General features: G+C 40.5%; 3 protein-coding genes across 3 annotated transcripts in view; 1 reads left to right on the top strand and 2 right to left on the bottom strand.

Annotated features, from left to right (window-relative positions):
* Positions 1-6,478, bottom strand: part of gabrg1 (gamma-aminobutyric acid type A receptor subunit gamma1) — a 17,094-nt gene extending 10,616 nt beyond the window's left edge. Inside the window, exon 1 of the mRNA XM_053335840.1 lies at positions 6,432-6,478. Within this exon, the coding sequence (XP_053191815.1) occupies positions 6,432-6,469 (38 nt within the window). The 5' untranslated portion in view covers positions 6,470-6,478. The remainder of the gene's footprint in view (positions 1-6,431) is intronic.
* Positions 6,479-22,418: 15,940 nt separating this feature from the next.
* gabra2a (gamma-aminobutyric acid type A receptor subunit alpha2a) lies at positions 22,419-95,862 on the bottom strand. The gene is given in 9 exon segments (XM_053335837.1): positions 22,419-22,721; positions 28,390-28,592; positions 40,679-40,831; positions 52,790-52,933; positions 53,445-53,527; positions 57,209-57,429; positions 78,273-78,340; positions 93,256-93,357; positions 95,778-95,862. Coding segments are annotated over 9 exon segments (1,362 nt in total).
* A 22,820-nt stretch (positions 95,863-118,682) lies between these two features.
* LOC128375007 (THAP domain-containing protein 6-like) lies at positions 118,683-120,071 on the top strand. The gene is made up of 4 exons (XM_053335225.1): positions 118,683-118,820; positions 119,178-119,370; positions 119,543-119,596; positions 119,943-120,071. Exons 1-4 carry the CDS (start codon positions 118,741-118,743, stop codon positions 120,069-120,071), a joined length of 456 nt encoding a protein of 151 aa, XP_053191200.1. The 5' UTR covers positions 118,683-118,740.
* The last annotated feature ends 24,035 nt before the right edge of the window (positions 120,072-144,106 follow it).

Below are 144,106 nucleotides of genomic sequence, written 5' to 3'. Positions count from 1 at the left end.
CAACATGTGGAACTGAGTTGATGGGATTCAGTTTCTACAGTTACCCACAATACCATTCTCTGCAAAGAACCACAAAGCCTTTCTGTTGGAAGGGCCACATGTTGTGTATGATTCCCATACAACATTGCCAATTTATATAATATCATCACAGAACTCTCCGAGGACAAAAACTACATTTTGCTTACAAAGCGTGCATTTGTTCTATGCCTATTTCAGCAAAGAATATAAAGACAATATCAGCTGTCTCTGCAAACACTGAAAGCTATTTATTTTGTTATCACTGCAGTGAAGTGCCTTTTAAATCATCTTGCTCTTTCTGCATTGAGAAGTAATCAAAAAACATATTTTCAATCTAGGAAAAGCTTAAGGGCGTCTTAGATGTGAGTGTGAGTCACATACAAAGCACTCTCTGGATTTCAACAAGATTACTTTGTAGATCTCAGTGGAAAAGAGACATTTTAATGGTGTAAGTTAGGAATGATGTATGCATGTGTTTTCAGCTGGCCTGCTATGTCGTGTCTATAGCAGCTGGTTCCACATGGCTGAACTGTCATTCTGTGCCAAGGTGTGCTGCTGCTGATGAACATGGAGCTGATACTGTAAAGAGACCTGAGGACTTGGCTCAAAGCCCAGACTGTGAAGTGACCCTTTTCTGGACATCGTGTACTACAAAGGATACAACCTAAACCATGACACAATAACCCAGTGCAGCAGACACAAGTCTCATCACTCTGTGCCTCAGCATTATTTATTTGATTTATTTATGATGGACAGAAATACATCATGTCTGCTAAACATCAACCATGTGCAAAAAATAGCAACAACAACTTTTTCTGAAATTTTGTTTCCACATATTTAGAATGATGTAATGCTTTTCTTATTTTCCCTCAGGCCAGAGCTTAAGAGCTTAAATCAGTGTTGGTCTAGTAATAATCTGTCCACAACTAGATGTTAGTATAGATATTAAATAGCCCTTCCTTTTTATTAATCCATGTTTAATATTGTACACACAAAACATGATTTTTGTTGTTTAGTTATTTCTTTATTAATAGTTATTTATAATCAATCAATCAATCAAACTTTATTTATACAGCAGTTTTCATACAGGCTAGTGTAGTTCAAAGTGCTTCACAGTTAGTTGATTGACAGCTGATAATAAGACAGAACAAGTAACAACAGAAAGAAAGGGAATAAAAAACAAAGAACAAATTAAAAGACAAACATTGAGATCAATGCACACAAGAGAGAATAAGAATGATAAAAATGTTTTAAAATTTTAAATAAATAAATAGGTATAAATATATTAAAAAGACAAAAGACTGTTTCAGTGCATTTTATATAATAGTGTGTTGTTAAACTGTAAAATATCATACCTTCATCACATATCTTTGTTATAAGTATTTGAAAGATGTGTCTAAGTATTCTACATTAGATTATCAGAAGGGTTTTTTTGTTTCCTAATATCAATATCTGCCCCAAACATCCAGCATCAGTCAACCTGAGAACAAAGTTACGTACACTTTTCCTCAGTGTTCACACAAGCTACAACCCACCAAGGATGCCATTCATTATCCACTGAGAATTCCTGACCCACCACTCAAAAGTATCCCAGCAGCCCAGCACATTACAGCTGTCCTCTCACACAAACCACACTTTTCAATTTCCTCCAAAAAAAAAGAAGCACATAGTTGTTTCTGCTCCACTAAACTAAACTAAACTCACTTCATCATGCATCAGGCTAGTGGCAACATGAGAAAAAGACATTTCTAATCAGAGCTAAGTATGTAAATTCATACTAAACATAGAAACTCCTTCAGGCGTGTAACAGACCAGAGACTGCTGCCTCTCTCTGTCTATATGTGTGATCATACTATAAAACAAACAGAGGTGTAGAATCGATGGAGACAATGTATTCAGGTAGTAAAAGGGCTAGGTCCTCACCTAGACGGTGAGTTTATTTTTAATAATATTTGATATGAGATGAGACAATAGCATAATTAAGTCTCTCTTGTCAAGCTGTGAAGCTGTCTGTGGCTCTAACAGGTCCACAGTTCTGAGGTAGACTATATCACAAACCTCATGTACTACACTGCTACAGTTCATTCAACAAGACTAGGTCACAGCCTACTATACAGATGGACCATGACTGATCAGTGTATGAACGTGTGTCTATAATGTTAGTTCCTGGATTTGACAATTTCATCAGTAATGATGTGATTCTAGTAATATTTGTTGGTAGAGTGTACTGAAGCAGCATTTGACTTGGTTAAGCAATATTTGGGTAAAAAAAAACCTTCCACTTTCATTTATTATTATTTCATCATTATTCATTTCATATAATTTGTCTAGTTCATTATATTTTTTATATCTATTCTAATGATGTGTTCACTCCATCTACTCTTTCATCTGTTTCTATCGGGGGATGTTAACAGATGCTCTCATCCATCTGTTTACATAGAATCAGTATGTAAGGCTAATAGTCCATCAGCTGTGTGACTTCATATCTGCACTGCACACACACACACTGTAAACACATGGAGAAAGAGTCCAACACTGAGCCAACAGTGGTGTAACTTCATCACTCAGTCAGTGATGGATACATTCAGGGTTATAGAGCAGCAATCACCACAGCTGATGACGTAGCTGATGTTCAGATGTGTTAAAAAACAGAGTGTGGTCGTGGCTTCCTCACACTGTTCGTGTGGAAGCTGTTAGAAGCAGTGCAGCTGGACACTGAGCTGCTGCTGCTGCTGCTGCTTGAGTTTACAGTCACACAGTGAGAACTGGTGAGCCACTAATTCTCTTTGCTTTGATTCTGCATGTTGATTCAACTGGAGACTGTTAGTGATGATTCACTGGTTCTCCTCTGAGGGAATCTCTCCACTGTCATCTCATTTGTTCCAGCAGCTGCTCAACAAGCAGAGTCTTTCCTTTTCCTGCCACCTCTGATCACCAAGTCACACCAAGTTTAACTTACTACTTTATATTATGGCTGGGCGATTATGACAAAAATCTAAATCCTGATTAATTGAACTTTTAACCTTGATTAGGATTAATGAAGGATTATCTCCACCCTTGATGAACAATGATGTATTTTCACAGTTTCTTTAGTTTAGTATTTTCACACATGAGGATCTTTAGGGAGGTAAAATAAAGATGTTTGAAGGTGTGACTAAGCTGTGGTTAATGTCTAGTTTACTTGATTACAACTATGTAAAGATCATGGTTTGGGTTCAAGTCATCACTGGACACAAGTTTTCAAATTCCTTAAAGATATGCAACCTTTGCTGTCATGGCAACAGTGAACACCACCATTAATTGACATGAGCAAGCTTAAGTCGTTTAGTAGAATTTCTAAATGTTGGTTTACATTATTTTTCGATTAATTGCCCAACCCCTACATTATATTAATAATCAAATCATGTCATACAGCTCTTGATTCTATATGTGTTACTCTAAAAAGAATGAGATTAAAAACATGTTGAAATGATATAACTCTGTGAGATTGAATTGTTTGTTGACACAGTATTGAGCTTCAGAAATAGTTTGTAAATACATTTAAACTGACTGTGATATTAAAACACAAGTTCTGATGGAATAAATAAGAAATGTCTGAGCTAAGTAGGCGAGGAATGTTGCAGTTGATCATTTAGCACTGATCACTATGTATTGTTCATTTGTATCACTGTGTGTGAATGAGTGTGTGGAGGTGTGACACCAAACCTACAAAAAGCTCCTTACAATTATGATTACATTACGAATACTAAAAAAAACAAAAAAAAAACAAGAGGATAATTAACAGTGCAGGACATTGTGGACACTCTAACAAGCTTTAAAGTTTAGTGATCTGGTAGAATTTAAGACTGCACAAACAATGCACAAAGCAAGAAATAACTGACTTCCTAGCAACAACATTTTTTCTCTCTCTCTCCCTCTCCTTTTCATTTCTTCTCCTTCTCTCCCTTTTCTCTCTCTCAACCTCTCAACCCCAACTGGTAAAGGTAGATAGTCGCTCACTCTGAGTCTGGTTCTGAGGGTTCTTCCTGTTAAAAGGGAATTTTTCCTTCTGCTGTCACCAAGTGTTTGCTCATGTGGGAATGTTGGGTCTCTTTACATTAAAGAGTTCAGTCTAGACCTGCTCTATGTGTGAAGAGCCTTGAGATGACTTTTGTTGTGATTTGGCGCTATATTAATAAAGATTGATTGATTGATTGATTGATTGATTGATTGAAGGGAAGGGGAAATTGAATTTTTGCACAAATCTGAAAAATATCAGTCAGTGTCACATGGGTAAAAAGCTGCACAAAGAATTGAGGAGGGGGCATCCAATGCTCCCATGCTAATGTTGTTATTTGCTTTCTTATTTCATATTCTTGATTTGGTAGAGTTTGATCTTCATGAAGAGGATGAACACAGAGGTTTAGTTGTGTATGATGATCATTGGGGCAGATAGTTGGACTATGTGAATGTTAAAGTTGATTCATTATATTATAAGTTGGTGAGAGGACTAGATAAGCATGTTGTGTAATGTAATACATAGTAGGCTACAATGTAACATACATAGTATGTATGTTCGTTGTTCATGTTATTGCTCATGGTAAACTTAGTGCAGTGAAGCTTTTCAGAGAAGTGCTGTTTGTTTTTTGGGGTTGAAGGTAAATAATAATATGTATTGTCTGCTGTACTTACTGGAGTGGTTCCTAACACTAACACTGATGAGATTTCATTCAGGGATGGAGATGATTGTATTGCATCGTGTCTGTGTTTAGTTTTTTATTGACCAATCATAAAAGAAATAAAACAAAACAAATAAAAGATAAAAGACTCTTTCTTAAATCTGAGACAATAACCCTGATGATGTCATCAGACTGAGACACATTCATGAGCAAAGGAGTTTGACAGGCGATGAGGGTTTCTAAATCAGAAGGTATTAAGATGCATTATGGGAAATGTTGGATCCAGGAGTATTCACACAAGAACTTACTGTGATCACACATTGTTAAAATAAATATTGCCTCTCCGTTTTAGAATATAATACATATCTACACTTGGTGTATGATCATGTATATCAGTGACGTGCGGTCAGGGGAGGCAGGTGAGGCCGTGCCTCACCTGTTATCATGGAAAAAGACTTAAAAATGAAAAAAATAATAAATGGTTATATTTGTCCAGTGATTTGCACTATAACGTTATTTTCTATCTAACTTTACCAGTTTCGGATTATTTTTAATTCAAAATCGCTGAATTTTCACATGTACTGATCAAACACTGAAAAGAGACGCGCAGTGAGGCAGCAGCGAGGCGAGCCTCACCATGGATTGCGCAATGACTCGGTTTACTGCGCTGGCATGCTATGCAGTGAGACAGTACAGCTGTACAGCTGTCTCTCTGTATGTCGCTATTAACATGTTCAAACACTTTTACTATATGAACTAAATTTCCATAGTTTAGATGATGATATAATGTACAGTGTTTGTAGCGTGTTTCGTGTGCTGCGCAGCATAAAACGGCTGCAAAAAGTCACTAAGTGAGGCACGCAGTTCTCCGGCCTCATGGCAGGGGGCGCTCCTGATCCCAGTGATTCTTATTACGACTCATTAGCTGCAGAATAAGTGACAGTAAACTACAACTCATACAGTCTATGCTACAACTACAGTGAGCTAGTCGGCAAGTAAAGTAAGTAAGATAAGTAAGTAAAGGTAAGACCATAATAACGTTTTTTAAATTAAATGTGTTTTTTTGTGTGCTACAGTTTGTATGTGTAAAGAAAGCTGATATGAGATTTTAAACATAACCTGTTAACTGCTGCCAATCAAATGGTGAATAAGCTACTCTGTAGGGTTCATATGTTTGTAAATCTGATTGTGATGAAGTCAGTGCCTCACCAGACATGAACCTCACCGCACGTCACTGATGTATATGCAACATGGTGTGTTGAGTAAAGAAAGTGTCTACTCACTATATGAGCTGCTTCTACCTGGCATTTACTGTAGGACACACAGCTGGAGGAGCAGGCCTACACACAATCTACACCTGACAGAGGTGAGTGAACATCTGTATCCTCCAAGCAACAAAAACATCATCTACACCCCCCCACACCTTTATACTACCATAACTCTAATTAAAGCCTCCCTGTCACACTGGATAATCAGACATGTTGCTCAAGGTTACTTCATTTCAGTAACATTCCCGATGAATCAAGGTATGAATGCCTCTCCATTGCCTCTCCCAGGCCCAGCTCACACACACACACACACACACACACACACACACACTCCTGATCCGCTGTATGTTACTGAGATCACAGGTAAGAACACAAAGATGCGGGGAACACATTGATTCCTGTCGAGGGCAAAAGAGATGAGCATCATCTGCAGCCTTTCACCATGACAACGCTTCCTCCTGCACGATGGAGACACATCAGTACTTACCAGAGTCCGAGGAGAGCGAAGAGCAGCCAGGGGTTCATGGCTTTGTCCTGCACAGTCCTCACAAGCAGCCGCTTCATTTTCTTCTCCTCCTCCGCTGCTGTGAAACGAGTCTGTCCACGGAAACCAAGAAAAGCAAGAAAAGCAAGAGGAAATGTGCTTTTTGTCGTCGGGTCGCTTATCAATGCAGCAGATCAGGGTTAAATGTAGCGACGGCAGCATGGGAGAGATGCATCTATGGTGTGTGTGTATGTGTGTGTGTGTGCGTATGTGTGTATGTGTGTAGAGGGAGGATGGAGCAGAGAGAGTGAGGATGCTGCCAGGGAGAGCTGACTCTGCTCTTCAGTCCATCCGCAGTGGCGCTAACTAGGCTCCCTCTCTCGCTCTCTCTCTCTCACACACACACACACACACACTGCTCTGACAGTCTGCATCTGCTTTCTCATAGTGACTGAGCTCGTGCTTATTTGTCTTGTTAGTGTGTCTGTTATTACTGCCTCTGGTTTATTCCAGGTTTATTAACAGAGGTCCGTATGCAGATTATGTGTCCTGCTTCACATTTAGGGTTGAATCCATTTCCGTTGCAGGAGCTGCCATGTGCATCCATACATGCAGTGTTCAGCTACAGGCTGTCAGACTCTAAGCATCTTCAGCAGTTGGAGTGAGCCTCTTGCTCAAGGGCACCTTGACTAAGTTGCTGGATCCCAGTCGGATCGTAAATCAATCAATAATTATTTAAAAATATAAAAGAATATCTCAAAGAGTGTATACGTCACATTATTAGGGCTGGGCGATATAGACAAAATCATTTATCACAATATTTTGGACTGAATACCTCAATATTGATATTGCTGTTGGTGCTTTTGCAATGTTTATTTATTTATTTATTTATTTATTATTTCAGTAATGTGGATCAAAGTAGTCAACAGTTCAGATGATGACATCACTTTAATGTAATGCAAGACTAAACTTATGCCATATGATGATATTAGAGATGACAGTAGAGCTCTGAGATCTACTGACTCAGGTCAGATAGTTGAGCCCAGAGCTCTGAGATCTACTGACTCAGGTCAGATAGTTGAGCCAGAGCTCTGAGATCTACTGACTCAGGTCAGATAGTTGAGCCCAGAGTTCAAACTAAACATGATGAAGCAGCTTTTACTTAACTGGAACAGACTACCAGCAGAACTGAAATCATTTTTAAATCCAGGTTAAAAACATTTCTCTTCCCCTCTGCTTATGATTGAACTCTTTTAAAGCACTTTACATTTTAATCTTTCATTTGCACTCTATGTCCTTTTAATGATTTTAAAGCTAATTATTATTTTATGCTGCAATCTTATATTTAATGCTCTATTCTTCTGTTTTATGTAAAGCACATTGAGTTGCCATTGTGTATGAAATGCGCTATATAAATAAAACTGCCTTGCCTTGCCTATTAACATGTTTATAATCTAAGACGATATCTATTCTCATATGTCGACATATTACACAGCATAACACATCATACAATCATACATCAACATATCAATTATACATCAATAAATATCAATAAACAGTTGTATAAAACAAGCATCAGAAAAATCTCCATACACACTGTGTTATATTATATAGTTAACGTGTCTCATGATGGAGACTATGAAGAGAATAAGATATACTGTAATTAATCTGAATATGAATTATTGATCTCATATTGTTGAATTGGACATATTAGTATTAAGTATGAAGAGTAAGAATATAAAACCTTCCCCTTTGGAGAAGGATGGTATAAACATAGAGATGTGTTTATACAGTATAAATGAGAGTGAGAACATTTAGACCTGATGAAGATCCTACTTGGATTGAAATGTTGTGTATTTGAATTCAAATTGTGGCTTTGGAGTAAGTGTTGTTACTATTCTTAACAGTTATGCACCTAAGTGATGTGCATATACCTACACACATACTGTACCTGGACTGACTGTATGTGGTATTCATCCTTCTATTGAAGTGATGTGCATATACCTACACCCCTTCAATGGAAGGATGAATACCACATATAGTCAGCCCAATAATTCATACAAAATAGCCCAATTACAATAAAATGCTCCAATGTGTGTCAGGGCTGAAAGTATTCATTGTTTAATTTTCTCCAGCACTGATCACCTGTGTGTGTAATCCTCAGTCACATGAAGGTCTGATCACAGTTCAGACAAACCTGTTGGTCATTATTTAACAAAGAGTGAAACACACACACACAGGTAAAGATGGAACAAACTGTAACACATAATAGCATAATAAAGTCAAAGCATAATAACTTTATTCATGTTCTCTATCTGTATGAATGAATGATCCTCCATCTGTGACCAGTAACCATTTTTATTTATTTATTAATGATACATAATGTCCATCAAAGTCAAACACATGCAGCTGTCAGCCACACGAAGGCAAGAAGACATGAATAAGTATGTTACTCATTCTGTTCTTTTTCATTTTTAGCCACATTTAGCCAGATAGTCATTAGCATTACTCATTATATTGTTACCATGTTACTGTCTGAAGAACATGCACTCATAGGAATGCACATGTTCTGTACACACACACACACACACACACACACACACACACAATCTCATAATTTTAATTGCTTTTTGTCAGAAGAGCAGAACTTTTATGAGATGAATGTTAGCCGTCGTAATGTGCACCATAGTTTCATTTCGTTTCACTTCATGCTTTGGTTTGTCAGTTGGCAGAGAGGATGAGTTGATGACATGAATGTCTATCAGCAAGAGATCAGATCATCTAGGAAGCAGAACTCTTATTAGTGAGAGGAAAGAGGTTGCATTTTCACTGGAAGGACAAAGAAGACAGAGATTTAAATTGATACTCTGAGAACAAAACAGACTACATTACATATTATCAGATTGTCTGATTGATGTATTCACAGATTGAGCTTCTGATTGTAAAGCCTGAGGTTTGGCTTTACATCTTGCAGGACTGTTTCAGGAATAATAATAAGAATAAAGGCCTTCACCGTGGAATGGAAACAACTGGAGAGAATAGAAAGCTTTAAAAAATGAGATTCCTGATGATGATTTATTCTGAAGTCTGTGACACTGCATATCTAATGCATGGTAACACTATATAGACTGCAGCTTGTTTTATGCTTCTGCAGCTCATTTGCTGACACCGCTGCATATCATATAATAACCTGATGCAAATATGTTGTCATAATAAAATCAAAAACTAAGATAAGGATACAAAGAGGGACCAGTCTAAGCTCTTTGCATTCATAGGTATCTGATGTCTGTTTAAAATGAGCAGCAGCAGTGAAAACACTGAGCACAGCACAGTGATCAAGTTACCTGCTGAATAACACATGAACCACATCTGCACTTTAGTTTCTTTTATAAAATGAGCAATAAATCAGTGACATTGTTCAGATGAGCTGCACTCTACAGTGCTGCTGTTGCTTATAAGCATCAGTATTTTGTTCATGTTAATAGTAAAGCTGCTCCCGCCACAACAGATCAACACTCATATCCTCTATGGACAAATGATATAACATATCACAGAACATTAAACTAAATGATGGGACACCACAGAAGGAGGCTGTACGATGTCAGTAGAATTAAAATAAAACATGACCATAACACGAGTGACATACACTGACAATATCTGGAAATAGGTTTTTATCACTCATCAACATCATTGTCAGTTACTAGAAGCATAAAACTTGAAATTTGGACTGTGTGAAGCTGATGTAAGATAAATCAACAGCACCACACAGCAAACACACACACACACACACACACACACACACACACACACACACACACACACACACACACCCACACACACACACACACACACACACACGCTTAAAGCTTAACATCACCTTATTTCATGTACATGGAGAAACAGTAGAATACATGTAATTAACTATTGAGACCTTAACTTCTGATGGGGAAAATAGTTGCTAAGCAACTGTATCAAGTAATTGTTCATGGCTGAATAGCATGAAGATGATATGAGAGAAACCAATTTCAAGATATCCCACTCACTTTTATCTTTTCATCAAAGCTGTTGCATCAGCATTTCTATTAAAAGACCACACAGGATTGTCTTTCTGTACAGATGTATGCCTGTGTGTGTGGGGGGGGGGGGGTTGGGGGGGGGATTGAGTCAATATAAATGACAGTGTGTGTTCATGGTGATGAAGAACATGTCACCCAGGGAAACAGTGAGGATTTTTCATGTGTTTTAATAGTTTTTGGACCTTAGTGTAGCTCTATGGCACAGAGGAGTAAGATATATCAGCCTTAGATAGACACACAATACTTGTAAGTATTGTTGTTGTTGGTATTTGTACCAACCACAAAACCCATAATGCATCAAAAGAGTAAAAAAAAAAAAAAGATTGTACAGGTGAAAAAGTGAAATGGCATTAACATAATGAGTTGTTAAAATCAGCTAATGGCCAGTAAACATTGTCATTTTCTCAAAGTTTGTGGAAAAACAAAACAAAAAGGAAAGCTGAAGAGAGATATTCCAGCATCACAACCTGTGTCCAGCTGCTGGACCAATGAACACCTGGATCAGCTGTTCAGATCTTGCACAGGTTGTGATTACAGGTGAACAGCATCACACTCACTAAGTCAAGTCACCATTCTGTGTCATTAAACATGAATAACTTGACTTTATACTGATAATACAGTAATGAGCTTTGCATAAAGTTGTGTTATGTTATGGAAAACTTAATGACGTATGCTAATGCTGTGATACTCATCACCTCTGATCATGTGACAGCTTTGGTACCTGCTGTATCACATGCATTTGAAAATGCTCAGCAAAGATATACACAGTAGTTTTCATCCTGTGTCTCTGTGTTTATGTCTCATTTACCTCTAGTTATATACCAAATATAAGCTACAACTCTAACAGTTAGAGTTTTTGTTTTGTTAAAAAAAAATCTAAATCCCTGTCTTTTCTCTTGTATACAACAATTTCAAAAGATTGATGACCCATCCTGCGCTCAGGGGTGCTAGCCAAGGCATTCATATAAAACTACACTTCATTCATTCCTCTGTTGTACTCCTGATCTAACAGGTGAGGGATGTGTGTGGAGCCAACAGTCCTCTGTAACCAAACTTTAAAGCCAATTTGCCATAGTGTCAATATTACAACACCATGTAATGCTGTTGGGCCCAAAAATACTTTTCCCATAGACTTACATTGTGTGTAAATCAGTGAATACATTTTGTGAGTTCCACAACTCCGCAAAATGATTCACTTTACTATCAGAGTTTGATCCATTTTATCCTCAATAAAGTTATCTGGAGGGTTAAACCGGAAGTGGCCAGCTTGGTCAGCTGAAGGGGCTAGTGCGCTTGCTCCATGAGCCCAGTGATGTAGCCGTACAGAAGAAGAGGAACATTTTTTAGCTTCATGAACCACTGAGCAGTTGTCCTAAGAATGAACAGGGCCTTGCCTCTGATGCTGCCTCCACTTCTCTTTATACATTCCTGTCTTTAGCTCTGTTTCTCTCTGCAGCTCTGTATCATGCTAAACAGTACAATCAAATGTGAAGGATTTGATTTACATCCCACTTGTGATGGTACACCGCTTAAATATTACATTTCTCTGGCAAATACATCACAGCAGAGAAGCTACAGATGCTCTAACCTCTGTTTCATGGGGCCTTTGAGAAGAAACTGTGCTAAAATAAAAGTGCAGTCTATTAAGAGATAAAATCAGCCTTACTTATGCTGTAAAATATTTCGTATTATTCCCTTTTGCATGAGCTTACAGCGTGAGATAAAATCATTTTCTTGCACTTGTTTATTGGTGCAGAGCTGACTAAGGCTCCAGACAGCCCAGAGGTAAGATATGAAGGGAAGAGGTAGATTATGCACACATGATAAAGGCATTGTGAGCAGCCTCCCTGCTCCTCTGGGTCAGTGCTGCTACTGTAATTACAGCTTAGATATGAGTGGTGCAGCGCTGCTAGGTATAGAACTCATCAGAGGGCTTCTAGGTGGCATTTACTTGAAGCTGACTTGTCAGAGATGCAATATGTGATAAGAATAAGCATTAGTGGTGATTGCTGGAAAACAAAAACCAGGTTATTAAAGTGTATGTAATCTAGTGACATGGTGGTAAAACACAGGCCTAATAATCATACTGAAACTGAGTTGAAACAGAATCAATATGACTTTTATGCAGCTCCACAGAATCCTCACTGGTGGTAGAGCTGTGAGATACCATCATTATTTAAAATGTTTGCGGAATACAGTGAAATGTATACATTACATTATTTGGAGGGCTATTAAATGAGATTTCTGAAGAGGGCAGCAGCAGAAAGCTGCTGCAGTGTCAACACAAAGTTAAGAGTCATAAAACCAACTTAAAGACAAGACATGTTTCTTTGTGTTGCAGCTTTCAAATGGTTACAAATGAATAGAAATGTTAAGGTGGACTTATAATTCTGTGTCAGCACTGGATGCAACAACTGCCATAAGCTCCTCTTTAAAATATAGGTACTGTAACAACATACAGTAGAGACTCACGACTGTACTACGAGTGTTTTCTCTTCAAGTTCATGTAAAGTAAGAATAAATATGTGTTCTAAGTTTGACATACCACAGAAAAGTGTGTTGTTAACCACACTGCCAAATTTGAATGATTAAAAATATCGCCAAATGAAACCCCGCCCCCTACCAAGTGTCACCTGTCAATCAAAGTCACCACCAGGGGGAAATCGTTTTGATGTAAAAATAATAATTAATACAAGTCAATGGAGAATTCACCAACTTCTCACTTGATTTCTAACCTCAGTAAACGTTTTCAAAATGTGTTTATGGTCTCAATCGCTAGTTTAAAGCCTTCTTCAATGCAGTATGATGTTCATTTGTGAAATTGAAATATGTGACGATAAAGCAGGGTATGCATTAGGGTGTGGCTACGTCGTGATTGACAGGTTGATTGACCAATGTCCTCGAGATCCAGCCCTCGAAATACATTTATGACCTATTTAATGTGTTTAGAAGAAAATGTCTGAATTCACTTTACACAGTCTTTAAAGTTTTGATGCTGGTAGAGATTGCTGAGACTGAAGTCAACATTAAGGTAAGGTATCTTTATTGATCCTACTAGGGAGACATTCACAACTGACACAAAAGTGATACAAAATAAAAAATAAATAAATAAAATACTATAGACAATAAACAATCTCTGTGTAAAATAATCTGTAATTGTATAAATCTGCAATCTACATAAATGTCTTATATTATATACAAGCGTGCAATGTTCCTGGGATTAAACAGTAAGGACTGCCTCAGTCTTATTAGTGGGAGTGGGAGGTACTGGAAGCTGTGGTGTTGAAAGTAGCACGTTGTCATCCGCCACTTTCAGTAAACACATCTAACAAAGCTAACCTGCTCGCTGGGATCACAGCTCTCTATCACACTAAATGAATCAATATGAAAACACACAAATATGAACACACAGTAGGAGTCTCCTGTTCAGAAGCTATCTGATGTAACTCTGGTTGTGAAATGAAAGTGAATGAAACATCATAATGTATGATTCATCCGTCTACTGGAAGTGAAATCTGATGCTGAACTATAAATCTAATTCTATGCTGGGATATCTATGGTAGGACTTCAGATACAGTAACTGTTCCAGAATGTATTGTTTACTATAGAAGGAAGTGTGGACAGTAGCGTCCTGCTCATGTTAGACAGGTCTGTGTTGAAGATGGAGAGAAAAGAAAACAGAAGGGAAACAGAGGGATGAGCGCAGACAGCTCTGGCTTCTGGCCCTTAGAAAGCTACTCCACCTCAGAGATCAAGACTCCCATAAAGGACAGAAGACTCACTGTGTGTATTACTGTGTGTGCCTGTGCCTTTGTGTATGTGTGTGGAAATATTTAAGTCATACTGACAGATGAACTAATTGCATGTACGATAAAGTTGTGTACATGATGCAAAACGGTTTACTGCTTAGCTCACTTTTCTAAAATCAGATTTTGGTTTACAGAAAAAAGTTGATGTATGAAATGATATGATATATTTACTGTTAGTAGCTGATGGTTGCACAGCTTATGGGAGCTTACTGCAGTGTGAATGAGCAGCATCCATTCAAGGAGTGGCTGGCAGTGAGAGGGATAAGGTGATGCTGGTACAGATCAAAGGCAAGTTGAGGGTAAAGTGCAGACAGGAGGGTAAATGTGCTGAGTGCTGTGGGTGATGTGGGTGCTGTGCTGTGATGGGACCTGATTATAGCCGCTTCAGCAGGACTCTCAGCATTGCTGTGGATCTAAGCACTGTTAGGATTTGGATGTCTGGACACTTTTGTGTGAAGGAACCAAACTGAATGTAAAGTACAGTTATAGCTGCACAATACAAGATTTTTCTCCCCCACATGTGGAAAGGTACAGTATAATGAAGGTGATGACAGTGTGTATGCTTTGGACTGAGATCACCTGATCTATAAGGCCTCAGTATGGTTGTTTTGTTCTACACCCAGAGTCAGATTCAACAGTACTAAAAAGCACAGATCTGAATAGCTGAAAAGGTGTGGTCCTGTTTTTTTTTTTAATTGAACCAGCCTTTGCAAGTTAGATGTGAAAGCACCCTGAGCTGAAGATGTGCAAACACTATGCATGCAAAAACATGCATGAATAAATACATAAATTACAATATCAAAATAGAATGGAATATAACAAATCAAATATAAGGAGGTAAGATGCAAATATGTTTTCAAACCTATGGTCAACATTTTAAAGTTCAGCCTTTAGACTTATTCTACAGTACTTTGAATTAAGATACTCTGACAGTATCACCAGATATCTGTTCTGAGACTCTTAAGATCAGGTGACATGCTGATGTTCCCTCTGGCAGACCTCCAGGTTACATATTAAAAGAGATGGAGTTAAACCCAGAGGATAAACATTCCAGCTGTTATTATTATTCAGTGGTGTTGTTTGCATCAGTGTAATGGGCTACCTGGCTGTACAGTTATGTACATGAAGAAGCATTTAAGTCACATCTGCCTCCCACATTCCTTCAGTGATTATATGGTATCTTTATTTACAAGTGAAAGCGTACACTACATGATTTGTACAGGAAAAGGACCAAGAGAAAAAAAAGCAACGTTATCAGAGCATTTGCATGTACAGTAAGGGTATATTTCAGAATGGCTATTTTTCATGCATTTATTCAAGATGGAAAGGAGCTTATTTCTTGCATCTCATGTGATGGATTGCAGATTATGTAAAAAAAACAAAAAAAACAAAAAACCTTTTAATTAACTTATTACAATGGTTGCTGCTGTTTTCTTGCTCCTTTGTGCAATTGTCAGTTGTTGTATGTTTTTAATGTCATTCATGATCTGGAGTGTATTGTTTGTATTTTTAATGTATTGGATGAAGCCAAAGACAAATTTCCACTAAAGGTGGACAATAAAGTCAATTCAACAAAACAAAACAAACGAAGGAATACAGAAATAAAAACATACAGTAAATGAATACCAATGATTAACTGGCAACATGTATAAATGTAAATAAAGAATTTTCTTTGTGTGCTCAAGTTCAGTCAAATAACTGACATGAAATCAAATGTTTAAACTTTAAAATCATAATTTAAACCACAAACAAAAATGAAACGTTCATATTAACTTTTAAAAGGCACGTGTGAGGTAACACAGGCAGATGATGGGTTAGTGGTGAGGACAGCAGCATAAGAAGCAGCAACTGTGTGGTGATCAGGCTGAGATGAAGGTATCTGTCTGAACCATCCCTGCTTATGCTATGTTTCAATTCACATACACAACACAATAACCAGCCTCACCAAACACAGCTTCATCGTCTAATATGGAGTCCATTTAAGGCCAGAATATATAAAAAGAGAATAACTAAAACCTGAATAAAGGATAAAAACCAAACGCTGTACAGTTGTAATCAAGTAAGCAGGAAGCGGTTGAGGTATTTTACTTCATGAATGTTTGGATACTTACTTTCGTCCACATTTCTGCTTCATTGTGACACAGGTGACTTTAGTGTGTTCCTTCGTTATCTAAAAATACAGTTAAAAAAGGCATTGTTTAGCCCTGGGTCATCAGGAGAAGCATCAATATAAAGCTGTGTGTCATCAGCGTAGTGTAATCATGTCGTGCTTCCTGGTGATATTTACCATATAAAAGATTAAAAAGAGCAGAACCTAAAATTGAACCTTGAGAAACTCCACAGTTCATTTGATAGCTTTTCAATGAACATTCATCAATGTTGACACATCACATCATGTAAAATGATTACAAGTTACTGTTGAAAGTTTTATAATATGACAGTGCTGTTAAGGTCTGGATGGGTTTAGATACAAAATCCATGTGGGTAGATTTGGGAAAAGATCGTTTGGGTTAAAATGAGTACTTTGTTAAGGTTAGGGAAAATATCATTATAGGTCAGGGGACTTTGGTTCATTGTGGTTACAATAAAAAATACATGGGTAGGGGACGATTGTGATCAGGGCATTTAAAAAATAAATTGTTATAAATGTTTCAGTCAGGTGACCCAGCCATCCCAACATGGACTTTGTTACTCTATAATAAGTCACCTGTTGTCCCCCTTTGTTCCCATAACTCTAACTCATAACCACTGTGGCTTCTACAGCACTTCTGTGTCTTTTAAATGTAATGTGAATGTGAAACCTTAACTCAGTTAATGATAGTGACCCCAACAAGTCGAGGCAGATGGCCTCCCACCTCATCCTGCTCTATGTGCAAAGTGCCTTGAGATGACTTTTGTTGTGATTAGGCGCTATATAAATAACGACTGATTAATTGATCGTTTGGTGACTTAAGAGTTATTTCTTACTCAACACCAACTTTCAATCACAAAAAGCTGCAGGTTGTTATGCCTATTTGATGAAGGATTTGGGTGCAGAGATTAATCTGTTCAGGCAGATCTGAAACTGATAAGCAGTCATGCGTATCTTCCTGATGAAGTGAAGGCCGGTCTGTCTTCAGGGCTGCCTTCACTGAGCTCCCAGGCCAAACCAGAGACAACGTTTCACCAAGCAGATGAGTATCCAACAGAGCTGCTTACCAGTCAGTTCTGCTAACCAGCCATCATGCCTCACGCTCCCAGTTATCGAAGGCCCTCAGATGTAAGCTCTTGTGATGTTATTTGAGTGTCAAATAAAAATTGAAATCTAATTACTTTAGTTTCTTCCACTTTGGCTCAGGTAATTCTGTTGGCTGGATGAAAAACTTACCAAAGAAGATACTAACTTATAATGTTATAACGTGAGGCTTCTTGGTACTATCTGTATTCTCCATCTATATTCTGATACTGCGTATAGATGAATACAAATCAGACAACCCTCCACTGATTATACACTGAAAGTCAAAAAAGAAATTGTAGTTTTAGACACACGATATACTCATATGGCTGGAGAGCTACTGCCCTGCATGTTTTAGGTATCTCTACACTATATCCCACCTGATTCTAAATATTGGCTCATTATCAAGCAGCTGAAGCTTGTCAATGGGCTTGATAATGACTTCATTATTAGAATCAGGTGTGTTATAGTGGGGCGATACCTAAAACATGCAGGGCAGTAGCTCTGCAGCAGCAGGGTTGGAGAACACTGCTCTAGGCTATATATTTTAGAGCCCATGTTCATACAGTCTTTCATCCATATTTCAGTGCTCAAAGACCATGTCAATAGCCACCTGGTGCAGAATGTCTTATCTTTAGATTTTAGTCACGTATTGCACAGGTGTCAAACTTAGACCATTCTTCAAGAAAACTTAGCTGAGCAACATTATCTGGCTTACATAATGATTAGACAACTCAATTCAAGCTTAGTAATGTTAGGTCACTCAGGAAAGTGATAAGCAAAGCAGTTCAAACAGCCTGAGGGTCATCTGAATGTTTGAACATATTGCTGTTTATTGCAGTTATCTTACCAGCTGTCTGTCTTTCAAAGAGTTTGAAAGTTTGGTCTGTTCAGTGTCACTATTCACCTCCAGTCTGAAAAACACTCTCCTCCTGCTTAAAGTCTGTGTAAAGTAAGAATAAATTTGTGTTCTGAGTTTGACATACCACAGAAAAGTGTGTTGTTAACCACCCTGCCAAATTTGAATGATTAAAAAAATCGCCAAATATATGAAATTAGGCTTCAAAGTTGTGTAAAAATCAGCCTCTTTCTCTGCTCCCAAACACTGTGGGAGTGCCTGGTGAGTCCACTGAAACCCCGCCCTCTACCAAGTGTCACCTGTCAATCAAAGCCACCACCTCTACCAGAAACATGGACGCTACGTCTGAGAGCTTTCTGCTGCTAACTCAGCGGCTAGCTCGGTTGCTAGTTCGGCGGCTAGCTCGGCGGCTAACTCAGCTAACTGGCTAACTGTAGACTGTAGTAGTAGTAGTGTGTGATGAATGTATTTATACCTCTACAGCAGCAGGGGCGGGTTTATGCTAGTGATTTTCAGACCCGCCCACTAAATCCTGAACACAGAAATCTTGAAACACAGTTTGTGAAGCCTAGCTCCACAATTCAAATCTAAATGGTTGAAATGCTTTTTACACCTTTTTTAGAAATACATTTATGACCTATTTAAGGTGTTTAGAAGAAAATGTCTGAATTCACTTTACACAGTCTTTAATGAAAGGAAACATCTTTCACTGAGCGAAAAAAGCAGAGAAGACACTGAGGTTTGTTGTCAGTGAATATAACAAGTTTGTATTAGTGATCATGAGAATCAGAACATTTTCAGAGACACAAACAGGATCAAGTGTGCAAGAAGGAAAAGAACACTTCTCATCTAAGTGGAAAAGTGGGTTAAACAAAGCACAGAGTTTACACATATTCATATCATAAATATAAGAACTATTCCATGGCAGAAAAAAACATCTTAATTTCAAAAAGTTTACAAAGACTACACAAAATTGAATGACACAATATCCTTTTCTAGGTTGAGCTTATTAAATATGTATAGGTCTTTTGTTTCTGCTACATTGCATATAAAAAATACAATAAAACAAAGAAAGACACAGAACACATGAGAACAGATTTTTCGTACACACAGAAACATATTCTCACACGTTTGTATCCAGTCCACAGTGTGACTGAGTCCATGTGGGAAAGCAGAGGGGAAAAGTCTAAAAAGCCGTTCAAAAGGTACAGAGAGAGAGCAAAGCACCTTGTAGTCCGTTGTGTGACAGGTGGTGAAGTGGAAGTGTTGCGAACAGTTGCATACTGTGATGAAGATGTTAATGTGATAACCTGCTGCCTCCACAAAGCAAACACTACTTACTGAAAATCAAGAGAGAAATGTGAGGAGTTTAGATGATGACACGTAACTGCGCTTCATTTTTAACTTCATGCTGAAACGATGCTCCTCTACTGCAGCCTACAGCCTTGTGAGTAATGACCAAACTGTTAGGAGAGCACAAAACTAATTTACGTGCGTGGTACTCAACATGCAAGACAATATTAGAAATCAAACAGTTAATAGAATTTTTCTAGTAATTTTGACTCATATCCCATAATATCCCATATCCCATAATATATCATAATTATGAGACAACTATCGCATATTTGTGAGAAAAGGGTCCTAGAATAACATGCTGATGTTGATTATGGTTTTTCAACATGATCGCTTTGATACCTGTGGGATATGTAACCCAACCCTTAACCACAGTGGAGACACAGAAAAGCTGTTAATAGTTGTTTCAGAAAATCACTAACAAATGAAACAGTGCATGAGCAAACAGATGTTGACCTGCTACATCACAATGTTTTGCTTTTCTCATAAATATGAGATAAAAACCTTGATAATTATGAGGTAAACATCTTAAGAACTGTGATATATGCTAGCACCAAAATGAACAAATCAATCAATCAGGCAGCAGGGTAAGCATGACGGACTGACAAGACTTCCTGAAAAAAAACCAACAAACCACAAAAACACAATATGACTATGAGCTAGTAAAAACTGTAAAACAGATGTAAAATGGGTCAGATGTGACCCTGGACAGTATGTAAGGGTTAATAGAAGCCTTTTTAAAGCTTGATTTGAGCATTATTTAAAGTTTAAACATTTAAATTAAAGGTCCATTGACGGATCTTTTGGCCTGCTGGGTACAACAAAACAAACTGAAAAAAATCACTGTATAAGGAATGTGTTAGCAAAGAGTTGCCTATTCACACATCCAGTGCACACAACACAAAGCAATGAATTCTCTTTAATTCACGTTTCTCTCTTTTGCTGTTAAATGCTCCACTGTGTTCACCAGCTGCTCTCTAACTGTGTCTGTCTGCTGTACTGTGAGGTTTATCACAACTGTTTCACTAAAATAACTGCTGAAAACAACATTGTGAGAGTGCTGAAAGTGAACCAAAACACTGACATGTAACTTCAACCACTGTATCACTTTGAAAAATGCTAAAAAGTGGGAAAGGTACTAAGAGGAGGCAGGAGTTGCTCAGAGGATGGATGGATATATAGATAGATACATACATAAATACATTAATTAATTAATAAGGGAGGCATTCCCTGTCCAGAGAACAATAAATAAATAAATAATAATAATACACATAAATATCCAGAATTAATCTCCAACGTGTCCCTGTTTAACTTTTTGACATGAAGACAGTTTTAGCTTCAGGAACTAACGACCTGGTGGAGGAACTCTCTCAATCTGTGACTTTCTGCAGGTGAGAAAGCTGCATGCAGCCACAAAATAAGAGAAATCCTCTGAATGTCATCCTGTAGCTCTTAAAACATGAAATGATGGTGTAACCCGAGCTCATCAGCTGACACTTTCAGTAACAGAAAAGATTTTAGCAGCTGATAACTGCAGGAACAGACAGACAAAGACGATGACTGTTGTTTTTGTGTCTGCCAGCAGTTTGTCCTCCTGCAGAGTCACACATGGAGACACTTCCTCCAGCAGGTCAGTGCTGCTGTTAGCTGCTGTTAGCTGCTGAAGCTAAAACTTATGGAAGTGTATTGCATTCTCTTGAAAAAAAGATGTTTTTTCTGAATTAAGGAGATCATTTAAAACAACAGATGCTTTCATTCCCTTCTTGAGAGATTCATTTAATGGAAGCAAACATGGCCGCTTGTTTAATTGAATCCAGTTTGATTTTGTTTTGGGTTTGAGACACTGGGAGACACTCCTGTCTTTAAGTCATATAGATGCTGTTGTTATTAGTTTGTTGACTTTGTGCAGCTTAGGACTTTGTGCTAAAAAGGAAAATTGATCTTGTTAATTCACAAAAAACAGGACAAATTATTTAGAAAAACAGGAAAAAATCTCATTAATTCAGAAAACCAGTTTTTTATTTTTTTCATGTGAATGTAATATGCTTCTGTAACAACTATGTCCATCAGCACATATTTTAATCCATTCGGTGTCTAGCTCAATATTAAAACCAGCATTTATTGTTTAAGTGTGCTGTACCTGTTTAAAGTTGTGACTCTCAAGAACTAAATAAGCTCAGACGGACTATGAGGCTGCAGAGAGTTAAGTTAAGGGGAACTTCAGATTTGATTTGATGCATTTTTACTTTAAAAATATTGATTAATGCTGATTTAAAAATGAGTTACTTCCTAGTTGCTTCAGTATTGTTCTCTCAATCTATAGAAGTCATAATTAGGAGGAAATGTCTACTTTCTTAATGCAGACATTTCCATAGAAATAGAGTATTGTGTGCATTCCTGTGCTCTCAATCCATCTGTGAACAAGACAAACAAACATCGTGACTCCACAGCGCAGTATCCTGTCTGATTATATGAAACCTGGCTTTCTCCTATATTACCAGCTCTCATGTTTATTATAAACCAGTTCTGTTGAGTTAAGACTGTACTGAGTTAGCAAGTCAGATAGGAGAGAAGGGAGAAGGACGTTCTCCATGCATGTAAACAGCTTTTGACTCACTAAATGAATGCCAACAACTGTACAAGTCCTGAATGGGGCTGTGTGTTTGGAGTCCCCGTAGTTCATTTGGAAGGATCCATATCTTTAATGACTGGTTCTCTGTTCAGGTAGGTGGCCCAGTAGACGAGGTTAAAGCTTCCAAACAGCACAGGGAACATGATGCGGGAGATTCGGTCGATCTTGCTGACACTGTTGAAGGTTTTCTTGTTCTGCTCAGGTTTGATCTCACCGCTCGTCTTGTTGGGATCACTTAGAGCACACTTGGAGATCGTGGGCAGCGTAGAGTCTTTAGTGATGTTGGGTGCGTAGTTAGCCACAGCCACAGCATACGCATTGTTCTTCTTCATGATGGATGCTTCCTTTTTCTGCAGGGAAAATGCTTCAGGTTAGACACCTTCTCAAGTCAGTATTATAACTTTTGTGGTGACAATAAAGCAGACAACCTAATTAACTGTTCTGTTTGGGTTATTTTTCTATGCAGGAAATGTGGACTTTATACAGAAGACAGAATAAAAAATAATTGTATGTTTGGAAATATCCTTTATACTGAATTTGTCATGGCAACAGGGAAACATAGTATGTTTGCAGTAAAACATCTTACTAAGATATGATAATATTATTATATGGAAGAGCACAACTGTCCCTACCTCTAAGATATGGTCAAAACAAAATCCTTCCACTGCCTGCTTCATTCCGCTCATATGCTGTGGTTCTGAATGCATATGTGGAATGTAAATTGGAAATTTTCAATAAAATTAAAAAAATAATAATAATGTAAATGTAACTAGCCTTTAAAAAAAGATATAATAATATATAAAAACTAGGAATATCAGAATGAAAGACATGTTTGTAATATAAAGCTGTTGAAGTTGAGATAAATATCTGAACATATTCATATTTATAGTTACTGTACATTACTTGGATCAGCCTTGTTAACTTCTCATCACACCTGATGGTCTGTAGTGATGTACATTGTACTGCAGTAAGTTCCAGTATTAACTCATTTCTTTATTCATTTTATCATTTCATAAATGGGTATTTTCAAACTCAGTAGTTACAAGAACACTATCTGAACTGTTAGTGGTGAAAATTGTGTTTAATGTGACACTGGAAGAGTGAAGAAATAGTTTGAATAATATACTGTATAATATGGGTTAGTGGAGATTAAAAGTACTATGCTGTTTCATACCCACAACCCCAAATAGACTGAATTAAGGGGGTGCTAACCTACACCCAGTGGTACAATAATTCTAACCACAAACTCTTCTGTGTCCATCTGTGTCATTTTAACCTGCAATGAAAGTCAGTAATAGTTCATTACTATGCAAAGTGATGCTATTGTATCATTAGCTTCATTATCACTTCTAAACCACCAGCTGTCTCACAGTGGTCTCTAAACTGCTCACACACAGCTGCTGAACAGTACGCTGCATCATACTGTAGCAGGATGTCCAACAGGAGTAACACACAGATGTTAAACACAGTCACACATGTACTCCTTCACTATTTCACCTAACCAACATGTGTGTGGACATAGTGAGAACACACAGACTTCTTTCACTCCATGCATCTTAGCTACATCAAGTAGCTGTCTGATATGAAGATATGCAGACAAGAAGCATGCTGCAAGCTGTATACATTTTTTCACCTCACGTCCGTGGAAGTCGACACTTATGGTCTCTTGCCCCTGTAGTAGTAATGGAAGTTCAAGTAACACTGGGATTCACCATCTGTCTTACTATCTGTTCCACCCCCCCCCACCCCCCGCCCTGCTGTTTATGATGTTGCATAATATTTGAATCATAATGTCTTGTGTTCTCTCTCAGGTGTATCTGGTTTGGTCTGATTGAGGGAATCTCAGTAAAGAACTCCCTCCTGCTTTCTGGCCTTGGTAGCAGCAGTTGGTGTTTGCTTTAGTGTTTTGTCTTTGTTAGTTCTTTTTTCCCAGCTTTATTTCTGTTAGGTTTCATGTTGATTCTATAAGAGGGAAGAGTCCAGATGCTACAACCTTTCTTTTTGTTTAATTGAGCCAGCCCATCAGTCTTTGTTACATGCTGTTGGTTTGTTGTTGCATTGGTTCAACATCATTTTTGAAGATTATTCTGCAACTATTGTATCCTTTGATTATGTTGGATGTCTTTTGTAAGGAGGCTTTTTGGGGGTTGTAACATTATGATGAAATAAGATATTATTTATAATAGTTTATTTCACAATAGTTTATTTCTAAATGGCCTACCAGAGGCGGACAGAGTACACAGCTTCCTTACTTGAGTAAAAGTACAGATACCTCTTGCTAAATTTTACTCAAGTACAAGTAAAAGTACTACGGTCAGATGTCTACTTAAGTAAAAGTACTGAAGTACTTGTTTTTAAAAGTACTTGAGTATCAAGAGTACAAGAGTACATTTTCTAAATATTGCATTACTACTGCCACAGTGCTTACATTTATGTATAGAAATGTCCTAGATGGAGTTATGACAAATGTTAATGTTAATACCTTGGAGAACGTAAAAGGAATTGAAAGTAAAATCAAGTCATTTTCTTTAAAACCTTATGGTTATTATGGTTATTACAGCTCTCTCTCTCTCTCTCTCTCTCTCTCTCTCTCTCTCTCTCTCTCTCTCTCTCTCTCTCTCTCTCTCTCTCTCTCTCTCTCTCTCTCTCTCTCTCTCTCTCTCTCTCTCTCTCTCTCTCTCTCTCTCTCTCTCTCTCTCTCTCTCTCTCTCTCTCTCTCTCTCTCTCTCTCTCTCTCTCTCTCTCTCTCTTCCTTTCACCCTTCCTTTCCTCCATGGTTCCATCTCTCATCTAACCTGACCATGATTGGTGATTGGTGATAGGCTGTCCCAATCAGTGGTGCCTGCACAATCCAATCACGTTTGAGAGGGAAATGACAAATTGAGTTTTTGTTGGGTTTTTTTTAGTAGAAGTAACGGGTACTCACGGTTATGGATAGAAATGTAGTGGAGTAAAGAGTACAATATTTGCCTCTCAAATGTACTTGAGTAAAGTCATGAGTACTCCCCAAAAATGATACTCGAGTAAAGTACAGATCCCTCAAAATTGTACTTAAGTACTGTACTCAAGTAAATGTACTCCGTTACTGTCCGGCTCTGTGGCCTACTTTCAGAATGGTGCTTTTCTGAATGCTCTTTTTATTTCATAATGGTGTTTTTTAGCCGAATGACTCTGCCTGCCAATCAGAGACAGTGGGTTAGACCTGCACAGTGATTGGCTGATCCTTCTGCCTTTGGCTCTGACATAGACTATTTTCCCAGAATGCCTGTGTTGACCCACAGCTACATACGGCAACTCCACTATGACAAACTACTTTACTGTGCCAATGTACACCAGTATGTTTCTGCTACTGTAAATAATCCATAAACATATATACGTATATATGTCAATGAAGTAATCCATAAACATATACGTGTATATGTCTATGAAATAAACCACAGACATATATACGTAATGTGTCCATGAAATAAACTAGCTGCTACTCTCATACTATGTACAACACTGAACTGTTTTCTTGTTATCTCAACACTTTCGCAACTAATTTCTTACTGACTCTACAGCACCACCTGGTGGCAGAATTTATACAACGCTTAACCATGAGTGGACCAACTGCAATGCAAATTAATCCAATCAATGAACTAAAAAACGTTTTATTATTTCAAATGGTTATCTATTTCACAATATATTATTTCATAATTGAATCATGACTGAACTAGGGCTCCATAATGAACTACATCATTACCATTTTTATTTTAAATTTGTACTGAATATGTTTTGCTGACCTGCTGCATTAGATCACTGTTGTTGTTGCCAAATTAATTTGATTCATGGAAATTGTTCACAGAAAACATTTGGAGTTGTCATAGCCAGAAAAGCAGAGGTGAAACTAAAAACCACTTCTCTGAACCAGGGTGGTGTGGAAGGGTGCAGTATGTGGACATCTCCAAATAAATATTCTACTTCTTAAGCTGAATGGGTTCAGCAAAAATTTCACAAATATATTTTATATTTATTTCGATACACACGTTCTTAATGATGGACCACAAGAACAAGATACCAGCATTCATACAAAACACTGTGCTGCTCTCACTGGCTCTGCACTCATGTTTAGTGAATCACATGGATAATATATCTAATCTGACAGTCAAGAAAGCAGCAGTTTGTGTGTATGTACACCTTGTGCTCTGCTATATTATTTATTTGCCAATTAAACAAAACTATGAAATATTGCAGCTCTGATGTGCAGTTGTTACACAGCCTGTTCCCTAAATGTGATGGATTCAAAGACAACTTATCAGTGTTTATTTAATAACGTAACGGTGCACCTGCAGCTTTTAATATCTACTAAAATCGAGGCTACGACTGACAAAGGCTCTTCCAAAACAGCCTGTGATGAATTCTGTTTTAGCAAACCTATCAACATGGTTACAGACATGCTCTCACTTTTGAATCAGGTTTAGCATACAGTAAATAAGGTAAGGTAAGGTAAGGTAGAATATCTAAAATAATCTGTAATTATATTCTACAATAACATAAATTCTTTCTACAATATACTAGTGTGCAATGTTCCCGGGATTAAACAGTAAGGACAGCCTCAGTCTTATTAGTGGGACTGGGAGGTACTAGGAGGTACTAGGAGGTACTGGGAGGCACTGGGAGGTACTACTGGTAGGAGGTAGTGGGAGTTATTGGGAGGTACTAGGAGCTACTGGGAGGTACTAGGAGTTACTGGGAGGTACTGGGAGCTACTGGGAGGTACTAGGAGCTACTAGGAGGTACTGGGAGTTACTGGGAGGTACTAGGAGGTACTGAGAGGTACTAAGAGCGACTGGGAGGTACTAGGAGGTACTGAGAGGTACTGGGAGCTACTGGGAGGTACTAGGAGCTACTAGGAGGTACTGCGAGGTACTAGGAGCGACTGGGAGTTACTAGGAGGTAGTGGGAGGCATTGGGAGCTACTGGGAGGTACTGGGAGGTATTAGGAGGTACTGGGGGCTACTGGGAGGTACTGGGAGGTATTAGGAGGTACTGGGGGCTACTGGGAGGTACTGGGAGGTATTAGGAGGTACTAGGAGATACTAGGAGGTACTGGGAGGTACTAGGAGGTACTAGGAGTTACTGGGAGGTACTAGGAGCTACTGGGAGGTACTGGGAAGTACTGGTAGGTACTATGAGCTACTGGGAGGTACTAGGAGCTACTGGGAGCTACTGGGAGCTACTGGGAGTTACTAGGAGGTACTGGGAGGCATTGGGAGCTACTGGGAGGTACTGGGAGGTAGTGGGAGGTACTAAGAGCTACTGGGAGGTATTAGGAGGTACTGGGAGGTACTAGGAGGTACTGGGAGGTACAATGAGCTACTGGGAGGTACTAGGAGGTACTGGGAGCTACTGGGAGCTGTGGTGGTGTACAGTCTGACAGTTGATGGTATGAAAGCACTTTGAAGCTTGTGGCTGAATGAGTCTGTAGCTGATCGTGCTCCTGATCTGCATCAGCTCAGCAGAGAGAATGAGAGGGATTGTCCATCATTACTAAATTTACTTCATTACTACTTTACTTAAATTGGTTTGGTTGGTTAAACTTCACACAGAGAACCTCTGACGTGGGTTCACCTCCAGTCACTTAGTGTCTGATTTATTAAAGGTTTGACATCACCTGCAGTGCAAGCTGATCTACTAACGCAGTGCACTGAGCCTTGCTTCTTTCAACTGTGATAGATAATACATAATGTTCATTTAGTACGTTTGCTATAATGAATGTAATATGAGGCATTTTAACCCCAGAGTGCAAACTACAGCTAGGAGACAATGTAAATATGTTATTTAGCACACGCATTGTAATGTACCAAACCCGGAGGTCATTTTGCTGATAGTAACTGTGTCTATAAATAATAGGTTTAATAATAGTAATAGGACAGTTTTGGTTTTACTAACAGCATTGACTTTGTCACAAATACTCTTTCATTTCATTTAAGACACAAGCTCTGTTAAGACGCATCCTCTTGTTTGTGACAGCTCTACCTTCTCACTGACGACACTCTTTCCATCCCAGGCCCAGCCTCGCTTGGTGAAGTAGTTGACGGTGGCAAATTCAATGAGCGCAGAGAAGACAAAGGCATAGCAGACAGCGATGAACCAGTCCATAGCTGTAGCATAGGCCACTTTGGGCAGGGAATTACGGGCGCTAATACTCAGAGTGGTCATTGTGAGTACTGTAGTTACACCTAGAAAGAGAGGAAACCAGCAAGTAAAAAAGAATATGATTCAGGTCAGTAAAAGAGAAAATACATTCATAAAAACAAATGTTACAGGCACATGTTAGTAACTGTCTTCTAAATGTGTCATTCTGACTTCCAAAAGAACATTTAGGAGCTTTAATGATATGTTTGTATTGAAATGTGTTCTGGGATCCTTCAACAGAATCTCATGGCAGTTTGTGAAATAGTCATGAAATAAACCTACAGATTCATGTACATGGACATGAATTAAAACTAATGAATTTCAATTTGAAGTATCTTTTCTACCTGCAGTACTTTTTTTCTGTCAGCCGGGATTCAGACACTGCACGTAGCACTTTTGTCACTTTTCTCCTGTATATTTCAGTTACAGTAGATCTGGGGGAAGAAGTTTATATTGCTGCTTTAAGTTGGTCATTTTAGTTTGAATAAAGCACACTCCATATTTTCCCTTTAATTGTGTGTAATTAACCTTGAAATCTCTTGTTAGTGGTGGTTCTTGGCAGCTGGGAAGAGGAAGCTTGGAAGTTGTTTATAGCATGTTTGATCTCTGTTATTTCCTACCCTCATCTGACATACTGTAGATCAATAGGTTAGGTAAGGTAAGGTAAGGTAAGGTAAAAGCTACTGAAATTCTAAACTGACACAACAGTAGCCTTGCAATGATGAAGTGATAAGAAAATAAAATAAAATAAAATATACAATAAACAATCAATCTAATCTGTAATGATATACATCTACAATACACATACATTTCTTATACTATAAGGTGTAACCACATCATGAGAGTGCTCCCTCACCAAATTCACTTTAACAAAATTAGAAAATGATTTTAAAGTGTGTGGGAAAAAAACGCATAGGGAATATATCATATATAAAATATATCATAAGGAATGTGGACTGCTGATGTTTTTTGAAACTGACACATGCTGTCACTGACTTTAATGGAACTTTTAATGGAAGACATTTTCTGTGGTTGCCAGAGAAGCATGACCTGTCTGTTGGTATAAGCATGAACACACATACATGCAAAATCACACACCTCTTCCACTTCCATATTATTGTGTCATGAGTAAATAAATCACTGTCAAATCTTACTAATCTTTAAGATATTTAACATGGAATTAATAATAATAATAATAATAATTTACTTAATAATTACTTATTTATATAGCATCTCATCTGAATTTAAACCACATCTGAGTCCTTATGGAGGCTCCACAAAACAATCTGAACAGAGAGAGAGCAGAAAGGCATAAACTGACCAGTAATGTAATGCAGTGTAAAAGTACTGCAATTCAGACCATTGAGCCTCTCTACTGTTCTTATGCCAGCTGAAATTTGTCTGTAGCACATTTGTATAGCATTATGACTTTACTTAAATGAAACCAACACATTGGGTTGAGTGTTTTGTGCCTTTAAAGTCCGTGTAAAGTAAGAATAAATATGTATTCTGAGTTTGACATACCACAGAAAAGTGTGTTGTTAACCACCCTGCCAAATTTCAATGATTAAAAAAATCGCCAAATATATGAAATTAGGCTTCAAAGTTGTGTAAAAATCAGCCTCTTTCTCTGCTCCCAAACGCTGTGGGAGTGCCCACCGAGTCCGCTGAAACCCCGCCCCCTACCAAGTGTCACCTGTCAATCAAAGTCACCACCTCTACCAAAAACATGGACGCTACATCTGAGCGCTTTCTGCTGCTAACTCATTTGCTAGCTCGGCAGCTAACTCGGCAGCTAGCTCGGTGGCTAACTGGCTAAATGTAGACAGTAGTAGTAGTAGTGTGTTCTGAATGTATTTATACCACTACAGCAGCAGGGGCGGGTTTATGCTAATCACCGCCGTGTTACATAACAGTGATACTAAATCCTGAACACAGTTTGTGAAGCCTAGCTCCACAATTCAAATCTAAATGGTTGAAATGCTTTTTACACCTTTTTTTTAATTTAATGTGTTTAGAAGAAAATGTCTGAATTCACTTCACACAGACTTTAAATAGTGATAAGATCAAGGCGTTATTGTGCTGTTTAGGAATTCACAAGAGTAGTAATTAGAATTAAAGTAGTGATGCAGCATCTAATCAGGACCAGGAAGTGTTTCATGCTTATCCAAATTGGGAATATTCATGCCAGCCCTCTAGTCTGTTTTTTCTCTTTATTCCTGATGCTTTGATGAAAATGAAACTCCTATCTCACAGCCTCAACAAATAGTGAACATTAGCAGTTTCATGAAGACATATTCATTGCAGAAATGATGTAATGAACTGCTTTCTATTATATTTGCATTATTGAGCTCCCTCTCTGCCATGGATCATATCCTGACTGGTGGAATTAGCCGCAATACACATTTTCAAGTTCCTCCAATAAAACTGCTTGAGCCATGAATTTCTTTGATGTTATAAGAAGCAGTTGGAGATTAATTTCTTTGCTGAGTGGCATTTCAGGAATCATACTGTGAGGTGGAAATGGCTTTTATTCACTTCCTTTGCCATCTGGGCCAGTTGAGTCATATCAGAACCGCCTTGACAAGCATAGCATCCATCAAGAAAACAACAGGATAGAATATGTTCATGTACATTAGCAGGCAATAGAAACAGAACAGTATCAGAAAAGGCTATTGACAACATATGTGTTTACCACAATATTCTCTCAATGACAATTAGATGAATTCAGTGTTGTAATTACATAATAAGGATTGGCTGATAATAAGGTGGGGTAGTATTTTATGAAAAAAGAGAAATAATTATGTAAAAATGTGGATATATTAGTTGTAGTGGTAGTAAATAAAGGTAATACATGTAAATATAGTTACAAATCATGATTTATTTTTTAGGTGTGTGGTTGGTTGCACTGTGGGAAAATGTAAAACCTTTATTAGAGTTGGATTTGTGTTACCAGGCAATCATGGGACAACACATTACTCAGTAATCTGGCTTTTTAATTGGTCTTCCAATTGAATTTTATTTATTTATTAATCTGTCTTTTATTTTCTATTTTAGCCTCATTTACTACTTTGACTATTCTGTTTATTCTATTGTATTGTTTTGTTCTTCATAACCCATCTACTTCATTAATTTCAATATTTTATTAATATTTTATTACTTTTATTATTTTTACATTTCTGGTGTTTCCTCATTACAGATTCTTGAGTTATAATAGTGTTTCCTGAGTTCTTATGCATTGTTCCTGTTTGTTTGTTTTGTTTGTTTGTTCTGACTATGTAAAGCACTCTGTGTTACATCATGATGTATGAAAAGTGATATACAAATAAAGTTTGATTGATTGATAATGGATCAAAAGATATCAGCACAGGAATGGCCACAATTGTGGAAAAGTAGGCCAATCTGTTCTAATATCAGTCATATTTCAGTAATAATGGAGTAACACTGTTTCCTCTTCATATAGATGTATGGGGTTAGATTCATGGCTGGTAAAACAGGAAAAAAAGGTTTTACTCATGTTGGATGATATGATTTGTTTTTTCTATGGATAAAAATAATGGAATAACAGGGATGGAAGTTTAGCCTAGCTTAGCATAAAGAGTGGAAGTAGGGGGGAAGTCACTCAGCTCACTGTTTAACATATTTATCTGGTTTGTTAATTCCATACACAGAGAAGCAAAACAACAGTTTGTGGTTTCATTTTTATTTTTATTATTACTTTAACTCAACCTTACATTTTGGTTATGTTCGTGATTGTATATAATGACTTGTTTTATTAAAGTGTATCATAATAGAATAGAATAGAATAGTTCAGGAGCCTGATTGCCCAAGGATAAAAAAGGATAGAATGATATAGTGCAGGGGATAAGAGGACGGAGTGCCTAACATTAACCTCAGGCAGGTCGCTGATATTTTAGCGAATAGGAAATCAGAGTGTGGGTGCAGGTCCACTGTCCTGTAGCAGATAAGGAGGGTGAGGTCTCATAGCAGCCTGACCCTCATCTGCTGGGCAGCCTGCAGTATTCTGATAAAATGTTCACCTGTCAGCATGAACACACAGAAGCACAGAGCTGGTAAGCTCAGCTGAGGATAGGAGCAGTTACTGTTTGGATATCCTGGCTGGGCTGTTGAGAGGTTTACTGCTGTTTACTGTTCACTTTCATCACAATAGTGAGCAGAAAATATTTGACAGGTTTTCCAAATTTATAGGCAAAAAAATTCAGCATTTATTTAGCATAAATTTTTCGTGCAAAAAATGTGCAAGCTGATCTACTAACGCAGCACACTGAGGTTTGCTTCTTTCAACTGTGCAAGATAATATGTGCTGTCCATTTAGTACGTTTGCCATAATGAATATGTAATATGAGGCGTTTTAACTCCAGTGTGCAAAATACAGGGAGGAGAAAATGCTAATATGTTATTTAGCACACACATTGTGATTTAACAAACCTGAAGGTAATTTTACTGACAAAATCTGCGTCTATTAATAAAATCTTTGAAGGGCAGGTATTAACCTGCTGCTCACTGCGCACAGATGACTTCTGTTAAGGCTGATTTATGCTTCAATGTAACCTCCACGCTGTAACTACGCTGGTGTCTCGACGCCGTCTTGCACTTTTCGAAATTCTGCGTCTTTCCATCGCGTTGTGTTTTGCCGCGGTGCAATTCACTGCCAGAGAGGTAGGGGGATGTGCTCCTTTCCTGAATGGTTATCAGTGTCTCTGCAGGGCAGAGGCAGGCGATTGGAATTAATTTCACGATACCGGAAATACGTTGGTACCAAGAAAACCAATCACAGCCCTCATGGTCTGCGTTGCCTCGATGCGTAGTTACATTTCTGGGGAGGTGCACGTCAAGGGGCGGCGTAGGGGTTAACGGTGATGCAGAGAGCTCTGCGTAGGTACGCCGTTGACCCAACATAGAAGCATAAATCAGCCTTTACTGTGGTGAGGAGGAGACAGAGTTTTTCCACCTGTGTTATAATTTTGGAGTGGAATATTTTAGGTTTTACTAACAGCATTGAGTCGTCACTAATAATCTCCCATATGTTGGTTTTTCTGGTAATATTAGTTTTTGTTATAACTCAATATATTAGTTAACCTCTTCCACTAGAACCTGATCACATTTCATTTCATGCTTGCAGCTTTCTGCTCGTCCAAACTCTCCATTAAGACACAAAACCTTCATTTAAATACTGCTGTCTGCACCTGTTGCTCCTGTTTTCATTTATGCAGTTATTCTTAGTAGATCACCTGCAAAACACACGCAAACGAAACACGCAATCTATTGCACTGTGGACGCAATTTAGTACCCACTATTTGGGATCTTAGTAAATCAGGCCCTTCGTGTTCATTACATACAAATAAAAAGATCAACTTGTCTACAATCAGAAAGTAAAAAAGGAACAATACATCTCTGAGCTCATCAGCACCAATCAGCAGAACTTCAGATTAGTTATTTCTTACACCCTCCCACCACTCTCCCCTCTGCTATATCTGCTGTGACAAATTTCTCTCCTTTTTTCTCAACCATTTCCAAGCTCACACAAACTGTACAAAGCAACAAAACACACAGGACACACATGCAATACAAATGTACAAACAACATCACATACAATTTAGTGTGTAATTGCAGCCGTTTTTTGAATTTATTTTGAAATTTATGCTTTTATTTTGAAATGATACAAACCAGAAGCGGTTCCTGTTAGCTCCGTTAGCTTCACACCAAGGCTGAAGAGCACCTGTATCAGTGGTGTTATCTAGCAAAGTTTGTTTGACCTTTTTTATTATCACTCCAAGCTTTGTGGTGTTTGCTACAGATATGTGAACGTGCTTTATGTTCAACAATCAGATTTTTGATTCTAAAAAAGGCTAAAATGGTCAGTATTACATGTATTCTTATTTTGTCTGAATGCAATTTTAGTTCTACAGTGTTAATAAACATTAGTAAAAGGAACTGGAGTCCAATCTCATCTCATCCAATCAATGGGTGGCATATAGAGTCAGTAATTACAGTGCTGAGAAGCTTTAAAGACTGTGTAAAGTGAATTCAGACATTTTCTTCTAAACACAATAAATAGGTCATAAATGTATTTCTAAAAAAAGGTGTAAAAAGCATTTCAACCATTTAGATTTGAATTGTGGAGCTAGGCTTCACAAACTGTGTTTCAACATTTCTGTGTTCAGGATTTAGTGGACGGGTCTGAAAAATCACGCAGCGGTGATTAGCATAAACCCGCCCCTGCTGCTGTAGAGGTATAAATACATTCAGCACACACTACTACTACTACAGTCTAGTTAGCCAGTTGGCTGAATAAAGGCTGACTTATACTTCTGCGTCGGAACGACGGCGTACCTACGCAGCCGTAGGTAGCAGCAACGCGAACCGCAAGGGCTGTGATTGGTCCGGTCAAAGCATCAGTTCCTCCGGCAGTTGCTTTATTTATTAATAATGAACAGAAGGTATGTGTTTTCTGTTATTGGAGCACATAGCGCAATGCTACATGCTACTGTGACCGGAAGATAAACAAGGATACAGATAGAGACTCCTCTGAAACCACACACACACACACACACACACACACACAGTCACCCCTAGCAACACGTTCCCTCGACGCAGAACTTCGAAAGGACAACGACGGCGTAGCTCTGACGGCGTAGCTCCGACGCAGAAGTATAAATCAGCCTTTAGCCGCCGAGCTAGCTGCCGAGCTAGCAGCAGAAAGCTCTGAGACAGCGTCCACAGCCGCGTTTCCACTGCAGGAGTTCCTGGTAAAAGGAGGGGGTAGGAACTTCTACAGGAACCGTCCTCTCACTCGGCCCTCTCACTGGCCGTGTCTCCACTGCAGAGTAGGACCCCTCGGTGACGTCATGGCCCTGTGGAGACGCACCAACGGGGCTGGCCCCGTAAAATTACCCTGAAGTTCCTGCAGTGGAAACGCGCCTCATGTTTCTGGTAGAGGTGGTGGCTTTGGTTGACAGATGACACTTGGTAGGGGGCGGGGTTTCAGCGGACTCAGCGGGCACTCCCACAGTGTTTGGGAGCAGAGAAAGAGGCTGAGTTTTACACAACTTTGAAGTCTAATTTCATATATTTGGCGATTTTTTTAATCATTCAAATTTGGCAGGGTGGATGGTTTTAGATGCTGCACTGTTTCCTCTAACTGTTTTACATTGCAGTTGAGTTATTCCTGGGAGGTCTTAGGGATTGCATCATTTTATTGTTTTGTTGATTTGTGTCGATATTTAACCTTATGGACTGGATTCTTTCACTGAAAAAGCAAATTCATTGCATTTTTCTGTGGAAAGGAGTTCTGGAGCGATCTGTTGAAGGGGGTTGGTAAGCTTATCAACCGTAGCAAACAGAGTACGAGTGTTGTTGATGTTCTTATTAATAATTTCAGAAAAGTGTTGCTGTCTAGCTTTGAGTAACTCATACTTAAAATTACAAAGACTTTGTTTGTAGAGGTCAAGGTGAATTTGAAGTTTAGTTTTTCTCTTGCATGCATCTTCTATTCCACTTCTCCTCTATTGATCCAAACCATTGATTTAATTCATGCAAATTGAATTTGGTTTGGAGGGATTATAACAGTCTTGGATATGTCATTGATGAGTAACAAGATTGATTTCTAGGGTTTTGTTTTTTTTGGGTGAACTTGACCGCCTGTGAGTGCTTTGGGACATTATCCAATGAGCGTCTTATCCTGGCTTGTCCCGCCCTGGCCCAAAACAGCTGTTAGGAGAAGCCTCATTGAACACCGTTGAAGCTCTGAGTCTGAGCCAGTGTGTGATAGGGAAATCATGTCAGAAAATAACAGCACCGGCAATAAACAGCTGGTTACAGGATGTCATAGTTGTAAAATTGAACGCATTCAAGTGCAGATTTGATGTAATGTAAATTATCATTTTAGTGTGAATTTAATATGACAGTTGTGACAATTTATTTGATGAAATTTTAGGGGAAGGCGAGCTTCCCTTGTTGTCTCAGAGCAATCGCCCCTGTCTGAGTGAGTATACACACACAGTCACATAGAATGATCTGAGTGAGTTTACACACAGTCACATGGAATGATCTGAGTGAGTTTACACACAGTCACATGGAAGAGGAGAGCTTATAAAGCAGGTACTCATTTGAAATGAATGTAAAATGATTGGATCTCTCCAGTAGTTAGTTTTTATGAGGACTGTTTCTCCAGCCAGCCTCCAACATGTCAAACAAGAAGTCAAATGAGAAAGAATCATAGTGGACAGAAATATGTTGGCTGCATCTAAAGAGAGACACTTTCTAATATGTCTAAAATAACAATTGTACTCATTGTACACATTTTCTCAACGTGTTTCTTACCCCCCACAGCCCCCCACACACTCCAGAGGACCTTGGTGAGACGCAGGAGGACCGGGGCCAGGAGTCACCCCACAGTGCCCAGGACCTCCACGCTCGGGAAGCCCTAGATCCAGACACCCCACAACACCAAAAGCGGGTTAAGTGGCCTCCAGCCAGTAAAGCGAGTGAGTGGCAGAAGCTTGATGACGATTTGGAGGGTATCCTGAAAGCCACAATGAAAGGAGGGGCAGACAGGAAACTCCAAATAATGGCCACCATGGTCATTAGCATTGCCACTGAAAGGTTTGGAATGATTGAGAAGCGTGCTGCGGCAAAGCCTTACTCCAAGAACCGCAGGGCAGAAAAGATCTCACAGCTGCGACGGGAACTCAGGGACCTGAAGAACCAGTTCAAGGGCGCAAGTGAGGACCTGAAGCCGGGGCTGGCAGAGATTCGCTGTGTTCTGAGAAAGAAGTTGCTAACCCTCAGAAGAGCAGAGTGGCATCGGAGACGGGCAAAGGAAAGAGCGAAAAGGCGCGCTGCATTCCTAGCTAACCCCTTTGGGTTTACCAAACAGCTGCTAGGCCAGAAGCGCAGTGGACATCTAACCTGCGCAAAAGAGGAGGTAGACTCGTACCTCCACGAAACATACAGTGATGCAGTGAGGGAGGAGGATTTGGGTGAATTCAGAGACCTGATCAAGCCACCTGAGCCAACCTGTGAGTTTAACATCAAGGCCCCCACCTGGAAAGAAACTCAGTCAGTGGTCAAAGCTGCAAGGAACAACTCGGCTCCTGGACCCAATGGTATACCCTACCTGGTGTACAAGAGGTGCCCCAAGCTCCTGAACCGTCTCTGGAAAATCCTAAGGGCAATCTGGAGGCGAGGGATTGTTGCCCACCAATGGAGATCCGCAGAAGGGGTGTGGGTTCCGAAGGAAGAGAGGTCCACCACCATCGAGCAGTTTAGGACCATCTCGCTGCTCAATGTCGAGGGGAAGATATTTTTCAGTATCCTTTCCCACCGGCTGTCAGACTTCCTACTTCGAAACCAGTACATTGACACTTGAGTGCAAAAGGGTGGGATCCCAGGGGTACCAGGGTGCCTGGAACACAGTGGAGTGGTGACACAGCTAATAAGAGAGGCCCGAGAGGGGAAAGGGAACCTATCTGTGCTTTGGCTGGATCTAGCTAATGCATACGGCTCCATACCCCACAAGCTGGTGGAGGTGGCATTGGAGAGGCACCATGTCCCATGTAACATCAAGGCCTTAATCATGGACTACTATAACAGCTTCCACCTCAGATTCACTTCTGGTGCAGTTACATCAGAGCGCCACCGGCTTGAGAAAGGGATCATCACTGGATGTACCATTTCAGTGATTCTCTTTGCCTTGGCCATGAACATGCTGGTCAAGTCAGCCGAGCCGGAGTGCAGAGGGCCCACAACCAAGTCCGGCATCCGTCAGCCCCCCATCAGGGCGTTTATGGACGACCTGACTGTGACAACAACATCAGTACCAGGGTGCAGATGGATCCTCCAGGGCCTGGAGAAGCTTACCACCTGGGCCCGCATGCGCTTCAAACCAGAGAAATCCAGGTCTCTAGTCCTTAAGGGAGGGAAGGTGACTGACCGGTTCAGCTTCTTCCTTGGAGACACCCAGATTCCATCCGTCACAGAGAAGCCTGTGAAAAGCCTGGGGAAGATCTTCGACTGCTCCCTGAGGGATACAGCTTCCATCAGGGCCACCAATGAACAACTTGATGGCTGGCTAAAGGCAGTGGACAAATCTGGTCTCCCGGGGAAGTTCAAGGCATGGGTGTACCAGCATGGCATCCTGCCCAGGATATTATGGCCATTGCTGGTGTATGAATTTCCCATGTCCACCGTGGAAGGGTTTGAGCGGAGGGTCAGCAGCCACCTCCGACGCTGGCTGGGGCTCCCTCGGAGTCTCAGCAGCCTTGCCCTCTACGGCAACAACAACAAGCTGAACCTACCAGTCAAGGGCCTCACGGAGGAGTTCATGGTTGCCAGAGCAAGGGAGGTCCTCCAGTACAGGGAATCGAAGGACCCAAAGGTGGCTCAAGCTGGCATTGAGGTCAGGACAGGCAGAAGGTGGAGGGCGCAAGAGGCGGTGGACCAGGCTGAAGCTCGGCTGTCCCACAAAGAGCTCGTGGGATCTGTGGCCACTGGCCGGGCAGGACTGGGAACCGTACCAACTACCCACCTCAGCAGGCTCCGGGGCAAGGATAGGCGGGACCGGGTCCAACTTGAGGTGCGGGCTGGAGTCGAGGAGCAGCGTGCTAGCCAGTGGGTGGGGCTAAGGCAACAGGGCGCGTGGACCAGGTGGGAGGAAGCCATGAATAGAACCATCTCATGGCCGGAGTTGTGGAAGGCGGAACCGCTCCGCATAAAATTCCTCATCCAGTCTGTTTACGACGTCCTGCCCAGCCCTTCAAACCTCTTCCTTTGGGGCAAGGTTGAAGCTCCATCATGTACCTTGTGCCAGGGAAGGGGAACGCTTGAACACATCCTCAGCAGCTGTCCTAGGGCACTTGGAGATGGTCGCTACCGCTGGCGCCACGACCAAGTACTGAAAGCAGTTGCTGAGTCCGTCCACTGTGCCGTCGACTACAGCAAGCGCTTACCACCACCGAGGCACGGGAAGGCATTTGTGAAGGCTGGGGAAAAACCCCCTCCCCAACCAAAGGCCCAAACAGGACTGCTGGGAACAGCTAAGGACTGGCAGCTGAGGGTGGACTTAGGAAAACAGCTGAAGTTCCCCGAGAGCATCTTGAAAACCAGCCTGAGACCAGACATTGTGCTGCAATCTGAGTCTTCCAAGCAGGTTATCATATTGGAGCTGACGGTGCCTTGGGAGGAGAGGATGGAGGAAGCCAGTGGGAGGAAGAGGGAGAAATATGCAGAGCTGGTGGAGGACTGCCGCAACAGGGGGTGGCGAGCAAGATGCTTGCCCATTGAAGTCGGGGGAAGGGGCTTTGCAGGGAAGTCACTCTGTAGAGCCTACAGTCTCCTAGGCATCACAGGGGCAAGGAAGAGGAGAGCCATCTGCTCAGCTACAGAGGCCGCTGAGAAAGCTTCTCGGTGGCTGTGGATCCAGAGGGACAAGGCGTGGACGAGCGCTTCTTGGACACAGGCCGGGAGCTGATCACTCCCGGTCGGGTCGCCTGGGTGAGGGGGTCTGAAGTTGAAAGACCCGAAACCCTCCGTGACCCCAGGTACTATCACTGATGATGTGTCCAAGAGTCTGCATCACGAGATGTATCCAACAACAACAACAATTCACATTTGGATCCACATTTCAAATCAGTGACTATGTCAAATCTTTCACCTTTAATGAGAATATCAGCATCAGGAGGTTGTAACATGGTTTTAAAAATAAACTTTCCTTTTGACTTGTTTACAGACTCAGACATGACTGATCAAGCCAGTGTTTGATCATTTCCATTGCAACTGTTAAAGCTGTTGATTTTGCTGCCATGGTGCCATGAGGTAAATTTTAATAATTTGTCATTTTAACATCTAATTTTACTGTTTTGTAGACAACACACATCAGTCGTTGTCCAGTATGCAGCTTACATGAGTGCGATGTGGAAATGTGAAGCTTCCAGTGAACATGCAGCACCAGTCAAAAGTTTGGAGACACTTTCTCATATAAGAGAATGGAAAGCTGTGTCCAAACTCTTGAATGGTACACTGTATGTACACTGACAACAGACTTTACAGTGAAACAGGAAACCTTTTGTATCAAACAGTTAAACTTGCCACCGTGATTACTCAGACTTACCAAAGACTGTCCTGGCTGGCACAGACTCTCTGTTGAGCCAGAAGGAGACCTGAGAGAGGATGACCGTCATGATACAGGGCAGATACGTCTGTATCACAAAGTAGCCAATCTTTCTCTTCAGGTGGAAGTGGGCTGTCATGACTGTATATTCACCTGAGGGTAAATAGAAACACACAAACACACTTCATGTAAGTATAAAAGAAACAGCAACAGCAAATCTCTGACTGACCCAAGAGCAAGTTTACAATAAGGTTACAGAAAATATCAATACAATAACAGCAAAGAAATCTAGAAAGCAGATTATGACTAATGACATTTTTTGTCCAACTTCTATTTCCAAGGGGAAAAATGAACCTTAAAGACATTTTCTTCTAAACACATTAAATAGGTCATAAATGTATTTCTAAAAAAGGTGTAAAAAGCATTTCAACCATTTAGATTTGAATTGTGGAGCTAGGCTTCACAAACTGTGTTTCAACATTTCTGTGTTCAGGATTTAGTGGACGGGTCTGAAAATCACTGCCACGTGGCATAAACCCGCCTCTGCTGCTGTAGAGGTATAAATACATTCAGCCACACTACTACTACTACTACTACAGTCTATAGTTAGCTCAGTTAGCTGAGTTAGCCAACGAGGTAGCAGCTGAGTTAGCAGCAGAAAGCTCTCAGATGTAGCGTCCATGTTTCTGGTAGAGGTGGTGACTTTGATTGACAGGTGACACTTGGTAGGGGGCGGGGCTTCAGCGAACTCGGCGGGCACTCCCACAGCGTTTGGGAGCAGAGAAAGAGGCTGATTTTTACATAACTTTGAAGCCTAATTTCATATATTTGGCGATCTTTTTAATCATTCAAATTTGGCAGGGTGGTTAACAACACACTTTTCTGTGGTATGTCAAACTCAGAACACATATTTATTCTCACTTTACACAGACTTTAAGCTCAGTGAGGATGCTCTGGCAGCAGCAGTTTGCATGGTTACACATGAGCCCCAAGCATCAACGGGTTCATTAGAAGATGCATACATTACATGTGTGTAAGGATTTGTTTTGATGTAAAATGTATTCATCATGGAAGAGGACATCTACAGAATATTTTATAGTTAATTGTACAGAATAAATCATTGGGATTTATTTACTGTTCTAACCGTCGCTGATAGAACAATCTAAGTATACAGCAGAAACAAAGTGTTTTATCATGTAGAGACTGTGTTGTGTGTAGCTTTGATCACACAGTGTGTTGCTTTAAGCTCAGTCGTCTTTGTTAGAGGTCTGATGGACTTTGGTTTTGTAGAATTCACTTGGCTATATTTCTAGCCCTGTGCTGCCCTGTGATGCTGTAAACTTTGGGAAGTGCTGCAGCTCCCATCTTCTCTTCCCATCCTTACTTCCTGAAGGCAGAGGATAAAACTTCAAAGAGGTATGAAGTGAGTGGGCTTAATGCTATAAAAACACAGATAAAAAGAAAACACACTAGCACTGTAAATAAGATCTCTCTTCTCACTGGACGGAAAATTAAGTAATTCCAAAAATATACTTTAGGGCTATACCAGAATGTGTTATCCAATGCAAAATGTTATACTAATCAAATACTAGTTTTTGTAAATCAGTTTAATAAACCCTTTAGGGAGCCCTATATTAAGTTCATTTCACTGAGCTTTAAATCTCTAAAAGCTTTAAAGCCTTTATAGTTAAATCAAACTTTAATTAATCAACTTATTGGTTAACTCTATCAAATATTGGCGGAAACATAAAACAAATGCATCCATCATAAGTTGTAAAAGCCCAAGGCGATATTTACAGATTGTTCCAGTGTGTGCTTACAGTGCACAGTATCCATAAAGAGGTTGCATGGACCTTACTGGTTTTGGGTATATTATTTCTATATACAGGTGATGTTGTACCTGCTGGCCATTTTGCCTGTCGCACCAATTCTTGAGCTCTGGTCAGAAACCTGTTTTTGTGAGGTCTGTGAGGTCACAGTGACATCAGTTCATCCATGAGTTCCTAAAATATCACGTTCACCAGAATTGGACAGACGTGAGGTGACTGTGACATTTGACCATCAAAATCTGATCAGTTCATCCTTGAGTCTGTAGCGGACACAGCATCAGTACTGCTCAGAACATCCTCTGGTCAGAGTCACTGTAGCGGCTATCTCATCCGATGCTCTTAACCACCACTTTTAAGCAGTCCAACTCACTTTTCAGCTTGACGCACACAAGGATCCTCGGAGGCAGTAACTTCAGTTCAAAAAACTTTACTTGAACAAATAAAGATAAGTTACAGGATTCTTCTTATACTGTATGGTCAAAAAACTGTGTAGCTCCCTGGGCTGCTCAAACTAGTCTGCCTAGGGGGCGTTGCTTCATGGTCACAACAACACTAAAGGAGCAATGCAAAATTTAAAGTAACACTTTTCAATATGGCTCTTACATTCCCAGCCCCTAATTGCTTATGCCAAGAGCAGAACAATTACCAGATATTCTTATGCTAAGGGCCATATATAGCTACAAAAATAACATTACACTATCTAGTAAGATATAAAACTCTTTACATAATGTCTTCAACATTTTTTTTTTTTTTCAACTGTTCACATTGCAGGTTTCAGCAGACACAATTTGTTAACAGGTCTGTTCAGTATGTTAGTCTTAGTCTGCACGCTGACTCATCTCACTGTACCACTTGAGTCTGGTAATGTCTTTATCACTCGACCCATACTCCAGGAGTTGCGAGGGGCAGACTCATCCATTATCAAAACGACATCTCCTGTTGTGAAGTTCCTCTGTGGTGTCAGCCACTTTTGTCTCTCCTGAAGGAGTGGCAAATATTCTCTTGTCCATCTTGTCCAAAATAGGTTGGCAATATACTGTATCTGCCTCCATCGACGCCGTGCGTACTGATCATCTTTGTCGAAGACTCCTGGTGGGATGTTGGGCTGCGTTTTCATAAGCAATAGGTGATTAGGGGTTAAGGCTTCAACATCATTAAGGTCATCTGAGGACTGGGTTATAGGTCTACCATTTATGATGGCCTCAACTTCGCACATGACCGTTTGGAGTCCTTCTTCATCTAGTGTCTGTTGCTGTAACACAGAGCTCAACACTTTCCTTATAGTGCGAATTTGCCTTTCTCACACACCACCTTGGTGTGAGGCTGCAGGGGTGTTGAAAATCCATTTGATACCTTTTTCTGTCATGGTGTTCTGTATTTTTGTCTGATCCAAGTTCTCCAATGCCTTTCGCAGTTCCTTTTCTGCTGCAACGAAGTTTGTTCCATTGTCTGAGCGTAATATTTTTACCTGTCCTCTTCTGCATATAAACCTGCGTATGGCGTTGATGCAGGAATCTGTGTCCAGGCTGTGAGCAATTTCAATGTGCACGGCCCTTACAGTGAGACATGTAAAAATTACACCATATCGTTTAATGAGGCTTCTTCCACGCTTAATTTCAAAGGGCCCGAAGAAGTCAACCCCCACGTTGGTAAAGGGTGGCTGATCGGGCTGTAGCCTGTCTTCAGGCAGGTCGGCCATCTTTTGTCTTCCAGCCTTAGCATTAAGCCTTCTACACACTGTGCATTTTGAGATAATCTTTCTTACCGCTGAATTAGCTTGAGGTATCCAATATTTTTCTCGCAGCACTGCCAACATATAGTTGCGACCACAGTGTCCGACTTCTTGGTGGATGTGTTGCAGTAAGAGGTTGGCTATGTGTGAGTTTTTAGAGAGGATGGCTGGATGTTTAGCCTCTTGCGGCATTGCAGCTTTATTAAGACGGCCTCCAACTCTTAGTGTACCGTCTTGCAACACGGGGTCAAGTCTGTAGATCTGACTCTTTTTCTTGACTGGAGAATGTTCTCTTAGAGCACAGATTTCTTCTGTGTAGTGTTGTCGCTGACTCAGCTGTATTAACTGTGTTTCTGCTTCATCCAGCTCTTCAAGTGACAATGGATGCTGTTGTAATGCTGATTTGAACTTCTTCATGTTTTGTGAAATGAGCCTTTTCTGCTTTTCAGGATTGTTCTCTGACTTATTAACTGTTTCAAGCTCTTTTCTTTTGTTTTTCAGTAGCAGTAGTGTCTCTTTTAGTCTGAGAAACCACGCAACAGCTCTTTTCAGTCTTTGCCATGATGAGTAGTAAGCAGTAAGCTTGTTGATCGTGTCATAGTTCTCTTCTGTGCTGGTTATGAGTACCCGAGCACATGTTTTGATTTCTGGGTCTTCTTCTCTGACCAAACACTTTTCATCCAGTAGTTTTGGCCATTTACTTTCAGGTTCTGCCAAGAAATCTGGGCCATGTATCCATACTTTGTTCTGTAAGAACTTCTTCACCTTGACTCCTCGAGAGCCCTGATCCGCTGGATTCAGCTCTGTGTTAACGTAGTGCCACTGAGTAGGATGGGAATGATCCCTTATTGTAGTGACCCGGTTTGCTACGAAGGTTTTGAAGCGAGCACTTTCATTTGTTAGATATCCTAGCACTGTAGTGCTGTCAGTCCAGAAGGTGGATTTCTCTAATGGGATTTTAAGCTCCTCTTTCAACAGACGGTCCATTTTGACTGCCACGACCGCCGCTGTCAGTTCCAGTCTCGGTATTGTAACATGTTTTAAGGGCGACACTCTTGCTTTTCCTATGGGGAGGGAACAGTGCTTTTTGTTTTCACGGCTGGTAAGCAGTAAATAGGAGGCAGAGGCGTATCCTTCCTCACTAGCATCGGCAAAATGATGCAACTGTGCCGACTGTGTGGATCCAAACTCTTCTGTTTTGATACATCTTTGTATGCTGAACTCTGCCAAGCTCTGCATGTCCGCTAACCATTCCTGCCATCTTCTCGCATGTTCACCTTCGATCTCCTCATCCCAGCCATGTTTCTTTTTGCACAGGTCACGCAAGATGAGTTTTGCAGGCAGTATGAGTGGTGCTAAGAAGCCCATGGGGTCAAAGACGGAACTTACTATGGACAGGATGCCACGTCTGGTGACAGGCTTGTTTTGCATGTTTATCTGGAAGCTGAACTTGTCCGTCTCTGTGCACCACTGCACACCGAGTGCGCGCTCCATCGGCAGGGTGTTGTGGCTCAAATCTAGGTCTTTGACTTCTGGTGCTCTTTCACTGTCTGGAATAGATGTCAAGACACTCTTACTGTTACTCACCCACTTGGTAAGATGGAAACCTCCTCTGGCACATAAGGCTGTGAGTTCTTTTACAAGGTTGATTGCTTGCTCACTTGTCTCCACTGCCTTAAGGCAATCATCAACATAAAAGTGTCTTAGCACGGTGTCGACTGCCTCTGCACTCATCATTTCCTTTGCATCCTCTGCGGTTCTTCTTAGTGCGTAGGAGGCGCAGCTGGGAGAAGACGTAGCACCGAAGAGGTGTACATTCATTCTGTATTCTTCTGCGTCACAGTCAAGGTCTCCATTTGACCACCACAGAAAGCGCAGTAGATCTGCATCTTCCTTCGGGACCCTCACCTGATAAAACATAGATTCCACATCCACCATCAGTGCTACTGGATGCTCTCTGAACCTCAATAGGACACCGATGAGGTTGTTGGTGAGGTCAGGTCCCTGGTATGTAGCTGTGCAGTCGAAGACCACTCTTATTTTCTTCTTTTTGGGGTGATATACCCCGTGGTGGGGGATATACCACACACGTCCGTCACTGCGGCTGAGCTGCTCAGCTGGTATCTTTTCAGCGTATCCTTTGTCAATGATGTCTCTCATGAATGTTATGTAGTCTTTATGAAAGTCTGGGTTTCTCTTTAACTTCCTCTTGAGATTGTCAGCGCGCTGCTGAGCCATGCAGCGGTTATTTGGCATTTTAGTGTTCTCATTTCTCAGGGGTAACCTCAGACTATAATGTCCATCAACTAACTTTGCTGAGTTTGAAATCAGGTGCATGAACCTGCGATCATCCTGAGACATTTCTTCCTTTTCTTCACAGCTTCGTTCAGGGAAATCTGTGTTGTACTGTTTCACTAATAGTTCTTCTATTTCACTGACTTGTATGCGATTGGATGTGTAGCTGTGTAGCTTACCACTGTCTGTTTTTTGGCTGTATTCTCTCCTCAGAGGTCCATTGATCACCCATCCCAGGGCTGTCTTAACTGCATACGGCCCCTTTCCATCACTGTTTATGACTTGCCATGGCTCGATGGCTTTTGGGACGTTGGCACCAATAAGCATTCCCACTTCTGCTTCGAGGTGGGGCAGGCGTACTTCTTTCATATAGTGCCATTGTGCAATATCTTCCTGCAGCGGAATATTAGCTTTCTTCACAGGGATGTGGCTATGTGTAAACACCTTTGGGAGTTCAATGTATGTGCTTTCTTCGAGACCACACACCTCAAGATCTGAAAGGACAACACTTTTCATTATCTTGTGACTATCAGGGTTGTCTTGAGCCATTGTGTCGAGGAGGAACTGGGTGCTCTTTCCTTTGAGATTTAACTTCCTCTGAATGTCTTCAGTACAAAATGTAGCTGTACTGCCAGGATCGATAAAGGCGTAAGTTTCCACATATCTCTCGCTCTTTCTGGACTTGAGTTTCACTGGTACAACAGCGAGCACACATTCATCATCTCCAGCCCCAGTGTTTCCACATGACTCCTGATCCAATGACACATAGGCGCTAGAAACTATGTCGTTCTCTGTGCTGTTTTCATCTGTCCTTTCTGGATCTCTGTCATCCTCCGTCTTGACATGAAGTATATCGGGGTGAGACTGGGAACAAACCTGGCATTTATGTCTCTTCTTGCAATTTTTACTGAGGTGCCCAAACGTGAGACATCCAAAGCACAGGCCTTTGGATTTCAGAAAGTCTATCCGTTCTGTGTTCGTCAGCTCTTTGATTTTATTGCAGACAGCAAGGGCATGGTTTTTTTGGCAAAACAGGCAGGGGTTATGAAAGGCTGATACAACACCTTTTACAGCACTCTTTTTCTTTGCTGCAGCCTCGATGGTTGTGCCCTGTACACTTGTAGCAAATGCTCTTTGTCGAGTCTTCCTGAGATTTCTCTCCATTGTGTCCTTTTCTTTTCCTTTGTTGGCTTGTGAACCTTCAATGACATCTCCAAAAAGAGGATCCAAAGCTACTTTGACTTGCCCATCTATGAAGTCAACTAGGTGAGAGAACCTTGCTCGTCCTTTTCCTGCTTCATGTATCTCAAATGCAGTTGTTCTCCACTTCTCTCTTATCTTGTAGGGAAGCTTTGAAATGACAACTCGCATATTGGTAGGATTATCCATTTCCTCCATGAATTCAATATCCTCCATTGTATTTCTACAGCCAATCAAGAAAAGAGCGTAGGCGCTCAATGCCTTACCATCTTCTGCTTTAATCTGAGGCCATCTCAGAGCTTTGTCCATGTATGCATTTGCGATCTTCAACTCATCACCATATTGTCTCTGAAGCAACTTTCTGGCCTCCTGGTAGCCTCTATCTGGTGCCATGTGCTCACAGCTACGAACAAGCTCCTGCGGCTCCCCGCTGGTGTATTGCTCCAAGTAGTACAACTTGTCCTGATGACTGTCAGTTCTGTTATCCACGGCATGCTCAAAAGCCCTGATGAAGGATTTGTAGGTGAGAGGGTCTCCTTTAAAAACTGAAATGTCTTTAGAAGGGAGATAGGACCTTGTCTGTTGCTTCACAAGCATCTCAGTAATAGCATTTTGCTTCTGCATGACTTCAAACAGTCCTTTTTCAGTGTTTGTTACCTGTGTGAGTCCACTGTCACGAGGTTCATTCTGCTGTGTGTTTGGCGAAGGCTGTGCCAACAAGCCAGGAACATATGCTTCTTGTCCTCCTCCAGCAGCATTTGAAGTCAGTAGAGTATCCCTCTCCTCTTTGGGTCTGATTTGTGAGTACTTCTGTGATACTTCACTATGACAACTTCCCTTGATACTGTCATATTCCTTCAAAACTTTGAGCTTTGCATTGGATTCTGCAATAGCTGTCTCGAGGTCATGTTGCTCCATTCTGGCTTTCAACTGCAGCTTTTCAATCTCAAGCGCTTGCTTCTTTTTTAGTGCAGCTGAACGTGCCAACAAAGCTGCGTGCTCTGCTTCTTCTTTCCTTCGTGCTGAGGACCCAGTTGCTGATGAGGAAGTAACTGAACTTTCTTTCTTACTGTAACGACAGCTTTTAGCAACTTGAGATATACTGTCTTCTGCTTGGATGTCATCATGACTAATCATGCCTTCTGTCTTCTCATTTACAGCTTTATATTCACTTGCATCTTTGCTATCTGCTGCCTTCCTTCTCATTACAGCACACCAGTTCTCAGTGTTTTCAACAAAGTCTTTCACAGGTGCTGCTCTCGGTTCATACCAGTTATGCTGATCAGCTTGTCCTTCATCTTCATCCAGGAAAGCAACAACTACAGCATTAATTCCTTCAAACTCTGTGTGTACTTTGTGAAACCTGCCATGAAATATATCTTCCACTACCTCCACAGGTGAACCATCAAGCTTCATATTTTCAATGTGTTTCATCATGCCTGTCAGCTGAGATAGCTTACCTCTTCTGGATCCAATATACTGGCTTATTTTGGCATCAATTGCTTGTTGTGTGGGCTTTGGCGCCCTCTTCTGGTCGGACTCTTCCATGTTTACATCGCAACCACAGGACTTGAATTCAGCTCAAAAGTGTCCGTTTTCCAAAGGAAAAACAATGTCCATCAGTGTCTCCACATGCACACCATGTTTCACAGTTGAACAGGTAATATCCATATCCACAGCAATGAAAGGCATCCACATCTGCGCTGCGCAGCTCCGACAGGTAATTAAAGCCACTTGACTGACTCGACTGGCGCGTTAGCTTTCCTTGTGGCTTACTTAGCAGCGTTGTAAACCATCCATAGGCTTGCTGTCTTCAACGATGAGGTCTTGTGTTGATTCCTCCTCCATCCAGAAACGGCTATAATCCACAAAAGGCCGTTCTTCTTTTCTTCGGAGCCAAGTTTTTGACTCTTTATGTAGCGGCTATCTCATCCGATGCTCTTAACCACCACTTTTAAGCAGTCCAACTCACTTTTCAGCTTGACGCACACAAGGATCCTCGGAGGCAGTAACTTCAGTTCAAAAAACTTTACTTGAACAAATAAAGATAAGTTACAGGATTCTTCTTATACTGTATGGTCAAAAAACTGTGTAGCTCCCTGGGCTGCTCAAACTAGTCTGCCTAGGGGGCGTTGCTTCATGGTCACAACAACACTAAAGGAGCAATGCAAAATTTAAAGTAACACTTTTCAATATGGCTCTTACAGTCACCTTTGACCCTCAGATGAGGAAATTGGACCAGGTTTGATATAGAGACAGACAGGGTCCTTCTCTTGGACAAACAAAGATCCCTTATCATTCCATGGGACAGAATCAGTCTCAATGGAATGCTTTGATCCCTTCCATGGGGGTCGTAAAATGATAATTCACTTGAAATAAGACTGAACTGGTTGCCCCCCCCCCCCCCACCCCCCCCCCACCCCCCACGGTTCCTGTCATGAGGTATGACCCTTGGGAGAGAGGCGTGAAAAATGACCCTTTTACACCCCCAACAAACTTTTCACCCAGAGCAGGGACAGACCCTGGATTCTCTCCGGGTCTCATGATAAGCTTGTGATCCTGTCTTCTATGAAACTTAAACAAGAACATCTTAGTAAAAAGTATGTTTTAAACAATACCAATTTGTTATATCATTATCAATTACCTAAAGAAACCTCCACTGTAACAGCTATTACAGCGATTATAGATAAATGTGTATTTGAAGAACTGTGATTATACTTTCTCCTTTCATAAAAACAAATTTTGGTATGAAAATGTTTGTTTAATGTGAGAAAGTGTTACACTGATGTTATGTTTACATTTTGGTGATAATCAATTATCTATCATGGAATAAGTAGAATAACAATGTGTTATGCTTGATCATATTAATCTTCTTCAGGTTTTAATGAATGGCAGCTTGATGAAGCAAGCTGATGTCATATTAATAACAGAATAATACATCCTGTGTTCTGTGTCAATAGATTGTATGCATTTTATAATCAGGATTAAATAATGAATGAATGATGATGATGAAAAGTTCATGATAAAAAGCTGGAAATTAGATCCTCAGAGTGAGCTCTGATGAATCTGATTGGCTGACACACAAACCCTCCCCAGGGACAAAAACCAGCTGCACCCATGAACACATGTCTTAGTCTTGGTGGATCTGTTCAGGTCTTAGCGGATCTGAACACGGCTTTGCGGACCGAACAGGGCTCTGCTCTGTCCATCTTTTCTTTTCTTCACCTCACACATTCTTAGTTTAATCTTTAGTTATTCTTTATCTAAGTTTTCTGAAGTTTTGTAATCTTGTAACTTTCACCAGCAACGTCCAGAGAAAAGGCTCTTTAAGTAAACACGTCATTAAGTTTTGCATTCAGCTTGTTTTGACATTTTTGATGATTTTGACGCTGAGATCTCTCCAGAAAGAGAACTAGTTAAATTAGACGTTTCCTCCATCTTTCATCAACCTGAGAGAACTTTTGAGCAGACAAACGTCTGTCAACCCTACGACTCATCATAACTGAGGGGAACAAAGTCTTCCAGCGGACAACGACCGGAACCAGGCAGTCTGAAGAAAGGCCAGCCGACCCGGACCATCCTCACCCCGCCCGGATATGCGACGCTCTCTGAGATCTTCCACTTGGTGTGCGTACGCGTAATCCTGAAGGACGGACAGCTGAGAGACCCTCCATGGATGAAAGTAGGATCCAAATATTGCATTAATCAAGGGTTGATGTCAGATCGAGTAATTCAAATTTTCTTTAAAAGTAAGGCTCAGTAAAACTTATAGGCTAAGTTTTCTTAGTTTCCACATAATTACATATCCTTCATTTAAATTCATCATTCACCATCATCTTTCATTCATGTCGCTATATCGAGTAACCTCTTGAATTCATATTGCATTGTATCATTACATTTATTTATACATCATTTATTAGTAGTGTGTAGTTAATAAAACCCATAAAACTCAATCAATGGTGTATGTCTATTCTTTGAAGTGATACAGGGGATCTATTGAACCGTAGAGCCACGAACTTTAGATATTTGACTGATTCAGAAATGTATTGATTTATTAATTATTATGATTTATTGATTTATTAATTGGCTAATCAAACAACCAATTAAGTAAAAATCTTTTCCTTCTTACGAAGGTGGTGCCCCTTATTACGAGAGCTATTTTCAATATCTTTAAGATCCATAATCCGTGGAGTGAGTGGTTGATACTGCCAAATGTGAAGAAATCCCCTCAAGGTGTTCCTGAGATATTGTGTTCACAAAGATGGGACAGATGGACAATCTAAAACAATCTGAATCATATTTTAGAAGCCTTTTATTTGCTGTTCTATGTACTAGTGACTATATGTAGTGAGGTAAAATGTATAATATTTTACTCAGATACAAGCACATTATATTTAAGTACTTGAGTAAATGTATTTAGATACTTCACTCCACTAAATTGCACAAATGTGAACATTTTGTTGAGCAGAAATATTCCAATACACTTGGACATATTTTTATTTCACTTGAAAACCTTGTTAGCATTTGTACATCTTATAAAACAGCCTCAATTAGGCTTAAAGTAGCAGTTTATTATAAGTCAAATACATCCTAAATGAATCTGGCAGCTTATGTTACTGTCAGTACACAAGCTGCAACAAGTATGTGTGTGTGGAGTCTTTGGAGATATCTGAAGGCACCTTTGATTAAACTAAGATGAGTATATTAATATGTAATATAACTATTACATGAACTGTTGATTAGAACATGAGTGATGAGAAATAAATTGTTACATCATTTAAGAAGTTATCATTTTAGTTTTACACACTTCACAAAAATAGGAAATGTAATGGATTTAAGTGACTAGATCTGATTTGACATTATAATCATTCACTTTTACACATTGCCATTTTATTCTTTGTAACACCTGCAGGGAGTCTGGCTGTTGTTTAATTTGTCTTTTATAATGATGTCATTTTTTATCAAATGATCTTGTAATCAAAAGGACTTGTAATCAAAATCAAATGATCTTCTAATCAAAATCAAATGGACTTGTAATCAACGTATGATGCTCACCAGTACTGGATTTAATGGTCTCCTTCCCCACAGTTTGGCCCACCAAGTCGTACTGGTTGAGTCTGGATCCATCATCTGCCACATCCACAGACTTGGAAGCATTACGAGTCCAGATGTAAGTAACCTCTGTCTTAGTGTAGGCATCTGAAGCAGGGAAGGCAGAGACACTAATCAATAAAGTAATTATCTCTTTATCATGATCAACACAGTCTCATAGCAGAGCACCTTATTAATGCTTTCAGCTCAAATGACAGAGATCACAAACCCTCCCCTGCATTCCCCAACATCAAGAGAGCTATAATTACTCCTACGTGGAAAATCACAGCCAAGATACAGTCTAATAACTCCATGTACATTACACTATAAATAGCTTCAGTCTATTAACCATCAATTATATTCACATATAATACAAGCTCACTGACACTTGAGATGATAGGATTCACATTTTACTGTTTGCAGAAACGCATGGGTGTGTGTGTGTTGTTAAATGTTAATGTTGATAGCAAACAGAACATCATTAAAAATATGGAACTGATTTTCATCATTCAGGTTCCAAATACTACACTACTACAACACTATATTTGTCTTTTAGTTTGGTGTGTGTTGAGAGTGCTGGCATATACAGTATGGATGATGTCATGCTGTTCACACTTACAGCTGCCAAACTTGAGAGGACATGAGTGAGAGTCCATAGGGAAGTCTTCCAGGTGCATGGGACACTCAGCTTGAACCGTTAGCCTGGCAATGAACACACACACACACACACACACACACACACACACACACACACACACACACACACACACACACACACACACACACACACACACACACACACATTTTAAAATAATCATGGAATTTAAACATTATCTGAGATATCAGACTTTGTTTAGTAGAATAAAATGTGTCATTATAAATCTTGATCAGATGAGGTGTTTAAAAACAGAACAGAGCCAACACATAAATGTACATCATGATCACCGGTGATAATCTTTAGACTAGTGGTTCTCAAATGGGGGTACTAGTTGAACTACTACTTGAAGGCACTTCAGGGGATACATGAGATTTTTAAAAATAAAAATAGCATCAATTCAAAAATCCTTTAAAATCACGTGTTTATTTATCAACAATTGAGTTCATGAATTCAGTTTTAAAACATATATTATAATCCTAAAAGAGAGCACTTTAAATTGATCATTATTTTTAAGTGCACACATCTTTATTTATAATGAAGTTATAAGTTAATTAGTTATTTTTATATCTTTTTATTTCCAAATAGTTCAAGAGAATGCAATGTTTTTTAGACAGATGACACAGTGTTTTACGTCTTTTTTTCAACCAAAAATGCTTAGTGCTGGTTAGGGGTACTTGGCTGAGAATATATTTGACAGGGGGTACATCACTGAAAAAAGGTTGAGAACCACTGCTTTAGACAATGATGTTATTGAGTGATAATCACAGGATGACACAGCTGAGAGGTTGGAAATAAAGTGATGTCATAAACTGTGAGGAAACAGACTCTTTTAAATGTGACGGATTGTATATAAAAGCAATGGAAAGAGCACCACTTCTTTGTTACCCACCCACATCAGTGGGTTAATGCAATGTATAAGACAGAAAGCTTGCCCTAATGCCCAAAGCTGTATGCAACAAGGAAGAAAGTTAGTATTGTACGTAGTTGGAATGTGTCAGGGTCTGACATCGGCCCCTGCCAATCACTTCAGCCTCCTTTGTCATTTGAAGCACAGATCAATGTCATGGACTGGAGAGTTGAGAGCAGCTGCTGGGTGGACACATTCAAGCCATACTCTGTATAACCAGTGGGCTCAACACACATTTACAAAAAGCAATACAGTAGAATTAATATTGAAATAGAGTTGGATGAATGTGATCATATAAATTCCCCCTCCCCATTAATTCCAACATCATTGCACTATAACTGACTGTTGAAACTCACACTATCTGCCTTTGTGAGCAGATTCACTTTGTGAAATGACCTGTTTGATGATGATGTTATTGTTAATGTTCACATGTTCAATGTAATCAGATTTACTCCACCTGGGACATCACATTCTAAAAACTACTGAGACAGTCCATCAGTTCATTAACATCATGGTAAAATTAGAGGGAACTACTGTGAGGGTCTGCTGAAAGACCCAATACACCTGATGAACCCAGGTCATATTGCTGATGATATACCCTAGCAAAGCATCAAATAATACTTTCATTACAACAATCATAACATATGGAGGAAGTCAGGTTGCATAGAAATGTAGGGGTCAAAGGAGAACTAAAGCTTATTGTCATCTGCATAAAAGTGACAGTGTTGTATCTGTGATGTTCTTGTGCTATTACATAAACAGAGGATATAATGGCCCAAGTATAGAACCCCGAAGAACTCCAGGAGTTATCTTGGAAACGCTATAGTTTACCAGTAGGAAAGAGTACAGTCTTTTACTGATATAATTAAAACAATTTAAAGACTGTGTAAAGTGAATTCAGACATGTTCTTCTAAACACATTAAATAGGTCATTAATGTATTAATAAAAAATGTGTAAAAAGCATTTCAACCATTTAGATTTGAATTGTGGAGCTAGGCTTCACAAACTCTGTTTCAAGATTTCGGTGTTCAGGATTTAGTGGGCGGGTCTGATAATTAGCATAAACCCGCCCCTGCTGCTGTAGAGATATAAATACATTCAGCACACACAGTTAGCCAGATAGCTGAGTTAGCAGCAGAAAGCTCTCAGGCGTAGCGTCGTGGTAGAGGTGGTGACTTTGATTGACAGGTGACACTTAGTAGGGGGCAGGGTTTCAGCGAACTCGGCGGCCACACCCACAGCGTTTGGGAGCAGAGAAAGAGGCTGATTTTTACACAACTTTGAAGCCTAATTGCATATATTTGCCGATTTTTTAATCATTCAAATTTGGCAGGGTGGTTTAAGGTTGAATATGGAGAATTAGCAGAACACCACCATCTAGTGTCTGGAGATCGTAGTCGCAACAACCAAAAATAATTCCAGCAGTCGGGTTGCCAGGTTCGTTGCCGAGTGTGTCAGTCGATTAGCCAGCGTCATGTCAAGTGATGAATCATACAGGGTGACGACTAATTTCGACCAATTAATTTTACAACAGTATTTAACGTTAGCCAGTCTTCAACTGGAAGTCTTTCTTTGAGTGGTGTGTAATTGATTAGCTAGCTAGCTCCCAACTCTAAATGATTGCTTGTTTCTGTAGCCTGATCGGCGTGAGCAGACCAGTCAGTAAACTACACGATAACCCATAATGCATTTCGTTCCTACCCAAGCTGAAATCAGCAGGCTGAAGCAGATTTTATTTTAGCTCTAACTCTGTAAATATACCACTTTATCCACATGTCTAACCTTTTTAGATGAGAAAGTATCCCTTTAGATCCATAATGTGACGCTAATTTGTCCAAATAACATCTGCTTAAAGTTTTGTTCCTGCGAATTTGGAGACACTGAAGTTAGCCGTAGCGAGTAACGCACTTCCGGTCATTTTCACAAAATCAAACACCCGTTGCCTTTTATTATTAAGAAAACCATAACGATAGAGTTGGTGCTTTTATTTTGAAAACAGGAAGTGAGCATACCCTCACTGTAACTGACTTGAAACCACCGAGGTACATTACATTGTAACGCCAGTGGGAGGAGCAGACTAGCAATTAAACCTGTTAAACTCCAATGTCCCCCAATTAGGAGACCTTGAGACTCGCCGCAGAAAAAGGCATAAAACTCTGCCCTAATGATGTAGCAATACAGTCATACTGCACATCAAATTAAACAGGAGAAACTCCACTACAAGCACATCATTTTTCATTGGTAAACAACCACTTATTTACAGCGACTAACAGATATTCTGTCTTACCTTCGAAGTTTTGTGATGAAAAGTTGTATTTGAGAGCAAAAAACGCTGGTTTTAGTAAGTCCAACACGGCTCTGCTTGTTTACAACTCCATTTCACCCAGTGCCAGCCTACAGTAGCTGCACCGGAACAACAGACAACCCTGGCAACCCGCACTTCCGGCCGCTAAATGTCTGGTACAATGTACACAGAACGTGTCAGAACATCATTGTCGAACCCGTCAAAAAATGTTAAAAATATTAATTCAGACTAAATTTTTTTTTAATGTAAAAGCAATACTTTCATTCTGTACCCCTCAAAACGCTCCATGGCTGTATTATTTAAAAACATACATACATATTAAACCTTTAACAACACACTTTTCTGTGGTATGTCAAACTCACAACACATATTTATTCATACTTAACATGGACTTTAAATTCTAAACAATGTTTCTCATCCAATGTCTGACACACAAAACAATAAGCAGCTGTAAAAAATATTATAATTTGAAAAATATATATTTAAAAAAAACAACAACAAAAAGCAGCCACCTCATGGTGTAGAGCAAGGTTCCATCCTCCATGATCCTCAGCAGTTTGTTTGGCATGGTCATGTTGTGTGCCACAGACTTCTTGCCATTATGGAAGAAGGTGTCAGGGGTCCAGATTTTACTGGCCATGAGGTTGTTAAGAGGCAGAATGTTCATTGGACCATGGAATTTTAATCGCTCGTCCTTCCAACTCTGCCGGAAGAAAACATCCACAGTGTACTCCTGAGAAAGGGAGAGAGCAAGAAGGAAAGCAGTGTTAAAAGAGCCGGAAAGACCCATGTGTATACATCCTTTCTCAGTAATCCAGGGTTGAACTCATGCCCTTGGTATTTTGACCTAAGGCAAGCTGAGGTCTGTAGTCCAAACTGGTGAGAACAGGAAGATGCAGCACTCTCAGCTGGGCTTTGGTGATTACACTAACATTACTGTCTCTACCTGCTTTGTGACAAAATTATCTCAATTCAAACGACACTCGTTGCAGAGCTTTGAATTGCTTTGACTGTGAGAGGCACAGCAACACACACACCTGTCATCTGACTGTCATACTGCCTCAGTTTCCATTTGTATATGTTTATATTTATATATTGTATATCTATTGAATATAATAAAATCCAGCCAGATATCCACAGCTGCAGCTCAATGGCATAATTGTATAAACCTTCAGTCAATCCAGCAGTAAATATTAGGTTTCACCTCTTGAGACCAATGTTTATCTAATCTCATGCTACAATACAAGACAAGCTAACAAGGTGAAAACTAGCCTACTAATGCCTTTATTTGTCATGTGATCTTCTCTTTCAGGTTGTAGTTCTCATTTGATAGTCTCCAAAGTTCATAAAAGTCAAGAACACTTCCTGCAATATGTTATTGTCTAAATGTTGACTTTAAATGTGAATAGTACTTAGGCTCCAACTTATCATGTGTCACAAGTCCAAGAAAAGCAGACTGACACATGAAAAGAGAAACATAAGAGAATGGGACTGATAAGGAGTATCAATAAGAGTAGTGGTAACTGTCCTCCTATAATACAGTATTGCAGGAGGACAGTTACTGTGTTGTTACTATGTTTCAGTTTGTTTTATATTGGAACTCTTCAAATACATAAAGACAAAAGCTCAATACAGCTTTACCTTCTTTTCTCTTAATATATAATAACACTCACAAGATGATGCACATACATGTCACCATGGCAGGCTTTATATTACTAATACAGAGCAGGAGAAGGCTTTCTTATTAGTTCATGATCTGCAAACAGTAGATTGTCTTTAGAATATATGTAAATTCTCATGTACAATCATTTGTCCTGTTGATGGTTTGTTTTACAAATGGCACCAGTCTGTCCTTGATGGATTGACTTTAACTGTTTACATTATGTTCTAGAAACTATGTAGAGCATAGGCTAGCTGTCTTATTGAGGGATATTATGTACTTTTATTACTATTATTGTGTACTGTGTCTTGTTTAATCTGCATATGTGTGTGTGTGTGTTTGGATTGGGTGTGGACCAGATGGACTGATGCTGACTCATCTGTAATAATCACAATGGGATTTTGGGTCATCTATCTATGAATCTGCGGAGTTAAACATGCAGTAGGTCTCAAGAGAATGAATCACAAAGTTTTTAAGCTTGACCCAAGGCCAAAACCATTTTTTTTTCTGGCACCAACATCCAGCCAAATGTCCTTTACTACACACGTTATATTAACATTCAGTGAGCAGATCGCCATGAAATCTACTTTGTGGTGAATTTCATTAGTGTTAACTTCAAGACAAAAACGTTGCCACTTGGGGGAAGAGGAACAATCCCAGCTGACACAGGACGTTGTATTAACGTTGGTCCTTGGTTGGATATCGGTTACAATGTCAGACAACTAAAAGCCAACAACGACAACGTCTAAAGCTGACGTCAATTTCACATAAAAATATCAACGTCAAGTTGACGTTACTATTTAGTTGGTTTTAAGTTGTGTTGGCAAGCAACCAATATCCAACGTCTAGTCAACCTCACCTGTTTACGTAAAATATACGTAGAATTCTGACATTCAGTTGTAGGGTAAATAACCAAATCCCAATGTTGTTTAAACGTCAAGCCAACGTTAGGTTTTAACATAAACCCAAATTTCAAATCCATATCATAATCCAATGGTAATTTAATGTTGGAGTCCAACATTGTTCTAATGCCACATTTACATCAGGTGTCAGCTAGCGGAAAATGCAATATTGACACACTACCTGGTGAACGTGACAAAAAACATCTAACAGACAGAGAGCAACAGTATCATTCACTTGGAATAGTGTTTGTGTCTACCTAATCAATGTAAGCCCAATATTCACCCATAGCTTTTAAAGTTGAAGCAGTGGTGAGGTCTTCACCAACCCCTGAGAAAAACATATGTCTCTCTAGCTGCTAAATGCTTTACTGTGTTCCATAGCTAATCTGCTAGATGCTGAAAACCTTTAGAGCTGAGGTGGACTGCAGAGTGGCTGATAATTCTCTGTGAGAGTTAGCAACACTGTTTTCATTACATTACACTCAGTACTGGTACATCAACATGTGCTGTATACTGTCATTGCAATGAGGAGAATTCAGCTTCTAGGGGCCTTCAAGCAGGGCTTTATACAGTGAGCTCAAACATCTGTGAAACGCTTCAGGTAGACAGAGCCTTGGTGCAACTGTAATGTGATGCAGATTAAAAGTCAATTCACACATTTTCTCACTCCACTTTTTATTTCTATCCATACAGATAATTTTGGTATTACTTGTCCAGGTTTTGAAAGATTTGTCTGTCTTCTTTCCAAACACAATAAATGTTAATGGAATGTCTTATTGTTGTGTTCATTGCATTTAAAAATTACACTTAAACAAAACATCATTCCAGTGAATTGACCTCTAAGTGAACATTCTCTTAAAAAGGACCTATTACCCTCATCAACATGCCAACCACTTTTAACATTAATATCCAACACTGACATTATATTTGAAAATAAGGAAAAACTAAATCGATCCCCTTCAGTTCTCTAATCCTACATGCGGTTGCGTGATTGCGGTCTGGCCGGATTTGACACCTGGCCGGGTTAAAACCTGTCTGTCAGTTTCACATCCAGCTGTTCCTCCAGGCAAGTGTCAGCCACAGTTTACATCAACATCACTGAGTGGCAATATCTCTCATTATTCCACAGAAAGCAGATCTACTCATGGTACTGCATGGACTTGTAAATTAAGGTTCCTATCTGAAGACTAAAATAACAAACCCTTCCAGTTAGCCATTTTCACTGCAGTTTGACTATTTGATTTTTATGTTGCAAGCAACAAAGTTTGATAAGTAGCTGAAGGGAAAAAAGGAAATGCTTTAATTCAAACTTCATTATGATCTAAAAGAACTTCATATAATCATCTAAGCTAAGATCTGGTCCCACATGTCTATTTAAAAACATAAAAAGAATTTTTGAGGTAGCAGATTTCACAACCTTATAGAGCAGATATTCTGACACACACACACACACACACACACACACACACACACACACACACACACACACACACACACACACACACACACAGAGTTTCCAGTTGTGTTAAGTCCAAGTTATTTACTTTTGCAATAACAAACTATCACCAGCTTATGTTTGAGTAAACATCAGTGATTCTGTGAAGAGACAGACTGCAGGGACAGTTTTGTCCTCTAGTGGTTTAAAACCAAATGTGTTGGGGAATCTTGTGGGATCCAATGGAAACACAACTTATCCAACACAGGAAGGCTGAAATACTCTTTATGTGACATTTCAGCTCTGAATGTATTATTTGTTCAAAATGAACTAATAACATCAGTTACACATATTTCATGTAGAGCTGGGTATTAGTATTCAATAACTTTAAGGTATCATCCGACATAAATCGATATCAACTAGTATGTAAACATCTCCCATCAAACGATACCTGCAATCCATCCTTTTTGCATCCAGAGCTAGAAAATATGACTATTTGTATGGACTCACTCACGACCAATCAATGCAAATTAAAGCAACATGTGATTGGCCCACTGCCACAGCAGCTACAACCCGTCTGTGGTGGTGAAGTCGTGGTGAGTTTGAGTTAGCGTGCTTAGCAGTACAGCAGCCAAGATGTCACCTAAACACTCTGAGCACACCTGTTACACACTTGTGTTTGTGGACTGCTGCTCGGAAGCCAATAGTTCCGAATCTGGTCAGCGCCATCTTGAAAATTTCAGGTGCATGCTGGTAAAAATAAAAACACGGATTCTACTCATATGGGCATGAGGCGGGGCCATGGGCAAAGCCATGGGCGGAGCAGGGGAGGTTGCGAGGGCTGGATCTCGAGGACATTGGTCAATCAACCTGTCAATCATGACGTAGCCACGCCCTAATGCATACCCTGCTTTATCGTCACATATAAAATCAGGGAGGCCAAAATGTCCCAAATGAACATCATACTGCATTGAAGAAGGCTTTAAACTAGCGATTGAGACCATAAACACATTTTGAAAACGTTTACTGAGGTTAGAAATCAAGTGAGAAATTGGTGAATTCTCCATTGACTTGTATAGAGACGGACGTCTTTTTGAACACAAAACGGTCGCCCCCTGGCGGCCTTTTGCTAGAATGCAGTTCTAAGTTACTTCCTTGGGGTACTTGGATTGGTACTGGTATTCACTGGTCATTTTTGAAACGATACACTGTAAGAAATGTCCAACACCAAAATGCTGTTAAATCATGACATCACTCAACTGTAAATGGAAATACAATGGAGCATTATTTACTTTACAATAATAGTTTGTAAAATACTAAACCAAACATAACTGTTCATTTTAAAGAAAGAATATGTAAAAAAAAAAAAAAAAAAAAAAAACCCCAACATATTCCTAGTAGTAGTTTAAATGGAGAAAAAATGTATTACAGAAAGCAAAACAATGCAGTATGCAATAATTGCCATTATTATATTATATATTATAACATTATTTGTCGGGTAGATTGTTAGGGGATTTTATATAAAAACAACAGTTAAATGTTAGTGTTATGATCAGGCGTTTTTAGTTTTTAAGTTAATCTATTTGTATTAAGCAACAACTGGATATAAATCTTACTGTAATAATTGGTTTAACAGCATAATGTTCATGCTAATTCAGTAGAAATCCAATGTTGAATTTACTGGATTAAAATGTAATTTTTGATACATTTTTAAACTGTTTCATTTACAGGTCATCCTGTAAAGATGATTACAGTTTTGCCTTATTTTTTACAGAATTATTCTGGCAACGACAGCTGCCAGTTTTCTCACCTAAAAACTGGATTTTTTTTTACAGTGTACTCAGCCCTAACTGTATGCTCCTATTAGGGTCTGATGACTAGAACTGGATCAATACAGCTGACAAACTCTCTACAACTGTGTAATACTTGATATACAATGATATTTAAATTGCATTGGATTAAAATGAGATGAGGAGCCAAATGAATTGGGACTTGATGGGCTTTATAAAAACAAAAAGGGAAAGCAAAGTAAAGCAGGCATAAAAATATCTCTGCACTTGTGTAGGTGGAAAGACTGAAAGACTAAATTATTTAAGATTCTACTTTCACATTTCCAAGAGCTCCACATACAGTACTTTATGTGCAGTTCTAGTTTGAAATCTATTATTTTCAATATCAACAGAATAGAGGGAAAATACACAAGTAGTCTAGTGAGGACAAATGAGGAAATGAATGATCCATCCTACATGGAATTATACACACACACACACACACACACACACACACACACACACACACACACACACACACACACACACACACACTCAACTTTAAACCAAACATTCCAGCATGTAAACCGTCCATCATCTTAACATCATCAACATAAACCACCATAAACAACACCACAGGAAATAACCAACAGTGACAACCAATGTACAAACACTAGAGAAGAGTGATATTAGTTATATCCCTATTTTATTAATGAAGTATATATTTTATTCAGATTCTTTGTAGTATATCTTATGAGTGTGACTACAGCTCTATAATTATTTTTTGTTTTGCTGCATTCTGACATTTGGATTAATTACTTCAGATGCATCACTTTTTAAGAGTCATTTTTCCCCTGTCCATTGCTTAGCTCTAGCTAAGCCCCCTCCCATGCTAGATCAACCACAGATCATAAAAAACACGTGGGTCACTTTTTGTGAGATTACTTCAAACTGCCCCACCACAGGTCAAAAAATATTCCCAAATCTGAGAGCATGCAGGAAAGTGTTCAAACTGGGAAAAAAGCAGGAAACGGGGCATTTCTAAAGTGTCGTCATCTACCAATCATAATAGAGAACTGGACATAATGAGGTGTGTATGTTTCTGGAGCTCACTGTGCTTTCTGTGAGGAGACACAGACAGCACATTACAGCAATGAGAAACCTTCAAAAACAACTAGGCAGAGGGAGCAGCAGGGAGCCGTCCAATCTATCAAGAAAAGGAAGGCGTGTGTGTGTGTGTGTGTGTGTGTGTGTGTGTGTGTGTGTGTGTGTGTGTGTATCGGAGTCGAGCTATCACAGGCAGAAAAAAAAAAAAAGGATAGACACAGTGGTGGAGTGAAATTATCTTCTGCAAGTTTGATGGAGACATGGCATGAATTAAACATGAAACCATCTCTCTTTTTTCTTCCTTTTGAAGGTACTGTCTCAATCATGACCACTTCCATCCCTCTGCCCCTCCCCCTGCCCCTCACTCACTCCACTTAAATATTTGAGAAGAGGCAGGTGGGGGTAGGTAGAAGGTCTGGTGGATGGGACTGTGGATGGAATAGTGGAGTAAAGCTTTTAAGGCAAGAAATGTGTGTATTTGCGTGTGAGCAGGACAGCGATGTGTGTATGTGCATGGGACATTCAGTGTTCACCTTACATTTTTACTCAAGTGAAATGATTGATCCAGATTTTTTTCCAAGTCTATCCAATAAAATTTGGGGAAAAGAACTAAATCTTGTCTTACAATACTACATCATTACTCCGGTCCATTTTGGCCATAAGCTGAACTCACAGCATCTGTAACATCTGCAGATGTCATGTGTATTTTATGAATGTTCACAGTGCTTTGAGTGGGCCGGTACGCACCGGTATGGAATACCGGCACTTCTCAATTTTAGGCTCTGGCGTACCGGGACTTTTTACGGCATCACGTGACGTCCTTTCCGGCACACTCGACTCGCGAGAGTGCGGTGCTTACCAGTGCACACTGGGTAATGTAGTATAGCCATAGGAGTATGACATGGGGACATCAAGAACTGTGATTGGTCAGCTTGTTTGTGTTTTTGATGCTAGTGGAGATTGTTGATAGTGAAGACAACGTGAAGCCACTTGAAGAAATACTAATGTGCTGCTTTTCAGTAACATATGTAACACATCTCTAATGAAAACCTTCAGCTCTCTATCACAGTAAATGAAAGAAAGTAAACAGGTCGATCACAAATAGTCTATTTTTTTTTTTAGAAATGAGAACTCATCACTGCTCTACATCACAAACTAAGTGAAAGAATGTGAACACAGTAGGGTTCAATGTGTGTGTTACTGCTGTGGCTCAGCAGGTATAGCCAGTAGTTTATTAGCTGCAGAGCTGGAGGTTTACTTCAATTATGTGAGTAAATTCTTCCTTTGCAGTGTGTCTCTGCATCCTGACAGTTATCTTCACCTGAAGTTTAGAATACATTTAAAAATGTATTCTAAATACATTTAGAATCCGTTGTAAGAAATGTCTTACAATGGACATTTCTCCGTTGTAAGAAATGTCCATAGAATTAACATCGAAATGCTGTTAAATCATGACATCACAAAATACAATGGAGCATTATTTACTTTACAATATTTTGTAAAATACCAAACCAAACATAACTGTTCATTTTATAGAAAAAACACACAAAAAACAAAAACATATTCCTTTGTAGAAATGTCCTATTAGTGTAGTTTAAACACAGAGAAACTGTAATACAAAAGCTATACAATGCTGTTTAAATGACATTATTAACATTATCATATTATATATTATAACATTATCTGTCAGTAGCTTTTAGCATAGCTACCTCTATCTTTGTCAACAGCTCTTCAGCTGATTCAATTGTAATACTATTTACTATTGACCAACTAAACAGGTATATAAAGAATGTATAGAGCTATAGAGATAAGGAAGGATAGAAAATACACTGTGGTTTCAGAAGCAGTAAGTCTTATACTTTGACAGTTGAATGTACAGTTAACTAGCTTGGTAGCTAACAACACTGTTTAGTCCAGGGGTCACCAACCTTTTTGAAACTGAGAGCTACTTCATGGGTACTGAGTCATACGAAGGGCTACCAGTTTGATACGCTCTTCTGAAATAACAAATTTGCTCAGTTTGCCTTTAATTATACATTATTAATAATGATTAATGATACTCATCTATATGAAGACACTGATCACGTTAATGATTTCTCACAATTATCAACAATGACAACAAGGTGGGAAACAGATATCAATATTCAGAACTTTATTAATCTCAGTAATTGTTAAATTTTCAGATGATCACTTACATCACTATATTTCATAGGAAAAATGTCCCATTTTCACTAGCCCTTCACAAACCCTTTTAACAAACCATGAACTTTGTTGCACCACGTTTCAAAAAGTTATCAATTATGTAATGTTAAAGAAAAATCAACTTACATATTTTTAAATAAATCTTGTCACATTTTGAACTAATGACCAAATCTGCTGCATTTTTAACAAAATTATAATTTACATGTCATGTTTCCTTGTTAGTGGGAAGACTGGCATTGCATGCTGTTCTCTATCGTGTCAAGACTATCTCTCCACCCTACATATTCTATATGTACAGGGACTGACCCCACAGGGGCAGCTGTTGTGGATTACTCTTTAAGACACATCATCTGTGGTGGCCACACTGATTAGCAACCTGGGGCTATATACAGTGGCGGAAAAAAGTTTTCGGACACCCCATGCATTTGTGAAATATTACATTAAGAATCAATCTTAGATCTTCAAGTGCAATTTCTTTTAGTACAGTCACAGCCAAAATACTAAACAAATCATAAAAAATCCTTAAAATCCTAAAACTGATTGGTTCCATAAAGATACATAAGAAAGTTTGAATATTGGGTTATTTTGGTACCAGTGATCCACTAATGAAGGTCATGCATTTCAGTAAAAGACACAATTTTTGTTGCCGTGCTATATAAAGCCAGCACATTTGAAAGTTCATCAGAGACAAAAATGGCTAAAACAAGGAACCTAACGCAGGAAACACGCCTGAAGATATAGATTCTCAGCCAGGAAGGGTACAGCTGCTGCCAGATAGCCAGGAAGTGCAGATGCAGTCCTTCAGCAGAAATACAGACGAACGAACAGCACAGTATCCAGGTTTTACAGTGGCCAGCTCAATCTCCGGACATGAACCCCATTGAAAATCTGTGGTGGATTGTCAAAAGGTCTGTTTCAAAGCGTAAACCAAAGAATTTTGGAGAATTAAAAGCAGTAATTCAAGAAGAATAGAACAAGATTACCCCTCAACAGTGTGAAAGGCTTGTGGGGAACATGCCAGCCAGGATTAGAGCTCTACTGTGTGTCTACTAAATATTAATTTGATGATGTGATGGTTTTTTTATTTTTTGTTCAGTTTTGAACACATTATCTGTTATTTGTTGATTTTGATACCGACAATGTTGAGAACAGTTGAGAAGAATTTAGTTAGTTTTTCTTGTAAACAATAAACAAAAAATATATCATTTGTATTTGTTTGTGTCTGTCTAATACAGCCACACCTTTTGAAACACAAAAAAGATTTTTCCACAAACATTTCATGACAATATTTGAGATTGTGTAAACTTTTAAGGGTGTCCGAAAACTTTTTTCCACCACTGTAAGTGTGTTATCCGGATTGTGTGCACAATATCCACTTACTCTGAGTTTGGGAGAGCTGGTCTACGGGCCCCTCTCTGGATTGTGGCAACTGTCTTTGCTACAAACTGCTGGTAAAAGCGTGGCAGCTCGTGACACCGGTTTGCATAGCTATTGTCCTCCGTGAAATCCGACCTCGTCGGAGGTAACGGGGGCGTGCTTCCCAGCTGATCGCTACACCTCCAAGTGTAGCTCCTCTTAAAATCCAACCTAGTTGGAGGGCGACGGGCGAATTTGGCTGCCAGAGATTCCTATGGGAGTCTGTAAAACCCCTCCCCAAAAAACCAAAAACAAAACAAAAAAACAACATTCCTCCATGGGCTGTACTTTACTTCCGTGTCAGTGTATGACAGGTGATTAGTGCCACCAGTACAGGCATACTTCAGTGCATGTGTACAGCGTGAGAATGGCTAGTTCAGTGGGGCACACCTGTTTGAACTGTGGTGTAAGGATGCCCATGGACGACGGTCATGACCAGTGTGTGCACTGCCATGCACGCATGGCCAGCCAGGACCCCGCATTCTGCATGAATTGTTTCATCCTGCCAGCTAGAGTGAGGGAGGCTAGGGCTCGAGTGTTTCCTGTCACACATCCAGCCACTTTCACTGGGCCTACAAAACGGCCAAGAAAGGTGGTTTTGCATAACCCAGTGGCACAATCACCTCATCCCTCTGGAGGGGGTGTCAGGGCACGAGTGGCGATGCCTCCTCCTGCAGCTACGGTTGCAGCCCTGCCTACTGTCCAGCACACTGCCCCCACCTGGCAAGGGCAGGAAGAGCTACCCTTGACCCTGAGGACGAAGCCCTCCTCCCTGTTCAAGAGGGGGTGGAGTCTCAGCATTTAGTGGGTGAGCAGGACATTACCTCTCCTCTCTATCACCAGCTTCTTGCTCGGGCCGGACAGAGGGCCTCCCGGTTTGATGACGTGACTCCAACTCAGTCAGTCTTTTTCAATGCCACTACTTCTTGATGTGGAGGATCTGGTATTGAAACAGTTTGCTACACCATCTGAAGCCCATCGTTGGTCAGGTCTGTGCAGAAGGCTGGCAGGTGTGCATGGTCGAGAGAGGATTGGCTGTGGACCTCCTCCTCCCATGGATCAGGCTTTGGGGCCCTTGATGTCCCCCACTAAGTCAGTCTTGGGGATACCGAGTTGCCCGAGCAGGAACACCAAGATGATGGATGCCGTGCTCAATAAGCTGCATGGGGCTATGGCTATACAGGGCAGGTTGGTGAACACTGGGGCTATTCTAGCCTTGTACCAACGCCAGCTGGCCGGCCAGTTAGTGGGAGACTCCAGCATAACTGCAAAGGTGCAGCAGATGTCATCTCTTTTGGCCAAGTTGATGAAGGAGCAGGCGGTGGCGATCTGTAGGGCCCTGGCCTCGCTCTGTATGGTGAGACGCCATTTCTGGCTGTCTCAGTCACGGTTACAGGGGGAAGACCGAGCCCGTCTACTCAGGCTGCCTGTGGTCCCCTCTGCTATGTTTGGACCAGATGCCAAGGCAATGCTTCAGCAGGCCCAAGAAGCCCGCCAATGTGCTAAAAGGATGTCTGGTATGCTCCGACGGGGCCGTGACCAGCAGGTTTCACCAACCCCACAGCCAAGACCCCCTCAATTAGGTTCTGCTGCTTCCAGTGATCTATGGGTCCGTTTGGAGGCCAGCCGACGTGGTAGAGCTAGAGTCAGTGGAGTAGGCAGGGCCGGGGCCCCCCAAGCCGTCCACTTCTTCTTGACAATTATCAGCACCCTGTCTCCCCATGCCACCTCCTAGACCAGTGCAAACTGCCCTGGGAGACTCTTGGGGCAGACCCCTGGGTGGTTTCCACCAGGGTTATCGACTGCAATTTCTGCACCCTCTGACTCGGTCAGCCACCTTTACACTGGTGGCAGACCCTCAGTGCAGGGAGGTGCTTGCAGGAGAGATCTACACGCTTTTAGCGAAGAGAGCCATCACGGAAGTGACACTGGACAATTCTCAGGCTGGGTTTTACACACGTTACTTCCTCATTCCCAAGAAGGATGGGAGACTGAGGCCAATTTTGGATTTGAGGGGGTTGAACAAGTTTTTGAGGCCCCTACGTTGCAAGATGTTGACTGTACAACGGGTTCGACAGGCCATCCTCCAAGGCGACTGGTTTGCCACGATAGACCTGGAGGATGCGTATTTTCAGATCCCGATATGGGAAGGGCACAGACGTTATCTCAGGTTTGCCTTCAACGGCAGAACCTTCGAGTTCTGTGTCCTTACATTTAGCATATCACTTGCCCCCCACATGTTCACAAGGTGTATGGACGCTGTACTGGGACCCTTGCGTCGGGAGGGTATTCGCATCCTCAATTACTTACACGACTGGCTGGTGTGTGCTCGCTCGGAGGGGCAGTGCCACAGAGATGTGACTCGTCTCCTGCAGCACTTAGAGTACCTAGGCCTGCACCTCAACAGGAAGAAAAGCAGGCTCCAGCCATCACAGTCCACGGAGTTCCTAGGCATGTGTTTGGATGCCAGGGCAGGGACTCTTTCCTTGACTCCTGTGAGACAGGCCACCCTCAGGACTTGCTTGTCCCAGTTCTGGCTTGGGGCCAGGGTAACCTGGAGGCTATGTCTCCGCCTCTTGGGGTTAATGGCAGCCACAGTGCATGTCATACCTCTGGCTCTACTGAACATGCGCCCGGTGCAGCGCTGCCTCCTGGGCCTTGGACTTTGCCCACAGAGGACTCTGCAGACCAGCGTATTGGTGACACGCAGACTGTGTGTGGCTCTCCGTTGGTGGCAGCGGCCGACCAACTTGGCACGTGGGATGGCACTGGGGCCTGTGTTGCGTCGCCAGGTGGTCCGCCTTTGGCACGGACCCTGGTTAGCGCAGCACATAAATGTGTTGGAGATGCAGGCTATCCATCTGGCTCTTCTGCACTTCCTGCCAGAGCTGCAGGACCGCCATGTGCTGATGAGAACAGACAGTACAGTAGCGGCGGCATATATCAACAGGCAAGGGGGTCTAGGTTCCCTTCGCCTATGCAGATTGGCTCGGATAATATTGGAGTGGGCTCATCCCCAGTTCAAGTCCCTGAGGGCCACATACGTGCCAGGTCGGGAGAACCTTGCTGCAGATCGGCTCTCCAGGGGAGGACCTCTCCCCGGAGAGTGGCGGCTACGTCCAGAGGTGGTGAGCGGAATATGGGATCGCTATGGCACAGCCGTGGCAGATCTTTTTGCATCCAGGGAGAACACTCATTGTCCCCTCTTTTTCTCCATGGGCAGGGACGATCCTCCCTTAAGGACAGATGCGATGGCACATCAGTGGCCACTGAGCCTCCTGTATGCCTTCCCTCCCTTCATACTCCTGCACCAACTCCTACAGAGAGTCCAGGTAGAGGAGGTGAGGCTCATCCTGGTGGCCCCGAATTGGCCCCAGATGATTTGGTTTGCAGAGATTCCGCCCCTTCTTCAGGGCCAACGGTGGGAGCTTCCCATTCGCCGGGACCTCCTGTCCCAGGCCGAGGGAACTCTTTTTCACCCTTTTCCCCAGGGCCTCAGGCTTTGGGCCTGGCCCCTGAGAGGGCCGAATTTCTAGCCATGGGATTATCCCAGTCTGGGGCCAGCTGGGCCTTGGTGGCGTCTTGCGCTGGGGTCATATAGTGTAGATTTGTACATAGTTCCTTGGTTTGAGCACGTGAATGGTTCTGGTGGCGGTGACGTCTCATTCGAATTGTCGTCTGCTTGGTTTCCGTGCGGTGTGTCTTACAGAGTCCCTGTACATATGGAATATGTAAGGTGGAGAGATAGTCTTGACACGATAGAGAACAGATGGTTACATGGTAACTGAAGTGTTCCAATCAAGGTCAAGAGTGGCCACACTGGTGTGGTGCTTATATAGCCCCAGGTTGCTAATCAGTGTGGCCACCACAGGTGATGTGTCTTAAAGAGTAATCCACAACAGCTGCCCCTGTGGGGTCAGTCCCCGTACATAAGGAATATGTAGGGTGGAGAGATAGTCTCTCCACTCAGAGAACCTAGGTTACCATGTAACCATCTGTTCACCAGTGTACTGTAATTTGGTGTGTAACTTGACACTGCAACTGTGAGTGAGTCTTTCAGATGTGCATCAGTGAGGCATGTTCTGTGTTTGTTCTTGATGAAGTTCATGTCAGAAAACGCTGATTCACAGAGATAGGTTGAACCAAACAGGCTGGCAACCTTCATTGCTGCTGTGCATACACCACTGTACTTCTCTGTGTCAACAAGGCACCAAAAGTTTGGTGCAGCCTGGTGGGCTTTGAGGTCGAGGTTATTTTGCAATGTTATGATTTCAATCTCCACTTCCTATAATGAACATAATTTTAAGATATTGTCATTTTAAAATCTATATAAATGCAAGTGTGATTAAAAAAGAATAACAACAGAATAAAATTAAATTTTATACACAGCTCACTAGTGAGTTGTGCTATTTTTAGAACAGGCCTGCGGGCGACTCGTGGTCCTTGAGGGCGTGTTGGTGACCCCTTGTTTAGTCTGTTTCTCATGAGGTAGACGCTCACAGTGATCAGTCATTTTATATTGTCATTTATTTTCCTTTGTTTATCATGTGTGTGAATCACTTTGTGCTGACAGTGTGTTTAAAAAGTGCTATATGATTAGAGTTGTACTTTCTAACCAGGACAGCAGTAGATGATTAGATCCTATTTTTAATAAAACAGTGTGAACCTTGCTCTGGGTTTTCATTGGAAAGGGGACAAGCGGTGCTGACGGGTTTCTGTCTGGAAGATTTTATCTGCTGAATGTGTGTAATTATATCTGAACTGGCCCAGCTGAGATTTTATGAAGGATCATGTCGGCTTAAAAGCACATTTCTTTTGCTGAAGCCTTCAACAAGAACCTTGTGTTTTTGTAGAGGTGTGAGGTATAAGAAGGATTATAAGGGATTGCATTGCAGTGACAATAACAACGATTAAACAGTGTTCTACTCTTTGATTGTAGTCTAATTGTGAGCAGCAGCATGTACTTAGATGACATCAGCTTTTGTCCTGACAAAATACACATTAAATGAGTTCAGGAAGAAGAACAAATAGAAAATAATCAAATGTAACAACAAACAGGAAGACAATTTGAAAGTCTTTATCTCTGGGGGCTGTAAGGTTAACAATACTCCACAACATGAAAGGTCACATTGTTTATGTTATTCTGCCTATTAGGTTATGATATTGACGTTAAGATAAGAACAATCAGAGGATCTCCTTAGGACTTGTCCTCTGGAATAAATGAATACAGAACATTTACGGACAATTCAGCCTTCAATTTTCAAAATATAGTCCCTTCTCATGGACCAACATGTTGGCAATAGGAGAACAGGGACACTTTAGAGAGGCAGCAAAATCACAAGGAATCATCCTCCGATGAACTACCATGAATATTTATTACTACCTTCCTGACAACTGTAAGACTGACCCTCATCCTTTAACCAGCAATCTTTAATTCCTCTATTTTTTAAATCTTCTTCTGTTCTCTTGATTGGCCATAAAGTTGGCCTCATGCTAACTTTACTGATTCATTTCTCAGTTAGCTAGTTTGATTGGCAAGTCCAAAGTCATTATGACCCACAGTCAGAATGGCCACAGTTTTGAGAATAAGACCCAGGTTCACAGCATCTTCTACCAACGCCAATGCTATTTTGATGAATGTGTGAGAGCAAATCCCTGTTAATAAACATACATGAACATATACCTAAGATAAGTAAGCAATAACAAAAAAATACTAGATAAGGAGGTCAGGGAGGTGGAAGGACCCAGACAGTATGTCCATGTGGGCCCCACATGGGTTAAATGTGATTTACGTGGGTACTGAGTGGGCATGGACTTGAACTGATCAAATTTTGCGGGTCCCACATGGTTTCAGTAACATGGGCCCCACATGTGAAGCCTACATGGGCTAATTGCATGAACCCCATAACCAACTTGAGGACCCAAATGGACATGTGGCTGGGGAGCAACGCTAAATATATCAGCAGAGTCACAGTGATAGTGTCTTGTTATAATGTCCATGCTGTACACAAACATGAATATAGCTGCATGTTTTTCTGACCACACAGCGGGAAATGAGGCAATGATGGTGAAGGATGAATGGAACAGCTTCAGTGCTTTCCCTGAACTAATGCTATGCTCTATTAGTCTATAGACATATTTCATGAGATAATTTTGTTCTATTGGTGTTTGGCCTTCATTTATTGTATGAATGTCTGTGTTACTGAGTTGAGTCTCTAAACATATTTTTCACAGCATTCCTATTCATGGCAGTGCAAAAGATATTTAAACAATAACTTTATACTATTTTTTTAATGATCCACTCTTTTAATGGGATTTTTTTTCTATAAAGATTTAAATTGAAGCAAGAGAGAAAAGAAAGTGCCAGAGAAATAGAGATGTAATTTAATAATGCAGTAACTGAAATAATGAATAAAACAGCACACAATTTATCTGCTAAAGTGCAGGTTACTCATGACTTGCTCCTGACATGCTTTCAGTGGACACACAGTGTTAACATGATCCATAGTAGATCCTCTCCCAGTATTACCTCCAAATGCTGAATATATTTCCCCACAGTCCAGATGTATATATTTAAGGATTTGTAATGTGTGTCACTCCAGACAGTACAGTCTACTACTACTACTGTACCTACTACTACTTTTTAATGCTCAATTCTAGCATTTTATTTATGTCTTTCTATTTTTCTGTTTTTATTATGGGGGGGGGGTTTAATGTTTCTGTTTTATGTAAAGCACATTGAGTTGCCACTGTGTATGAAATTCGCTATATAAATAAAACTGCCTTGCCTTGCCTTACTTTATACCTGTAATCATATGGTAGCAATAGTACAGTATCTCTGCTTTAACACTACATGGACTAAAAAGTATACAGTTCATGTTTAAAACTCATGTGTGTGCTGGACCCTCTGAGCAGCATGTGTACTGACAGGAGCCGGTGCCTAAACTGCCTTGTTTGGCTGAAATATTAAAGCAGCTTGTTAATAGTCAATTGAAAATATTTTTATCTACTTTTAATATTTTAAATCTTCATCAGTCTGGCTATAAGTCTGCACATAAACACTTTGACAGTAACAACTAAAGTTGTCAACGATATTGTCCATGCTTTAGATAATAGACTGGTCTGTGCTGCTCTTTTTGTTGACCTATCACAGGAAATCCCTTAATTGATTCAAAAACTATTCATCAAACAGCTTTCAAGCCGTGCTGGCTGATGGTTTTCAATCATATCTTTTAAGTGTATTAAAAGGGGTTCCTCAAGGATACACATTTTATTTACTCTTTATATTAATGATTTTAGTATTGGCATAGCAAATAGTACAATTCATCAGTATGCTGATGACACAATCATCTATTCAGTCAGTGTCGTGCCTGAATGTGTTCAGTGAACGATCGTTCATGAACTCGTTCATATTTTAGGCGAACGTGAACTGAACGTACTGTATTTTTGCCTGATGAACGTTATTGTGAAGCGTTCATTCTGGCGTTTGTGAATGGCGCTCTCTCACAGTTTAACTTCGTTCTGGACTTTGTTGTTAACCCCTTAACATCCTTCGCCCGCCGGCGGGCGATTTGCCCCTCCCTCGACTGAAATTATGATACGCAGCAATATATACAGCTTCAACTTCCGTCAATATGGACATGCTATACATCGTTAGAAAGGTTAGAATCTCCGCAATGCAACCATCCAGTTGATTTTACAGAAATCATGAGCACCAAACCATAAATCATTAATATTTACCGGCATGGTGAACGTGAGGTACATAAAATAAACAGCGACTCCCTACCTTTGAAGCAGTCATGAAGCCTAATTATGTGTCCATTCCTCAATTGTTTATATTCATTCTGTTCATAAGAATCCACTGATCAAAAGAATCAAAATGGTTTTCATAAAATTATTCCAGCTTCTGAATATTGTCCTGTAAAGTCCATTGTTCACCGTCAACTTTGTTCGTCAAATAAAATCCAAGCCTTAGCGATATTTTCCTTAGTTCCTGTATAGTGTTGTTGGGTATGCTTGTTTTCCTTATCTTCTTACCTACAAAACAAAAGTGTCCCTATCTTTATCTGTTGAGTTTTCATCCCGGTACACCCCGTGAAAGAGACCAAGCACTCCCAGCTTGGAGGACCAATAGGCTCGGTCTTCTGTTCTTTGAGGCCCTAGTATAGCCTAGGCTTATTGGCTATCAACATGTCAATCATTCAGGATTGTAGCCAATAAATTTACCTTTCCAACGATGGTAGGCATGTCCATGGGGGGGTTAGTATGACTCAAACTATGACACCGCGTAACCTACCTTGCAGTCTCACTTCTCCGAGCATAGCACATGAGCATACTAGTGACGCACGCTCGTCTGGACATTTAAACTTTTTTCTACGGCTATTTTGGATATTTTACGACGCTGAAAGCTACAAAGATGACCAAGTATGTACTGGAAGAGGCTTTGGAGGCTTTTGGAGATGGTTATGGTATCTGAAGAAAGTGAAGATAGTGAATATGACTGAGAAAGAGGAGATGTTTACTGATGGACTTCACTACATCTTACATCGGTGAGTAACGGTATCTTTGATAATGCTTTATAGATTGTATCTGTTTATTTATTTATTAATTTAGCCATGAATGAAAGCTGAATTAACGTTAGTGAGTGGGGGGGGGGGGGGTTTCTGCTTATTCAGAAGTACAGTAGAAAAAAAGTGAAAACAGTACAGTAAAGTAGCATTTCACAAAATGGCTGCCAGCCACTAAATCAAAACAACACAGTAAAGCCAAGGGGTGGTGGGGGAGGGGAGGACGTCTGATTATTTAGACTTATTTAGACTGTAAAATACAGTAGCGTTTCACAAAATGGCTGTCAGCCACTAAATGACAACTACACAGCACAATACTTTGCGAATGGTCCCCTGGTAGCTGTAGTTTCAACTATAGGACTAAAGTTATGTAATCCACCTCTTTCTTTTTGTGTCCCTAATTCCTTTTTTATTTAGATTTTTTTTATCAAGCTTGTAAACAAATTGAACTGATTCTTTTTATTTACTGTATTGACTTTACATTAGGCTTTTATTTATTGTGAATGCCCAGACACTGGGTATATTACCCCAATACAATTATTTTTTTTAGTTTTTGTATGTTGTTCATATTTAGTTCATATTCTGTATATTTTGTATAGTTTATTCATTGTTCATATTTTGTTGATATTGGCACAGTTGTACATATAGTACTAGTACATTTGAAGAATAAAAAAAATCCTTGTTTGAAATTCAGTTCAGTATATTCAGTCATTTTTGTTACTTAGTATTCTGTAGTGTCTTGTCACATGACAATATTTCAATATAGCCAGCTAAAAACATGTGGAGACCCCTCCAACCACCCATCAAATGAATGTGTGAAAAAATGTGTTTTGAACCATGGTGAAAGGTTTTATAGTCACCAAAATGCTTCAGTAATGTTTCCAGTGTCACAGAAGTGAGTAAATGCATTTGGCACAATTTGGCCATTTGGAGACGTTTTGGAGAGGTTTGGGAACGCCAGTGACACCACTAACTAAAAATGCCATAACTTTCATAAGGTTAGGCCTAGAGGTCTGAAACTTCATCCAGGTGTGGTTGACAAGATGTAGAAGGTAAGTGGTATATGCCTGGCATAAAGCATTGCCTAGTTATTGTTATTCAAAAATGGCATAGTTTAGGCGAAGACAAAAAAAATGTTTTTGAGCCATGTTTGAGCTGATGTAGTTTAGGTTGTGTGTGTGCCACATACTGAATAAGCACATTTATAGAAACTAAAGTTTGTCAGCTTTCAAATGAGGTAACATACATGCATCTAGGACTTGCAGTTATTGTGTTATAAGCTTTTCCATTTGGGTATGCCAAATAGGCGAAAATTACCCAAAACAGGTGGATGCTAAGGGGTTAACAGTATACTGTAGTTTAGACTGGTCTTCTTGAGGGTTTTACTATTTTAAGTTGTAATTTGTTTGTGGAACCTGCCTGTTATATTTTTCCAGTATTGTTTTCTTTAGGTTCCTTTTTAGTATAGACTGAAATGGAATTTGATGTGAATTGCTAATGTAAACCCCGGTTGGATAAGGATTCAACATTGGATACAAAGATGACACATAGTTTCAGTGTTAAAACTGATAAAATAATCACTGTCTGTGGTTCTATATTGGCTGTGGCAATCATTTTGAAAACATATTGAAAAAAAAGAACTATGAACTAGTTGAAAGAGTTTCCAATAACACATATCTGGGCATCTGCATAGAATTGTATATAATAACGTTTTCCCTGCTCTAGATTATATGGATGTGATCTACATGCATGCTGCTCTCTCAACATTGAAGCCCTTGATGCAGTGTATCATTCTGTACTATTTTTATTACAGGTGATGGGTTTACAATTCATCACTGCGTTCTTTATGACAAAGTTGGATGGCCATCTTTATCTGTAAGGACAGAACAGCACTACTGCATGATTTTTATCTACAACGATGCATGTTTTACCTGTCTAGCTTACCAGTTTCATCTCATTTACAACTTGTGAACGAGTGTGCAAGTTACAAATTCTTGATTTTAAACATTCCCAATGTCTATGCCCCTCATAAGTGGAATGACTTACAGCGTGTTCTTGAACTAGATCTAGATTATTTCTTTAGATAGCTTCAAATGCCTATTTTTCAATGTTCTGCACTCTAAATGTAATTATGAATTATGATCATATTGTGTATATTTATTCATGTGTTTTGTAATCAGGGTGCTCTCAATTGACCTTCCCTGAATAAATAACTTACATGACTGATTTTCCTGATTTTTTTCTTCAAACATTCACATTTCTTTTTATGAATTAATTGTCTTTACAAATAAACTCAATGATATATTAACGGTCTCAGAGACATTTGGAAATATTTTATCCATGAGTGCCTCAAGCCTTTTCAAAACCACAGTTATAATACAGTTTGGGTTTGAAACTACATGTGTATTTAGACTGCTGAAGTGAGCAGTTGAAGGATTTAAAGACCTTTCACTTCACACAGTGTGCTGTCTGAGTTGCTGAAAAGATGATGCACTATGAAGTGATCTGTAAGACTTACCATGTCTGTGTCAGACACTGGACCGAAACTGGTCACATAGATGTCAGTCTTGACTTCCGTCACTCTGTCTGTAGAGACAAATCATGAAATTAATTCCAGATGATATGTTACAAAAGAAAAACCTTTTTGTCATAGAGGAGACAAATGAACAATGAAAGCTGACTGAGCAAGAAGGAGTTTGCAGGAGAGGAGAGGCAAAGTAGTGTGAGTAAAGCTCAAAAAACACAAAAAACACAGGATCCTACAATTCCCAATATGTAACTCAATAGCGTCTTTCATTAGATGTTCCAAAACTGGTTAAAAAAAACAAAAACAACTGACTGAGCACTCATCATAAGTAACAGTGTGTTGTGATGTGTCCCATTGGTGGTGTGTCCCTTTCAAATGACATATAAACTCTACGGAAAGCTAATTGAGGCTAATTGTGTCCATGTGAGTTAGACAACACAATCTAGTGAGGAGTTCAAAAGTAAATCCACAGAAAGGATTTAAAGTTTTTTTTTAGCAATATATTTGATTTTCTTTTTTACAGCAAGTAAAAGACTCTATGAAGTCCACAAGAAAACACACACACACACACACACACACACACACACACACACACACACACCACAAAACAAAACACCAGTTCAGTTTCATGTACATAACATCATAAGTTACAGTGATAATGTGCAATAAGGGCAGTGAAGAAAAGCCCTGCAGCATGATGGCAGACACACCAGGCTCTATATACAGTTCAGAGCTTCTAAATGTTATAGAAACAGTTTGGTTTTGAACTAGGGTTGGGCAATTAATCGAAAAATAATGTAAACCGACATTTAGAAATTCTAATTGACTTAAGCTTGCTCATGTCAATTAATGGTGGTGTTCACTGTTGCCATGACAGCAAAGGTTGCATATCTTTAAGGAATTTGAAAACTTGTGTCCAGTGATGATTTGAACCCAAACCATGATCTTTACATAGTTGTAATCAAGTAAACTAGACATTAACCACAGCTTAGTCACACCTTCAAACATCTTTATTTTCACTCCCTAAAGATACTCATGTGTGAGGGCAGCAGTGGAAAATACTAAACTAAAGAAACTGTGAAAATACATCATTGTTCATCAAGGGTGGAGATAATCCTTCATTAATCCTAATCAAGGTTAAAAGTTCAATTAATCAGGATTTAGATTTTTGTCATAATAGCCCAGCTCTATTTTGAATGTAGTAAATATGTGAGGTAGTCTAATGGCACTAAATCAAACAGCACTCTTTGCCTGTCTTTTACAGTTTGTATTTTCTTATTAACCTGATGCAATAAGATGTTTTTCCTGGCAGCGTAAGAATACAGTCTCTTATTGTTTTTTGATGTTCTGTATCTCCAGGGGAAGCCACACAGGGTTCATCTCCATTTCCAATTCTAATATTTTTCTATTCCACATAACACATTAGTCTTGCAAGTTACAGCATGATCAAAAACAGTGAGTTAGACCACATAGTGGGAGAAAAGGGTTCAAATGTCTACAATTGGATGATACATTCTGTGTATAATCTCCTGATATCTACCTACTCTTTGTTATCAATTGTGACGGATAGCTCTTTCTCCCATGTGCCCATAAGCTCCTCTACAGAGACAGGAGGTATAAAATGTAGAACTGTATAAAACTAAGTAACACACATCTCTTCAGTTGTTAAAAATAATGTAAATTAATGTTGTTCTGTACAATGCTTTATCTGCAAGTAACACAAGATGTACAACCTGGGGATTTATTCAAGTCTCAGTCCTGTATTACTGGAAAATCAATCTTTCAGCCTACTTACAGTATGCATCTATCACCTCACTGTATAATCCCAGGCTGCAAATCAGGGTTGTTCACAATGGAGGTAAACAGAATCATCAGCATACAAAAACTGCTAGACCCTTGCATCATGTCATATCCTGAGCTTCTGATAGAAACCCTTCAACATCACAGTTACAGACCTGAGTTCTTCTTGTATAATAAGAAGTGAACCATTTTACAGTAGTAAAATGGAACTTTGACAGCAGTATAGTGTGATTCACTGTGCCAAAAGCTTTTTGCAAGATCATGCCAACATACTTTATCTCGATGTTCATATAGTATAGTATTCGCCTAGTGAACATAAATCTGGTCTTTTCATCTTGTTTAAAAAGGCTCTATAAGTTGATTGACTGCAGGTATTTCTCACAGTAGGGCAGGAGATTAGGCTATGTTATGCTCTTATAATCATAATGTTAAAAATAACTATAAAGCACTATTCAAAACTAGTTAGAAAATGCCTGACAGTAAAGCCAGAGTGAACGGTAAAACAAGTAAAATGATTTATTTTATGAATTGTGGTCACATGAATGGTCACAGTCTCTGATTGAATTGAGAACAGGCAAGTTTGGAGCACGTTTATTTGACTGAGATTACGGCAGCTGCTGTCCTACTGTTAGTATTTATTTATATTTGGTCATATATTTTAACACCCATTCCTCAAAAAAATGACAGTTGTTCACATATTATTCAATATATGAGAGTTGTTTGCTCATTTGGGTGGGTTTATTTTGCAATTAATGGTAGATGGACTGTACTTATATAGCACTTTTCTAGTTGTTATGACCACTTAAAGCACTTTTACACTACATGTGACATTCACACACATTCACACACTGATGACAGGAGCTACAGTACCACACATGGTGCAACATGCTCATCAGGAGGAATCTAACTGCCAGTCCTCCAGTTCTACCTCCTGAGCCACTAATTAATGGATAACTAATAGTGGAACTATTATTTATTAAACTAATAGTAGAACTACAGTATTAGTTAGTGGAACTATTAGTTAGTTGGTTAATCAGTGGAACAAACCCTGCTGATGGAACTATATGAAGAATATAAAGGACACATCAACAAAAAGGGCAATTAACAAGATGAGGGAGATGGTTTGAGAAAATAGTGCATGTGTTACATATTTCTAGTTATGTTGACAGTGGTGGCCTAAAGGTTAGAAAAACCAGATTGTGACTGGAAGGTTGGAGGGTCAATCCCTCAGGCCACCAGGATACATCTGGGTGGTTGAACTCTCCTACTCATTGTTTCATCTTTATTTGTTAAAAAGTGAAGCTTAATTAAATAAACAAGGCTTTTCCAGCTTAATGGAAAACCCCTTTTTTTTCTTAACCTTCCTGTCGTCCTCCCGGGTCAAATTGACCCAGTCTGTTTTGACTGTTCCTTCTTTCCTCCCTTCCTTCTGTCTGTCCTTCCGCCCGCCCTCCCTCCTTCTCTCTTTCTTTCCTTCCTCTCTTTTTCCTCCCTTCCCTCCTCCCTTCCTTCTTTCCTCCCTCCCTCCTTGTCCCTTTCTTTCCTTCCTCTCTTTTTCCTTCTTTCCATTGTTGGCAGAAGGGAAAAAAGAGCACATAACTTTAAAGACTCATTCAGACACACATAAAATGCTCTTCTATTTATTTCTTTTTTATCCATGACACAAACAACATTGGTGTTGTCAGAACCTGGCAGTTGGAAAAGGTTAATTGTGTGATCATTCCACTCAATCATTTCTATGACTTTCTACTTCCTGTCACTGAGGTAGAAATGCAGAGCAGCGTAACACATTTCATCTTGTGTGGAGAGATTGTTGACACACCAAAATTAAATGAAGCTTTATACTGATTCTGTGTACAGCTGCAATGTTGCAGTAATCTGTCCGTGTTGCACTGCCGGTGGTGCTGCAAGGTGGCACTGACATCATTTACTCTCCCACTAAATAAATGAAATTCACAAGGCTGAAGCAGCTTCTTTTTTTTCAGTAGAAATGTCATCAGAGCTGTAGATTGAATGCAACCTATTATGCAACCATGAGAAGATCACCACATTTATCAAACTATGAAACACAGCAAAACTTTCAACTCATACATAAACCTACAAGGACTAGATAACTCACACATGACTTTACAATAAACTGATTTTTCTATTCTTGAAAGTCATAAATGAGTTCACATTATACTATGATTTATTGATTTGAGTTTTTCTTATACACGACAGAACATTGGGGTGTGAGACATGAAACAAAAACTGTTTAGTTACTTACTCGCACACACACTCACATTGGACTGTTCCATGGACTGTACAAGTTTATTAACTACTGCTGTGCAATATATTTTATATACATACTGTATTTTTATTTATTGTAATTCCTGTTTTATTATTTTAAATATACAGCACAGACTTATTATCTATCTATCTATCTATCATATATGCATCCAAACATAACATTAGAGTATCAGCAGTTGTAAGTCACAAAGCCCAAGAAAAAAAAAAGAAGACAAAAAATATAACCACTTGCAAAAAAGAAACAAAAAAGAAGTAGTTCTGTTTGTGGATTGGTTAATAACTAGTGCAGCGCCCGTGCAAAATCTGTTTTTGCATGTGTTTTTACTATATTGTTGGTTTGATGTGTTTGATGCTCATTGTTACAATTACTCAACAAAAGTTCACGTTGTGTCTGCCGCTTGTTGTGTGTAGCTGGTTGTGCTTTGCATGCGTGGGATTCTGAAACATCCTTAAAATCAGGACCATTAGGCCAATCGCTCGTTTCAATTTGAGACCTTGCAGTCGGAATTGTTGTTTGTTTATTCAAAGTCTAAAGACAGTCCAAAGTAGCCTGGTCTATTCCAGAAGTGTATTTCACATATTAGCTGCCAAAGCTCCGCTGCCTTATATCTTCTCTAACTCTGGTCCTGTGCTGTGCTCAGTGTGCAGTGTGAGAGTGGGAGTGATAACGTGTGTTTCTTTTATCAATATATTTATATCTTTTACATTTCTTAACCAAACAACGTCAGCAAGACACCTGTCACGTTTGAAATCAATCAGATGAACGGTTCGAGAGGTATGTGAATAACAAACAGACAGACAGACATTTATAGATAGATAATAAATATATGGGTAATCCTGGTCACACCAGTCTAGGTTGAGCAGGATGAGGGTAGAGGCTGAAAGTTATCAATATATCTCTATGGAAGGGCTGCCAAACCTGTTCATATTTAGAGGTGGCGCCACCTAGTATGTGTCAGACTTTCTCTAACTTTTTAGATTCAAGATCAAGATACAATTTTATCGTCCCACCAGGCGGGAAATTTGTATAATCAGGTTTGGTTTGTATAACCAAGTTATACAAATTTCCCGCCTGGTGGGACAATAAAATTGCTAACTACCCGTACTGACATTGAAAATTAAAATATAATTAAAACTGCAAGCAGTGATGAACGGGCCCTCGCGCCCCCATGCACCGCCCCGTACGCGCATGTCGGTGCATGCTGCAGTCACACGGCAGACACAGCGGGCACGTAGACGTCTTGGCACCCGGGCTTGTAATGAATGTTGTGTGATGGGGCTAAGTCACATTGCATGTGTCCACTAGTATTTCTGTATTTCTAAAAAAGGTGTAAAAAGCATTTCAACCATTTAGATTTGAATTGTGGAGCTAGGCTTCACAAACTGTGTTTCAACATTTCTGTGTTCAGGATTTAGTGGACGGGTCTGATAATCAAGGTATAAATACATTCAGCGCACACTACTACTACTAAAGTCTACAGTTAGCCAGTTAGCTGAGTTAGCCGCCGAGCTAGCAGAAAGCTCTCAGACATAGTGTCCATGTTTCTGGTAGAGGTGGTGACTTTGATTGACAGGTGACACTTGGTAGGGGGCGGGGTTTCAGCGAACTCGGCGGGCACTCCCACAGTGTTTGGGAGCAGAGAAAGAGGCTGATTTTTACACAACTTTGAAGCCTAATTTCATATATTTAGTGATTTTTTTAATCATTCAAATTTGGCAGGGTGGTTAACAACACACTTTTCTGTGGTATGTCAAACTCAGAACACATATTTATTCTTACTTTACACAGACTTTAAACATACTAAATCTCAGGTAATATTCTGTCTTATCTTAGTTTATAGGCACCAGAACAGCTTGATTTGTTCAAGTCCTCTCTGATGGATGGGATGAAGTCTTGTTCCAACAGGTAATATAGTGCTGCTCTCCTGCTCTCTGCAGTAAGCACACATAGCTGTTAGCGAGCAGCTGCTCTCATCTCTCTCCAGGTCTCTGTGCTTGTTTAAAGCAGAACTTCTCTCTCTCGCTCTCTTCCTGCTCAGCCTGATCCCAGTGTGTGTATTCAGATAGCAGATGCTCCAGTTCTGCTTCTAAGCGCTGGTTGTCCTCTGGCTCGTCCCCGTGTCTAATATCATGCGCTGTGCTCCGGTCCCTGCAGCCTCACCAGTGCTACGCACTGTTTTTCACTCAAACGCCCACTCAAAAGCAAAAAGTAGTGACATGAGTGAGAACGCTGATGCCCCCACAGCATGCACACACAGTTCACTGACAGTGTCTTCCTAATTTACATGCTTGCTGTATATTACAGCACCTTCTATGGAGCCCCCCTGGGGTCACATGGTAGAAAGAAAGAATTGATTTGAAGCCCATATGATGCAAAGAAACCTTTTAGACTTTGACTTATTCTTTGACTATTTTCTAGCTAACAACTACTTGTTTAATTCTAAATAAAAATCAAGTTAAAATAAAAAAGTATAAAATATATGCACTATGTAGCTACACAGAAGACAATAAAAAAATAATGTAACATACAGTGCAATAAAAACTGAGCTTTATAGTGAAAGAGCAGCTTTAGTTCATGATTGAAGACTCTATTTTGCAGGAAATTGCACTTTAAGGTTTTATATTATTTTATAATATTGTACCCCCATTTTGAACTATTACTAGGCCCCCATACAGTCTAATATGAACATATAAACACTGTGTAGTGTTTATATCAAAAGTCAATATCAGCTTTAATATAGGATCTGATGGGTATCGAATCCCAATCTTCCAAACAAAAGCCTTTTTTAATAACATTCAACCATTGTAACTTCCTCTAGTTTGATGCATGGACCCTTAGAAATCCAGATGGCATGGATTACTAAAAGCACAGCCCCCCTATTATCTCTACCAGTCCCTTTAACCCTTAAACACACAATCTGCACCAGGAGACACAGACTCTTTAACACCTTTTTCGGAGCACGATTAGTTCAGGTCGTTATTCAATTGTACGTGCCTTGAGTCCTTGGGAGGACTAGATTGGTAGAATTGAAGCTTGTTGGTAGGTTTATACTTTGATATAAATGATAAAACTCAGTTTAGAAACTAGTATGTGTGATATTAATGACCATTATGGACATTTCTATACCTTAATAGGGGCAACGTATCTTCGAGGAGATACAAAAAAAAGATCCAAAATACACAAAATATTTAAATAGTAGATTTGTGGAAATGTTTTACTTAGGTGCACATGGGATAACTAGGGTTTTAGTTTTTACATCCCATTTTCCACTACTGCCTGTTTAAGGGTTAAGTATATCAAGCATAAAACCAGGCCTGGTAGGATTAAGCTGGCAGGAGGAGAGCTCTGAGTTTACTTTTTCAAATTTGAACAGCAGCAACAATGAACGCTGTGTCTTTGTGTGTCTGTTAGCATGTTTAGCAGGAGAGCAGCAACACTGAGTGCTCTAGCTGTGTGTCTGTTAGCACATTTAGCATGGCAACCATGACCATTTTTTGCCCAGTCCATTTTTGTGGTTACTGGCTCAGAAGGCTCAGGGATTTATATTGGTTTATATGTAACAACGTAATGAAATAGAAACCTACATTAGGCCATGTGGGAAAAGGTTTATAGAAAGACTTTGGAAAATGGCATTTTTGTTTAGTTTAGAAAACATCTCAAAATACCCTAACCCTAATCCTTTCCTTTCCTTAAAATGTCCTCATTCCCTGTATGGGGGCTAACTCAGGCTTGTTGGCAGAAACATGCATGTGTAGCAATGTGTAGCACAATTTTGATTTTGACATCCTTAAATGGGAAGTCTTAAACAAGCTCAGTCAATCATTGTAAAGAATTGTAGAAGAACACGTCTCTGCAGTAATTCATCACATCATTAGCTAAAATTTCCAGATTTCCAGCTAAATGCAAAAGTAAGATCTGCTGTCAGACACTGGGAACAATAAAGCTGCTACTGTCTGTCATTCACCATGCATAACATGACCTGTATTGTGCAGCCAGCAACTTCCCTTCATCCTTTTTTATTCCTTTTTGCCAACTACCAAGCTTTGAAGTCATGTCCAACTAAAGGAGTCTAGCCAAGCCCAACCAGCTACACCAAAACCATAATAAACATGTCAATCATTATGTCTAACAATACTTCACCATACAGAAGGTGTATAAAATCCCATATTTGTACTAAAATAATTAGCTTTAAGGCACACATATATATCAGCCTTGGTTTGATAAAAATGTTTCAATCAAGATATGTGCACTAGTTTTGTCCTGCGCCTTCACATGTTCATGTGAAGGCTGATAGGAATATAAAGACCACAGTGCACAGGACAGTTTTAGAGCTATCTACACATAGTACAAAACCTTTGGGTGAGGTGAAAAATAGACACATTAAGGAGCAGTACGTCTAAAATGCACTGTGAGCCAACAGGTACAAGGATGATGAACCCGACCAGGATCTGCTGAATCATCACTGTAACCTGATCATCAGGTCACTGCTTCCATCCAGTCTTTTAACTACAAAAACACACTCTACTACCATGTGAAACCAAAGCCCAATAAATGACTTTGATCATCTCCACAAAGCTTTTCCATAACAGCCGCCAAAGTGTGTCAACATAAAAACTCAGGTTTGGAGTTGTGCAACGGTGTATTAGGGACAGATATGTTAAAAGAAAAAAAATACTGACCTGGAGGAGAGGTGTGTGTGTGTGTGTGGGGGGTAATATTTCGAGAAAAATAGTCGGATATTTCCTGTCATTATAAATTAACAAATATGCAAGAGAGAAAAAAACAATGATGTTCTCTGACATTATAAAGTCAAAAATTAGTGAGAAAGAAAGATTTATGAGAAATACAATGTATTTCATTTAAGTCTGGAAAGTCTACAAATTGATCAGTTCTTCCACAGTCGGTACAAGCTACAAGCCACGTCTCTCCATGTGATTGTTTGGCAGAATAAAACACCTTGTTATTTATTTTTTTCTTATAATGTCAGAGAATATCTGAGGTCACACAGTATAAATCAGCTTTAATATTGTAATGCACAGATACCTGTTTTGAGGCCCCCTGGTGGCCCCAAACAGTCACTTCATTTTCTTATGCCTCAGGCTGACTGTGTGTGTCATCCCTGTTTATTATAATCAATGAGATGACACTGATGTTGTTTCTAGTAGCTCTGGCTTCATGAAGACAGCAGAATAAGAATATATCACTGTTTTTATTATGTTCAAGATATTTAAGATATACATTGAAAATTAGATTGTGGCATTCAAATTGAAATGACATTATACTGTCTAGCTGGTAAATGTGCCAGTAAAACTCAACAGTCTTCCTCCATGGCTATCTTATCTTTATCTTGATCAATTCAGTATAATGTAGTTATAATGTAACATGATTCAATTCATCAGTACAACAACAAAGTCTGAATGCTTCTTTTCTAAGAGAAATACTGTTGCTCACATCTTTGCCATTTTGGATTGCTGTCAATAAAAACCCATACTTCCTGCAAAAATGCTTCACATTAAAGGTCTTCCAGTGGTTCAATGTTCTAAATCCCTCCCTCTGCCGGTAGGTTTTTAATCTGACAAACCTACAACAAGAGTTATGTTCATTGACAATTCAACAGTGATGCAAAAAAACCCCACAATGACTAATGAAACTAGTATTCTTACAAAGAGAGCAGCCCAGTGGTGAATATGACATATAATGCTGATAGAAATACTGTGGAAATGTAAATTACCATATGAGCCATAAATACAGATAATTTCATGCCTCCACTATGATCACTATTATTAGAATAACAGCAGACTGTTTTGTTTTGTGTCTTTTGCTTGTCCACTTTGCTGGCACTAGCCTTTTCATTATTTATGTGTCCTTTACTTAACTCTTTTTTTAGACTGTGCCCAAAAAACACAGTTACAAGATGTGTGACAAGCACATGGAAAAAGTGTGTTAGTAAGGTGCTGGTGGAGGTGGAGTTCTCCTTGTGTGAGGAAGACTGCTTGGAGGGAGGAACAGAATTTTTCCAAAAGATATTTCCTCATTTAGTGTTTTGATGAAACACTACCGATGTGAACCAAAAACACTGCTGACATATCTGATGTTCTCTGAAGTGAAATGTCATTCCACTCTAAACTTGATTTTTTTAGTGGAAAAGGGATTCTTATAAATAATCTAAATCCTTGATAAGAGATAATTCGTGTCATGGAGAGAGACATCACTCTCGCTGTTGCTCTGGTGTATTTGAGGGTGAAAAGGTGCTGCTGTGCTTATCTTTATGAGTACATCACAGACCAGGAGTGATCATGATGTCACCTACATGCCCGACATAAACAGCCTATTTCATCACTACTGTGTAAGTAGGTTTGAACTTCCAAACCCTGACCCACATGAAGGTATAACATCTCAGTTCAAACTCAGCAGTCACACAGGTTTACATTGCATGACAACTTACCACAAGTGTTAGACACCATACCATCTAACACACATCTCCCATACAGTAAGTGTTCTGTTTGGTTTATATCTAGTGACTATGAGGGCCATAGAGTTATGATTCTCAACATTTTCATCCTTATAAAAATATTCAATGTGTGGAAGTATCTGGATTCATTTTATGTCTCCACTCATTTTTGACTGCTTTTTACTTTCAATTTATCACCTGATTATATGTAACACATAACCAATACACACACACCAATACTGCATAGATATTAACCTATAATTCAGTGAACATTAAAGGATTAATTTGTAACTTACTACTATAATTTCTGCAAATGTCTATCTTACTGACATAAAGAATAAGAATGAGCGGATTTTGTGAGTTCATTCCTCTGTGTATCTTTACTGCTCAGTCATATAAATAACCATTACAACACTGAGTAATACTTCTGCACTTCCCATCTGTCTTAGACATGCACACCAATGTCAAGTTGATAAAGTAGCAAAACCTTTAGGTGAGAATAACTTCCATTCATTCCATCTCTCCCTCTGAGATGATTGTCTCAAAAGCTTCCCTGAACCTTTACTGGAAACAACAGGAACTCATGTGGCTTTTATACTACCTACATTTCCAGTATTTTCAAAATAAAATAAACATTTTTCTATTACTGATTGTTTAACAGAAATAGCAGCTACATCCTGTTTCCATTAAATGAGAAATGATTAGTTATCTCTATGATACCTGGATAGAGGCTTGAGAGAGATCATGATGAAGTTGGAAGTTTCTGGTTAAGTCATTGTTGCCCATATTGTCATTTCCAGTGAATAAACTAAAGTAAGAAATAAATAATAAATGTGTTTTCTGTTTAAATAGTAAGAAGTAATCATCCATCTGTTAGGTGAGCGGTTACTTCTCCAGTCTGATACTACAGTGCAGCTAATTGAGAGAAAAGAGTAGATTTAGCTAACATTAAGTTTGATGGATTTTACAGTTAAAAAAATATTTCGCTGTTTTCATTACAATGTTTTATTACAATGTGTTATAATTCACAAGTAATTATTAATGTTAAGAATTATACAGTTTTAACCTAGAAAGTAATTTTAGTTCATTTTTGAACATTTTAAAATATGAATTTCCCCCCTTAAATTGTGGCCAAATATTATGTATAAATAAATGTAAGTAAATATGTTCTAAAGTTTTGTTTTTTTAAAGATTTTTTTTGGCATAGACCTTTTTATTAGTAGACAGGAAATCACAGGAGAGAGGTTGTGTGACATGCAGCAAAGGTCCTCCGTTCAGGATTATGGTTAGGGTTAGGGTTAGGGTCCGCTGCGTATTTGGCATGTGTTCCGAACCGTTCGACCACCTGCGCACCTATACTGTATGTTCTAAAGTTTGTTTTGTAAGAAAATGCACTTCATTTTTTATTTTTTAATTACATATTGTTGTTTACTCCAACTGCTGGCCTTCTGTACCAAACAGGTACAGAAACCCCCTTAGCCCCAGCTGCTGAAAAACATCCTAGAGGAAATACTGCATTCTATTATTTTAACAATTAACAAGTCAACTCTAACATTTTCATGCTTTTATCAACTGTACACCTGTCACATGTCATACCATCCCTCAAGAGAAAAAACATTCTCACAGAGCATGGATTTCACAAATCAAGCCTGATTGCTGGTTTACTCACTCTGCCAGCACAAGTAACATCTGTCCCATATGTGAAAGTGACTGGTGTTTCTGTAGTTTAGGTCACCTCAGTATCCTCTTCTTAGTTGACCCAGTCAGGACCCTTGCTGATGGATGTGGGTGTGTTGGATGTGGCCAACAGATGATGCCTTTTCCTCGGAGTAGAGCTGGGGCTATGGATGACGGCTGGCACTGTCCATTGTTTTTCTTCATCCAATTTTGTGAGCACAGTGTCCCCTGGGCTCAGGCCCCCCTGGGCTCAGGGCCCAGCCTCACTCCCTTCATCAAGTTGTATTAGTAGGCCTGTTTCTGCTTTGCTGTGGCGTCGGCATGTTGAATTTCATAATTGTCTGGCCAGATTGTCCTGTAAGGTAGCTACTGTAGTTCTGAGTTTCCTGCCCATTAACAGTTCAGCTGGACTGGCTCCAGTAGAAGTCAAGGTGAGTAGGTGTCCTCCTCACCTGGTAAAAGTCTCTGACTAACTCAGGCACCTTGCCTATATACCCAGACCATCTCCTCCACAGTGGGCAGTATATGTTTCACTGCTTAGTTCAGCTTCCTTGGGTCTGTAAAGCAAAAAGCCTCCTTCTTCTTGGGTTGGCACAATTCTTTTGGCTGAGTGCCCCTCTCAATGATGCCTTCGCTTTCCATGCGCTGCAGGTCTTTCCTAACCAATGGCATGATTGGCAAAAGTATGTGCCTGGCTGTATGGCATCCTCTTGGCCTCTCACTGGCTCTGTTTTCAGCTATTCATTTGATCCAGAAAAGCTGCTAACCTCATCCACCTTCAACTAGACCCATCTCAACAGCTTTAGGGTGACCTAACAGGCAGTTCACATACACCCTACCAACTTCTCCCAGAAAATATAGCTGTTTCCCCACAGCTTTGGTGTGGCATGCACACCCCCAATTTCCCTTTTTGTTACACTTGTTCCTGCTGTGGCTCAGAAGGTAGAGGCGTCTACCCCCTCAGAGGATCAGTGGCTTTATTCCCTGCTCCTACAGTCTGCATGTTAAAGTGTCCTTGGGCAAGATACTATGGTATGTGCCAACACTGTGTGAGTGTTAGCTCTCCCTGATGGCACCCTGATGGCACCCTGTGTGGCAGCCCCTGCCATCAGCATATGAATGGGTGAATGTGACATGTAGTGTTAAAGCACTTTAAGCTGTTGCTTTCATGTTGCTGCCAGTATCATATTCTTCTTTTGTGAGCCATCACATAGCGAGCATTAACATTAGTTAGTTGGGATTCTGGTTGGTTGGACTGGAGATGAACCTGCTCTGTTATCTCTGCTTGACGCACCTGCCCAATGACTTGTGCCAGTGTTAAGGCCACCATGAACTGGAACTGCTGGGGCAGCTCTTTATCTTTTATATCCACCACTAGACAATCTGCCTATATCTCTCTCTCCAAACTTCTTCAGAACAATATCATAGTCTATTTTCTCTGCCATAAATTCAAAGGACCTGAATATATTGCTTCCCATCGAATAAATCAGAAAACTCACTTGAATCTCCCTGTCTTTTTATTAACCACCATACTCAACCTGAAGTGTGAAAATCTCTGTGAAAATGTTTCCATGCGGGGCAGTCAAACTCAAATTCATGTTGTGGATTAAATTTCAGCCAGCATGACCTCTCACTGCACAAACACACAGACTACTCTGACACCATGTAATGTCTGTAGATATCTATCATACTGACATAAAGAAGAAGAAGAATAATATGCCAACCTAGTGAATTAGCTCTTTGGTGCATCTTTACTGCTCAGTTATATAAGCAGCAGCTACAACATAGACCAATGCTTCTGCATATGCCATCTGTCTTACAAATGCACACTACTGTCAAGGTGATAAAATGACAAAACCATTTGGTGACAATAACTTCCATTCATTACAAGTAATGTGATTACTTTTTAAGTAACGAGTAGTGTAAGGGAGTAGCAGTAGTTTAATGGAGAGTTGATATCAATTTAGTCTCAGTGGACAGACTGGTCCACTACAGATGTTTGGATGTGGTTATCCTACACCAAAAGGGGTTGAATGCAACTCCTAACTACTAAAATTAGTAATATGTAATGTTCAAGTCATTACATTGTTAATGTAACTTGCCTGACACTGCTCATAACATAGAAACTGTGTGTAAGAATGTATTTTATTGATTTCAATGTTTCACTAAATTGATTCCTCAATTTAAGGCAGTGGTGTGTCTGATAGCTGTTGTACAAAGATGGGTCACTCTGCCATTTAATGAGAAACTAACTATAAAATAATCTAATAACTATGAGTTTCAGTGAAAACATTCAGTGTAATGATCTAAACACTATTATGGAGGACTTTAATTACTATGAGGGTCTGAGAGATACTGAGTACATGTGAGGCATGTAGGAAATGGAATGGATGTCATTTACTCACAGGACCAATTTTGCATCACGCTCAGCTTTTAGTTATTATTAACACTGGCTGTACTTGAGAGAAAACATGACTTTTGTGGGTAAATGTGGGTATTTACTGAGCAGTCTGGGTCTAACAAAGAGATGGAATCCAGCTATTTTATTGAAAGTGGAAGATTTAGAGATTCTGCATTTTGAGGGTTAAAAGGGCTAAAAGTCAGGATATGATGGCCTCTGCTGCATCTATTTTGAATCTGTCTCTTGCAAGTCCCCCAACTTTATAAATATGCTACAGTTAGTCACTAGAGTACCTCTGTGCTGGTGTACATACACACATATTATACATGTACAAGTGTAGTCTGCCTCGCCTTACCTCCCAGACCTGGTCTCAGCCTGTTGTCATATCCATCCAGCAGACTGTCCAGGATCTTGGTGAATGTTGTAATATCTTTGAAGGTGCTTGTAGAATTGGCATCTGCTTTGTACCTAAATGAAGGACAAAGATGTGATTATGGACTTAGAGAAAGAAAATCTATCTATCTAAATTGAAATTACTAGTCGGTCATGCAGAGTAACCTTCAAACAATGACTTATAATGACATTGTTTACTCTCTTTATTTTGAAGTATCTTATGACTTCCTTTTACAGCATGTTTGGTGGATTGTCCATGATCATTGTAGAAAGTAGCCAAAGAGTGGAGGCATTTGGATTGATCAGTCAGCCCACAACAATAGAGGAAACGGGCATGTTTGACTTTTTCAAAATCACAAAACACTAGCTGAACTGTGATCTCTTGGTATTTTAAAGTACACGTTCATTTGGGAAATACTATAATTGGATTTCTCTCAAAGCACAGGATGAGATGATCAATATCAATCTGGTGGTGGTGGAGTTTGGACATCTTAGCTTAGCTTAGCTTGGCATAAAGAGACTGGACCTGAAAAAGAATGAATGGGTCCTGTCTTATCAGGCCTGTTGGTGTCTTGTTGTACTGCTGCAGGTCTCTAGTCTGTGTGTCAATCTGAGTGGATCTGTCAGACTCCCTGTCAGCTCTGATCACCATGTGTATCATCATAAGCACAGGAGAAGTCTTTTTTTCTTTGTGAAGCAGAGGGAGAGGGTGAATCTTTTTCCACCCTGACAACTTGTTAATTGGTGGAGCTTCGTGCTGCTGACAGTGTTGCTGTTGTCTGTCTGTATGTATGTATGGGGTATGGGTCATTTTGAATGCAATTATCCTCTTGTCTATTCACAGTGGGATTAACATCAGGCACTGTATGGATCAGTATTGTTTGTTGGAACATTCATTTGTGCACATTACACATGTGTCTGTATCAGGTCTGTATCAAATCAAATCAGAAATGTTAGTGAAGACCTCTACAATATAGCATACTACTTAACACAATCTTAATGGTAAAGGGGACATTCCACCATTTCTATACATAAAGGTCACATTACTAATCACAGTTAGTAATACTCATCCTGTGAAAACAGCTGTCCTTTGTGGTTTTGGACTAAGTGACAACATATAATTTGATGACATCATCAAGGTTATCTCAGTTCTGACCAGTAGACAAATGTATCACACAACAGACATATTGTAATCTAGAGATAGAAAGATGTAAGCCTTTACAAGGAAGAGGGTTTTAAAAAAAATATGTAGGATCAACATCTCAACCCCCACTGACCAATCTTTGTTTGTTTGTTTTCCCTTTGCCACAGCTTTACATATGTCAACATATTTCATGAAAGTATGAAGATAAAATAAATATTTAATATACTGTTTTGTATTGAAACACTTTTTTGTCCTACAGAGACGTGACTGCCCTGATTATAAAAGTGTCTAACCAAATGTTGTGAACTCTCATAATGAGTGTGGACAGCCTTTTCTAGTGCACACATTCAAATGTCCAAAATACAATGTGACAGTTAATTCCGCACACAGCTAGAAATGCCCCTCATATTAATTCAACAAAAATCCAGCAAAATAATGTTATTAAAATAAAATTACACATTGTGATGTAGGCTACTGTGTACTATAAGAGACTTTTCAGAAGGAAGACACGATGCACTGCTCTTTGAACTTTTTAAATACCCCATTTATATTGTAATGTCTCAGTATGAATGTCCTTTATTTTCATCTCCTTTTTTCAGAGTAATAAATGACCAAGTTACAACCTTTCCATGTAGGACGTTAGACAGGTTTGCTTTTATAAGCCAATACAGTAGATTATCCTGGATAGTACATTTAGACAGTATCACACTGAGAGTAATCACATGCTGTTCCTCATGTGGAACACTTTCTACAAGCGGTGTAAAAATCTATTTCTATATTAGCTACACAAATGAATGGGATTCCAATTTAATGCTAGGATTAATATGGAATTGGATTTCAACTTTTACAAATGGTTCCTTTATTAGGCCAACTCCCACAATTTTTTTTTCTACTAAGTGCACGGTGATGGGCGGTAACAATGACATACAATTGACCACCTAAGTTGAGATTTACTGAAATAAAAATGATTCTTCGAAACGTCTATTTATCAGAATACGAAGTCTTTAAAACTGCGCATCACATTATAATAGGTATATTTTTTCCTCAAAGGTAAATCATTAAATAGTCAGATGTTTAAGGAGGTTTGGCTACAGTGAGCGCACAAAGCACACTGTTGGGTCAGAAAAAGAAATTGCTAGGAAATCTCACATTAACAAGGAGTATTAACATCGCTAGCAGTCTACTTGTTGTACTATTGCTGTTTAACACAACATTAATCTTTACCAGCCTTCAGGTGGGAAAGAAGAAAGCCGTGTTGTTACGCTGCCTGCGCCCGCGACCAGCCAGTAGTCCAAGCGCTACACAACGCTATTGCTGTTCATAAAAGAAAAAAACATGACACAGATATAACACTTACCATGTCTGCCACAATACCATCAAAGAGACCAACACAGACATGTGATGTGAGCCCCATCGTCCACTCATTGCTGAAGCCTGAAAACAAGACGGGAAACGCGTTCAGAGCGCATCATTACACAAAGCAGCTTACAGATGTTGCAATTAAACGGACCGCACGCAGATGTGTCTCTCCACAAAGACACAAAGGTTTAGTCTTATGACAATGAGCTTCTGTTTCGTCCAGTATCAGCAGCCAAACTCCCCATCCAAACACTGCATGGCTGCTTACAGCTCATTTTGTGTAAAACGCGTCCAATTAAGTCTAATTTGTCGAAACATAGTTGCTTCCTACCTGAAACGCGACAGGTGTCCTCTGGGTTGCCAAGAGAAACTGGACACTGACTGAGCACAGCAGAGACAAGCCTTTTGTAGAGAATAAGAGGAATAACACAGAGAGATGAGTGTGGTTACTGTCCGTCCATTCTGTCAGCTCCTCCAACAGGGAGTCCCCTCCGCTCACCCACAGACTAACCTGAGAGCAAACTGTACAGAGAACAGTGCTCTACAGTAGCACATCACCCCGATGGTTAAATACTGAGGCGGAGAAGTCATTTCCCGGAAAGGTATTCATTAGTGCGCACGATTGCACACATGCTTATCAACCGTGCACTACCTCCAGCTCTATTGTATTGACTTAAATCATTGTGAGTCATTTTAGTTAGTCGAAAGTTAAAAGTATAGCAAGAAGAAAAAAAAAAAAAAAAGGAAATGCAAAAAAAAAAAACAACCACCCCCTCCCCAGTTCAGGTTTTTGATAATGATATTTCTAAAAAAATGACACTTGGCTCCTTCCCCACTGTATTTCTACTGCTTGATAAAAATGCAATATTCATGGGGCATGAGTTTTTCTGTTTCTGAACCCAGGCCCATGTAGGTACTACTAATTGGAACTAAATTTGCATCTCCAAAAAAAAGGGAAAAAGAAAAAAACAAATCTAACAGCCATATATTATCTCCTCTGATAGAACACAGACCAATGCATTACACAAGCAGAGCTGCACAAACAATTGTAGCCTTAACCTTTCCTCTGAAAATGTATGGACATTTTAAATGTAAGCAGCTTCAGTCAGCCTGATCTCACAGGAAATGTACAAAGATACTGTAAATGCCACTTTGCGCTTATTACTATTGAAAATGTTGCCAGAACTGAAGGAGCAACTTCAACAGATCCAAATCTTGTTTTTCCTGACCTCCAGTGGTTGAATTTGTTGCCTTGATAGAGAGATGTAAAGTTGTTGGTTGTGAATAGCCATGACCCCACCCATCAAAGATGATGATTATAAAATGTATCAAGTCTCCATAATATAAATGATAACATTTTAGGATGAAAACCATCCCCTACATAAACCTTAATATTCTGATTAATGAGTAATAGAAGGCAAACATAAATATGTTGTTAGAATAAGGTGTGGTGGTACTGACAGGCACCATGCTTGCCTCTTCCTCTTTTTTCAGCCTACATGAGAACCAAAGGACAACAGCCGCTAGTGGAACAGGGAGCAACTGCTTTTTCCCACATTGAAAACCTGTATTGTATGAACTCACATTGTGAAAGGAGATGAATTGTACAGGCACAAAGGCCTGAAAGGTCTAAAATGTCTCAAGTAATAGTTTGTGATAGCAGCAACCTTCACAAACATGAATGGAGCATTTTAAACAGTTTAAAAACACACAGGAAGGTATACAGTCCTGGACATGAAGCTATCCTCCTGCCTGCAGGGCTTTGTTGTCACTAAAATATTTCAAGATCTGATGCTAACATATGTCAGGGGTTGGCTGCAAGCAAATAACAATACACTGCTATCAGATCAAAACAATGTACCTGCAAAAGGTCAAGTGGCCAGAAATCTAGAAAGTGAAGCATGCAGAAGGTATAGCTTTACATTTATTAGAGGTCAGACTCATGAGATTTTCATTTACAAAAAAATCACACAGGATGCATATTTAATATGAAGTGCTGGATGGAAAAAAGACTGTTTTCGCTATTTTTATTGGTTGTGGAGTATGAAAATAAAATCTGTTCTTCAAGAGGACCCATTATGCTTTTCCTTATTTTCAGTCATAACGTTACAATGTTGGATGTTCATATTAAATGTGGCTAAACTTTCAAATATTAAGCAAGTAGTCCCTGTGAGCAAACAGTTCTAGTCTCAGACTGCTCTGAACGCTCAGCTTTTTCTTTTTTCAGCCAGATCAGTATGTGACAGATTTCTTTACATGGTAATCTGCTCCACCCACAGTGTACCAGTTCACTGGTCACACATATACTGTACTCTCTACACGACTATTCAAAAAAAAATCCCCCAAACCAATAATAAGCTGTATCTGATATGCAGTGAACAAAAGAGGTAAAAGATAACAGATAGATAAACTTTATTGTCCACTCTGATGGAAATTTGTCTTCAGCCTCTCCAAGACATCAAAGATGACAATGCAGGGAAAGCAACAGAAGATACCTCATTGACCTGAATGAGAGCAAAACAATGGAGGAAACTCCAGTCCACCTGACACCAACACTAATGCAGATCCAGTAAACTGTTGTAGGAACTTTTTGCTAAGTGATAGGGGTACGCAGTACTTTTGTTTGTCAGTTGCAGTTAGGTTAGTGTTTTGTTTCTTTGTGTTTAGGTTTATCTCTTTGGTATTGAGGTTACTTAGTGTGGCAAGACATGGAGGGCGGGAGGAATAAACAGATTAATTCGAAGAATAAAATTTGAGTTATGTACAACTACGCCACCTGGGGGAGTTTCGCCCCCAGGAACATAGTTTATAGGACACAGGTCCGAATGCACCCAGACACAGATAGTGTTTTAAAGTATAAAAATAGATATTTTATTCATACAAAACAGACAAACAATTAAAACAAACCATTCAGGATAGAGTCACACTGCCACACTTTAGTCAAACCTCTGGCAGTCTGGTAGTATTATTTAAACAAAACAATCATTAAAACAAACAAATCATGCAATAACCCAAACAAAAGCAAAAACATGCAACTCAGTTAAGTAATAATAATAAAGAAATTAATCAATGCCACTGTATATATATTGGAAGAACAACACAGTGGAGAGCAACCGGATCACACATGTCACTGAAGTAACTAAAAACAGACAGGGGAATGAAGTAAAAGACCCAACAGAGTGACTTATTTTCCACCGTACCGAGTGCAATTGAACGCCCGGCACCAGTCACAAGGCATGAGTCAACCAACCAGTCCAGACACGGGACCTAAGTCTTAAGACACAAGACAGCAGCAGGAGTCCCGATGCACCGGGCGTAAGACGCCGGAGGAGAGTGCACCGCAGTGCACAGCCAGGCCCACAATGTGCCTGTAAAGTGCACACACAGATAATAAAAATTACAAACATGTTTATCATCAAAGAAATGAAAGGCGTAACCTGAACAGGCCACCTACCTCAGACCATCAGCACAACCTCTCCAACAGAGAGGAGGGAGAGCAACAGCCACAGTTTAACACTGCTGAGATACCAAGAAAATGAATATTAGCGGCCAGCCAGAGAGCAGAGTTACAGCTGCCGATAAGGTGAGCCAACATACCTCAGGGGAGTGGCCCAAAAGTGCAGACAACTGCAACCGCCAGCAGAGCGACACCGACTCCAGAGAGAGTGAGGGGATCCGGCAACCATTGGCCACACCAACTGCCACACGGTTCAGACCACACAAGCCAGCCCGAGGGAGACAAAGGAGCAAACTGAGCACAGGAACACCTGTGCAGCTAAAATACCAGCATCTCCGCCTCTCAATCAGTGCAGCGGAGCCACACCTATTGTGGATCAGGCCAAAAACGAAAGGGGGAAGGGTGGCAAGCGAGCCATCCTGCCACATTAGCTTTAGTTCTCTTTTTGTTTATTATTGTGCTTTTAGCCCATCCTGTATGGATTTTACATAAAACCCTTAAACAGGCTCTGAAGATATGGTTGCCAGTGGTTCTTGGGGACTGGGAAGAGGGGAGTCTTAGACCAGGTCGTAACAGTGGGTTACAAATGAGTTTTTTCCTCAGCACATAACTCTGGCCAAATGGGAATGGCTATATTGATTTCTAATAGGCTATACTATAGTGCAGCGGAGCCGCACCTGATGTGGATCAGGCCAAAAACGAAAGGGGGAAGGGTGGCAAGCGAGCCATCCTGCCACATTCTACCCACCCCCCCCCCCCCCCCCCATTTTGCATCGTCGCCCCTACGATGGATAAGCAACACAACACCCTAGCACCAAGGGCGAAAAAGTACAGACTGTGCATTTGACAGTGACCTTAGAGGTCCCACGGCTCCGTGGTCCTCCTGACTCACTGGCCAAGGAAGATGGTGAACATTTGGATGTTGCCCAGCTGTTGGCCGAGCAGTACAGCGTGGAACTGACTGTCCCGTGATCGCTGGAGGTCCCTGAGAAGGGGGAGCTGCTGCAGGGGTCTCCGGAACTGGTTGAGTGTCCACCCAAGTCACCCAATTGGGCCTATTGGACCCTGACCACTGCGACGACCTGGGTGGTTCTGGAGTGTCAGGAACAAGAATGCATAAATCACCCCCAAGAGAATCATCAGAAGTTTCTGAGGTTGTTGGAGGGGGACTCTGAGAAAAAGGAGGAGACTGATGAAGAGGAGGAACAGGTTCAGACCTGACATGGGCTTTAAGCTGGTCACGGTGCACGTTCCTGGCCTTCTGCAAATCATCCACTGGGGCAATGTTATAGACAGATCCACAGTGGGAAGGAGCTCTCAGGGCCTGGTAGACAACAGAGCTCCAGATATCCTGAATCTTATGGCGACCACGAGCACTATGGTCATGGAGGTAGACCAACTGGCCCACCTGCAGGAGGGAATGACCTACCCCTTGATCATGGTGTTCTTTGCAGCGCTCAGCCGCCACCAACAACCGATTGAGCATTTCCAAAAGCCACTTCCAGTCTGGCCTGATGCTCGACCAGCCAGTCTTCAACCTCCCCCAGCATTGGGTCCTGAACACGACCCAGAAGGAAATCAATGGGAAGCTGGGGTTCACAACCAAACATCAGAAGGAAATGCAACTCTGATGTGAGGTGGTATTGTAACAAAAGAGTACCTGAGGAAGGCAGGAGACCCAGTCACGCTTCCGGGATGCTGGCATGGTGCGCAAGAAATTGTGAAGGGTTCGATTAAATCTTTCGCACTGCCCATTACCAGCGGGGTGGTAGGGTGTAGTGCGTGACTTACTGACCCCATACAAGTGACAGAGCTGTTGGATTAATGCGCTCTCGAAGCTCCTTCCCTGGTCAGAATGAATGCGACCTGGGACGCCAAACTTGAAAAAACATTCATTTAGCAAGACTTGGGCAACAGTGGAAGCCCTCTGGTCCTGAGTTGGGACAGCTACAGTGTACTTGGTAGCACATTTTCCAAACCATTCTGAGAAGGTTCCAACAGTGTAAAGTCCATGGCAACGATGCCAATAAGTGACCCATAAAGCTACCAGACACTGGCCTGGTATCCTCTGCCACTTGGCAACGCTCGCACCTTTGGATCCACTGTTTGATGTCAGATGTCATCCCTGGCCAAAAACGGTGCTGACGCACCAACTCGGTGGTGCATTCCACACCTTGATGGCCATGTTCCTGGTGCAGCTGTGTCAAAATGTCATGCTTAAGGACAGATGGCAAGACAAGCTGGAGAATCTCTTCCCCTCCATCCGGACGATGGATCCGGCAATACAAGACATCATCTTTCTCCACCAGACGCTCCCATTGCTTTAAGAGAACTAAAGCCGGTTTGGGGAGCTGCCGTCTCTCCTCTGGTGTAGGGTGAGTCTGTTTCTACCAACACACCAAGATGTCTCTCAGGAGGGGATCAGCCTCCTGCATAGCACGAATGTCCAAAGGGGAATGGGAGGAAAAGACATACCACATACTGAGTTATGGACACAAGACTGGGCCGAGGAGCAAACTGGAGACTTTCGGGGACAGAGGTGCCAGGCAAGACCTGCTCTGCCAAGCTGGGGCCGGATGTGGGCTGCCGGGAAAGCATGTCAACATTTTTGTTACTGCGACCAGATCGATACTTGATCTCAAAGTTAAATGCCGCAAGCTGGGCAGACCAATGATGCTCAGCAGCACCCAGCTTGGCGGACTGGAGATAACTCAGGGGATTGTTATCTGTAAACACCATGCACCTATGCCCCAAGAGATACTCCCGAAATTTCTCAGTCATGGCCCACTTTAAAGCAAGAAACTCCAGTTTCATGGAGCTATAGTTGTCCATGTTCTTCTCAGTTGGTCGAATGCCCCAGCTAGCGTATGCTATTGACCTAATCAACAATCAATCAATCAATCTTTATTTGTATAGCGCCAAATCACAACAAAGTTATGTCAAGGCACTTTACACATAGAGCAGGTTCTAAACCAAACTCTTCAGGTTTTAACTTTAAAGAGACCTAACATTCCCACATGAGCAACAGTGGCGAGAAAAAACTCCCCTTTAACAGGAAGAAACCTCAGGCAGAACCAGACTTTGTATAGCGCCAAATCACAACAAAGTTATCTCAAGGCACTTTACACATAGAGCAGGTTCTAAACCGAACTCTTCAGGTTTTAACTTTAAAGAGACCCAACATTCCCACATGAGCAACAGTGGCGAGAAAAAACTCCCTTTTAACAGGAAGAAACCTCAGGCAGAACCAGACTCAGAAGTGGGTGGCCATCTGCCTCGACCGGTTGGGGTTGAGAGGAGAGAAAGGAAGGACAGAGGAGAGAAGCACAATGAAAATCAACAATGAAGCTAGAAGGTCCGGGACTGGAATCCGTCATCCGGACGTCTACAGGCCCAGATTACCTGTGAGACGAGAAAGCACAGACAACTCCGGGGAAGAAGTTTAGGTTATTGAATGCATTAATAGAACATGAATGTTAATGGATATAGATGGATGGATAGAGAGAGAGAGGGGGAGAAGGAGAGAGTTCAAAGAGCCCTAACTATAAGCTTTATCAAAAAGGAAAGTTTTAAGCCTACTCTTAAATGTAGGGAGGGTGTCTGGCCCCTGGACCAAATCTGGAAGATGGTTCCACAGGAGAGGAGCCTGATAGCTGAAGGTTCTGCCTCCTGTTCTACTTTTAGAAATACTAGGAACCACAAGTAGTCCTGCATGCTGGGAGCACAGTGTTCTAGTAGGTAGATAAGGTACTATAAGCTCTTTAAGATATGATGGAGCCTGACCATTAAGAGTTTTGAAGGTGAGGAGGAGGATTTTTAATTCTATTCTGAATTTTACGGGAAGCCAATGCAGTGAAGCCAAGATGCGAGTAATATGATCTCTCTTTCTAGTTTTTTGTCAGAACACGAGCAGCTGCATTCTGGACCAGCTAGAGTCTTTAGAGACTTATTAGGACAGCCTGATAATAATGAATTACAGTAGTCCAGCCTAGAAGTAACAAATGCATGGACTAGTTTTTCAGCATCATTTTGAGACAGGATATGTCTAATTCTTGCAATATTACGCAGATGAAAGAAGGCAGTCCTTGAAATATGTTTTATGTGGAAATTAAAGGACAGATCCTGATCAAATATAACTCCTAGGTTCCTTACAGTGGAGCTGGAGGCCAGAGTAATGCCATCCAGAGTAGTTATGTCATTTGATAATGAATTTCTAAGGTGTTTAGGGCCAAGCACAATAACTTCAGTTTTTTCTGAGTTTAATAACAGGAAGTTACAGGTCATCCAGGCCTTTATGTCCTTAATGCATGTTTGTAGTTTAGATAATTGGTTAGTTTCATTTGGCTTTATTGATAGATATAATTTTTTTTAACACTTTATTTATGGAAGTTTTCAGATTAAATTACACCAAACAAGAGACAAAATGACAGTGACCAATACATAAACAGTAATAGAGAATACAATAAAGGCACGACAGTGACACAGACAAAAAAAAAAAAATAATAAATAATAATAATAATAAAATAAAATAATAATAAAATAAAATAATAAAAATAATGATTAAATAAAAAATAAAAAATGAAAAGAGATAAGGGGGCAAAAGTTATAGCGGCACTGTTTGCTCCACTGCACAACTGTTCATTTTACATAATCCAGGTAAGCGGGTAGAGAGAGTTATCAATGGTCTTTCATGTGCTCTAGCACGGGGCTCCATATCCTGGAAAACTTGAGGGGGTTGCCAGAGAGTTCGTATCTCAGTCTTTCCACATGCAGAATACTCATGAGTTCCCTCTGCCAAGTCTCAAACTTGGGAGGTAGTTCGGACTTCCACAGTTTCAGAATACATCTCTTGGCAATCATCATGCCATGAGTTAAAGCGGTGCGCACATTACAATCCAGGTTCTTCAGAATATTGGAGTGTCCTAACAAAGCAGTTTCAGGGTCAGGTGTTACAATAATGTTAAAGGCAGAAGAAAACCAGTGGAAGATGAGTGACCAAAAGTTGTGTATTTTTGGGCAGGTCCAAAAAAGATGTGCAAGAGTACCTTCTGCAGTATTACATCTACTACACAGTGGAGAAAGATTAGGAAAAATTTTGTTTAACTTGGTTTTAGAGTAGTGTAATCTGTGTACTATCTTGTACTGGATCAGTTGGAGCCTAGCGTTAATCGAGCAAGATTTAATGTTAGTCAGAACTTCCTCCCATGAATCATCCTCGATCTCAATACCTAGTTCACCTTCCCAAGCTTGTTTTATTTTGGTAGTAGATGAGTCCAGAGTATCTGAGAAGTAACCAACTAGCGCCGAGATCAGATGTTTGGCTTCAGGGGGACCCAGGAGGGATTTGAACAATGTGTTTTTTTCAGATGCTAATTCAGAAGACTTAGTATCCTGTTGAACATAATGTCTCAATTGTAAATATCTGAAAAAGTGAGCTTTTGAAAGAGAAAATTTGGACTGCAATTGTTCAAAAGAGCCAAGGTGTCCACCAACGTAAAGGTCTTTTAAACTAACAATACCCTTACAGCTCCACTCTTTAAAGGCTGTATCCATAAGAGATGGTACAAAGTCATGGTTCTGCCAGATCGGAGCATTTACAGAGGTGTCTGGAAGCACACAACATTTTCTAATTTTATACCAGATCTTCTGGGCATTTAACAGTACAAAATGGTCTTTCCTGTAGACTGCTGGCTGCCTTGGGGAAGAGAAAAGCAGAGCAGGGAGAGAGGTCTTGTTAGTTAGGTTTTTTTCAATGGCTAACCAAGGCGGTGGTATGAACCCGTCTCCTCTCTCAAAGCCATACTGCCAGTACACCATAACTCTGACGTTGGCCGCCCAATAATAATGCAAAAAACACGGGAGACCCAGGCCCCCACAATCCCTTGATTTTTGATGGTGTTTTTTAGAAATCCTATGTGCTTTGTACCCCCAAACAAACGGCATGATGATGGAGTCAAGAAGTTTAAAAAAAGATTTGGGAATAAAAACAGGGACGTTCTGAAATAAATACAAAAATCGCGGTAGCAAGACCATCTTGATAGCGTTTACACGCCCAATCAAGGATAAAGGCAGTGTTCTCCATTTTTCTATGTTCTCCTTGAGTTTGTTAAGTTTTTCAGAGAAATTCAGTTTAAAAAGGGCGCATGGTTTTTTTGAAATTTTAATGCCCAGGTATTTTACATACTCAGAGGCTATTTTGAATTGTGTGGATGACAAAAATAGTGGGTCCAGGTCATATGCTAATGATATGAGCTCACTTTTCTGCCAATTAATAGTATAACCGGAGACCTTTCCAAAGGAGTTAATGAGATGGAGTAGATGTGGTATTGATTGTTCAGGATCGGATACAAAAAGGGCTACATCATCAGCGTAAAGAGAAATCTTATGACCAACTCCACCTAACGTTATAGGTTTAATTAAGACATTCTCCCTCACACTAATTGCCAGGGGTTCAATAGCCAATGCGAAGAGGAGCGGCGAGAGGGGGCACCCCTGCCGCGTCCCCCTCTGCAAAGGGAAGGAGGGTGATCTATCCAGGTTAGTGAGAATGGATGCCATAGGTTGGAAATATATCATGCGTACCCAAGAAATAAAGGATGGACCGAGACCAAACTTCTCCAGCACTCCTGTGAGATATGGCCATTCCACCTGGTCGAACACCTTCTCCGCATCTAGACACAGTATGGCTTGCTTATCATATTTGTCGAAAGAATAGTACATTATGTCCATAACACGTCTAACATTAAAGAAGGAGTATCGGTTTGGGATGAAACCCGTCTGATCGGTGTGAATGATTGATTCTATACACTTATTTAACCTATTTGCAAGTATTTTAGTGAATATCTTAAAATCTAGGTTGAGCATGGAAAGTGGACGATATGATGAAGGCTCGGTTTCATCCCTGTCCTGCTTCAACAAGAGTGCAATGTTAGCATCATACAAGGTTGGAGGAAATCTTTCAGATTCCATTGAGTGGGAAAACATCCAGTGTAAGATTGGGGTTACCTGACTTGCAAATTTCTTATAAAATTCAACGCCAAAACCATCTGGTCCCGAGCTTTTTCCATTTTGCATTGATCTGATAGAATCTAGTATTTCTTCCGAAGATAATTCTGCGTTTAGGGCCTCACGTGAGGTGTTGTCTAATTTTGGTATGTTTAGGTCCTTTAACCAATTCTCCACATCACCTGTGGCTTTAGATCTATAAAGCTCCTCATAGTATTCTTTAAAGCGAGAGTTTATCAGCTTAGGGTCTGTTAAGATTGCTCCAGAGCGAGATTTTATTTTGTGGATAGCCCTACTGGCCTGTTGTCCTCTGAGCTGGCGAGCTAAAAGTGTGTGAGGTTTGTCCCCAAGCTCGAAATACTGCCTCCTAAGCCGCAGGAGCTGGTCGCAAACCTGACGTGATAAGATTGTGTTATATTCATATTTAAGTTTGAGAATGTTATTCAATGTTTGAGAGTTTCCTGTACTTCTATATAATGATTCTAATTGTGTGGTCTCAGAGTCAATTTCATCTAACCGCATTTTGTTTAACTTCTTCAAAGCTGCCCCATATGCAATAATATGGCCTCTCATGACGGCTTTGAATGTTTCCCACGAGGTGGAATCGGAAACATCGGATGTGTCATTATTCTCCAGGAATTCTGTGATTTTTACTGACATATGTTTACAAAATTTTTCGTCTGATGGCAAATAAGGGCGGAAACGCCAAGAGGAACGCTGTCCAGTTTTTTAAAAGTTGAGAGTAACAGAGGCCGGGGCGTGGTCTGAGATCAAAATGTTATGATATTTAGTAATTGTAACATTTGGTATGAGTTTCGCATCCAGTAAAAAAAAATCAATACGGGACTACGATTTGTGTTTATTAGAAAGAAAAGAATATTCTCTGTCTGTCGGGTGTTGGAGCCGCCATATGTCGACCAGGTTTGTAGAAGTTATAAGATTGTTGAGGACTGTGGAAGCATTAGAGGGATTACATATTTTGCTAGCTGACCTGTCAAGATGGAGGTCAAGAATTACGTTGTGGTCCCCAGCAACTATTAAATTTGTATTTGAAAGGTCAGGTAACTTCTCAAAGGTTTTTCTGAAAAATGCTGCATCATCAATGTTTGGCCCATAGATGTTTAACAGCGTTACATGAGTAGAATGAAGATGGCCAGTTACAATGATGTATCGACCATTCGGGTCACATAGTGTTGAAAGGTATGTTTTTACGGATAATCACTGCAACGCCACGAGCTTTGCTTGAGAATGTGGATTGAAATATTTGGTCAGCCCAGCTGCAATGGAGGCGTTTCTGTTCAGATGGTCTAATATGAGTCTCTTGAAGGAATGCCACTTCGGCACCGAGAGAATTAAGGTGTGCAAAGGCCTTGGCACGCTTAATTGAATGACCTAGGCCTCGGACATTCCAGCTGACCAAATTGATACCCTCATCTTTACCTCTAGGGATCATGAGTAAGTGAAAATTATGTTATATATACAGTAGCATGGAAAACTGCCCCAAGTAAAAACAACAACAAAAACACTGAGAAAAACACATAAAGTGAACTTACATTTACCCACCCCAAGCTCCCACTTTCCCAAACAAAGCGAGAGAGAGTATCTTCACATGCCCTACCGGGGTCCTATACTAGTCAACTCTAAACCAGTACTACCGCTAATCAGCTAACTTAAAAGCGGCAACCCCTCCGATATCAGGCAATAAACATCAAAACACTTCTGTGACCAAATTAGAGAAAACCAGAGTGTTGGTGTTACAAGATATGAAGCAATTGAAACGCATCAACAACCAAAGCAGAACACATCTGGCACTTAGTGTTAATCAGTAAAAAATAAAAAAAAATATTTATAGAGAGAGACGGGCACTTAGCCCAGCAAAACAGACTGGTGTGTGTATGGCACACTGGAAAGAAACAATTGTTTGTTTGTTTTTTAACAACAGTCCAGTATTTTAACATTACCCTACAGCTGCAGGTCTGTGCCATCGATACAGCAGGTTACAGCAGCTGGTTCGAATCCGGAAGACTGTGCGGGGAGATCACCCCTCTTCAGAAGCCCGGTAGTCGAGCAGGAAGCGATCGGCGTCTTCTGGGTTGCTGAAGGTCATGTCGACGTCGGTACCTTTGGTGACACGGAGCCGTGCAGGAAAGAGGAATCCGGTGCGCATCCCAGCATTGTTGAATTTCTTCCTCACCTCCTCGAATGGTTGATGGCGCTTCATTATCTCCGCCGGGTAATCAGGGTATATGTGGATCCGCGACCCGTTGTAGATCAGAGGTGTGTTCTCCCGAGCCAGCTGCAGTATTTTCTCCTTCACCCGAAAGCTGTGGATCCTGGCGATCGTGACACGGGGACGTGCCCCGGCTTCAGGTGGCTGTCCAAGCCTGTGCGCTCTGTCAACCTCTATCGGGGTGGGGAAGTGAGCAGCCCCCAGCAGATTACACAGAAAACCGTCAAAAAAGTCCACTGGGTTTTTACCTTCAGCTCTTTCTGGCAGGCCCACCACTTTTATATTCTGGCGTCTGGAGCGCGCTTCGAGATCGATGACCTTTTCGTGGAGCGATTTGTGACTAGCCTCTAGCTGTCGCCATTGTTGTTTTAGCTCGGTCAGTTGAGTGTCATGGTCACTGCTCGCCGCCTCCACGGCAGAAATCCGAGCATCATGTTCGGTCAGGGTGGCCTGGGTAGCTTGCAAGGACGCCCCCAAATTGTTGAATCGGTCCTCCATCTTTTTACTCAAGTCTTTTATAGCCGCGAGGATGACAAATACCTCGGTGTTTGCCGTAGCTGCTAGCGGAGCTAGTTCTGGAGCTGTAGCGTCGTCATTACTCACGGTGCTAGCGTTAGCATTAGCCTCACGGGCTGGGGATGCAGTGGGTGTTTCCATGGTGTTAGGCTGCTGCTTTTGTCTCCTCCTGCTAGGCATAAGTGCAAGCGTGATGCTTGATCCTCTAGCCGTTATTAACAGTTAAGAAATGTTATATTGCTTGAATCTCGGTGTATCGGACGGGAGCTCTGAGAAAATGCGACTACACCATAATGTGCGCTCTAGCGCCCCCATTAATAGATATAATTGAGTATCATCTGCATATCAATGAAAATTTATTGAGTGATTCCGGATAATGTTTCCTAAAGGAAGCATATATAAGGAGAATAGTATTGGTCCAAGCACTGAGACTTGAGGAACACCATGTCTAACTTTTGTTTGCATGGAGGATTTATCATTAACATTTACAAACTGAAATCTATCAGATAAATATGATTTAAACCATTTCAATGCTGTTTCTTTAATGCCAATTAAAAAGTCTCTGCAACAGGATTTGATGATCAATAGTGTCAAAGGCAGCACTAAGGTCTAACAGGATGTGGACAGAGAGAAGTCCATTGTCTGATGAGGTTAAAAGGTCATTTATAACTTTTACCAGTGCAGTTTCTGTACTATGATGAGCTCTAAATCCAGACTGAAAAATGGTTAAAATTTTATCATTAAAGAAACTCATGAAGTCATCACTACTGAGAGTTAAAGGAATACAAGGATCAGTGGTATTGTGGCTCTTCGTCAGTTTAGCCAAAGTACTGAAAAGAAACCTTGGACTGTTTTTATTCTCCTCTATTAGTGATGAGTAGTAGGCGACTCTGGCGTTACGGAGGGCCTTCTTATATGCTTTAAGACTGTTTTGCCAGGCTAAGTGAGATTCTTCTAATTTAGTAGAACGCCATAGTCTTTCTAATTTTCGTGAAGTTTGCTTTAATTGTCTGGTTTGGGAATTGTACCATGGAGCTGTTCTCTGTTGTTTAATTACCTTCTTTTTCTTTTCTTTTTCGCTGCCGAACCGGGACATCGTCAAGCAGAGGAATGCTATGTGAAACCAGATTGGTACAACCAAGGTCACCCTCATAAGCAGAGAAGACTGAACGAAACCTCTGCATCAATGTCCGGACTTGCACCTGTTCTGGGTCAGCCAATGCAGACAATTCAGAACAGGCAGCTCCGCCTCTCAATCAGCGCAGTAGAGCCACACCTATTGTGGATCAGGCCAAAAATGAAAGGGGGAAGGGTGGCAAGCGAGCCATCCTGCCACATTAGTTTTAGTTCTCTTTTTGTTTATTATTGTGCTTTTAGCCCACCCTGTATGGATTTTACATAAAACCCTTAAACAGGCTCTGAAGATACCGGTTGCCAGTGGTTCTTGGGGACTGGGAAGAGGGGAGTCTTAGACCAGGTCGTAACAGGGGGTTTCAAATGAGTTTTTTCCTCAGCACATAACTCTGGCCAAATGGGAATGGCTATATTGATTTCTAATAGGCTATACTATGAACATGCCTCAGAAATGAAAGACAAAGAGGAGAGGTTTAAAAGGGCAAATAGAGCGGACCGCATTGATATTATTTAATGTTCATGTTGCACCTGGCTGTGATTTTAGTTTTTTGTCCAAAATAATTTTAATATCATTGCTTCTGAAAGGCAAAGTATTTCTGGAGTTGATCTGAATTATGTATCTGTTCACCAGATACCATCAGTTGTTAGAAGGATAAATTATCTGATGCAAGATATAGGGATTATAGATGTATGGAGGGACTTCTTCCCCACAAATCAAGACTTAACGCTTTTCTAGACCACTCAAAGCGCTTTACATTACAACTCATTTACCCATTCACACACATTCATACACTGATGACAGGAGCTACCACACAGGGTGCCAACCTGCTCATCAGGAGGAAGTTAATCATTCATTCTCATTCACACACCGTTGGCGCAGCAACGGGAGCAATTTGGGGTTGTCCAAGGACACATGGACATGTGGACTGGAGGAGCCGGGAATCAAACAGCCGCCCCAATATACACATTATACTATACATATTATTGTCACCACCATGCACTTTACTCCAGAATTGACTATTTCTTGGCTTTTGTGAGAAACAGGCACAGGATAACTGACTATGAAGAAACTCAAGTATATTAAACAGTCAACACAAATTAAAGAACAAATGAAAAATGAAACATACAGTACAACATACAATACAGATTAGATAGATAGATAGATGATAATGGTCCAGAATCACCAAAAAACCCACATTTTCCTAAAACCTTACAAGTATAACTAGTTCAAAAGCCTTTTCAGCATCCAACCCCAAAATTACCACCAATCTGATGCTTTGGAAGTGTCTCATGATATGGAAGGTCCTCTGAATATTGTCCTGAGTCTTGATGACCAAACCAATGAAATTGGTTTGGTCATGTGGAATAAGATCTGGCAATAGGGATTCTATTGTTGTTGCTATTATAGATGCAAACAGCTTACAGTCCACATTGAGGACAAAAGTTGGTCTGTAATTGGCACATTCAAGTTTGTCCTTGCCTTTGGTCTACCGACATTATGGCTTCTTTCCAACAAGGGAGGATTCCCAGTTACATGCTGAGAGCAAGCCTGGGGTTAAGTTATTCTTTAAATATTTGATACCATTCTGAGTTAAATCTGTCCTCTAAATGCTCTATTCTAGCATTTTAATTCTCTCTTTCTATTTTTCTGTACTTTGTTTTTATTATTAGTGTGGGGGGTGGGGGGTTGATTGTATGTTTTAATGTTTCTCAAATTACATGTTTTTCTGTTTTATGTAAAGCACATTGAGTTGCCATTGTGTATGAAATGTGCTATATTAATAAAACTGCCTTGCCTTGCCATGTCCATGTCACAAGATTTGTTTGCTTTAACTCTAGCGATTGCCTCATGTAGCTCCTCTGCTGTTGTTTTTGACTTCAAAATAAAACATGAGCTACAACAGGATGTGACACATTTACACAGCAAAAAGGGATGTGTCAAAAAACAAAAACATGGTTGTGTTGATATCATTTTGACACATGTTGTGTAGATTTTAGCACACAATGTGTTATTTTGTTATTTTATTATTGACACGATACATGTGTCATCTGATTGGGGGGAGAATAACCTTCCTTGCAGTAATGATAATACATTAACGGTCAGGCTATGCCAACTTTTGACAGGGAAAATAGAAAGGTTTACGGCATAAAATATATCGCCAGGTCAGATGGCTACACATTTCCCGTTGCTAAAGTTTTTTTTTGCATGTAAGTTAATATTAGCAGGCCGGCCAAAGTTAACCTAAGTTTGCTAACGTTAACCTCTGAACATGATGGGAATTAGCCCGAAAACTGCACCATTGCCAGTGTGCAAGTTACTTTCAAAATGTATTGGACAATATCCCCGTTGGTGTAGAGTAACGCTTCACTTTTTACATTACTTTTGCGTTACTTTACTGTTAAATAACCACAGAAGTAACGTTATGAATGATTTGGCAGATTCATAGCGGAAACAGCGGTGCTTTTATTTTGAAGAACCAGGACAACTGTTTATGTTAATGTACGTTAACTGCTGTGAACTCGAAGCTACCGGTCAATAGAAGCCGTTAACGTTAGCAGTTGGCGGAAAGTACCTACACCGGGAATGAGAGAGACGGTAACGTTACAGATAAGTGGCGGGAAGGGGATGGGGGAGGGGAGACGCGCGGTGGCTGACGGTAAAAGTCGCCATATTGTGAAGCCACTTCGTCGCTTATTGTTGTCATTGTAGGTAACGTTAGCATCTGTGACACGTGAGGCTACTAAATTAGCCTCACTACTCAGTGCACGTAGCTTCATCTGCTCTCAAGGAGTGTGTGTGTGTGTGTGTGCGGGGTAATGGCGGGGGGAGGGCTATGTTTGTCTGATATGTATGTGTATTAATGTTCTGTAATTAATTTTCGGTCGAGGCAGATGGCCGCCCACTCTGAGTCTGGTTCTGCCTGAGGTTTCTTCCTGTTAAAAGGGAGTTTTTTCTTGCCACTGTTGCTCATGTGGGAATGTTGGGTCCCTTTAAAGTTAAAACCTGAAGAGTTCGGTTTAGAACCTGCTCTATGTGTAAAGTGCCTTGAGATAACTTTGTTGTGATTTGGCGCTATACAAATAAAGATTGATTGATTGATTGATTGATTTCAAGTGTCAAGGTAAAATGGACTCTAACCTGCTTCCTTAAGTGCATGTAAAGGCAGTCACTGTGTCTGTGTGTGTGTGTGTGTGTTTGTGTGTGTCAGAGCAAGGGGTTAAAGGCTGCGTGGATTTTGTGGAGCTAATTGATATTGATAAGAATGACGTGTGCGCATGTGTAAGAGTGAATGATTGTTATTGCTTTGGATCCTGTAGTTCTTTTTTTTTAATGAAGATCTTAGCTGTGCTAGCAATTTTTGTAAAGTCAAGGACGTCTGCACAGTCCAAGTTCATGTAGTCAGATTAGTTTTGGGTTGAGATTTATTTATAAACTCTTCATACTATACAATGAGTGTAAATAGCATTTCCTCTTTTCTTCTTCCCCAGGACCCAGACCATGAGCCTGGATCGGTCAGAGTTCTTGCTATTGTCTTTAAAAATGCAAAAGAATGTTCAAGGAAGATTTATACTGTTCACACTCTTGAACAGCTTATAACTCAAACCACATCAGAGCAACTAGGTTTTGCATTTGACAGAGTTCTGAAATATCACACTGATTTCCAAGAATTTGTTGATGTTGACAGAAACACAGCAATCAAGAACTTTGATAGATGGGGTGGGCAATATAACCTGAAATCTGAAATTTGCAGTCACATGTACACATCCCTAGTACTGGAGGAATGCATTTATCTAACATCAGTATGGCAAAATCTGGGATGGTAAGAGAATCATAATGTCGGCATCAGGCAATCCTGGGCGTATCACCCACCCCTTGGCTCTATACCAGGGGTGTCCAAAGTTTTTTTAGTGAGGGCCAAATACAGAAAAATAAACAAAGGGCTGGGCCACACACTAGAGGTGACATATTGACACATGAATACTGTGTTGTTACGACCTGCAGGTGGCACAGGGGGTCGTAACAGTGTGTATTTCTAACTCACCTATAACATAACATTGCACTCAGTAGGAGCAGTGATGCTGTCCTTTGGATTGAAGGATGGCTGACATGTCAGGAGAAAGTTTGGTGGTTGAGACACGAAGGACTTCACAGAGATGGCTAAAGTTATTCTGGTTCTCAGTCTGCTTTTATTCTGATTTAACAGGGAAAATGGTTGTTCATATATGTATGTTGAGCTGAACAGGCTCATCATTCTTTTTTGCGTGGCGTCTCATCAGAGGAAACTTGGCACTATCCAAACTCTGATAGAAGGTCAGGGAGGGAGAGAAGCTGATGTTGACTCTTCAGAGAATCATCACATTGCATTTCAATCAATTCTAACTGCAGACTCTCTTCCACTTTTTCTGCATCCACCAGGAAGATGGTCAAGAACAGCTGGATTTGTTTTTCAATGACAGAAAAATCTTGGAAACACTGGTTGAATTCTGTCAGGAGACATACAGACATATTTTTCCTTTTTAGCAGAAAGGTCGGCCTTTGGAAAAGCAGACTTGATTTCAAGACAGCGCAGGGAAGTGTGCAGCATTAAAGCTTCGTAGTTGTGTCTCAAACAGGCTTGCTGGAAGCTGGTCAGCGTTGCTACACAAAGCGCAAGATAACCTGCGACAGCAGACCAGGGTCAGAACAGGAACAGGGTGACAGCAGTGTGACCAGTGAGTGGATCACACTCATGAAGCGGCTAAGGCCCTCTTCAGAGAACATTCCTTCAATCAAATCAGCAATGGAGAAGATGTACACCAGGCGTAGGTCATGGATATCAAAGGAGACTCCCACAGTGGCTGAAATCTTCAACGAATACCCGCGCTTCTTGGATATGCCGAGTCTGGTAGGTGTCATATTGCAGCTCAGTCATTATCAGGGGTGGATTGGCCATAGGGAGTACCGGGACTTTTCCCGGTGGGCCGGTCAATAATGGGCCGGTGGCTGCCGTTTTTTTATTTTGTTTATTTGTTTATTTAGTTTTTGCTGCGCTTTGCCATGGTTACTCTCCCGGCCCAGGGGCAGAGACATGCACCGGCCCACAGAGCTCCGCTGCAGCCTGCAGACACATTAGAGGCCCATTGGCTTGTCTGTCTAAAGAATACCTGGCCCAGTGGCCCTATGATAGGCTACAGAGGCCCAGGAGTCCCCCCTCCCCAACCCCCTCTCGTCCAATCACCTTTGATGACAAGCAATCAGATGAGAGCTAGTGAGAGATACTACTACAACAAAATGGACAATGCGGCTAAAAAGCGAAAAGGCGGAGCGGAAAAACAAAGAGATAAAAAAAAAAGCTCTAGCAACCGACGCTGCTACGAGCAAAAACATTTCAGAAATGTTTGCTGCGGGCGCCAGCGTGGCCGGAGCGGCTTCAGGAGTGGGTTCCTCTCAGCAGCAGATGAAGGACTGCGAGTCAAGTGAGGCTCCCGCTGCCATGGTGGTGCAGGAGCAAGAGGTTGAGGAAGACTCTCCACCATGTGGAAGTGATGATAGAGTTTTAAGCAGGTGTGAGCCTGCAGCATGGTGTGGATAAACACTCATTAAATGTTCAGAACGGTTACTAACTGTCTATGAACTTTACTTAACATAATAAATAGCAAACTCTGCATAGTGTGGTGTGTTACAGCTAGGCCTAAATCTACTTATCTAAAGTATTGGAATACAATCATATTCATATACTATCCTGATGAATTGATTAGTTGCTTTTATTAACCACTATTTTCATCAAAGGATGAAACATAATTACAAATCTACAAGCTTACAACTCACATGTTGCAATGTGATGTGGTTTGAGCATGTAGATCTGCTAGTTTCACAATTGTTGATCATTTCTACCTATAATGACTTCCCCAAATCAGGTCACCAGAGTTTAAGTGTTTTAAGTGTCAACATGCACCTTTCTTTGTGCCTATAGTCTAATATGTTCATGATGGACATTGATCTAACTAACAGCATAAAACATATGTAGTCTATGATACTTTACATATTTTTTTCAGTCAGTGTTTATAGTTTATTGCTCTTTCAACAGTTTCACATTATACAATTAAAACTAATTCAAGCCTATTCAAGTCTCCAGAATATAAGGGGTATTGTTCAGTATACTACTGTTATTAAGGGCTTGTGTGTTTAAATGTACATCAACGTGAGTTGGCTCAGTATCTGAGCATGGATTGTAGTGGGCCGGTCTGGACCAAAAAGTCCAGGGCCGAATTTGTGTCCCAGTCCAGGCCTGGTCATTATTCATAATTTCATTTATACTTAATACCAATAATACCTGGGAGTCGCTGCAGTGTGAAATCTGCAATATCATTCCTACTGGATTTTGTACCGGTATGTTTTGTAAGAAATGTTATGTATACTGAACACCTTTTATGTTTTTAAAGATTGTTTATGAATTTCACAATACAAAATTACAGATACAGTATATTAAGCAAATAATGTGCAACCAGTGCCAAAGTGCAAAGGATTGATGAAGTGCTATCACTTCATAAGGCCAGTATGTGTCAGGGAACACTTTGAAATTTGTCCACACTTCTTCTCCAGAGGTCAGCAATTATCTGTTTGATTACTGTGTTGTTGTCAATTACAGTCTGCTGTTTTACCATAGTACATCTTGTTTTGCATAATTTTATATCACACAACACCTATAATTATTTGTATCTCTTCTGTATGTTTAGATGGCAATTTATCTGGTGCTTTTTGAAATCGTTAAATGTATCTATTTTTTCCTCATCTCTTAAGCTTGGAACCAGCATTGCATCCCTCTGCAGCAACCCCAAGACAGCATCAAGGACCCAACCACAGCTGATCTGCATCGGCAATTTGAGGGGCACAGCACACCAGTACATCATCATCACGAGAAATGATGGAGTGACCATTCCTGTAGATGAAGGCCTGACATGTGCCATAGACAAGCTATTTGAGCTGTACTGGGTCTGCAACTTGTCCTATCCACCACAACTCAGCTCTGTGTTCACCTTCTTTGAATACATCTATGAAGTGACCATCTCAACCAAGAGGAGAGCCAAGGTACTAAAGCTTATCTCTAAGCTTCAGGCTGCAGAGTAGATCACAAGAGAATGTACATATGTCCAAGGTGCAGACAGTCAATATCTACAGAAGTAAAGACACTCATTTGGCATTTATGTGAAATACATGCCTTATCAGATGGACAGGACTTGACTATTATCTGCAGCCAAGATGGTTGCCTGAGGATGTACCACAACTTCAATTCATTTTCCAAACATCTTCATAGAGACCACCAGTCCACAACCACATTCATGGATAATGTGTCTTTCCAAGCTAATGACCAGCAGATACATCTGAGGCAGGGCCATCTAATATTGAGGACTCACCAGACTTTATTCCATGTAAAACTGCCATTCCTAGTGACTGTGTTGCTTCTTTTCTGGCAAAAATGTATTCTTCATCAAATCACCTTTAATGGATGTAACAAAAAGTGTTAGTTGTACATAAGAGATGCTAGATAGGACTGTAGAACGTTTGCAACATTCAACAACTACATTGTTGAATAATCTGCAAGTACCACTTGACAGTGAGTCTGTCCAGTCACTAATGAGCAAATTTGAAAATGCTAAAACTATGTTTAAAGATGTAGACACACCTTTCAAAATGAACAAATACTTTTCAGAGAAATTTGGTCTTGTGAAGCCAAAAGAAATATTTCTTGGTCATAGGGCAGACACTGGAAGAAAATATGGACAAGTAAAACAAATGTTGGCAGCAGACACGTGCCAGTATGTATCAGTAATTGAAACAGTTAAATTTGTATTTAGTAATGACCAGATGCAAAAGGTTTACCTAGAGGGTAAGAAAGATACTGTAGGCAAAATGCACAACTACTGTGATGGCTCTCAGTTTTTATCTCATCCGCTGTTTAAAACATTTCCTCAAGTCCTCCAAATACAGTTGTATTTTGACGACTTAGAAACAACAAAATGGAGGCCGTGTATTTTGCTTTGAAGAATCTGCCACCACAGTATAATTCATCACTTTCAAATATTCACTTGTGTCTTCTTTTCAATTCCATGTACCAAGAGGTTTATGGGTTTGGTAAAATTTTGGAACCACTGCTAGAGGACATCAGACTCCTTGAAAGTTCTGGTATACAGGTGGAGATGCAAGGACAAAACCATCAACTGTATGGAATAGGGCTGGGGCGACGCGTCAACGTAAAAACTGTGCGTCGATACGTTGTTTGAAAACAAAAAATGGCGGCAGCGAGTAGCGGTAGAGGCATAGACATATATATGTAGACGCCGCATTGACTGTGGAGGGGCGTGCCTAAAGTGCCGCCATCTTGGTACGGGGTTAGCAGAGACAGTGGTACATGTATGTCAACGGAGGTAAGAGGTACTCAACAGTTTAAAAGTAGCATTATTCACTGAAATCTCGACCGATCTCCAAACGGTTTGGTTTGTTAAAAACGTCACACATGTATCTATGACACAGAATGCTTGGATATTTTAAAAATGATGGTTTTACTACCCAAATACAGATTCTACTTAATGTTTGCAGCAGACAATCTTGTGAGAATAGAAGATGCCGGACTTTTGTGCCGCTTATGGATGTGCTAATCAGCGAAACATAACAACAAGATCCCGAGGAATCACTTTTCACAGGTAAGGTGTAAGTAAGGGATGAAATCGACTGAGCAACTTGTTAAATAGTGGAATAAACCCAGACAGGACGCAATATAACCAGCTCACTTTACGTTATCACACAGCTGCTCACTAGTGAAATAACTAACTTGTTGAGACAAAATTTTGGTCAAAATGCTTGTTATTTCAACTATAAACTGCCTCTGGTCTGAAAAAAACAGACCTTAGACTGCAGTGATTGACCAGTTAGAAGATTAATGATAGATATTGGATGTATTTAATATGTATTATGTACTTAACCTTAATGTGTAGGATGAAAATTATTTTTTGTTGTAGACAATTCTGTACATCTCTGACTACTTTTCTCACATTTTTAAGGTTTCCTAAAGACACTATCTTAAGGAAACACTGGGAACTGGCGTTGAAACGGGAAGGCTTTGTGGCTAAAAAGAGATCTGTGCTCTGCAGTGAGCACTTCAAGGCAGATGAGTTTGACAGGACAGGGCAGATTGTCCTTCTGAGACATGGAGTCATGCCGTCTGTCTTTAGCTTCCCATCTCATTTACAAAAGGTATGTGTGCCATTTGGCTAAAGAATTCATTCATGCATGTCTATGATTCATATGTCTGTAAGCATTTGATAACAATTTAATGCCACACTTTTCTAAACTTTTTTTTTCTGTCTACATGGAATAAAGTACAGTACACTTTCTGATGCTTAAAACTTTTTTGCTTACATTTTAGCAAGTACCATCAAGGACTACAGAAGCATCAAGGAAAGCTGGGGAGAGCCTGCCAGTGGACTTGCCTCAGCATTTCCAGGAAGCTGAACCTCAGTCTAATATTATAATAATAAGTATTTGCATGTAATATTCCTCAAACACATGTGAGCATCAAGGCCCTGATCATATTAAAACCTCTATCGCAGTTGCTCTCTGCCACTCATTTTAGACACTCTCAATTACACACAAGCATACATTAAAACAAACTGTAGTTGATGAATATGTGTCCCTGACACTAAGACGCTCATACCCAAGGCACCGACAGTGGGATTGGAGGGATGAGATTAAGAATCTGGGCCAGCTACATTTGTGAGTGATGAGTTATAAACATCACTCAATATTTTCATCCCTCTTTTCACTAGGACCACATTTATGCTTTGCCTGCTTCTCCCACTGCTCTAAAGGCCAGACTGAATGAAGCTCTGGCTAGAGTGGAGAGTCTGGAGCACGAGAAGAGGAATGGCTTGATCCGCGAGCGAAGGGCCACTTGACGAAGAAAAATGTGCGCACTCTTCTTGAGGATTTGAGGGAGAAAAACCTCATAAATGAAGAGCTGAAAGACAGGCTCGAATTCTACTCGGGTAAAATGGAAATACTAATTTGAATATATTATATTGGTAGCCTATTTAATGTTTACACTATGTGTTAGACTCCTCCTACCTTACTATTGAAAGGGGTCTTACTAATTAGTTTCTGCTAACTTAATTCCAGATCTTCAGGTAGACCTCTTGGCCAAACAGGGCCATGAGTATACCAGAGAGCAGAGAGAATTTGCCCTCACGCTACACCTTCATGGTCCGAAGGCATATAGTTACCTGAGAGAGTCTCAACATCTTCCTCTCCCGCATCCCCATACATTGCAACGGTATTCTTCATGTTGCCTAATTGTTAAATACATTAACCACTTTATGTTTTGTGACAGTGAAAATGACCAATCTAAAAGCTCACATCAAATTATCACATCACATAATGCATTCTGATACATTTTGAGCTTTCAGATATGCTATTTTCCCATTGTAGTTTTTCCTATAAGGATTAAAGTGGTTAAATTACCACTTTTTATTTCTACAAAGGTGGCTGACTTCGGTCGATGCTAAGCCTGGCCTAAATAAGATGATGCTGGACATGCTGGGAAGAAGATGTGAGGAAGACCAGACTAAATATGGATGGGTGACACTGATGCTGGATGCCATGGCCATAAAAAACATGTGCAATACAATCCCCAAACTCAAACAATGTCAGGGTTTGTAGATATGGGGGAGGGATTTAATGAGACAGATGTTGCCACAGAGGCTCTCGTGTTTATGGTGGTTGGCATGCAAGGGCATTGGAAAGCTCCAATTGCTTACTATCTAATCAGTGCCCTCTCACCAGAAACACAGAAGGTCTTAGTTGTTCATGCATTGGAAGAACTTCATGCTCGTGGTCTGAGAGTGGTGTGCATGACAATGGATGGACATGCATCTAACATCAGCATGTGCAACAAGCTCGGCTGTGAGCTCAAGGGAAACCCTCACGAACCCCTGAAGACCTCTTTTGACCATCCAGTGACTGGTGACAGAGTGTTTGTCATGATGGACGCCTGCCACATGCTGAAGCTTGCACGCAACATGTTACAGGTAAATGCTGATTGTTGTTCTAGGCTTATTTGCTTTTTATTATATTTTATTGTTGTAGTGTTTCTATGTACATAATTATGACTGCTTGTGATGCTTTACATTTTCCTGTCTATACTTGTGTGTGCTGTGACTAATAAAGATTCTGATTCTGATTCTGAAGGCATACAGCCCAATAATGAACACCACTGGCCCCATTAACTGGAAGTACATCATTCAACTGAATGATGTTCAAATGAAGGACGGACTGCATGCTGCAAACAAAATCACGCTCAAGCATGTCCACTTCGACAACCAAAGGATGAAGGTGTCCCTGGCGGCACAGACTTTGAGTCGCTCAGTAACAGTTGCTCTCCGCACATTGAGGGACCTGGGCTACTCAGTTTAAAGACTGTGAAGCAACGGCTGAATTCATTGAGGTAATATGATCAGGGACATACATAGGGCCGTAGAGGGAAGTTCATGTAGAACATACTGAAATGAATAGTTTTCAACTTTTTAATAGAGTAATATTAATTTGATATACCTGTTTAAAACACTGTTGTGAAAATGATTTTAGATGCTTAAAGTTAATGAATATATTTGCTTTTAGATGATTGACAGACTATTTGACGTCATGAACAGCCGCAATCCCCATGCCAAAGGATTCAAAGCTCCCCTAGGGGCTTTGAATTGGGCAGAGAGAGTGGTGTTCTTGTTGAGAGCCAGGGAGTATTTGATCAGTTTGTCAATGAAAGATAGCACATCCCTTCACCGATCGAAGAGGTTTTTAACAATAGTGAATATTCTGTTTGCATGACATAAGTTCATAAGATGCTCTGTTCACATCTTCTGGTTACCACAGAGGCAAAAGATCTATGACTGTAGCCATCCCTGTCACCCCGTTTGAACATGATCAGGGAAATAAAACATTTTCTTTTTAAGGTACCTGTCTGTCATCAGGTTTGTCATCAACATTGACACCTTGATGCTGATGATACCTGAGCTGCTCCAAGTCCAGCAGTATGTCTGTACCTACCGATTTAGCCAAGATCACTTGGAGCTTCTCTTTAATTCAATCCGAGCATCAGGTAGGGTTCACATTTTACATTCTTTAAAAAAATAATTTTAAGGGGGATGGAACAACAATCCATCTGCTGGCCAGTTCCAGAGCATCTTCCGGTGTCTGATGGTACGGTGTGGTGTCTCACCAAGTTGTCGAGGCAACGTGGCAGCACAGGATGGCACAGTGTCCCTGTCGTCTGTAGAGATGTCCTCTGCAGAAACAGCTGGAGAGCTAGATCCCCCATTCGCTGATATTGCAGCTGTAGCAGATGCAAAATGGTCGACAGGCCAAACCAGTCACACAAGGGTTGAGGGTTCACATTCGATTTATTCTATAAAAGCAGCACAGGGGCAGTCAGGTTACACACGCTGGAAGATTACTCTCTCTCTCTCTCCAGTTCAGTAGTTAGCTTAGTTTTTTCGGGAATTTGGACCGACGTCACACATGCATCACTTGTGTGCCCCACTAATTAACCCCCCTGTGCAACACAGGTGAAGAGGAACCATAAACACTCTCAAAACTAACAGAATATTAACAGTATAAAAACGATTTTAACTTTACAATAAAGGGCTATTACACTATTAATACTGGTATTTCAGCATTGCAGGTTTTGAGGAAGTTCATAAAATAAAATTAAACAAATATACAATATAATAAAAATAACTCGGCTACATACTCCTCCCTGAACTTCTCAAAACCGCTCCAGTACAAGATAGCAGCTGACCTCTGGGTAACTACAGCGTTATAGCTTATTATTCACAAACACACATCTCAACATGCAACATAACTGTCTCCCAATTAAAAGGGAAAGTGACATAGGGGAGTTGGCCAGACTTCTCTAATGTCCACTTGCTTAGGAAAGTGCCTAATACACAATCTCACATAGATGATCAAATAATTGTTACCCATATTCTGAAGCTACTAACAAAAACACACACTTAAGGTGTACTTGGAATGTCATTACAATGACATTACAACCCAGTGTTACCTACATAAATAAAGTTTTAGCGAGCCCAGTGCTCAGTGATCTTCCCTACTTGTGTATTTCTCTGCGTCATGTTCTGAATCAATCTGTTAACTGGTTTTACAACTCTGCCGACTCTTGTTCTGATGTGGCCTGAGTCACATGGGGGGAGGCAGTCAAGTTTCACTGCCAGCTCAGCAGATTCTCCAGTGGCGGCTTGACTCTTTGGAGGATCATTATCTGGTTTTGATTGCTCTCCGCTCCTCTTAGGCTCTGTGTCATTATTGCTTGCATCACTGTTACTTGCTTCACTGCTGTTTTTACTTTCCATTTCAGTGAGGAGATCTGACACAACGCTAGCGCTCTCTTTGCCGCACATCTGATCCACTTTCAACGCTGACACTGTCGCTTGTCTTTGGCTCTTGTGGAGCTGGTTCAGAGTTATCAAGAGACGATCGAGGAGGGTCAGGGGGTGCATGTTCTGACTCTGGGAAACCTTCAGGAGAAGCGGACTCTGCTACCCAGCTGGCAGTGCGATCTGACCGGTCAAACTCAGACTCAGTCAATAGGAGGCTTCCATCTACCTCACCACGTGCTTGGCTTATCTCAGAGTCACTATCAAAGGAAGGCTCAGCTTCATGCTCGACCTCCATCGGCAAGAAGTTGGCCTGCAAAAGCATGTTTCTATGGACAACTCTCTCCTGGCCAGTGGTGTGGTTTCTTATGCGGTAAATGTGGCACTTTGAGTCTTTGGAGACAACTGTGTAGAGTGTGGACTCCCACCTATCAGCCAATTTCCTACGGCCACGTCCGCCCTTGTTTGCCAAGAGAACCCGATCCCCTGCTTCAATTTCTGTGCCTTTGACCCCCTTATTGTACAGCTCTGCCTGACACTGCTGACTGGAATTTGCACTGACCTGGGCCAACATGAGAGCTTCCTTGAGATCATCTCTCATTCTCTTGACGTAGCTATCATAGTCTGTGATGTCGTTGTCTCTCTCCACATTGCAGAAAACAACATCTACAGGCAGTCTGGGAATGCGACCATACATCAGATAAAAGGGGGCGTAGCCAGTCGACTCATGGGCTGTACAGTTATAAGCAAAGGTTAGCGTTTGTAGCATCTGTGGCCACCGTTGCTTATCTCTGGGGGGTAAGTCTCTGATCATGTTCCCTAAGGTTCTATTGAACCTCTCAGTGTGGCCATTCCCCATAGGATGGTAAGGGGTAGTTCTCGACTTTTTCACACCAGCAATCTGTAACAGCTCCTGGATCAACTGGCTTTCAAAATTTGCACCTTGGTCTGAATGAATTCTCTGCGGGAACCCATAGACACAAAAGTACTTATCCCACAGTTGACGTGCGACTTGTTTTGCTGACTGGTCAGAGCATTTGAAGGCGTGAGCCATTTTAGTGAAGTGGTCGGTTGCCACTAGCACGTCCACACTCTTTCCCTTGGAGTCCTCTGCAGACCAGAAATCCAGACAAACTAACTCTAAGGGGCTTGTGGTCTTGATATTTTGAAGCTGGGCTCTGCCCTCGGGCTCCAGGGTCTTACTCACAACACAGCGCTTGCAAGTCTTCACACACTCCCTGATGGCACGTTCCATGTCAGCCCAGAAAAATCTCTGCCGTGCCAGGTACAAGGTTCTGCTTTGACCTTGGTGGCCAGCATCATTATGGACACCACGCAGAACATCACCAACCAAGGAGAGGGGTACTATGTACTGGTGACGTTTCCTCCCAGTCAGTGTGTCCTTGGATACTCTGTATAGGATGCCATCGAGCTTTTTCAGTCTGTGCCATTGTTTCAAGGTCTTAAGCACCCTTAGAGACAGTCCAGTTCTCTCTCTCCTTGATGGCCGCCTCCCTCTGGTGACAAACTGGATGACTTGAGACAGCGTAATATCATTCCTCTGCTTATCATGGAGCTCCTGAAGCGAGAAGACAGGGAGGGCGCTTTGGCCTGGCGGAACAAGTTGCTCCAAATCTTGTGCTAGACAAGAGACCACTCTTTGTGTGGGACCCTGATCCCACTCAGTGTGACCAGCTAAAACTGCAGAAACATCGGCACTGGTTAGGGAGTAGCATTCCAGATTCCCTGGTGAAGGTGAGGATTCAATACTCTGATGGTTGGCACCAGCTCTGAACATGTCTTGAACAACACCCTCTTGAACCTGTTGAGACTCCTTCACAAGCTCCTCATACGACTCCTCCACAAGCCTCTGACTGACTCGGGTTGGAATGAATGGCCGCCTGCTCAGAGCATCAGCAACAGTGTTCTTGCTGCCAGGTATGTACTTGATGCTGAAGTTATATGGTGACCACTTCAATGCTAAAAACTCTAGGCGGTGAGCGGGATAGTTGCACTGAGCGCGGGTAAGTGCCTTGCTGGCAAAGGCAATGGGGCGTGCCTTACTTTCGCCATCTTGGAGCTGAGATAGGACAGCACCCAGGCCGTCCAGAGAGGCGTCGGTGGATAGAATGAATGGTCGGCTGAAATCAGGATGTGCCAGCACGACAGAATCCAGGAGTGCAGTTTTCAGCTGTTCAAAGGAGTCACAATGCTCCTCTCTCCAGTCGCTTGGGTGCAGTTTCTTGAATACAGCAGCTCCTCTCGCATTCCCTCTCTTCCCCTTAGGTGCAGCAGTCAGTGAAAACAATGGCTTAGCTAAGCGGGAACAATTTGGAATGAACTGCTGATAGTACATGACCATGCCCAAGAATGACTTTATCTTTTTTTGGGATGGTGTAACGCCATCATCCATCATAAGATCAGACTCAGACATAGAGGCAATGGCCTTGACCTTATCAGGGTCAGTTGACACGCCGTTTTCATCCACAATATGACCCAAGAATTTCACACTCCTTCTCAATAGGTGACATTTTTTGGGCGCCAGCTTCAATCCATGGACACGGAGCCTGCTGAAAACTGTTTCAAGTCTCCTGAGGGCTTCAGCTTCATTAGGGGCATAGACAAGCACATCATCTAGATAGCAGAGTAAGGTCAGGAAGTTCTGGTCTCCAAATATGCCCATCATGAGTCTCATGAAGCTGGCAGGACTATTGCATAGACCCTGAGGGAGCCTATTGAACTCATAGAGTCCCATAGGTGTGGTGAAGGCTGTGAGCTTTTTGTCCTCGTTGGCCATGGCGATGTTATAAAAGCCTGAGGTGAGATCCATAGCGCTGAATATGGCGTTACCTCCCAGGGCCGCTAGGCAATCGGACTGATGGGGCAAAGGATGTGCATCCTTGATTGTGCGTGCATTCATCCAGCGATAGTCCACACAAATCCTTAAGTCCCCATTCTTCTTCCATACGAGTACTAACGGGGAGGCCCACTCGCTGTTGGACTTGCGAATGATCTCACGTTCTTCCATTTCTGTAAGAACTTGCCGCAGCTTGTGATACTCTCCCGGTGGAACGCGCCGGTATGGGAGTCTGAATGGCCGCTCATCAGACAAATGGATGCGATGGACAAAATCCTTAGCCAGCCCACAGTCAAGTTTGCTCCTTGAGAAGACATCCTCATACTTGTGGATCAGTTGCAGTAGTTGTGCTTTCCAGTGTTCTGACACCTCACATGAATCGATGTCAAGGTCATCCAATCCCAGATTATGTAGGCTGTCACGAAAGCTGGGACATGGTGGGGAGTCTGGGCTGTTGGCTGTTTCACCACATACTGTCTGGGTCTGCACTCTGATTTCTGCAGCAGATGTTTGCTCAGGCGCCATATCCAAGTCCTCAATAGCTATGCAGGAGGATACATCAGCTATCTTGGTATGGCGTCTTAAAGTGACAGCATTGTCAGAGGTGTTCAGGATTCTGACTGGGATCCATCTCTCTCCATTCATGGAAGCAACAGACCGGCAGACAATGATGTGTTTATTGTGGATTTGTGTTTTTGATGGTTCAACCAGAACAGTGCTGCCTTCGGAGAGGGGGGAGGCTGCAGGTAACTTACCCCAGACCAGATGCTCCTGCTTTGGAAGGAGGGTCACCGCTTGCACCAGCTTGACAGTCCCAATAAAATCTGGCACGGTGTCACCTCTCCATCTGTTGATGCCAGACAGCATGTTAAGGAACTGGATTATCTCAGGCACATCTGTGGACTCAGGTTTGCTCAGAACCTGCCAGAAATGGGGAGACTGTTTAAACTGCCTTAAGAGGTGTTTAATGACATTTGTGCCCAAAATCAACTGATCTTTCTGCCCTGGAACCACTAAAGTTGGCACACTGAATGTATATCCATACACTTGCATCTTCAGGTTATAAATGCATTTGGGCCTGACTTGAACTCCACCACAACCAACAAGCAAGATATCAGGGTGGGCAAAGATGGGCTCTGATGTTGATCCGCCATCTTTTAACATCTGCTCAGCCCCTTCACTTATTGTGCAAGCCATGGAGCCGGTGTCTAGCAGGGCCTGTAATGAGATCTCATCTTCCACCTGTGCACAAGTGTAGAACAGACTGTCAGCTTTATTGAGTTGGGTTGTGTTTTGAAACAACACAACAGTATCAGGCGGGGCAGACTTAAGGCTTTCTGCATACACAGACTGCATATCTTCCTGAGAATTGAGGGTCTCATTGGTGTCACTCACACTGTCCCCTCCCAGGTGTGAGTGGCTTAGTTTCCCTGATCAGGTGAGCTGCTACTCTGTTGAACAGCAGTGGCTTTGGGGCAGTCTTTTCGCATGTGTCCTTGTTCTAAGCAGTTCAGACATCTCCGTTCTCTCATACAGTGTGTTCGTGTTGAATGAGAGCTGTTGCCACAGATACGGCATGGGTTGAATGGAGCTGTTGGTGTGAAGTTACGCCTAACAGCAGGGGCAGGTTGGCTGGTACGCTCTAACACTCTCTCCAACATACTTAGCACACGCTCTAAAGCACCTGGTTCTGGCGTAGCTGTTTCACATGACTTGGTTGGGTTAGGCAGATTGCACTTAGCTGTGTTTACTTGGACATAATCAGCGTCAGGTTCAGGGGAGCTAATGGCTGTTACAGCTGTGGCTACTTGGAGGGCATGTGTTTTGGATGTGGTTGCATTTGATCTCTTTACCTTGCTCTCTCTTTGGTATTCATCGATAACCTCCTGCACTTCCATCAGAGACCACTTACTTATGGGTTTACACTTGAATACACAGGCGAGACTGGAATCTGGACAGTTTCTGATGAACATCATAGCTACCTCTGCGTTCATATTGTCCATATTACTTCCCTGACGTCTCAAATGTCTGTCTGCTACCTCGGCAGCTGTGTTCAATCTGACCCAGTAATCTACTGGTGTTTCTTTGGCTTTGTGTGGCATAGAAGTCGGCCAGTGGTAAGCAGGACCCAGGAGCTTCACTGAAGTAACGTCTTAGTATGTTATAAATTGTCTCAGAGTTGACAACTGCTCCAGCTGATGAACTGCTCTTCAACCCCACTTTCACGATACTTTTTGCTCTGCCAAGAAGGTGACTGAGAATCTCATCTCTTTGACCATGTGTTGAGCAGCCTTTCTTTTGCAGATATGCCTCCATCATATCAATCCATTCCTGAATGGAGTACTTGTCATCTCCGTCACCACGATACATGGGAGGTTCTCTTATGTTAGGTTTTACGACCAAACTCACTTTAGAAAGATCAATGGTTGTGTCTGGTGCCTCGGCTCTAGCTGAGTTAGTTAAAGGCTGACTGGCTAGCAGCCGGCTGGCTATGGATTCTCCTATCTGGCTCCCTAACTCACCAATGAGGTCACGTAGCTGTTGGGTGGCATTGTCACCACTGGCAGCTGGGGTGGAAAACAGAGGCTCAATTGGGGGGATGTCTGTAAGATCATCTGGTTCAAAGGGCTCCTCCCTAGTTGACACTGTAGCCCTACTGTGAACTAACCCATCTATATTAAACAAACCCCTGCCTCTCTGAACAACTGGTGTAGAAATATCAAAGGTATTCTGACCCCTGCCCGCCATACCTCACAGAATGAAGGAATGAGTAAAATAAAATGACCTCTCAAAAATCAGTTACACAGATTTAATAAAAAAATAAAACAACTTAATCAATATTTCTCCTTTTGTTAATTAACTGGTTATTCTGAATGCCTGTATGATACACAATACCAGCAATCACTCCAGCTACTGACAAGATCCACAGGTCCACCAACAGGATATCCCGCACGTCACAAGCACACAGCAGAACCTCGGCGGTCGGCGGCGGCTGACCAATGGATCCGGGTCACGGCACCAGTTTTATGTAGCAGATGCAAAATGGTCGACAGGCCAAACCAGTCACACAAGGGTTGAGGGTTCACATCCGATTTATTCTATAAAAGCAGCACAGGGGCAGTCAGGTTACACACGCTGGAAGATTACTCTCTCTCTCTCCAGTTCAGTAGTTAGCTTAGTTTTTTCGGGAATTTGGACCGACGTCACACATGCATCACTTGTGTGCCCCACTAATTAACCCCCCTGTGCAACACAGGTGAAGAGGAACCATAAACACTCTCAAAACTAACAGAATATTAACAGTATAAAAACGATTTTAACTTTACAATAAAGGGCTATTACACTATTAATACTGGTATTTCAGCATTGCAGGTTTTGAGGAAGTTCATAAAATAAAATTAAACAAATATACAATATAATAAAAATAACTCGGCTACACAGCCATCATGTCTGACCACAGCTACCTGCCCACGCGCTTTGGTGGTCTTGTGGACAATGCGCTGGTGTATGTTGCAGGGTATGTTGTTCGGCAGGTGCTTAGAAAGCTCTGCTGCGATGTGTGCCGTGCCAGCCTGGTGAAAGATGCCATACCAGCATCGTTTGATGAGAGCTATCACCTTCTTCAGCTCAAAAATAATGGTGGGCTGATGATACCATCAGATGGCACTGTTAAGGTGGTGAGAGCAGCAGAGCGGGTCATTCGCCAGTTCCAATCACAGCAACCTCTGAAGGTGTCAGTGATGACACATGTTGTACGGGAGGAGATTGGCTCGGAGGATGTGTTCTCACTTGGTGAACACATACAAGACACACAATTTGGCATAGACAACCACCACTCAAATTTGCTGAGTTTAGTGGTGGTTGTGTTTCACAAAATTAGGATGCACCACATTGCCAAAATCACAACAATCAAATACCAGAGTGGCAGCACTAGAAAAAAACTGTGCAACACAGTTCTCTTTCAGGGCTTTTAGCTCCCATTGGCCTGAGAGTGATAATAAAAAAAAAATAATAGTACTAATAATAGTACTAAATAATAATAGTAATAGTAATATAATGATAATAAAATGACAATGATGATAGTATTATTAATTATGATAGTGATGATAATAATAATAACAATAATACTAATTCAATGATGATAGCACTATCATTATAATGATAATGAAAATATGATAATAGCAATATGATTATAATAGTGATAATATGAATGACAATAATAATAATAATAATAATATAATATAATAATAGCAACATAATTATAATAGTGATAATAGAAATACTAATAATATAATGATAATAGCAACATAATTATAATAATAGTGATGATGATAATAATACTAATAATAGTGATGATAATACTAATAATATAATAATAGCAACATAATTATAATAATAGTGATGATAATAGTAGTATTAATAATAATATGATGATAATAACAACATAATAATAATAATAATGATAATAATAATAATCATCATCAAATGAAATATAACCCTACAAGCACTTCTGTAAATAAAGACTTGAACACACCTAAACGTTTTCTGGGTTCCTTTTGTTCTATTTATGTCTTTATCTGTCTGTCTGTCTGTCTGTCTGTCTTGACAATTGAGCAATTTTATTTATTTATTTTTATTACAATTGATGTATGAGCACTTTAATAGTGCAAACCATGGTACAAACAGTCATTCCACGCTGCAGGCCCGAGTGGCCCCGTACCAAGATGGCCGCCGTGTAGGCACGTCACTCCAATCGGCAGCAGCAGTCAATGCGGCGTCTACGTATATATGTCTATGGGTGGAGGCAGCAGCAACACCAGTGAGTCAGTTGACTCTGATCAATGTAAAAAATGAACTCGTAATTCTGTACCTGCCACATCAACGCCATCTGAAAGGCTTTTTTCAGTTGCTGGAAACATTGTCACCAAAAAAAGGGTAAGCCTGACTGCTGAGCATGTTGAAATGCTAACATTCCTCCACTCCAATGCATGACTACATCATGTCTTGGATTAAACACACACATTACACACCGTATTCTAGAGTGAAAAGGCAGAGTGTATGTTCCTGTGAATGAAGAGCAGTTTATCCTCTTAATGCACGCTGTTCCGTGTACGGGACGGGACGGATGTTAGGAGGTAGCCACACGTTCTTATGAATGTTTAAAACACCAACCCTTAAACATATATATTCATGCCGTACATCGTTGGAAAGCTTAGATTCTCCTGATTCATTCAAGACCACACATTATATGGTTGCTCACAGCCGTAATAGTATTAGCGATTAGCTCGGCTAGCCACTCAACTAAAGTAAGAACAGCTATAATGCTACATACCTTCAAAGTCTTCCCTTTATCCACAACGATCATCTTATGACTCAGGACTTTTATACAGCTATCCATTCTTGTGAAATATGAAATCCGTTTCCATAAAACCAAAATACTTTCCTCAATATGTCAACATGTATTTAGTCCAACACGTAACGTAATAACACAAATAACAAACCATTATACGGTCCGTTTATGTCATTTCCTGACCTGCACGTTCATCTCAGAGTACACGTGACTAGATGTTTACGACCGTGAGCCTCTTCTGCTTCTGACGACACCACACACAAGCCAATCGGTGTTTAGGATTAGGCAGTACATGTCTCCAAAGCCAATGAGGACATGTGACCGACAACAACGACAACGTGATTGACAGCTGTTCCAGCCTATGGAAATATTCGGTGAAATGAAGTTGATAACCTTTTAGCCAATAGTCTGAGGTTTCCAACGGTGTATGACGTATCACGCTAAGCTGTCAGTTTGGCGGGGTTCTTATATACAGTCTGTGGTTCAGGCCAAACTATGTGGGGTCAGTGCTGCTCACAACTTGGTCATGTCGTTTAGGCTAAAAACATCAAAAATAGGGGCGTGTATTAAGAGGTTATATTTTTTTGGTTTAAAAAGAACACTGCTGCTGTTTATATTTCATTTATTTTATGTTGATAACATTTTCTTGATTCTTGCACAACAGTTTTATTTATTGAAAGTATTTTATTTCATTTTATTTTTTGTTAAATGCTACCTCTGGCGCCAGATTGCACTATTGTTTTCATTACTGGAATTTTATTTTGGAATTTGGTCATTTTTGGTTAAAACAATAAAAATATGTTGGAATGAAGACATTTGTGTTTCGTCAGTGAGATACATAAATTAACATATGTAATTTGCTATATAAGACATAATGGGAAAATAATCGAATCGAATTGAAAAAATAATCGCTAGATTAATCGATTACAAAAATAATCGTTTTGCCCAGCCCTAGTATGGAACAATCTGTGTCTTGACTGCAGATAACTTAGGTATCCATTCCCTATGTGGATATGTAGAGAGCTTTTCAGCAAACAAGTTTTGTCACTTTTGCATGGTTGACAAAACAGTTGCTCAGTCTGTTTTCGATGAAGATAATGTTGAGAGGCGCACAAGAGAAAATTATCAGCACCATGTCAGATTTAATGATCCAAGCTCAACTGGAGTTAAAGAGGACTCCTGTTTAAATAAACTGCAGTATTTTCATGTTACTGAGAACACATGCATTGACATTATGCATGATATACTTGAGGGTGTAGCCCCTTTGGAAGTGAGACTAATGTTATAACAATTCATTTATGAAGAAAAGTTTTTCACCCTAGAACTGTTGAATCAAAGAATTTCCAGTTTTGACTATGGGTATGGAAATGAAAAAAATAAACCAATTAATTATTAATTATTGTTATTCTCAATCTGAGAACCTCTGACAATGCAGTAAAACAGACTGCATCAGAAATTTTGCAGGTGTTACTTTTTTTAGTTGGTGATCTCATTGACACAAGAAGTAAACATTGGCATTTATTCATTTTGCTGAGAGAAATATGCAGCATTGTCTTTGCACCCATTGTGACACACGGGCTTGCTGTATTCCTGAAACAACTCATTATAGAGCACCACTCATCATTCAAGAAGCTCTATCTTCGAAATTTGATTCCTAAACACCACTTTATGATTCATTACCCCAGGATGATGGTAACGTTTGGACCTCTTTCTCAGCTGTGGTGTATGAGATTTTAGGCAACGCATAATCCATTAAAAAGACATGCCCATATGGTTGGAAACTTCAAAAATATTTCTAAAACACTCAGTTATAAACACCAAGTTCAGCACATGTATAGCTTCAAGTTTGGTGATGCTCTTTCTGAGAAAATGAGTGTTAAAAATGCATACCCTGTGTCCATCAGCTCATTGAAAAAAGCAGATATTGTGCTGTACAAACTGAGATCAACCTATGCTGATGACTTGACTTTGAACAGCTCTGTCTATATTGCCCACACTGTTAGTGTGCTTGGCCAAGCTTACAGAACCGGCTGCGTACTGCCACTTAAAGTTGACAACAATGGAGAGCCTTCGTTTGGTGAAATAATTCATATTATACCACAGACTGACAATGTATCCATTCTGATGTTTGTAAGAATTCTTACAGTGAAGTTCTTTGATGAGCATTTGTATGCTTATGCGGTACTAAAAACTAAAGAATATGAAATGATCAACTTGACTGATGCCACAGATGTCAGGCCTTTGGACATAATGTCAGGTTTCTCTACAGATGAACTATACTTAAACCCAAGGTATAAGATTGTCTAGCTTCTCAAGAATGCAATGATGAGTAATAGGGTCCTGTTATGTTAGGGCAGCAACTAATGATAATTCTAGCAGGTCTATTACAACTGTGTATGGTTGTTGTAGTTATTGTTAATGTTTTCTATGTCATGCCTGTTGCCTGCTGAGTTGATGTAGGATTCTGTCAACCTTTAATTGATTAAATGTCTAACAGTTTTACATGGTCTGTCCCTTTTAATATTTAGAATTACAAATGCCTCATAGTTAACACATTAAATTGCAATATTAACACATTAACTGGTAGTTTTTGAACATTTTAATTAATACATAATCAACATTTTATGTGTTGAAATGACACATTTTGTGTGTTGAATTACCTGACACAGTTTGTGTGTTGTTTTGACACGTGTTGTCCCTGAGCACACTCATGACATGTGTTAAAAGTCTGCACAACATGTGTCATTTTTAACACATCTCTTCTTGCAGTGTACCCACAAGGAGATTTTTATTTTATGTTGGAGATAGAAGATATATAATGTGATCCAGCAAATCTCAAGTTTTGGATTAAAGCGTGTGTGAATAGCCGACTTTGCCATCCTTCTGCTGTGCTGTTACAGGAGAAAAGACAGTAAGTGCTGTGCGTTCTCTTTCATGGAACCAAGAGTCATGAAAGGTCACTATATATAGTTGGAAAGACAACACAATGGTAACTCAAACAATATGCCTGGGCTGCTGTCAACACACAAACCCATGCAGTAATGCAGTAATGGCTGTGGCACTACATATCTTGATTGGAAAGGCTGCGAGTGTGTTGACAGGCTCTGGACTCTTGTAGCAGCATGTGCAGTCTCCTGCTGGCGGTGATGACTGTTAGCGCTCTGGACAGCACTTTCCCTGGCTTTGTTAGGACAGAGCTACTCTCAAGAGGTCACAGAGTGGATCTAGGCATCAAGTGTAAATGCTTAGTCATAGACAGTCACAGTGACCTGAGCAGGAACACTACAAAAGACACTGCCAACACAAACTTACATGCTGTTTGTATGCGTATTTGTGTGTGTGTGTGTGTGTGTGTGTGTGTGTGTGTGTGTGTGTGTGTGTGTGTGTGTGTGTGTGTGAGAGTGCTAGAGAGAGAGAGAGAGAGAGAGACTGAAGGTCCCTATGGGAGCAGAAGGGTGACAAATTAAAGGAAAGATCTGGATCTGAATAAATGAAAGGAGAAACATTATAAATGCAGATTTTTCCACACACACGCATTTAGATGTTTGTTAAAGACATCAGTAAATAGGGTTGGACACTGTGGTCGACAGTTTGATGATCGTGCATTAGTGAGATATGTGAGAAAAACAGGAGAGCAACTCTTCCTCAAGTGACTGAGGAAGTCAATGCAGAACATCAAATACAACAGCAAATACAGTCCATTGACAATTACATACAGAGGAATATTATAGAGCTGTAGTGCATAAACCTGTCATTATAGAGATGAATGCACATCTGAGAGTTCATGGCATACACCAAGAGAATGGAACATTCCTGAATGACTGACCCCTACAATTGATCCGGTGGCTCTGTTGACGTTTTGCTGGCATGTTTTGGATTCACTAGTCCCATTGGTAATGTAAGGTACTTAACTGTCCCCATAGGAAAACTCTGTTTAAATGAGATTCATACATGGTGTAACTTAACACACACAGCATATCAAGATAAAAGACATGACATCAACAAGTCGCAGACACCAATGTATCACAATATTACACTATCCCTGCTTTACACTTTAATCGAACCACAGTATTGCATATTACAGTATTGCACAATTACAACCTTACAAGTATAACCAGTTGTGATAAGTACAATTATCTTTGTGGTCTGCTTCCATTGCATTACCAAGCCAATAAATGGGAACAATGGTTAAAACGGATGCTCTCTACAAAAGCACTGTAGAACATCTTCAAGTCTTTGTAAAGTCTTTGTAAAGTAAGAATAAATATGTGTTCTGAGTTTGACATACCACAGAAAAATGTGTTGTTAACCACCCTGCCAAATTTGAATGATTAAAAAAATTGCCAAATATATGAAATTAGGCTTCAAAGTTGTGTAAAAATCAGCATGTCTCTGTAGTGACATTTCTGACATCCATCAACCATGTGTACATAACACTTTTTTATTGTTTAAACACATTTTAAATCAAATCATAGTTGAGTAGCTGTTTCATAAAGGGCACAAACACCAACCATGGTGCTCTACTTATAGCTGAACTTGGTTCCCAGATGAGTTGTGACAGGTTCAGTCCAGTATGAAGAATTCAACCTGAGGCTATCTGGAGACGTCCATCTTAGCATCAGTCTGACCCGGGACGTTTCTAGAATACTGGGTTGGTGGCACAAGGCTGCTGGGGATTTCTACACATTCACATGCAATCCTTTGTTCAGAATTTACAACACTGCTTTGGTAAGGTGTAACCTGCTGATCTGGTATAGGATGATCATTAAAGGATAATTACCGTTTTTTACAACCTGGACCTTATTTCTAGCATAAAATACAATCATTTACTCACCCAGACAACTTTGGTGTCATTTGGAGTCGTTCAGACGAAATTAGCTCCAGTGGAGCGCCGCGTATATCCATATAATGCGAGTACACGGGGCACTGAAGCACAGCCTCTATATAACGCATTATCTGCCACGAAACTAGTTCATTTCACCAATATTTAGTTATGATACGTTAGTGCTATTCCCCTCCGAGCCTGTGGTAGCATGTTATCAACATCCGGGGTCTGTAGGTTGACCTACTAACCTCTGATCTGGATGATGTCATTTCTGATGATGTCAGATCAGAGGTTATCTATGAGAGGTTAGTAGGTCAACCTATAGACCCCGGATGTTGATAACATGCCACCACGGGCTCGAAGACGAATAGCACTAACATATCATAACAAAATATTAAGAGATATTAAGAGCAATGATATATATGCATCAATAATAGTAGCTCACCAGTATTTTGAAAAACAACTTGCAGATTTATTTCTTCTTTTGTCACTGCAGATGTTCTATGAACTGGGAGCAGTGAAGACTGCCGGAGTGATTCACACCAACATCACACTACGGAACATCATAAAGGTGAACCACAGAGAAACACCAGTCAGAGTGAAGCTTCTCGATTTCAGTTGAGCCATCAAAGCTGCTGAGCCATCAAAGCTGCTGAAGTCAAGCTTGGCAACACCCTGCAGCCTATCCATGTGGAATTTGACTGTAATTGATATATTAAATGTGACTGAACTACCACTGAACAACACAACATGTCAAAGTGTGAAGCAATTGTTTGTTACATCTTCTAAAAGGTGCCTCTCCTTCCTCCTCCCTCAGATCACCTGAAGTGATTCTTGCTCCTCTGATCATGTGGTCTGTGGGTGTAGTTCTGGCCACCCTGTACCTCACCACCTTGCCATTTCCACAGCTATCCACTGCTATTACCTGGTATGTTATCTAATGCACCTTATGTATGCTGATCCATGTCCAAACACAAACAGAAACATGGTGTTCCTTGTTGGCTGATTTGAAATATTCTTTCTCCAGATTAAAAATATGGTGGAGATGCTGGGTCAGCCAGAGGATCACATCCTTGATGATGGCATCCACACACTGCTCTACTTCAGTCAGAAGCAAGACTTCACCAAGCCAGCATGGAGGCTTAAGGTATGAACACTTGACCTGCTGCTCTGATTTAGTAGAAAAGTGTGTTGTTAACCACCCTGCCAAATTTGAATGATTAAAAAAATCCCACCCGCCGTGTTCACTGAAACCCCACCCCCTACCAAGTGTCACCTGTCAATCAAAGTCACCACCTCTACCAGAAACGTGGACGTTACGTCTGACAGCTTTCTGGTACTAACTCAGCGGCTAGCTCAGCGGCTAACTCGGCGGCTAGCTCAGCTAACTGTAGACTGTAATAGTGTGTGCTGAATGTATTTATACCTCTACAGCAGCAGGGGCGGGTTTATGCTAATCACCGCCGCATGATTTTTCAGACCCGCCCACTAAATCCAAAACACAGAAATGTTGAAACACAGTTTGTGAAGCCTAGCTCCACAATTCAAATCTAAATGGTTGAAATGCTTTTTACACCTTTTTTAGAAATACATGTATGACCTATTTAATGAGTTTAGAAGTAAATGTTTAAATTCACTTTACACGGTCTTTAATAGGTTAGAAAATTAGAAAAGTCACCAAAAACTCATCAAATATAATAAGTTACATTACTTTGATTAAGTACCTGTCATAGTTACATTACTTATTACATTTTAAATAGAGTAACTAGTTATCTGTAACCTATTGTAACCTTCACTACCCTGGATACCACAGACCAACGAGCTAATCAGCATTGAGTCATGTGCAGTCAGCATGACCCCAGACTGCTATGTTTAATGGTTTGCGGGTATGGGTGTGAGATTCTAATGACCAAGGCAAGAACCATGTAGCAGAACTGCCTTCATCAATTAAAACGGGTTAGGGTTAGACATCATGACATGATGAATCATCAGCTCACTGTGTGTTTGACTGAGCTGTAAACATCAGTTGCATTTCTGTTGTATTTCTTCCCCCAGCGGTTCATGCATGTGCCATATTAAATTAATACATATGAGAGAGAAAGTGGGTGACTTTCCTGCCATGGAAACAGCTAACATTAGGTCAAAGGTTAACAGGAAACATTGCATGTGGATTACTGTAGGCTGGATGCTGGATGAGTGACATGATGGTGGTTTGTTGTTACACACTACAGGGGGAATAGCTGTCACTAATGTCTTATTGATGGGAGACGGGGAATCACTGGCCTGAAGAGGAGAACTGCAAAGCCTTCTGTTTATCCCTCAAGACTGTCAAGAAAAGCAACGTGTGACTCAATTCTCATAGTCATTCATTATTTTCATATTCAATATTCCTATTGGCAAAGATGGTTGGTGCTTTCATTTAATAATTGCTGATGTAATTTTCCTTTTAACTTAGATTGATGTGGACTGGGTTGAATGGATAGCAGGAAGTAGATATTTGGATAACTTAGCATGGTACAGTAGTGGCATTTGTTGACATTTATAGCTTGGAACATTTACACTATAAATCGGTGAGCGTGACACTAAGGAATGATGACAGCCGCACATAGCTGACTTACATACGTCTGTGTGTTTGTGTGTGTGTATGTGTGGTGGTTGGGGGAAGGGTGTTCAGAGAAATTAAGGTAGGTGCTTGTGACAGCGTACATGACAGCAGGCACAGAGCATGTGGCATGAAAGTGGCCTGCTGTTGTCGTTCAGATTCCATCTATTACATGATCCTTTGCTCACATGACATCTTCCTCCACTTCATAACATGTCTTAATGTCTGTGCCATTGTTCTGTCCTGGCAGTGAGCCTTTTTAAATGGCTTCTATTGTCCTTTCCTGTTATGGGTTGAGCTTTCATGGTTTGTCTGCACAGACAATGGTTTCATGAAAGCTTTGTTTTGTAGAGACGCTACTTCTTTCCTGTCTGTGCTCGCCTGTGGGGAGTCATCAGAGACTAGACTGAACCCACAGGTTTGAATAAAGTGACTAAATCAAGTGCACAGAATACACATACTTAATCAGCTTTGTCTATAATGTACACTGTATTTCCACAATGCAATTAATTCCTGCACATAGTCTATTGAAAATGCAACATTTCAGCTAAAGACCTATGTAGTCAAATTCAACTGAAAACATGAAACAACTATATCTTTATCTCCAACAACTAATAAAAATGAGTCAAATTTAGAAAAAGGTATCACCTGCTACACTCTAAAAAGAATTGTTTAGACTCAACAAAAAAAAATCAACGCAACAGTTTCCAATAGTCTTTCTTAGTTGTGACAACTTAATTTGAAATTACATTGAACCAACAAACTACACCGCGTTCCAAATTATTATGCAAATGATATTTTTCTCTGATTTCCCTAAATAGTCAATGAGAATGACAGTCAGTATAATTTTCAAGTCATCAACCGTTAGAGTATAATTCGAATTTTATTGAACAAACGTCCCAATGATAACAGTATTTTTTTCAAAAATAAAAAACTCAAAATGCACTGCTCCAAATTATTATGCACAACACAGTTTCAAAACATTTTATAGGTTGTAAAGAACTGAAAATGGTAATTTGTTGAATTTGCAGCATTAGGAGGTCATAATTACTGAAATCAAAATCTATTTCAATAAAAAAAGCATCTTAACAGGCCAAGTTACATGTTAACATAGGACCCCTTCTGTGATATCACCTTCACAATTCTTGCATCCATTGAACTTGTGAGTTTCTGGACAGTTTCTGCTTGAATGTCTTTGCAGGATGTCAGAATAGCCTCCCAGAGCAGCTGTTTGGATGTGAACTGCCTCCCACCCTCATAGATCTTTTGCTTGAGGATGCTCCAAAGGTTCTCAATAGGGTTGAGGTCTGGGGAGGATGGGGGCCACACCATGAGTTTCACTCATTTTATGCCCATAGCAGCCAGTGACACAGAGGTATTCTTTGCAGCATGAGATGGTGCATTGTCATGCATGAAGATGATTTTGCTACGGAAGGCACGGTTCTTCTTTTTGTACCATGGAAGAAAATGGTCAGTAAGAAACTCTACATACTTTGCCGAGGTCATTTTCACACCTTCAGGGACCCTAAAGGGGCCCACCCGCTCTCTCCCCATGATTCCGGCCCAAAACATGACTCCCCCACCTCCTTGTTGACGTCGCAGCCTTGTTGGGACATGGTGGCCATTCACCAACCATCCACTACTCCATCCATCTGGACCATCCAGGGTTGCACGGCACTCATCAGTAAACAAGACTGTTTGAAAATTTGTCTTCATGTATTTCTGGGCCCACTGCAACCGTTTCTGCTTGTGAGCATTGCTTAAGGGTGGCCGAATAATAGGTTTTTGCACAACTGCAAGCCTCTGGAGGATCCTACACCTTGAGGTTCGTGGGACTCCAGAGGCACCAGCAGCTTCGAATACCTGTTTGCTGCTTCGTAATGGCATTTTAGCAGCTGCTCTCTTGATCCGATGAATTTGTCTGGCAGAAATCTTCCTCATTATGCCTTTATCTGCACGAACCCGTCTGTGCTCTGAATCAGCCACAAACCTCTTCACAGTACGATGATCACGCTTGAGTTGTCGTGAAATATCTAATGTTCTCATACCTTGTCCAAGGCATTGCACTATTTGACGCTTTTCGGCAGCAGAGAGATCCTTTTCTTTTCCATATTGCTTGAAACCTGTGGTCTGCTTAATAATGTGGAACGTCCTTCTTAAGTAGTTTTCCTTTAATTGGGCTCACCTCGCAAACTAATTATCACAGGTGTCTTAGAATACCATCCATGAGTTTAATTGAAAAATGAAAAATTAAATGTTTATGACACTTAAATCCAATTTGCATAATAATTTGGAATGCGGTGTATATTACTTTGAGCGAATTAGTTTTTCCTTTTCAGTCAAAGATTTTATTAAGTACTGCTTACTTAATAACGGTTAGCCTAAAGGCAAGTTTTTAAGTTGATAACTCATAAAAATTAAGTTACTCCAACTTGATTTACCATATTATTATAAAGTACTTTTATTTGTTGTCTAGTTAATTACAATAATAATGCACGCAACTTTTTAAGTAGCAACAATATTAAAAAAATGTGTTGTTACAATTAGATTTTCTTCAAGTTTTTTTGCTTCTTTTTTGTAGTTATTTTTTTTGTAATGTAGTAGCTTTCAAGAAAGACAGTTCAACCACTGCTTTTGCAATTAACTTCTTTATTATTTTGAGCTACACTTGATGGTAAAAACGAGATGGCAAAAAACAAAATAAGAAAACAAACTCAAATTTCAACTGCTCCTCAGTGACAAAAGCATTATGTAATTCCCTATGTGTTATGTATTCCTTAAACATCTTAAATAAGTGTGACCACCTCAAAATCGCTGTCTCCATGGATGCATACTATAACAGCAAAAGCCATGGAACTTTGTGTTATGGCAAGAGACTGACTGCATAGTAACACAAGTATAATCGTCACAAGTAAGCCCACATCATTCATTTCAAAAACTAACATATGGACATATTTCTTTAAACAAGACCTTTGTTTTGTCCACTGTCATGACAGGATTGAAAAGCATAACTGTGATGGCCACAGCCACACAATGGTAAAATCTAATCCACTCACACTCCACTTTAGTTTGATTTCCTATACAGGTTAATTTAATTTGCAGCCAACCACACCAAACAATTAACATTACATAATATCACACCACACAGTTGTTTTGATTTAGAAGTTTGTTTATTTTGTATTAATAATTTCTTTCTTTTGTTTGAGTTACCGTGGCTGTGAGGCCTCTTCCTGGTGGACCAGAAGGCGGGGCTAAGGGAGAGTGCTCAAGGGTGGCCAAGCTAATCAGGCTGGACTACTTCCTGCTGTGCCATGGGGGGATTTGGGGTTTAGTTAGGTTGCTTTGTATTTAGTTGCAGTTGGCATCCATTTTGGTTTCCCCTCTGTGTATTATTTGGTTTGGCTAAGCCACTATATATGTGTTCCCTTACGTTGTTTCGGGAGGTCTGTTCTGTTCAGTTAACACCTCAGTTTTTTTGTTGTTATATTTAGTTATCTTTTGTTGAACTCTTTTATAGTTTGCCTTGGTTTTTGTACAAGATTTCATTTTTGGGGGTAAATAAAACCCTATTCTTTTGAATTCATATTCCTGTGTCCTCATTTTCTCACTGCTCGATCCCTGACAATTGGTGGCAGTGGTGGGATCATCCAGTGGAGGAACACAGGAATTATTTTCCCCCTTTAAATTTTTGGATTTTTTCTTTTTTTCTTAAAAAAAAAATGCACCGTGCAGGGAAAAGTAGCAGGAAACAAGGAGGGCCTGCAGCTGAGCCAGCGGGGGAGGAGGAGGAAGACAATGGAGCTTCTGGAGTGGTGGAAAGCACTGAGGGTGAAGGTAAAGAGCCAACCATGTGGGACCTGGTTGCCATTCTCCAGGCTCATATTGGGCAGCAAAATGCTCATGACGCAAGGCAGAATGAGATAACTGCAAAGCAGGAACAGCGACTTAAGGCTATTCAACATCAGTTTCAGCTGTTGCAGTTAGAAGTACAGGCCCGGACATCTCCACTGCCAGATCCCCTGTCAACAGTTTCTAACCCATCAGATTTGGAGGCTTTAAGTTCCATGCCACATTATATTCAGGCTCAAGCTGAGCCTATCTCCATATCTGCAAATCCAACCATAGCTTCTGCCAGTCAGTTTCATTCACGCTATGAGCCCAGATTGGAAAAGCTAACTGATAATGATGATATTGAACATTTTCTCATTACCTTTGAGCGCATTGCTGTAGCATGCCGGTGGCAGAAGGCAGATTGGGTTTTTCACTTAATACCATTGCTAACTGGTAAAGCTAGAGGGGCATATGTGCATATGGACATTGATGATGCCCTTGATTATGACCAGGTAAAAATGGCCATTCTTGCTAAATATGACATTAACCCTGAGACCTACAGGCAACGATTCAGATCCTTAGAGGTCGACCCTGATGAGAGTCCCAAGGAGTTGTATGCGAGGCTCAAGGAGCTTTATGGGAAGTGGATCCAGCCGAAAGGTAAAACTGCTCAAGAAATTGGTGAAATTATCATATTGGAACAATATTTGAGAATGCTGTCCCCTGAGCTCCAGGTTTGGATCCGAGAGCGTGATCCAGATTCAGCAGTGGAGGCTGCTAAGCTGGCTGATGTCTTTGTGGCTGCCAGGAATACGGGACAACCATAGAGTTACAACTCATGGATAACCAACAAGGACAGCTTCAAATCGCCCAAACAGTATCCTCAGAGGCCAGCGACCAGTGTGGGTAAGCCTTCAATGGGGGAGAACCAGCCATCTAGCACACCAATGAAACCTTTGGGTAAAAAGCCGGTCTGTTATCTTTGTGGACTAGAAGGTCATATAAAGCCTATGTGCCCTAAAAATTCAGCTAAGATAACACAGATGTGCTTTGTGCCACGCCCTCGCGTTGAACCTGAGCT

The sequence above is a fragment of the Scomber japonicus genome, chromosome 16 (genome assembly GCF_027409825.1).
Source record: "Scomber japonicus isolate fScoJap1 chromosome 16, fScoJap1.pri, whole genome shotgun sequence".
Lineage (NCBI taxonomy): Eukaryota > Metazoa > Chordata > Actinopteri > Scombriformes > Scombridae > Scomber > Scomber japonicus.
The sequence above is the reverse complement of the archived record's forward strand: the minus strand, read 5'-3'. Positions and strand labels throughout refer to the sequence as shown.

Excerpts from the sequence above, each read along its gene's own strand:
- LOC128375007 (XM_053335225.1), top strand. The coding sequence starts at position 118,741 with ATGCCGGACTTTTGTGCCGCTTATGGATGTGCTAATCAGCGAAACATA. Across the intron at positions 119,371-119,542 it reads TCCCATCTCATTTACAAAAG|CAAGTACCATCAAGGACTAC; the intron begins GTATGTGTGCCA and ends CTTACATTTTAG. Across the intron at positions 119,597-119,942 it reads AAGCTGGGGAGAGCCTGCCA|GACCACATTTATGCTTTGCC; the intron begins GTGGACTTGCCT and ends TCTTTTCACTAG.